We start from the raw sequence: 113,519 nt of genomic DNA, 5'->3' as shown, positions 1-113,519 counted from the left end.
GCTTGCAAAACCTGCCCGGCTAAAATAGGCTCTGCTATAGTCAAGCCGGGTCTGTGATGTGTGCATGCAGTTAGGTGTGCTGATGAAGGTGAAAGGATCTTGTGTTTCACCTTTTAGCTGCTGGGGGGGGGGAAGGGATCAATGATCATTAGTGGCGTTAGTAATGCTGAGTTTCCCATAGGATCTGCCTGGCTGAGCCAATCTGGCGGCTCTCCTGGCCTTCAAATGCGGCTCTGCTGCAGCTTCGTGCAGAGCTCAGAAGAACCACTTTGTGGGGCTGGTTAGCATCCTGAAGGCAGCCCCTAGCCTTTTAATTCACTTTTCAGGTTGAATTTTTAACTCTCCTTGCCTCTTTTGTGCAGATTTTATGTAGGTGGGTGGATAGAGAGAGAGGGGGGGGGAACGATGGCTCAGTGGTTAAAGATACTGAGCCATTTTGTCAACTGAAAGCTAATAGCCCAGATTTGATACCTGAACACCAGGCAACAGGGTAAGCTCCCATTACTTGCCCCTGCTCCTACCCACCTTGTTCAAGAGCATGCAGATGCGAGTGTTTAAATAGGTACCACTTTGGTGGGAAAGTAAGTAACAGCATTCCACACACCTCAGCGTACAATTATGCTGGCTGCATGATCATGGAAGTGTCCTCGGACAATGCTGGCTCCTTTGGGGGCTAAGAAATAGATGAACACCACTCCCTAGTCTCCGACACAACTGGACAGGAGAAACATTTACCTTTAGGCTAAGATAATATAGATAGATAAATGATAGAAAGATAGCTAGACAGACAGACAGATAGATAGATAGATAGCAGTAGCACTTAGTCTTATATACTGGTTCACAACATTTTACAGCCCTCTCTTAAGCGGTTTACAGAGTCAGCCTGTTGCCCCCAACAATCTGGGTCCTCATTTTACCGGCTTCGGAAGGATGGAAGGCTGAGTCAGTCTTGAGCTGGTCAGGATCGAATTCCTGGCAGTGGGATGATAGATAGATAGATAGATAGATAGATAGATAGATAGATAGATAGATAGATAGATAGATAGATAGATAGATAGATAGATGGCTTTTTTTCTCATAGAAAACCCAGAACGGAGTTCCAGCACTTTTTTTAGATGGAACCTTGTAGGGTAGGCAAAGTATGACGTGTGACTTCCGGCACTTTTTTTTTTTTTTTTAGAAAAAAAGCACTGGATAGATAGATAGATAGATAGACAGACAGACAGACAGATAGATAGATAGATAGATAAAGAGAAAGAAAAAAAGAATATAGATGATGTATAGATAAACTGTTGGCTAAGGCCAGCTCAAACAGCAAGTTGGGGAGACCTGTTGCTGGCCATCCAGATGAGCCTCAGTACAGTACAGTGAATTCAGCTTCATCCCATTTGGTTTTGGCTCCTGTGCAAGGACGGGTTATTGGTGACAGTGCTGGTGCCAATCGCCCACAAATGCTTGTATTGAGAATACAATGATTGCTTTGACCAAGCTTCCAGACTCCAACTGCATCTGGGAAAAGCTGACTTCAGTACACCCTGGGCAAGAATAGGATCTTTTTGTTTGGCTGTGAAACTGTTCATTAGAATCTTTAACTATGAAGCAAAACAAAAGACCAACCCCCCTCAAAAAATCATTTTAATCTAAAGTTGGAGAAAGGCTGACCCCTGCCCCTTTGGAGAATGATTTAAAATGTAATGTTCTTAGGGCCCAGAGAGTTAGGCAAAATCAGGGGATAGAAAAAGCAGGTTTGTTTGCATTTTTTTTTAAAGAACACATTCCTGGACATATTTTCCCCTAATTTAGTTGCAGTATAATGATAACAGCCACAGTTTTGGCTAAAACTGGATGGAAAAAAAAGTAACCCACACCTGAAGGTCACTTTTCAAAAGCATTTTTTTTTTTTTTAAGATGGATGGAGGACAGACAGACAGACTGTGTGGCTAAGGTCAGCTCAACTTTGAAATTGGTTGTCAGCTGAACCATGCATGCTTAACCATTGAAAGAACTAAGGGTGGAGAAAAAGGAAGGAAATCAATTGTAGAGTGGTGCAAGAAATTATAGCCACATGTAGTTTACAGAAAAAGAAAAATCAATACCTTATTGATTTTCTCAAGAAGTGCCAAAATTATAAACTATTGGCTGGACCAGAGACAAAACCTTGGAAATCAGAATGTGTCCTCAGAATTATATATTGTCACCACTGATGATAAGAGCTGCCAAACTGAGGATCTTATTCAAAGCACAGTCTGGTTTAACTCTGACTTCCTAGTGGGCTTTACAGCTATGGCTTTTATCTGCCCAAATTTTAATCAGATCTAATGCTGTTTAGCTTTCACCAAATCACCAGGGCTAGCTAGATACTGCCACCTGCTGTGATTCTATGCTGAGTAATTGCTGCCCAAACAACATATATTTTCATAATCATAATTCTCTGCATATTGTGCATTTTATAGTATGTAATGGTTGACCATGAATTTACAAGTAAGTCAACTTCAGGGAGAATCTTGGTGAAACTTAACAGTTTTAGAGCAAGTTGTGTTCTTCAGCTGATATTCTCAACAGTAGCTTCACGAGGGCTGCCGTGTGTTGGGAAGTAATGGGAAGACTCTTCTCTATTTGGATCAAATAATCCCAGAAATTAACTCAGATATAATTTGTTTCTGCTCTAAAAGAAAACATACCTTTGATGCAAAGACAATTACTGATTTCATGGCTAGTGCACTTAGTTGCCTTGTGTCATGGGTCAACCAAGAGAAACTCAAAAGATAATGTCTGAGCAAGGATTTTATGTTACAATTGCTTTTGTCCTTTGCAGAATTTTAAACGAGACTCCAAAATCTTCAATTTATAACCTACACATTCTGTTTCCATTGTCTATTTCTTACCACAAAAGAGAAAACAACGGAAGAACTGTCAATGCCTTTTTTTTAAAAAAAAAAATTAGCTTGCATTTAATTTTTCAAGATTATCATATCAGGAATATGTTGGGATATTCAAATTTTTATTTGTGTTGTGTCTCTTCTTCTTCCGGTAATTGCAATTTTTTTTTCTTTATCACTTCTTTAGGGACTGTGTAACAAAATGTAAATCTTTATTTCAAAAGGATGTGTAGACTAGCTGCATTCTCTAAATTTTACATTAAAGTGCTGCCTTTAGCATCTCTGGAGACAGCAATGAAACGGGATCTTGCAAAACAAATTGGTGGTTCTTATGGAAGACACAATGAACAGCACTGCTTTGCTTTACAGCATTTTCTTACAGCTGCATGTGAAATAGGGAGAAAATTCATCAAAAATAAGAGTTCGTTCATTTTCCTGAACTGTGCAGTTCTTTTCTGAGCAGTAAACTTGAAAACAGAAGAGTGGAACAATGGTTTTATTTGCATTGCTTGTTAATAACAGGCATGTGATGTATAATGGATAAGGCACCAGGCTAGAAATTGGGAAACCTAGCCAGCTGGATAACTTTGGGCCGGTCACTTTCTCTCAGCCTTAGGAAGGAAGCAATGACCTTTGACCCCATCTGAAAACCCTTGCCAAAAATCCTGGAGGGATTATCCAGGCAGTCTCTGAGAATTGGACAAGCATAATCTGGTACCAGAGACTCTACTAATCCTAATTACATTATTGCCACTGGAGATATGAAAAACAAGATGTTTCCCTCCCTTCTATTCATATTTTGTTCAAATGCTATTGTTGGTAAGTGGAGGAAATTAAAATTATTTACCTTCTATGAAATGAGAATGAGAAAAACGTAGATGTTTTCCTTAATGATGTTTCCAATATGAAAACATGGCTAGGGTGGAACCAGGAAACAAATGGATGATGTGGACCCAGTGAGCAAAATATAACTCAAGGCTACTTTCACTGTAGTTTGGCTCTTTATGTGAGCAGTGTGAAACTTGTAGACACACCTATTTTATCTGTTTATTAGGTTTATAGTCTGCCTTTTGTCTGGCCATCCAAGGGTCTTATGGGGGATCAGATTCCTTCCTTCTATTCCAACAATCACCATATCGAGTCCAGAGATTGTGACTGCCCAAGAATGACACGTGGAGTTACTTCCAAGTAATTTATTGTTGTCTGAAGGTTGAGTCATGGCAACTGGACTTGTAAGCCCAATTGCCATGACTCAACCTTCAGACAACTTTACCTGGATGACTGAGAATCTTCATCACTGTATTTGCCTTTGTTGTTGTTCACCTACAGAGAAAATCTTTCCAGACTAAAGCAACTATCAGCATAACTATAGATCAGTGGTTCTCAACCTTTTTAATGCCGTGACCCCCAACCGATCGTAAGTCGAGGACTACTCAACTGGTGCAGCACCGTTTGCAGACTGGGACTTTTGGCGGGCTCAGCAGGGCAGAGACAGCCTGAACAATTCCTATTGGCTTTTGAAAGCCAATAAAATTAGACTCTATTCAAGAGAGTCTATTCTATTGGCTTTCAAAAGCCAATAGAATAAAAGGGAGTAGCACAGCTAAGGAAAAGAGGGGAAAAATGGTGGCGTTGTTTGGCGACCTCCATGAAATGGTCATTCGACCCCAAATGGGGTCCGGACCCACAGGTTGAGAACTACTGCTATAGATGTACTCTGAATTGCTAGGGAGGGTCCACCTTTGCCCTCTTCCTGCCCACCAGACCTTCCCAACTCTGCTGCCAATTTCCCCTCAGGGAGACAGCCCCTCCCTCTTGGGAATCCAGACGACATTCCACCACACCCAAGTCCCTTAGGGAGCTCGCACAATTGAAAATGCACTTGACTTGAGTCTTCTACTCCTGGTCCATCACCTTGACCGATTACACAGCACCGTTCTTGGGAGCTTCACAGAGTTTGTTTTTGTGTTGATTATATTACAGGCATCTTGTTGGTCTCTCCAGGATTAACTGACATGGATTTCGTAGATTATTTGGTTTGTTCCCCTACCTCTCGTTGTGCAAGGGAAAAGGAAGTGAACATTTCAGCAGGCAGCAGTTGAGCAATTGCATTGCTAAACCTTAACCAGAGCAGAAGTCAGCTAAAGACATCTTCACTTGGCTGCTGAGTTAGATCCTGATTGCAGCATTATTTGCTGAAGACATATGTATAGTTGTCAAAAAACATATTTTGCCGTTAGTTCCCCCTCCCTTCAAGTCAACAAGTGCAACTTTTTAAAGACACTTCAGGACAGGTTCAAATGCATCATTCCTTGATCTGCTCTGGGGCATGATGGTCCTTCCTATCTGTCCGTGACGATGTTTGTCTCCTTCCCGGTGTTAGTTTGTCCTGTTGGACAGAAACGTGCAAATTGACATTTTAGGGCCACAGACAATCCCTAAAAGTTTTGAGTACAATCCCCAGAAAGAGCCAGAAGTAATAAACAAGTTCTATTTGCTAATGCAATAACAGGAGGAAATAACAGAATAACAATAACAGAGTTGGAAGGGACCTTGGAGGTCATCTAGTCCAGTGGTTCTCAACCTTTTTAATGCCACGACCCCCAACCGGTCATAAGTCGAGGACTACTCAACCAGTCGTAAGTCGAGAACTACTCAACTGGTGCAGCACCTTTTGAAGAATGGGACTTTTGGCGGGCTCAGCAGGGCAGAGGCAGCCTGGACAATTCCTATTGGAGTTTGAAAGCCAATAGAATTAGACTCTATTCAACAGAGTCTATTCTATTGGCTTTCAAAAGCCAATAGACTAAAAGGGAGTAGCACAGCTAAGGAAAAGGGGAAAAAATGGCGGACTGCGTTGTTTGGCGACCCCCGTGAAATGGTCGTTCGACCCCAAATGGGGTCCGGACCCACAGGTTGAGAATCACTGATCTAGTCCAATCCCCTGCTCAAGCAGGAGACCCTGTACAATTCTGGAGAATTGGCTGTCCAATCTCTTCTTAAAACCCTCCAGTGATGGAGCACCCACAACTTCTGAAAGCAAGCCCTTCCACTGATCAATTGTTCTCACTCTCAGGAAATTATTCTCATTCTCAGGAAGTTCTAGGTTGGTTCTCTCCTTGATTGCTAAATATATAATTTAGCAAACCAAGTTATGGTTTGTAAAACCTGTCATTGTTATAAACCATGTTTTACGACTTGAGTATGTTATAGGACTCCTACTAATTGTTGCGCAACGGTCCATTTTAATTACCATTTAGTTCAATATATGCACGACTAGGTTATATCCGGTTTCATGAATTTCATATATTTGTTTTTGGGATTTATCTTTTGCCTCAGTCTTGGCTGTTCAAAGTAAGCAATAATGTGGTTTTTTTGGTTTCATGTAATGACTCTTGAGCCTAGCCCTTGTGGATGGGATGGATAACTCCAGCCAATTGTGCTTATTCAATAAACCACATAGCCGCTAGCTCAAAATTACCCATAAAGAGTGCTTCCTGGTTGGACTTGGCCATGGCTCTTCCTAATCATTGTGAAGCAACTCAACCACAACTTCACAATCGGATCGAAGGAAGCTTGCACATAAGGCATGAAGGCAATGCCTTCCCTACCCCTTCTCGCCAGCATAGGCTTAAGAGAAAGCTCTTAAGCCCTGTGATAAAGGCAATGTTGTTGGTTCACATTGCCAACATTTTTTACATTTCAGAAGATCCATTTCTGGAGATTAGTTACAAACTGGACAAAGGTTTATTTTTGCCTTGTCTAACACAATAACAGAGTTGGAAGGGGTTTTGGAGGTGGTCTAGTCCAACCCCCTGCTCCAGCAGGAGACCCTATACCATTTCAAACAAATGGTTGTCCAATCTCTTCTTGAAAACCTTCAGTGTTGGAGCAACCCCAATTTCTGGAGGCAAGCCGTTCCAGTGATTAATTGTTCTTGCTGTCAGGAAATTTCTCCTTAAGTTCTCCTTGCCTCCAGAAGTTGTGCATACTCCAACACTGGAAGTTTTTAAGAACACACTAGACAACCATTTGTCTGAAACGGTATAGGGTTTCCTGCCTGAGCAGGAGGTTGGACTAGAAGACCTCCAAGATCCCTTTCAACTCTGTTATTATCTCTGGACCAACTTGAAGGATCAACAATGAATTAATAAAGCAGTCATCATCTCTCAGACAGCAACCGTTGTAGATAACAATCAGTAGCCATTTCATACATTCTCAGTTAGCTGTAATGGGAGATAATTCAGAATATAATTACCATATTTTCCGGCGTATAAGATGACTAAAGCATGCAAATCGGCTCTGAAGTTGGGGGTCTTATACACCAAGTCATCTTATACGCCGGAAATTATGGTAGTTTCTGGCGTATAAGATGACTTTCTAAGCATGCAAATCAGCTCTGAAGTCAGGGGTTGTCTTATACGCCGAGTCGTCTAATACGCCAGAAAATACGGTAATAACCAAAAAGAGGACGATACCAGAAATCCAGGTAGTCCAATGGGACCAGCAGGGTCGACCTGGAAAACTTTTAAGCCCGTTAAGAACAACAAAGGCAAGAAAGCAACTTTAGTGGTCATTATATATTCTGCTTAAATTTTCTCCCTAATGAGAAGACTCTCTTCGCGTGTTGCTTTCTGCCAGAGGGGCAACCCAAACTGCAGGATTGCTCTTAACAAAATGTGCAGTTCAGCTCAGATTTCTCTTGACCTCTTCCTTCCTCATTCCGTATTATGCCCAACGCTTCTACTTTCCTCATGTACAAGGCAAAATATACATCAGGAAGAAAAAAAAAACTTGCTTGACTGGTTAAAATAAATACCTTGAGCTCAAGCAGCTTTGTTCTCTCTTTTTGCGGTATGAATGTTAAAGGAAACACTAACACAAAAGAAAGCACATATTTGAAAGTTTTGCTAGCGGCCTCCGATTGCCAAATAAAGCCGAACGTTTCACTGTTTTTTTTAATTCGTGAACGTTCAGGCTGAGATATGAGAAGTCTCAAACTATCTCTGAAAATGTTAATACAGTATAGGTCAGTGATGGCGAACCTTTTAGAGACTGAGTGCCCAAACTGCAACCCAAAACCCACTTATGCCTAGTCGAGTGCCGGATGGATGTGGCCCATTGGGTAGGTGTGGCCAATTGGGTGGGCATGGCTGCAGTGGTCACGGCAGACTGGGTGGGACTAAAAAGTTCAATCAATCAATTCCAACTTTGCAAGATCTTTTTTTTTCCCTGCGAGAAGTTGAAATTGATTGAAGCTTTTTTTAGGCGGTGGAGGCCTAAAGCGAAAAGGTTTTATAAAACCCAGCTGAAGGCCTAGGACTGGGGCGACGGCACGCGTGCCCACAGAGAGGGCTCTGAGTACCCCCTCTGGCACCCGTGCCATAGGTTCGCCACCACTGGTATAGCTGGTCCTTGTCTTATGACCGCAAATGAGGCCGGCATTTCTAAGCAAGTGAGCCATGCCCCATTTCAGGATCTTTTTGCCACAGTTGTTAAGTGAATCACTGCAGTTCTTGAGTGAATTGTGTAGTTGTGACTCCTACTCCAATATTTCCTTGCTTTGTCACAGGCCCACTGTTTAAGTGATAAAAGGTGCCTTCTTTCCTTTTGCATTTCCAATGTTCATTTGAAGTACCTTTATGCATTCTTGACATCATCTTACAGAAGTTTTCTTTTAAGTTATAATTTAGGGTAATTTTTGAAACTTTTCATCCACGTGTCCGCCCACTGTTCAAGCATTACATTACATCCAAAGCTCCTTGCCCACTGAAGCACGCACTGCTTTACATATTCATTCTCTAAATTCAAATTCGATAACCCTTTATAGACTTTGGCAATGATATGCTCATCATGACCGCACAGTAGGATTTCCATCTCATTTTTCACCCAAAATCTGACCCGTAACTCTTTTTTCTCTGATTTTAAATCTTTCTTTCAATTGTAAATATGTAAACCGGACGCAACCTTCTGATTCCAACTCTTTAGACTTAAAGATGGAAACTGACCAAGGAGAGAAGCAACCTAGAACCAAGGAGAAACTTCCTGACAGTGAGAACAATGAATCAGGGGAACAACCTGCCTCCAGAAGCGGTGAATGCGCCAACACTGGAAGTTTTTAAAAAGAGACTGTTTTTAAGGGAGCCGCACCTAATTTTACCTTCTTTCTTTTTTTGCCATGGTGGTTAAGCAAAACACTGCAGCCGTTAAAATGAATCAGGCGGTGGTTTAGTGAATCTGCCTTCCTTCATTAACGTTGTTTGTTGGAAGCCAGCTGAGAAGGTTGCAGATGGCGAGCACTAGACCCTGAGATGCTACAACCATCGTAAATACATGCCAGTTGCCAAGCGCCCGAGTTCTGATCATGTGACTGTGGGATGCTGGGAGGGTTGTAAGCATGAGGGGAGGGGAGGGAAGAAGGAGAGAGAGAGGGAGGAGGAGAGGAGAGGAGGAAGGAAGGAGAGAGAGAGGGGAGAGGAGAGGAAAGGAGAGGGAGGAGAGGAGAAGAGAGGGAGAGGGCGAGGGAAAGGGAGGGAGGAGGAGAAGAGGAAAGGGAGAGGGGAGAGGAGGAGGAAAAAGGGAGAAGAGAGAATAGGAGAGGAGGAAAGAAGGAGGGAGAGGGGAGAAGAAAGGGAGGAGAGGAGAAGAGAGGGAGAAGGCGAGGGAAAGAAAGGGAGGGAGGAGAGGAGGAAAGGGAGAGGGGAGAGGAGGAAAAAGGGAGAAGAGAGAATAGGAGAGGAGGAAAGAAGGAGAGGGAGAGGGGAGAAGAAAGGGAGGAGAGGAGAAGAGAGGGAGAAGGCGAGGGAAAGAAAGGGAGGGAGGAGAGGAGGAAAGGGAGAGGGGAGAGGAGGAAAAAGGGAGAAGAGAGAATAGGAGAGGAGGAAAGAAGGAGAGGGAGAGGGGAGAAGAAAGGAGAGGAGAGGAGAAGAGAGGGAGAAGGCGAGGGAAAGAAAGGGAGGGAGGAGAGGAGGAAAGGGAGAGGGGAGAGGAGGAAAAAGGGAGAAGAGAGAATAGGAGAGGAGGAAAGAAGGAGAGGGAGAGGGGAGAAGAAAGGAAGGGAGGAGAGGAGAAGAGAGGGAGAAGGCGAGGGAAAGAAAGGGAGGGAGGAGAGGAGGAAAGGGAGAGGGGAGAGGAGGAAAAAGGGAGAAGAGAGAATAGGAGAGGAGGAAAGAAGGAGAGGGAGAGGGGAGAAGAAAGGGAGGAGAGGAGAAGAGAGGGAGAAGGCGAGGGAAAGAAAGGGAGGGAGGAGAGGAGGAAAGGGAGAGGGGAGAGGAGGAAAAAGGGAGAAGAGAGAATAGGAGAGGAGGAAAGAAGGAGAGGGAGAGGGGAGAAGAAAGGAGAGGGGGGAGAGGAGAAGAGAGGGAGAAGGCGAGGGAAAGAAAGGGAGGGAGGAGAGGAGGAAAGGGAGAGGGGAGAGGAGGAAAAAGGGAGAAGAGAGAATAGGAGAGGAGGAAAGAAGGAGAGGGAGAGGGGAGAAGAAAGGAGAGGGAGGAGAGGAGAAGAGAGGGAGAAGGCGAGGGAAAGAGGGAGGGAGGAGAGGAGAAAAGGGAGAGGGGAGAGGAGGAGGAAAAAGGGAGGAGAGAGAGGAGGAAAGAAGGAGAGGGAGGAGGAGGAGAGGAGGGAAGAGGGAGAGGGAGGAGAGGAGGAAAAATGAGAGGGAGGAGGAAAGAAGAATTGGAAGAGGGAGGAGAGGAGGAAAGAGGGAGAGGGAGGAGGAGAGGAGACAAGAGGAACAGAGAAAAGGAGAGGGAGGAGGAGAGGAGAGGAATTTAGCAAACTAGCTATTCCCCCATAAATATCGAAGAATTCATATTTCTGTTTATTTGATTACGGGAACACTAAACTGGAAGTAAATAGTTTAATGCTAAATGTTTCAGTCAGGTTCATTGCAAGAATTCTTAGCATTAGTGACACTCAACAAAGGAACAAAATCTCAAGTACTGATCCAGGAATATCTGCCGGGGGTCAAAAATAAAAAAGAAAAGAAAAATCAAGAGGGAGGTACAATGCACATTAAAAAAGGGACAAGACTTTCTACACACAATCATAGCCCTCGTTGTGATTTTTTTTTTTTTTTGACCAAATACTTCCCTGCAGAAATCCAGTAGGATTTTGCCGACTGGAATTCAGAAACTGCTTCCCTGCAGCACAGACACAGCCTTTTGGTGGTCTCCAAGCATGACGGAGTTACAAAAATAGCTCAACAGTTTCCCTTCGTTTCTCTTGAAAGGGACAACGTGGAAGCCTCTGAATGCAGCTTATGTTCAACTTAAGGCCATTTTGCCCACGTGAGGAGACAATAGCAATAGCAATAGCACTTAGACTTATATACCGCTTCACAGCCCTCTCTAAGCAGTTTACAGAGTCAGCAATTTGCCCCCAACAGTCTGGGTCCTCATTTTGCCGACCTCAGAAGGATGGAAGGCTGAGTCAATCTTGAGCCAGTCAGGATCGAACCCCAGACTGTGGGCAGAGTCAGCCTGCAATACTGCATTCTAACCACTGCGCCGCCAGGGCTCTTACAAACAAACGGATGGATCTTACTCTCCAAAGACGAGTTCCACTGGCAAAAAGAAGTAGCACTGTATTTACACTCTTGGATTTAGTCAAGAAAATGGCAAACATTTTATATATATATAAAAAAACCCTAAGCCTTTCCCGCCCACCCAAGTTACTTTCCCTAACTTCTCATATTTAGCCCTTATTTTCCTAGCATCGATCAGTACCAGCTGCTATAATAGATGTAGCTTCTGTTAAGTAGCCAGGATGTAGGGAAAAAAAAAAAACAGTCACAAGTAACTACAGTGTTTAATATTGACACTGCAAGGCTTTTGTTCCCGTTTGTGTCCAAAAAAGCCAAGTTTGGGTCTTAAAATGGGTACCATTCAGATCCTAACTGGCAGAAGCAGTGAAGGGAATGACTAAGGGGATGCCATTCCAATCCGCCGCATCCCAGTCTTTTTACAGCTGACCCACTTCTTCCGTTACTCCATCCTCACGGCACGAGGAAAGCAGCCGTCAATACTTTTGCTCTGCAACAATTCCAGGCTCTGCTCCATCGTTCAAATGACCTGATTTCGGTGTGCAAAAAAAAAACAAAAAAAAAACAAAGAAAAACACAACCTAGGGACCAATCCGTGCCTTCTCCTCTTCACACTTTGGATTGCCTCTCATCTGTCCATTCCTGTTTCGTGTTTTGCAGAGCTTGAGTTCTTTGCTCGTCTACCTGAACGTAGTCCACTCGTTGTTCTTCCGACAGGAAAGGTTTCTGCAAAATGAAGGCAATAAAACGTAAATATAAAGGTCTAGGGCAGTGGTGGCGAACCTGTGGTACAGGTGCCAGAGGCGGCACTCAGAGCCCTCTCTGTGGGCACGTGCACCACGCCTCAGTCCTAGGCCTTCAGCTGGGTTTTATAAAACCTTTTCGCTTTAGGCCTCCGCCACCATGTGCAAAAAAAAAAAAGGTTCAATTAATCAGTCAATTTCAACTTCTTGCGGGGGAAAAAAAAGATCTTGCAAAGTTGGAATTGACTGATTGAACTTTTTAGTCCCACCCAGTCTGCCGTTACCACCACAGCCACGCCTACCCAATGTGCCATACCCACCCAATGGGCCACGCCCACCCAGCACTCGACGATGCGTAAGTGGGTTTTGGGTTGCAGTTTGGGCACTCAGTCTCTAAAAGGTTCGCCATCACTGTTCTAGGGAAATGTTAGGGTTACATCCCTTATCCCCTTATTAGGCAGGAAAGCCTAGTTTCAGATATGAAGGTCCAATTAAACTGATTTATCACTACTCATGCCTGTGCATAGGAATCTTCTCAACTAACAGTTAGCACCTGCTTGGCGTTAGATACGGGTCAAAGGAATTCAAGGGAGGTTGGATTTCACTTGTGGCTACACAGGGATTCTAGGCTGATCCCTCTTTTAATTCCACCCCCAAGTTCTGCCACTCATTCTCCTACATCTCTCCTCTTTCATATCCTTAGTGGCTTTCCCCCCCTATCTTGAAGATGGGGAAGACATCAATTGGAAAGAGGAACATTTCAACTTGTCCCAATTTGTCACCTTGTCCCTCAAGGAAACAAATCAAGGGAATCCATGAACTGGAGAGCATGAAAAACATTTGGTTTTAGAAAAAAAAAATGTTATCCCCCATGTATGTGCTTTGATGGGTCAAGGTCAGAATGAATTTCAACTCCAGAGAGTTTCATCTGGGTACAAAAACCAAATACAATGATAGCCACTTCCCCCTGTGAAAATTGCTCCTGCTTTCTATAATTTTTCCATTTTTTTCATGCACAACTTTATTTGTTTATCACATCCCAATCCATTTAAAATTATTTCTGCTTAGAAGTCTGCATTTACATTTTCATATCCTGTATGCATATACACACACAACACCCTCCCCAAACTGTGCATATTTTGTATGCAATCTGTCCCAACATGGATTTGGGAAGCACTTTAACCCAATATGTATTTTCTTTATTTCACAAAATATATTTAGGAGAATTCTACTGCAACTTTCAGAGAGAACTGGGTTTCAATTCTAGACCTGCTTCACAACCATGAATGAGAATTAGATGAGGACCAAACAAAGGTTTTCCCTATTCCCTCCTGATGTCCTACCTTCTGTACAGGAGATGGAGAAGCAGAATTAAAATCCAGTGCTAAGTAGTCAAGGCTAAACTTCTTTGGCGATTGGAAATCTCCGTTATATGGAGATGTTGCTTGCTGGTGCTCCTAAAAAGGACAACAATGGTAACGGCGTCAAAAACTTAAATGCATTTAAAAGAAACAAAGATCATATAATGGATTTATACAAACAGCAGTAACGCGTAAGAGCAGATAAACAGGATGTCCTCTGTTGTCACAGTCCAATCAGTTCTTCAGGACTACATTACTTGAAGCAGGGGTCTTCAAACCTGGCCCTTTTACGACTTGTGGATTTCAACTCCCAGAATTCCTCAGCCAGCGTGCCTGGCTGAGGAATTCTGGACGTTGAAGTCCACAAGTCGTAAAAGGCCAGGTTTGAAGACCCCTGACTTGAAGGAACGTCTTCTCTGTATCTGCCTAGGTAGGCCTAAAATCCTTTAAAGCAGTGGTTCTCAACCTTTTTAATGCCGCGACCCCCAACCGGTCGTAAGTCAAGGACTACTCAACTGGTGCAGCACCGTTTGCAGAATGGGACTTTTGGCGGGCTCAGCAGGGCAGAGACAGCCTGGACAATTCCTATTGGCTTTTGAAAGCCAATAGAATTAGACTCTATTCAAGAGAGTCTATTCTATTGGCTTTCAAAAGCCAATAGAATAAAAGGGAGTAGCACAGCTAAGGAAAAGGGGGAAAAAATGGCGGACGGCGTTGTTTGGCGACCCCCGTGAAATGGTCGTTTGACCCCAAATGGGGTCCTGACCCATAGGTTGAGAACCACTGCTTTAAAGAGCCCTCCTTCTATTGAGGTGGGTCTTGGCAAGGGAAGGGGGCATCCCCTTTAAGGAATGTCCTCTCCAGACTCACCTCTGCATCATTTTGGCCCCAGGTGAAGACCTTCCCATTTTTTCAGGCACTTCAATTTCAATCTTTAATTGTATTTTAATTTGTATTGTTTTGGCTGCCAAATGACCACCTTGCTACTGACTACCTGCGATGGGGTCCTTCTTTTGCAGTTCACTTGACGCCTATTTTTAGTGAGTTTTATTCTAAACTGCCCAGAGAACTTCAGATGAGACCCTTGTTTCAGCCCCCCCCCCCGTGTTTCTCTGACAACTAAGCCCAAAATTTCTGTTGTTAAGTGAGCTTTGTCCCATTTTACAACCTTCCTTATCCACAGTTGTTAAATCACGGCAGCTGATAAATTACTCACTCAGTTAAGTGAGTCTGGCTACCCCGGTTGATTTTTATTTATTTATTTATTTATTTATTTATGAGACTTATATACCGCTTTAAGTGCAAGCACTCTCTAAGCGGTGTACACCAGTAAGCAATGTATATATATATTTACATTGCCCCCAACAATCTGGGTCCTCATTTTACCTACCCCGGAAGGATGGAAGGCTGAGTCAACCTTGAGCCGGTGAGATTTGAACCGCTGACCTGCTGAACACAGTCAGCTAAAGTGGCCTGCAGTACTGCACTCTAACTGCTGAGCTCACAAACAAGTGATCACGTGACTCTGGGACACTGCAATGGTCACACATAGGAACCAGTAAGGATCTAAATTTTGATCACAGGGTTGTGGGGATGGCTGCAAAGGTTGTGACTTTGAAAAACGGTGACAAGTCGCTTTTTCCAGTGCTGTTGTACCTTTGAACAGTCACTAAATGAACTGTTGTAAGTTGAGGGCTCTCATACTATGACAGAAACTGGGTTCTGTCAGGTGCAAGAAATTGGGAACCTGGGCTGTTCAAGTGAGTGCTGGTTTAATCCATGCTAGCTCTTTACAAGAAGATGGACAATCGAGGCAAACTGGGACCAGATAAGAGTCCTCAGAATTCAAGGCAGGCTGGACTCAGATCTCTAGTGGGCACGAAGGGATTCAAGACTGATGACGCCCTTTACCCCACCCGCGGGCTCAGTCTGGTCATCGCCTACCAGTTTGTTTAGTGACCATTCGAAGTTATAAAGGCACTGAAAAAAAGTGACTTATGACCATTTTCACACTTACAACCTTTGCAACATCCCCATGGTGATGTGATCAAAATTCAGATGCTTGGCAACTGACTCCCATTTGTGATGGTTGCAGCATCCCGGGGGAATCACACCATCACTATTTGTGACCTCCTGACAGAGTCAAATGGGGGAGTCGGTTCACTTAAGAACCATGTGACTAGCTTAACAGCTGCAGGGATTCAGTCGTACAATTATGGCAAGAAGAGTCATACAATGGGTCAAAAGTCATTGAACGACCGTTTTGCTTAGCAATTGAAATGTTGGGCTCAGTTGTGGTCGTTAAGTTGAGGACTCCCTGTACAAAAGTGTTGCCTCGATGTGTTGCCCCTTGGAGAGATAGGTGGCAGATAAAAAAATAAAAATACAACCAAATAAAATACAATCAAATAAAATACAATAGTCAAATACAATACAATCAAATGCAATATAATACAACACAACACAACACAATAAAATAAATATGCTTCACTTCATTTTGTGCCGGAAGGCCCCTTATCACAAGGGTCCCCAACCCTTCGACCACGGCCCACTAACAGACCATGGCCTGTTTGAAACCAGGCTGCCCAAGAAATGGGCAAGCATGCACGTGCGAAGCTCCACTCGTGGGAGCGATGGGCCCTTGCGCTCATGCACGAAGCTCCGTTCGTGCAAGTGGAGGGTGCGAGCGCTCGCTGCTCACATTAACGGAGCTGTTGTGCTCACGCGTGTGCCTACCATGCACACGCCCCTGGGCCAGGCCATCAAGGCACGAAGGTTGGGGATCCCTGCCTTATCAGAAGCCTATCTCCATAATATTGTCTAGGCTGATTTTCTACGCAGCAATCCTCTTAGCTTCCCCATTGAATTTGAAGGGATAGACCTGATATGAAAAAAAGTGCAGGATCTCTCTTTCCACCCCAGAGATGCCCGGGTGCATCTCTGCCTGATCTTTGTGGTTATTTGGAGCAGGGCCACCTACGCCTATGTGCACAACAGAGGTCTGTAAAACAGGAAAAAAGCTTCCCTTATCGCTGTGTCAATTAAGCCTTGTGTTTTTCCAGGGAATTTCTTCAGGAGGGCAAAGGGGCACCCTCTCCACACATCCCCACTTAGAAACAAAAAGTGGTCCTCCTCTGAGCGGGTTCCGTTCGTGCCATTTGTCAAAAGGCGAGCAGGGAAGAGCTGTATGAAAATAATTACCATTTCAATGTAACTTCCTTCCTCTTCTCCGGAAACCGAGGCAGCAAATACCCTGGCTGAATTAATGCAGTCTCTTTCTGGAGAATTAAAGCTTGTTCGATTGCTAGCAGGGGAAAAAAAGAGACACCACCGAAAAGCAAACAAAGAAAAGACAAGAGGTCAAGGATGAGTTTCTCCAGATGCTCTGAAATCTCGCCAAATCCTGACGCTGTCTGGGCAGGGAATAAACCATCCAGAGCCCAGCAATTTGCATGAGCTACAAAAAGGGAACCATCTCATTCAGCTCATCCCTATATATTATTCGTCCCTGCTGTTGAATTTGACAATACATAAAAATTACCCAGCCACAGCGGTATAGGAAACTATGACACAAGCATAGACCTGTCCACTGATGTCCTAGGGATAGTAAACATCTCGTCCACGGGCATCTGCAAATGATGCTTCACTTTGCCTTCTGCAGCTAGTAGTATTTTTTGGGTGGAGATAATTTAATCAAGAATGAAGGCGAATATCCGTGTCCCAGGATAATGTTGCAGGATCCAATCTGGGTCGGTCACAATTGTGAGGTTCCCTGAAGATGGGCCCCAACACAAGTCCAAAAGCTCGGAAGACCAAACGTTCTGGACTTGGTGACCGACCCAGATTGGATCCTGCAACATTTAATCAGGTACAAGTAGTCCTCAACTTATAACAGTTCATTTCGTGACCACTCGAACTTAACAACGGCACCGAAAAAGTGACTTATGCTTGTTTTTCAGACATACAACCGTCACAATATTTGGATGCTTGGCAAACTGGCTCCTATTTATGACGGCTGCAGCGTCCCGAGATCACGTGATCCCCTTTTGTGACTTTCTGACATGCCAAGTCAATGGGGAAGCCAGATTCACTTAGCAATTGTGTTACTAACTGAACAGCTGCGGCGATTCATTGAACTGTGGACAGGAAGGTCATAAAATGGGCACTTAACAACATAAATTTTGGACTCAGTTGTGGTCATAAGTTGAGGATTACCTGTATCAAAACCATAACTCTATTCTGAACACCATACGAATATATATATAAAAATACATTTGCCCTTGGAGACTGTCTGTTTTTCATCCTTTTTTCTTTCCTTCCTAAATCACAGCCAAATCCATTTACCGGGTGCAACCTTTTTTTACTCCCTCTCCATAAATTGAGACATTTACTCCAGGGGAAGCTAGTCTTCTTCTAATACTTGGTTGCTTCGGGTTTTGTTTGTTTTTTGCAATGTCTGAATGAGAAAGTATCCATAATTTCATGTTCTACATTGCTGCTTCAAAGCTGGAGCAGATCAGTGCCCCACCTGAGGTCCAGAGACTATAGGCAGAATGACTCAGCAGGTAATGTAACTCACAATTACTCCAAAATTGTTTTTATATCCTTTTAATTAAGAAAATCCAAGATCACTGCAGATGGGGACTGTAGCCAAGAAATTAAAAGACGCTTGCTCCTGGGGAGGAAAGCTATGGCAAACCTAGACAGCATACTGAAAAGCAGAGACGTCACCCTGCCAACAAAAGTGCGTATAGTCCAGGCCATGGTTTTCCCAGTTGCAATGTATGGCTGTGAAAGTTGGACCATAAGAAAGGCTGAGCGCCAAAGAATGGAGTCCTTTGAACTATGGTGCTGGAGAAGACTCCTGCGAGTCCCCTGGACTGCAAGGCGATCCAACCGGTCAGTCCTAGAGGAGATCAACCCTGACTGCTCTTTAGAAGGCCAGATCCTGAAGTTGAAACTCAAATACTTTGGCCACCTAATGAGAAGGAAGGACTCACTGGAGAAGAGCCTGATGCTGGGAAAGATGGAGGGCAATAGAAGAAAGGGACGACAGAGAATGAGGGGGCTGGATGGAGTCACTGAAGCAGGAGGTGTGAGCTTCAATGGACTCCAGAAGATGGTAGAGGACAGGAAGACCTGGAGGAACGTTGTCCATGGGGTCGCAATGGGTCGGACAGGACTTCACAATTAACAACAACAAAATTAAGAAAAGGAAATTGTACAGAATTAAAAATACTAAAATGTAAAGTTTTTCCTCCCCAAAAGGTAATAAAAAGATAAAATGAAAAGTGAGAAACAGTAAAAGTCAAGAAAAGAGAAAGGGAGGTACCTAAACAAGTGATTTTGAATCTTTGCAGCAGTTACAAACGTGACTATTTCCATTTCTGCCTTCCAAAATGTCAACTGGGGCTTTTCCCTTCTTCCCACAAATCACCCCTTTTAATCCATAAATCCCAAAAACATCCATTCATTTTTGTTTATTTTCAGCAAAAAGTCCGTTAGGGATTTCCAGTCTTTTGTTAAAAAAAACAACAACGGGGATTGTTTCTTCCCTAATTAGATGTGGAAATTCGGCTGTGTTCACAGCCCCAGAATCTAAAAAAAGTGATACTGCAGTTGTAAACTCAAATATCTGAGCGTTGAAGCAACAATGTAGGAATTCATTCACATTAATTCAAAATTGGATTGCTGTCCAGGTCCAGCTCACTTACTTAATCTGATCCTATCTACTTTTTGGGGAGAGGGGGGGAGAAGATCCTGATGTTGGGAAAGATGGAAGGCAAAAGCAGAAGGGAACAGCAGAGGAGGAGATGGCTAGAGAGCATTATCGAGGCAATGAACATGAATTTGGGCCAACTTTGGGAGATGATGGAGGACAGGGATGTGTGCTGTGGTCCATGGGGCTGCGAAGAGTCGGACAGATCCTAGTGAGTGAACAATAACATCATTGTGTCCCCCAATGAACCATCTATTCCAAGTGGTCCCCAATTGCTATGAATCTCTGTTTCGGTACTAATAAAGTGATTATTACAAGGCCTGTGGTTAGAATGGACCACCATGGATAGGTGGCTACGGATTGGCTGGGGAGAAGAGTGAAAAACAGGACTGACGCAAATCTCAAAATAGAATTCCCTGGACTTAAATTATTTTGTTTCAGTGAACAAGTTAAAGAAACAATGATAAGATGGTCGAAAAACATTGGCTATAATATAGAACTAGAAAAGTGGCAAAAGCTATGGGAGAGAAATTACAAATTAACAATGTCAACTTCATATAAAGAAAACTTGTATAAAATGTTTCATAGATGGCACTTGCCACCAGCGAGATTAGCAAACATGTTTAAAAATATGTCAGATAGATGCTGGAAATGTAAACACAACGCAGGCATGTACTATCACATTTGGTGGGCATGTGGCACAGCTAAGGCTTATTGGAAAAAGATACATACGTGGTTAGAAAAAATATTAGGTGAACATGTTGATTTTAAACCTGACCTTTTTTTTACTAGGTATAATGCCTGAAAAGATTAATAAGCAGAGTTTATATTTAATTTTACACATCACTACATCAGCGAGAATAATCTTTGTGCAATACTGGAAGAATGAAGGATTGCCATCAGAAGAAGAAATAATCAGAAAAATATTGGAATGTGCAGAGATGGACAGATTAACTATGAGACTGAAAGATAAAGAAGACACAGACTACTACCAAACTTGGGACTTATTTTATTGTTGGTTAGAGGAAAGAATGAAGGATTAGGAATTGAATTATTAGCATAGCTAACCCCAGACAGCTCGTTGATTGGAAAAATTAACATATGTATGCAAAAGAAAACCAATAAATTGATTTCAGTCAAAAATCAATACCAACTTCAGAAGTGAAGAGAGAAAAGATGCTGTAAAATAGATAAGAAGTATAGTATTTTTATAACACATGAAATATGAAAATATTGGGATGGTGTGCTGAAATGGAAAAATTTGGACATGTAGATGACTAGCATTGAGAAAATCATGATTGATAAGAATGGATTGAATATAAAGGGAAAATTAAGCTTAAACAAAAATCACGAAAATAGGATGCATGGTGAACTAATGAGATTATTTTTATAAGAATAAGCTGATTAAAAAAGGCTATATATACAGTAGATGCTATCATTATCGGTACAAATATGAAAAAATGTATATTTAATAATTTATACATTGAACATATTGAGAAGTATATTTGTTTAAGGTTGAAGAAGGAGAATACAATTGGGAGAAGGGAAGATCAAAGAAATATAGTATTAATGTACTAATGATGGAATTATCAAAATCAATCATGGACTGTTAATTAATTATTATTGCTTTTTTTTCCAAATATATAAACCAAGACAACGCGCTGCACACCAGGCACTGGAGATTGTTATTGTAAAAAACCAATAAAATATTTTTTTTTTAAAAAGCAAAGCAAAGAAAAGGGGTTTCTGTCTGCTTTTCTTAAATGTTCTTCAACCTGTTGACATTTTAGGTAAGGAAACTGAAATCTCACGAAAGTTCAGCCTTTAGAAAAGAATTTTAAAAATATTATTTTGGGGATTCTGGGCATCCTTCAGATGTAATTACTGCGAGGGTGACTGACCAAGGTCCCTTCCAACTTTATTTTTTTATCATCATCATCATCATCATCATCATCATCATCATCATCATCATGGATCATCGCACAGTCAGCCAGATGTACATACTGGATTTGGCATTTTGTCTACCTATCGAGTCCTTACCCAGGACCTGGGATAGGCAGATGTGGATGTTTGATGGTATTACAGATCTCGTCGCAGGATGGAAGCAGTTCCTAGTAAGGCCGCCTTTTGCAATTGACTAATAGCGAATTTGTCAATACTGATGATGGTGTTCAAGTGGTGCTCCAGTTGTTTTGGGATTGCACCCAAGGAGCCTATCACCATTGGTACTCCCCTTGCTTGCTTTTGCCACAGTCTTTCTATTTCTATTTGTAGGTCTTTGTATTTTGTTATCTTCTCCAGTTCTTTCTCGTGTATTCTGCTGTCTCCAGGCACTGCCACGTCCACTATCCGGACTTTTTTGTATTATTATTATTATTATTATTATTATTATTATTATTATTATTATTATTATTATTATTATTATTGGGAATTGCAGACCCAGACACTGACAGGGCAAGCCACTAGTATATTAAAACAAGAGCAGACCCTGCTCCCTTCTAGTGCTGACATTGTTACTTAGTTTGGTAATGAAAATTCTGCAAGAAAATCACCAAGCTCAGATATCACCAAGGACTCCACAGTTGTTGTCCTCTTCCTCCTCCTCTTCTTCCCCTTTTCCTCCACCTCCTCCTCCTCCTCCTCCTCCTCCTCCTCCATTTTGCAGACCCCACTCCCTTCTAGCACTGATGTCACTACCTAGCTGAGTAATGAAATGTCTGCAAGAAAAGCACCAAGCTCAGAGAGCACCAAGGACCCCATAGCCTTTCAGTGTGAAGTCGTCTCCAACCAGATTACCACCAGCAGGGTTTAGCATGTCCAAAATGGTCAGCTGTCATGAGTCTCCATTTTTTCAGCACATGGCTCCTTCTCCTTCCTACTATACGACAGCCTTACTGCTCTTTTATCCATGGTGATAGCAGCTGTTATCTTTTCTGCCTTTCTGGATGGTGTCTGGCCCAGTAGAAAAGCTGGAACTATAAGATAGTTGCATATCTGGTTTTCCAAGCGACTTCCCCGCCCATCCAGTCTTCCAAGATGTCAGAATGAAAAAGAGGAGTAGAACCTCTTTCCAAGATACCAGAAGTGTCACCCTAATTTTTGCATTACTTTGGGAAGGAGAGGTCCAACTTTTTAAAAGAAAAACACTTACAAAATAGCCTTTTAGTTATCATGGCGCTTCTCAGGCATACAAAATTCCAGATATATATATTTTGTTTTGAACTGCTGATGTTTCAAAGCCAATTTATTCCTGGAATGTTGGAATGCAGCAAATGCTTTCCTGTCTCTTATTTTTATGGCAGGGAGGAGTTATCTAGAAGCCTAAGGATGTTTTTTTCGGAAATGCAATTTACCGGAGTCTCCTTCTAGCGAAAGAATATAAAATACATTTCTCTTAGATATCCTAAACTTTAAACAAGCTGCTATGATAACTTAAAACCGTTGGGATGAAAAATGTGGGTGTATTGTGGAGGGCAGAGGGATCCTGTTCACGGTTAAAATTGTAGCTCAAACATTGTTAACATGGATGGAGGGGAGATCAACCTGTCTGATCTGCAACTAGGTTTGGTCACCACAATATAAAAAACATGTTGAGACTCCAGAAAGAGTACAGAGAAGAGCAACAAAGATGATTAGGGGACTGGAGGCTAAAACATATGAGGAACAGTTGCAGAAATTGGGTATATCTAGTTTAATGAAAAGAAGGACTAGGGGCGACATGATAGCAGTGTTTCAGTATCTGAGGGGATGCCACAAAGGTGAGGGGGGCAAACTATTCTCCAAAGCACCTGAAGGCAGGACAAGAAACAGTGGATGGAAACTAATCAAGGAGGGAAGCAACCTAGAACTAAGGAGAAATTTCCCAACGGTGAGAACAATCAGCAATCAGAAGGTGTGGAGACGTCCAAGAAGAGACTTGACAGCCATTTGTCTGAAATGGTACTATAGACTCTCCTGCTTGAGCAGGGGGTTGGACTAGATGACCTCTAAGATTCCCTCCAACTCTGTTATTCTATATCTCATTGGATATTGGCAAGATGCCATCTAGTGACATCGTTCTCATCTTATTTTTGTTCATTTCTGGAATGGAAGGATTTAAAAAATGTTTTCATGGCTGTGGGATCAAGGAAGCTTGCAGCCTTGATTTTCCTTCCTGCTGAAAACCCTGACATGACTCTTCTGAAAAAAACTGATTTGGGATTTTGAGGGCGAATAGGAGCCATTGGCCTCCCGGTGCCCCCCTTAAACCTAGAGAAAGGAAACTACTAAATGCAGTCATGGCACAGAGTGCCAAGAGTTATCATTGGCACTGCAAAAATTGGTAATGGAAAAAGCGACAGCTTTTATTTAGCCCATGTGGATCCATATCTTGGATCAGATGGAGCAGAGGCAGGTGATGGTCCCACGCTGTGATTGGCACTGGAGAATTCTGCCAACATCTAGGTATGTTTCCATCTTCAGGGAAAAAATATGGGAAAGTAAGAATTTCACAATTTTAAAAAAAATTCTGATTAGGTTGTGGTGCAAAGCCAATCAACATATGTGAATCCAACCATTTGTGAGTTACTCATACTGGAACCAGACAAACAGCAACTTGCCATGATGTGGGAACCCAATCTGTGACTGCAATGGATACAACCGATGGAAGCAACGGAGGGAAACTAACCAAAGAGAGAAGCAACCTAGAACTAAGGAGACATTTCCTGACTGTTAGAACAATTAATCAGTGGAACAACCTGCCTCCAGAAGTTGTGAATGCTGGAAGTTTTTAAGAAGAGACTGGACAGCCCTTTGTCTGAAATGGTATAGGGTTTGCTGCCTGAGCAAGGGGTTGGACTAGATGACCTCCAAGATCCCTTCCAACTATATCATCATTATTATTATTATTATTATTATTATTATTATTATTATTATTATTATTGATCATTGCATAGTCAGCCAGATGTTCAGACTGGATTTGACATTTTTGTCTACCTATCAAGTCCTTCCCAAGGACTTGGGAAAGGCAGATATGGATGTTCAACAGTATTACAGATATCGTCAGTTCCTAGTAAGGTCGCTTTTTGCAATTGACTAATGGCGAACTTGTCAATGCCAATGGTGTTCAAGTGGTGCTCCAGTTGTTTTGGGATTGCATTATTATTGTTGTTGTTGTTATTATTATTATTATTAGGCAGAGTGACCTTACCAGAGCCCTCTGCCTTGAGATTAACCATCTGCCCTTGTTACGAGTAAATTCTACAAAGCCCAGCAGATCCCATACCCACTTACTAAGGCACAGTCCACGTCCTGGTTAAGGCAGAATGTTCTCTGATGGTGGAAAGATTTCGTAGGTCCAGCGGAGGCGGTCGGACTAAGGGTTAAAGAGAAAACATCAGATTCATCAGAAAAAGCGAAGAACTTCAACTGTAAACCTCTCAATATGATTCACTGGTTGCAGGTATTCCTTGACTTAACCACTGTTCACCTAACGACGGTTTGAAGTTACGAAGGCCTTGAAAAACATGCCTTAGGACATACTCGTCATTGCGCACCGTGTGGTCACGTGACTGCAATCCGGGCACTGGCTTGTATCTAGGATCGGTTGCAGCATCCTGAGGTCATGTGCTCATTGGGCAAGCTGGATTTGCTTAACAAGCACATGTTTTGCTTATCGCACACGGTGATTCGCTTTACAACCGTTATAAAAATGGCTCTAAAACGGGCAGGTTGAGTTACCTCGTCGCTCAACTTAAAATTGCACTGACAAAAATTCTGGTCTTAACTGTGGTGGTAAATTAAGATTACCTATATTGACAAGAAAGAAGCAATATTTGACCCTGTGGGATTTCAACCTGGAGCTCAGCCTAGAATTCAGACCAGAGGTCTTCAAAGTTGGCCCTTTTATGACTTGTGGACTTCAACTCCCAGAATTCCTTGGCCAGGGTGCCTAGCTGAGGAATTCTGGAGTTGAAGTCCACAAGTCATAAAAGGGCCAACTTTGAAAACTCCTGGACTATAACTTCCATGGGGATTTGATATGCAAGTTATATCTAGGACATACAGCTTACTTCTGCTCTCTACACCAAGGCCAGTCAATGAGTTTGGTTTTTCCTGAGCTGCAGCACCACCTTTATAAAGAGAGAAGGTACTACAGTCCATCATTTGGGCAAGTCAAGTGACTTAAGGCACCAACATGGCCCAAAATGATCAAGTTGCTCCAGAGTTTTGTAGCTGCTATGGAGAAGATGGTCTATGTGTGATGCCCATTGGCAGGGGTAGGCAACCTTGGCTCTTTTATGTCTCGTGGACTTCAACGCCCAGAATTCCTGAGCCAGCCATGCTGAGGGGAAAGGGAGAGGTTCCAAACTGAGCCATGCTGGCTCAGGAATTCTGGGAATTGAAGTCCATGCATGCTGGCTGAGGGATTCTGGGAACTGAAGTCCACACATCTTCAAGCTGCCAAGATTGAGAAACAGTGGCCTAGGCCCTAGACCAGGGATAGGCAACCTTGGCTCTTTTATGACGTGTGGACTTCAACTCCCAGAATTCCTGAACTAGCCATGCTGAAGGGAAAGGGAGAGGTTTCTAAGCTGAGCCATGGTGGCTCAGGAATTCTGGGAATTGAAGTCCACGAGTCATAAAAGAGCCAAGGTTGCCTACCCGTCCATGTGGAATGAATTCTCAGTTAAGTGCTGCAAATTTGGAATGTCTTTATAACAAGGTGAGTAAATGCCTTTAACTGTGGCTATGAATTGTGGTGGGGGGCAGGAAGATGTATCTTCAGCTTTCAGACACGGAGACTCAGAATCACACCCTTGAGCTCTTTCATCAATATTGTTCGTTCTGTACTGACGATTCAAAGAAAAGGGATGCAGCTACTTTAATGATCCTACCTTTAAAGTTTGTAGGAGCTTTCACGTGCTTGACTAAACTTTCCCATTATGAATGAAGAGACCCCCCCCACCTCCTTGTCCATTCATCAAAAAGGCTGTTAGAAAAAGAAAGTCCCTTCCTAAAAAAAAAAAAACCAAAGAGATCATTGGTTCTCAAGGGCAAAGAATTCCGATGTTGGAATTCTTACCATCCTCATCCTTTCGTCACTTTAACAAATCTTGTTTAAAGGCAACTCTGTGTAGGGAGTGCGGTTGGGGAAGAAGAACTTCAAGCTTGAGGCCACTCCAAAGAACTTGTAAAGTTTCTTCTTGAAGAATGAAGTTTAATGACAAACTGATCTGAAAACCAGTTTGGCAGGTTTCCTGGAGGTTTTTGCCGGACTCTGGGATTTTTAGATTTGTGATGAACTGAATGGCAGAATGGCTTTTTTCAGCAGGTGGCGATAAACCGATCTGTCTTTATCACTCTCCCAAGAAAAAAAAAAAAAAAGGGTTTTGTCCTGATCGTTTCCTTGCACAAAGCTGCAGTGTGATTTTCTCGATATGGGATCTAGCCGCCAACTAATCTGTGACTATCCTTGCCTGTGTGATCTAGACCAGGAGTCCCCAACCCCGGGGCCGTGGACCAGTACCGGGCCACGGCATGCCAGCAACCGTTCCACACAAACCAGCAAAGCCCCATCCGTGAGATGCAGGCAACACACAAAACCACGCAGTCCGCGGAAAAACCTCTCTCCACGGAACCGGTCCCTGGTGCCCCAAAGGTTGGGGACCTCTGATCTAGACAAGCCCCAAATGTGCCACCATCCACGTCATCTGACTTTGGGACTGCCTGATCTCATTATCCTGAAATCTATCCTCTGGTTTCCTGAAAGTTTCCTTGCCTTGTTTCTGTTTTTCTACCTTTTCCCCAAGCATTTAGTATTTCTTTTCAGTTTCTTCTCCTGATACCTTCTCTTGGTGTTTACGGGTAATTCTCACTTAAAAACCTGCTGTTTAGCGACTGTTCAAAGTTACAAAGGAGTTTTCAAGACTTACTTATTATGGCCCATTTTTTTGAAGTCCCAATGGCTGCAGGCACAGATACTCACTGCCACAGGATTGCATTTGGGGTGCTCAGCAACCGGCTCACGTTTATGGCCGTTTGCAGCATCCTATAATTCTGGGACCACAATTTTCGGCATGCATTCTAGCACTTATGTCTGGTTTCTGGCAAAAAATAAATTTAAAAAAAAATACCCCTCTGGGGAAAACAGGTTTGTTTAATGCTCATAGTGTTCGTTTAACGCAGTGGTTCTCAACCTGTGGGTCGGGACCCCATTTGGGGTCGAACGACCATTTCACGGGGGTCGCCAAACAACGCAGTCCGCCATTTTTTCCCCTTTTCCTTAGCTGTGCTACTCCCTTTTATTCTTTTGGCTTTTGAAAGCCAATAGAATAGACTCTCTTGAATAGAGTCTAATTCTATTGGCTTTCAAAAGCCAATAGGAATGGTCCAGGCTGTCTCTGCCCTGCTGAGCCCGCCAAAAGTCCCATTCTGCAAACGGTGCTGCACCAGTTGAGTAGTCCTCGACTTACGACCGGTTGAATAGTCCTCGACTTACGATCAGTTGGGGGGTCGCGGCATTAAAAAGGTTGAGAACCACTGGTTTAACGAACATGGAATTCATTTAACGACCACTGTAAAAAAGGTTATAAAATTAGGCATAGGGGCATGGTGACCTGTTTCATGACTCTCATGACTTATGACCATAATTCCGGGCTCAATTGTGGTCATAAATCAAGGACTACCTATAGCTGAAGAATGGGGAAACCAGGAAAGCTGCTAGAAAGATGATTTCTCAGTGGAAGAGGAGACCCTCATAGGCACTTTAGGAAATTAAAATCAGGATTCATCAGTGCTAATCCCAAATCTGGTCTCTTATCCTAGACCTGACATCTCTCAGGTCTTTTGGCTTAATATTTCTGATGTCCACTTTCTCTCCAGCCCTGCTAGGGGGGTCATTAGGAAATATGGGGGGGGGGGAGGAGAAGAGCTTACATTTTGTCCGAGGTTTAAGATCCCGGTTGACCGGAGGGGGTTCCAGGTCGGTGGGGAGTTCAGGCAAGGGGCTGGTGAGCTTTTCTGCGCTAACTTCAGCGAGAGCAAAAGTAGCCGGTCCTGGGTTCATGGGAATGTAGCCATCAGGTGTGCAGTCAGTTCCGGGGACAGGGGGGGAGGCGCGTGGATGCATGGGAACGTAGCTGTCTTCGGAGTTGCTTGACGAGCAGGAATAGAGAGGGCTCACTCGGCAAGGCTTCACAAAACAAGAAAGGAAGAGGCATAGTGAGCATGATCAGCAAGCCACCTCCAGATCAGAAGTTAAAAACAGAATAACAGCACTGGAAGGGACCTTGGAGGTCTTCTAGTCCAACCCCCTGCTCAGGCAGAAAACCCTATGCTATGCCTCCAGAAGCGGTGAATGCTCCAACACTGGAGGTTTTTAAGAAGAGACTGGGCAGTCATTTGTCCGAAATGGTGTAGGGTTTCCTGCCTGAGCAGGGGGTTGGACTAGATGACCTCTAAGCTCCCTTCCGACTTTATTATTATTATTGTTGTTGTTGTTGGTGGTGGTGGTGGTGTTTTTTTTTTTACAAATTTTATTTATAATACAGTTAAAAACAAACAAACATTAGATTTAACGTGACATTCCAGTATATACATTCTTACCAGATTATTCCACTTTTTACAATCAATTCTTCATCTCTACATATACATCTAAGTTTTATATACAATACTTGTTCTAAAATAACATATATTTCTATCTTAACATTCATCTTTAATCCCGACCATCCTCTTCGAATTCCTCCAGCGGTAAAATTTATCCCAGGTTTCATAATAAACTGATCCACATTTTTCTTTCAATATCATTGTGAGCCTGTCCATTTCCGCACATGCTAATATTTTACGTATTAACTCTTCCTCTGTGGGAATTTCCTCGCTCTTCCATTTTCGCGCTAAAGCGAGCCTAGCTGCAGTCAGGATGTGTAGCAGCAGGTAGATTGTTCCCTTGTCGTATTTTTCTGTCGTTATTCCCAGTTGTTGTTGTTATTGTTGTTATTATTATTGTTGTTATTATTACTTCCAAATTCCCTTCCAGCTTTATTCTGACTGATTGATCTATTTTCACAAGGTGGTATTGCCAGAGCATGTTGCTAATTTCCTCAAGATTCACAGGAGGGAATTGAAAAAAAGTTAGGGTTGACTGAAAACCTTTCAGATAACATTACAAGATGTTTCCCTGTCATCTCAGAGATTCTGGTCATCTGGACCCCAGTTTGGAGAAAAGGCAAGAAATTTACATCAGTTTCTTCTCCCAGCTCATCTGTTAACCCACCAGCTAAGAAGGGCAAAAAGGCTCAGGGTTGGTCCATACAGATACTAAATTAAAATATGGTTTGTCTACTTGTGTCATAGAATGGCCTGCAAACCTGACAGGGTCACCTGTGAACTTGCAATTTATACAGTAAACCATAAATAAGGAAACCATCATTTGGGGTGTTGCAAGGATGTATTTAATTGTGTTTACTTGTCTATGGAAATTCTCAATCTTCCAGGTCACTGTTGTCCCAAAGGTGCTTTTTTCCAAACAGGAACTGGACTTTCTTGAAGTGAAGAAGCTTCTTGGATGAGAAGTGCAATGTTTTCAAACAAAAAACAAAACAAAACAAGAAAGTCCAATTCCTTCTTGGAAAAAAAAACAACATTTTTGGGATAACTGTGGTTATAATTTGTATCAGGAGCTGTTTCTTTCCTCTTTTACACTGACCTGCCAACTGGTGTGGATTTTTTACAACCTCCCCTGCCAAAGCCACTGTGTAAAGTGTGTGCACTTTACACACTGTGTAAAGTGTGTGAGAAAAAAGCTCTTACCAAGTTCAAGCTCAACCTCTTATCCCTGCGCCGTAAAGAATTTTCTTCCATGTCGGCTGCAGAACAAAACAAAGAGCAGAAGCCAGTTCATCATGATGGAAGAAACTAAATTGCTGAATTTGCTAAATTAAAACAACAACAACAATATTTTCTGAAGAAAGAAAGAAAGAAAGAAAGAGATCTCATTCTAAGCAGTGGTGCAACATGCAATTTGGAAGAAATTCGAATTCTATCCAATTAACCAAAATCCATTCTAATTTGAAGCCCTATTAAGTGCAATTACTCCATAATTATTATAGAACTGTAGCATGAACTTACCCCAGAATAAGAATACACTTCTTGAATATGCTTCTCAGATCAGGTACATTTTTTCCTATGGATCCAGATGCTACTGAAGGATAGAATTAGCAGTAGCAAGCAAAACTATATCAAATAAGAATAGAATAGAATAGAATAAGAATAAGAATAGAATAGATACTGGAATGGAATGGAATAGAATGGAATAGAATAGAATAGAATAGAATAGAATAGAATAGAATAGAATAGAATAGAATAGAATAGAATAGAATAGAATAGAATAGAATAAACAGAATAGAATATGGAATGGAATAGAATGGAATGGAATAGAAAAGAATATGGAATGGAATGGAATGGAATGGAATGGAATGGAATGGAATGGAATGGAATAGAATAGAATAGAATAGAATAGAATAGAATAGAATAGAACAGAACAGAATAGAATAGAATAGAACAGAACAGAATACTGTTGTAAGTCGAAGGGACCACCTGCATGGGATAAGGATGGAGAAAATATTCTGCGACTGAAGTTGAGCTGGAGTGGAGTTTACTGCGAAAGAAAATGTTGGGACCCATCCTGAAAAATTCATCAGTGTATGTGTGAACGTGTTTGTTTTTATGCTTCAACCAGCACACACCCTTTTAGTAAGCTTTTTTCCAACACAACTGGAGGGTCATGAGTAAGAAGAATAACATTTCCAAGGATGGGTGTTGCTCTCAAAAGCTTCCAAGAATTGCTCAGGACACTGATAAGCAAGCTGGTGCTTTGCTATACAAGGGTTAGAAAAATGATCCAAATGCCCATGCAAAGACCAGCATCTGTTCAAGGAAGGACAGGAGGGGAAAAGGGAAGAAAAGAAAGAAAATAGAAAATAGATGCAAAGTCCCTACAGACCTCTTGAAAGCCAGGCACTGTCTCACTTATTTCCTCAATGGCAGATTTCCTAATACAGGGGTGGATCTCCTCCGTGACTGATAATTGATGACCTTGTTGGCTGTACTGTTCTGGGATGGAATTTCACAGACGCTGAGGACAGATTGATGTTACGGCTGTCTGTACTTCAAGATTAGCATGCAGCCATCAGGACTAATGGCCATTCCTTGCCTGCTCCGGTGTTAAATTGGCAGAGTTGCTGGGACACTTCGCATCGCGAGTTAACTCCTATGTTTCAGGCAACGTTGTTTGAACCTGGGGTGGAATCTCTCTCCGGGCTGGAGGGAGGCCTTAAGAAGGGGCTGAGCTTGAAGTCCTTGCACTGCAGAAAGCAGCACCCCAGAATCCTCTCCCAGAATCCCCGAAGCCTTATCTGACCGATCCCAAGGGAAAGATTCTTGTTAACACTGGCGACTGGCACTAAAGCTTCTGTTTGAGATCATTCGTGAGTGGTTCTGTCTGCGTGAACCTGTTGGCTTGCACAGAGCTGAAGAAGCTTCTGGGATGAGAAGCGAAACGTCTTCAAAGAAAAACAAAGAAAGTCCAGTTGCCTCTTGGAAAAGCCCCTTTGGGGACCTGAAGGAACCCAACCTATGTGATTAGTTTGTTGACCATAAAGCATTCCTCTGGTCTCCCAATCAGCCTACCAAAATTGGAGTCCACAGAGGATGAACGTGAGGAGAATATTGCTGTTTGTATGTTGGGGGGACCTTAAAAAAGACGGACCTTAAAGAAGCAAGACAGGAAGAACATCAACTCATTTGAGCTGTGGTGCTGGAGAAGGCTCCTCTGCATTCCTTGGACACTAAGGTGACCAAGAAGCAAGTACTGGAATGCATAACACCAGACATGTCACTGGAAGAAAAAAATCTCAAAACTGTGACTGACTTATTTTGGCCAAATCATTGGAGAAAGCAATGATGCTTCGAAGTGTTAGCAGTAAAAGGAAACCAGGCCATCAAAGAACACGGTGGCTGGACACCATCCAAGGTGTCACCAGCCAGAGGATAGACCAGTGGTTCTCAGCCTGTGGGTCGGGACCCCATTTGGGGTCAAACGACCATTTCACGGGGGTCGCCAAACAACGCAGTCCGCCATTTTTCCCCCCTTTTCCTTAGCTGTGCTACTCCCTTTTATTCTATTGGCTTTTGAAAGCCAATAGAATAAACCCTCTTGAATAGAGTCTAATTCTATTGGCTTTCAAAAGCCAATAGGAATTGTCCAGGCAGTCTCTGCCCTGCTGAGCCCACCAAAAGTCCCAGTCTGCAAACGGTGCTGCACCAGTTGAGTAGTCCTCGACTTACGACCGGTTGAGTAGTCCTCGACTTACAACCGGTTGGGGGCTGCGGCATTAAAAAGGTTGAGAACCACTGGCATAGACCAATTCAAAAAAATAGTGTAAGATCAGTAGTTGTGGAGAGACCTGGCCCGTCCAATCGCCAAGAGTCGGACACAACTGAATGCAGAGTAACAGAAGAACAGAACAACAGAGCTGGAAGGGACCTTTGGAGGTCTTCTAGTCCAACCCCCTGCTCAGGCAGGAAGCCCTGTGCCATTTCAGACAAATCTCATCACCGTGTTGCGGGAAAGAGAAGACACGTATTTTAAAAACCCACCTCTGGGATCTACAAATTGGCCCTTACCTCTACAACCTTTCATGCTGTCCAATCCCGAGAGGGAGATCCTCCTTGGAACCAAGATCCCCGGAGAGCTGGAGATCCTGGCGCGTCCGTTCTGAAGGACCCCACCCGCCGGGTCTTCAGCTCTTCGGTCTGGCAAGTGGGGTGGCTTTGGTGGCCTGGGAGGGGGACTCTTAGCCCAAATCTCAAGTTCGGTAAAGCCACCGGGAAGAGTATTCTGGCTTTTTTCTGCTAGGATGGTTGGGGTTGCAGGAGGCCCTGACAGAGGCGAGGAAGAAGAGAAGTCACTAGAAGGAGGCCCACTGGAGTCTGCGTTCCTCGGAAGGATGCCATGAATCGTTGGCTGGACCATCTCTTGAAGCAGCCCACCAGAAAGCTGTAAGCACAGGGAGGACTGAGAAGCCACAAAGTCAAAGAAGACATCATCCGATAGCGTCCTCTCCAGAGAGCGGTCAGAATTGGACCAACTGTGGCACCTGGAAGAGAGCCAGGGGGGTTACCATCTCAGAGATCCCTGGAGCCCTTTTTCCGAAGCCCCCTCCCACCACAATGGCCCAAGGAAACGTTCAATTCCTGCATTGTCGATGTGAGAAAATTGCACAGAAAATAAAATAGATGTGCTGTTTCCATCCTACTTACCTGACAGGATGCCAAGGTTTTTCCTCAAACACGGGCAGTGCCAAATTTGTTGCTAAGTGAGACATTTGTTAACTGAGTTTTGCCCCACTTTATGACCTCCCTTGCCACAGTGGTTAAGTGAATCACTGCAGTTAAGTTAGCGACACGATGGTGGAGAGAATCTGGCTTCCCCCCTTGACTTGGCTTAGTCAGATGGTCACAAAACGGGATCACACGATCCCGGGAGAAGGCAACCATCATAAATAGGAGTCGATTGCCAAGCATCTGAATTTTGATCACACGATCATGGGAATGCTGCAAGGGTTGTGTGGAAAAAAACGGTCCTAAGACAGTTTTTTACAGTGCTGTTGTAACTTCGAACCGTCACTAAATGAACTGTTGTAAGTCGAGGACTATCTGCAATTAAATTACAGATGGGTGCTTTACATCAGGGGTCCTCAACCTTGGCAACTTTAAGACTTGTGGACTTCAACTCCCAGAATTCCTCAGCCAGCAAGCTGAGGAAGAAACTTGAAAACCCGGAGATAACAGGAGGGATTTGGGGATTGGAAAGCACGGATGCTCTGAAGGCGACGATGCTTGAGAAGTTCTGCCTTTTGTGACCCCTAATTTTACATTTCTGCCTTCATCTAGTTACTTCTTCAGCGCCACTCGTTTCTGTCCACTGGGATCCACATGGGTGTCAAATCAGGCAAAATGGTGGCTTGTCAGTATAATCTAAGCCAGGGGTGTCAAACTCAATTTCATTGAGGGCCGCATCAGCATTGTGGTTGCCCTCGGGGAGGGGGGTGGCGGTGTGTGGCCAGGGTGGGTGCAGCCTATTGGGTGGGCGTGGATGGAGTGGGTGTGCTCTACTGGGTGGGCATGGCCAGCTCTACATCGTTCGTGTCAAGGGTGCCTGTGGGGACCTGGGCAGGAGTGGGACAGATCCGAGGGTCTCTGGCAGAAGGGGGTGGGACTGGAGCAAGCGCCAAGGCATGGTGCATTTCTTCATTCCTCACAACGGGTGACACCTCCCCAGCATGCACCCAGGGGATGAGGCTGACACAGCAGGGGCTGGTTCCTCGCTGTTTCTGGACGGGTTTGTGGAGCTAAGACTGAATGCGTTTCAGCATAGATGGCCACCACAAAATTGTGCATTGGCTCCCGGCCAGCCTGAGCCAGGGCCAAGGCAGCGGGGGCCGTTCCCTCACTGTTTCCAGGATGGCTTCGTGGGCCACATGAAACCACGTCGCGGGCCACATCCGGGCCCCGGGCCTTGTGTTTGACATGTCTGATCTAAGCCAAGATTTCTCTATCTAAATAACGTTAAGATGTGTGGGCTTCATTTCCCAGAATTCCGCAGCCAGTATGTTGAAATCCACATTTCTTCAAGCATGCTGGCTGGGGAATTCTGGGAGTTGACCTTTACACTTCTTAAAAACGACCCAGTGAATCCATAGTCATTAAGCAAACCCAGTGTTTGTTACGGGGCGTTTTTGTCAAAAAACCAAAGTTACATTTTACTCAGGGACAGAGCGATTCACACGGTGCTTAAACGAACAAACCCCAGTGGCCGAGTTGATCAATTTTGCCAAGCCACCAATCATGGCTTAAGTCTCACAGAACTCATCAGTTCTACGCAAAACGCAGCCCAGAGTTCTTTCGTTAAGAGATGGGTGACAAATACATTTAACACATAAATAAGCAAAATAAATACATTGGGCGTTCAACAGCATACTGCTACCTAACGTGGCTGAGTTTTCCGGTCTCACAGTTGGACAAAAAGAGATAGTCAGGCAGAAAGACAGATTCCGACTCGCTGACCGTCTCCTCGGCTGCTGCAGCATCGGCGGTGGTGTGGTCAGCCGAAAGAGAAGAGCTTGCAGTCCTCATTGCGTGGGCAGAAATAGCCGGAGAAGGTTGTGGGGAAGATGTGGTGTGGGACAGACTGTCTCCTGAATCTGCAGCAAAGAAAACAAAAGCTGGCTTAGGAGGTATCCTCGGGAATTGTGTAGGATTTTTTCCCCTACTACAAGAAAGCCTCAAGGGTTTGCAGCGTACATTCTTTATTCGTTATTGCCTTCTGTCGATGTGTTGGAAGTAGCTGGAACAAACATGGAAAATGAGGTCAGGGTTTGGAAGACGGCCTATCCTTCCAGGCCAAACTGGGCTGAAACAATCAATGTGTTCCACAGTTGTTTTCTCTGTCACCCAAAGTTTTTTTGGGGGGAAAAAGGCATTAATCATTTTGGCTAACTTAAAAAGACAGCTTCTTAAAGACACACGTTTCAGTATTTTGACACCACCTGCTACTAACCCACAGGGGTTTGCTGGCTCTGAGAGCTTTGAAATTTGGGACTGAGGGCCAAAGTCTCCACAAGGCAGAGTTAAAACAAAATCAACAGGGAGCGAATGCAGTGTATTTATCTGTATTGTGTGTGCAACCTATGTACACCTCATCTTCACTTCACTGATTATCTCTTGCAGGCATTCCTGGCAGGGCACGGCAATGGCTTCTAGGATCACAAAGAGGTTGCCAAACCTTTCCACTACACCTGGGTTTCTCAGCCTTGGCAGTTTGAAGATGGTGGACTTCAATTCCCAGAATTCCCTGCCAAGCCAGCTGAAGTCCGCATGTCTTCAAAGCATGCTGACCAACTCAACTCTGGGAGTTGAAATTCACATTTCTTAAAGCAAGCTGGCTTGAGAATTCTGGGAGTTGAATTCCCCGTATCTTAAAGCATGCTGGCTGAGGAATTCTGCTCTAGGTGAAATTTTACCGATGGTGATATAAAAGTACGGTACCCCTGCCGATGAATTTATTCATAGTGCAACAGTAAATAAAGAGCCTTTTGGGGACAGCAGGTCTTCCAGTTTGGACTGGTGTAAAAGAATCTGATTTAAACCGGCAAAGCCAAAATACACAATTGCAGCAACCGTCTTGAAATACATACGGATCCGTTTGCCAAAGGAACAGATATTGTGTGCAGCACTTTGGAATATAGCATTTCAAGACTGTGTGTTTAAGTCTTGTTGGTAAACAGTTACAAACTGTACTTTTCTTTTGGCTTCTACAACTGGTGTCACTTAAAAACTCTTTCCACCAGTGGATATGCAGATGTACCAAAGGTGGTTAGGACATTGTCATTCTGACCCAGGCATATTAAATTTAAATCCAGGGACAGGAGGTGTACGGAAAGTCACCATGTTGACTTTTTTTGAGATCCCCACAATAAGTCAACAAAAACTACAGACCGACAGATGGTGGACCAAACCTTTAATGGTATGTACAACTCTGGGAAAGAGACACCTACACACACCTTGGCCACAGAAACATTATTCTCCAACACTCACATGTTCACACATTCGTCATAGGCAGCTTCTTCTTTACATTTTATGCAACAGTGAACTCTTCATTTCAGGCTATTCAGATCAAGAAATGTTGATGCCTTAAGACAGAGGTCCCCTAAGCCCCGGTCTGTGGACCAGCGCCAGTCAGTGTGTTGCCAGAAACTAGACCGCACAAATGAGAGAAGCCTCATCTGCGGGGTACATGCAGCACATGAAACCACACCCCCTACGGTCCAAGGAAAAACTTCTTTCCACGGAACCAGTCCCTGGTGTCCAAAAGGTTAGGGGCTGGTGCCTTAAGAAACACGCTACACCTTCCATATGCCATAGGATTGACAATGGTCCGTGTTTTTATAGAGACAAGGATCTACATTTACACACATATGATAGCTGGTGAGATTTAGCGTTTAAAACCCTGGACTAGGAGTGGGGAGAAAACAAAACATATGCCAAAACCTATGAAGAACAGTTGCAGGAATTTAGTGTGTCTAGTCTAGTGAAAAGAAGGACCAGGGGCGACATGATAGCAGCATCCCAATATCTCAGGGGTTGCCATTAAAAAGAGGGGGGGGGTCAACCTAGTCTCCAAAGCACCTAAAAGGCAGGAGAAGAAGCAAGGGAGGGAAACTAATCAAGGAGAGAAGCAATTGAGAACTAAGGAGAAATTTCCTAACAGTGAGATCAATTAATCAGCGGAACAACTTCCATCCAGAAGTTGTGGGTGCTCCAACACTGGAGGATTTTAAGAATAGACTGGACAACCACTTGCCTATAGGGCAGTGATGGCAAACCTTTTAGAGACTGAGTGCCCAAACTGCAACCCAAACCCCACTTATGTAGCGCCGGGTGGGCGTGGCCCATTGGATGGGTGTGGCCAATTTGGTGGGCATGGCCAATTCGGTGGGCATGGCTTCAGTGGTAACGGCAGACTGGGTGGGACTAAAAAGTCCAATCAATCAATTCCAACTTTGCGATAACTTTTTTTTCCACGAGAATTTGAAATTGATTGATTGAATGAACCATTTTTGGGGGGGCAAACGGCAGCGGAGGCCTAATCGAAAAGATTTTATAAAACCCAGATGAAGGCCTAGGACTGGGGTAACGGCGCGCGTGCCCACAGAGAGGGCTCTGAGTGCCGCCTCTGGCATGCGTGCCATAGGTTCGCCACCATGGGTATAGGGTCTCCTAAGTGAAAAAGGTTGGACTAGAAGACCTCCCAAGCTCCCTTCCAACTCCGTTATTCTGATTTTGATACTAAGCCTTATTCTAGACCTTGATTAGGTACAGAGGTCCTAACCATGTTTTCCTAACCATGTTTTTTTTAAAGAAAAGTGGCCGCAGAAAGAGCTTCCTCCCAACCCCCTCCACGAGGGTGAGAAGGTCCTGTTTCTCACAGCAGTGTTCAACTGACAATTGAAAGATAAATAGAGTCAAACGTTTGTTATGGAAAGCCACCAGGTGTTTACACTATGTAGAAATTCGACTTCCCTAATCTGTAAACACTATAGGAAAAGAGGCCAAGATGTTAACTAAAGCAACAGTTTCCAAGAAGCAGAGTGTTTATATTGGGGAAAGACATTACTGTTGAAAAATGGGCAGCCAAACACTTGCTCCAGGTGTTTCATGCACTCTTTCAAAAAAAAAATTTCAAAAATACAGAAGTGAATTAAGCCAAAACCCAGCAACCTTTTTTTTTTCAGAACCTGGAAGTCAATAGGTAAAGGTTTCTCTGTCCAGCCACATCCGATTGGACAAAGGAAACCATTACTTTTATCTATTGACACCCAGGGGGTGCTCGTCTCTGTTTCCGAGCTGAGGGAGCCAGTATTGTCCAAAGACATTTCCATGGTCACCTGGCCAACATGACTATATGCCAAAATGCACAGAACGCTGTCACATTCCCACTGAAGTAGTACCTATTGATCTACTCACATTTTGCATGCTTTTGAACTGCTAGATGGGCAGGAGCTCAGGCGAGGACGGGAACTCAACCTACCTCATGGCGCTCGGGGTCTCAAACCCGGGCTGCCAGCTTTCCAGCTGACAAGCTCAGTGTCTTTAACCGCTGAGCCACCGTGCCCTGGGAGTCAAAAGGTAGCACCAATTCCCTCATGTTGTCCCCAATCCCACGAGACTGCCAAAACTCATTACATGTCAGCATTCTCATTTCGGGAGGCTAGAAAGCCAGTAATTGTGTTGGTGAAGTCTATTCATGACAAGGTTTCCAACTGAAAAACTAATCCATCAGTTGTGACCAGCAGATGGCAATATTCATGTTTCCTAGCAAAAGGAACAGATGTCTTCTCCTGATAACATTTCCATGTGTTACTCTGGGAGATATTTTTCTAAACTTATCCATTTGCCTTTCCCGATCCGACGTTCCCACCTAGGGATGCTTATTCGGCTAAAACCATCCACTTCAGTGTTTCTCAACCTTGACAATTTTAAGGCATGTGGACTTCAACTCCCAACGCTGGCTGTGGAATTCTGGGAGTTGAAGTCCACATGCCTTAAAATTGTCAAGGTTGAGAAACACTGATCCAGTTGAAAAAAGGTTGCCTGGCCATTCAGGAAGCTGAATGGAGTTGATGGTCTTTCTTGCCCAAAGGACCAGATTGGACATCCATCCATTACATCTAGCAGATGTGACCTAATAGGTTTCGATTCTCCATCAAGGTGTCAATCTAATCTAAACCTTCTATGTTGCATTGTAGCCAAAGCCATCATTCCAGCTTCATGCACTTAGATTAAGCTCCAGAGTATTCTAGCTGCAGAGTCATTGGCCACTGATTACTGTTTTTCATATATGTGGAGTAAGCTGAGAGAGAGGGAAAAAAAAAAAACCCAGCCCATCAATTAAAATCTGTTTCATCTCTAGACTACTGTCTCCAGATGCTGGTTATCAAAGGACCCCGGGAGGTCATATGGATTTCACCCATCTGTCTTGGAGCGATCATTAATGGGGGAAAGCGTCTAATGGCCTTCTGCAGTACACGAAGAAAAGGCAGAGTGTCATTCAGATGAAACGGGCAGAGCTGGGATGCAACTCTCCAGAGACACACCACAGGCTTGAGCAAATGATCAGCCAGAATCTCTGGGAGAAGAAACAATAAGCAAGGCACTAAAGTAAATACTGACCTCCAAAGCTCCTTCTTTGCATAATTTATGGAGAGACACTCAGAATGCAAGCATTAATTCTGAGAACCTGTCAATAAGTAAGTGAGGAACAGCGGGCGCAGATCCGAACACGCTGGCAGAATGAGGCTTGAAACCAGCTCAGGGATCGGCGAGCGATGCTAGTTATCCACGGACTTGTTTTTTTTTTACAGAGAGTCCTCAACTTACGAGCTACAACTGCGAGCAGAATTCCTGCTGCTAAGTGGCTGTTAAATGTACCCGATTTTTCTGACCTTTTTTTTTTTGGGGCACGGTTGTTGCATGAATCCCCGCTGTTATTAACTGAATCATGTGGGCATTAAGTGAATCAGGCTTTCCCTGCTGACTGGGCTTGTTGGAAGCCAATTGGGAAGGATGCAAATGGCGATCATGTGACTCTGGGACATTGCAACCGTCGTAAATCTATGCCGGTTGCCAGGCACCTACATTTTGATCAAGGGATTCTGGAGAGCAGAATCAGAATTGAGCTGGAAGGGACCTTGGAGTCTTCTACTCCAGCCCCCTGCTCAAGTAGAAGACCCTATACCAGGGGTAGGCAACCTCGGCTCTTTTATGACTCATGGACTTCAACTCCCAGAATTCCTGAGCCAGCATAGCAGTGATTCACTTAATAACTATGGCAAGAAAGGTCATAAACTGGGGCAAATTCATTTAACACGTTTCACTTAACAAAATTTTGGGCTCAACTGTGGTCGTACGTTGAGGACTACTGTACTTAATGGCCAATAGGTCAGGGGTAGGCAATCTTGGCTTTTTTATGACTTGTGGACTTCAACTCCCAGAATTCTTGAGTCAGTATGGCTGGTTCAGGATTTCTGGGTATTGAAGTCCACAAGTCATAAAAGAGCCGAGGTTGTCTACCCCTGCCCTATACATTTCAGACAAGTGGCTGTCCAGTCTCTTTCTTCCAGTGATGAAGCACCCACAACTTCTGGTGGCAAGCTGTTCCACTGGTTGATTGTCCTCACGGTTAGGAAGTTTCTCCTTGATTCCAGGTTGCTTCTCTCCTTGATTAGTTTCCATCCATTGTTTCTGGTCCTGCCTTCTGGTCCTTTGGAAAATAAATTGACCCCCCCCTCCTCTTTGTGTCAGCCTCCCAAACCCTGGAATACAGCTATCATGTCCCCCCCCCCCAGTCCTTCTTTTCTTTAGACTGGCCAAACCCAAATCCTGCAACTGTGCTTCGTATGTTTTAGTCTCCGGGCCTTAAATCATCTTCTCTGCCCTTTTCCCAAAGATCCTTTGATAAGCTGTAGGACTGGTTGTAAGTCAACTTTTTTCTGCGCGTTGGAACTCGGAACCGTCACCTAAACGAATGGTTGTAAATTGAGGATTCCCTATTGCGAGTGCAGACTCCGCTAAATGCGGAAAGATTAGAATCTGATAAAAGGAAACCAAGGGTTAGAAAGACAAGGACGGGATCCCATGACCCTTCCTCTATCTGGCCTTGCAGACCAGAGAACAAAGAAGGGAGGTAGGAAACAGACCATGGAGCTTGAACTTGGAGATGGATTTAAAGCAAGGGAGGCAATTTCAAGGTCGCAAAGACTTCAGGAACCTGGAAAATCCTTTTTTGGGGGAGTTCCCAGGTCCCTTCTGATCACAGTGGGCCAAAATCAGCGTTGGCTCTCACTGCTTGGAGCAGGAAGCCGATAAATAAAAGAGTGAGCTAAGCTATTATGTAGGTTTAGGCATTTGTTGAAAGTCCAGGAAAAATAAAGCAACCCAGCCCTGGTCATGTAAAATCTAGTCTCATCTACTTGGTGTCATCATCCAACTGCAACTATCACCACACCCAAAATATTGTGCAGCATCTTAGGCAGAAAAAGAACAGCTTTAAAGAACAGCTACATGGTTATTATCCATCATTATTTGCTCCGGTCCAGAACAGGAGACAAAATTAGGTTTCCAGTCTCTTTCTCTCTTTCTCCTTCTGTTTCTCTCCCTTTCTTCTTTCCTTCCTCCCTCCCTCAATTTTCCCCACACAACAACAACCCTGTGAGGCAAGTTGTGCTGAGAGGGAGGGAGAGACCCAAAGTCACCTAGCTGGCTTTTGTGACTAAAGCGGGACTAAAACTCCCAGAGTTTCTAGTATGTCTGTGCGCATGCATGCACCTTTAGATCAGGGTTCAGTCTTGGCAACTGCCTGGACTAGTCCCAAAGTTTCCTTGGCAAGATTTCAGAAGTGCCTGCCCCCTTTCCTGATTTTTAGTCTAGCTTTCCCCCATATTCCAACATGAGGAACTTTCTATGTTTCCTTCTTTGATTTTTCTGGGTTAGGACAAAAAAAAAAAAAACAAGATGCAAACATGCAAGTCAACGCAGAAGACAACTGCAGTCAGAAGCCCTGCAAAATTATATAAATTGGGGCAAGAATTTAAGCTTCATCCAGAAGCAACTTTAACGCCAACTTGAACAAACCTGAGCTTAGCGCATCATCCTTCCAAGACAAGATCCTTAGCCTTCCTTAGCCTTTTATTCGCAAAGGGCTGCTTCTTTGACCTGCTCTGGAGGATTTAGAACATAGAACATAAAATAATAGAGTGGGAAGAGACCTTGGACCACATTGCTCAAGCAAGAGACCCTGTATCATTACAGACAAATGGTTGTCCAATCTCTTCTTGAAAGCCTTCAATGATGGAGCAACCACAGCTTCTGAAGGCAGGCCATTCCACCCGCTAATTGCTCTCACAATTAGGAAATTTCTCCTTAGTTCTAGTTACCTTCTCTCCTTGATTAGTTTCCAACCATTCTTATTGTGACTTCAGGTGCCTCGGAGAATAGATTTACCCCATTGTCTTTATAGCAGCCCTTCAAATATTGGAACATTCGGTTCTCTGTGTGGATGCCACTTCCAGAAGTCCATTCTGGGCCTGGGCAACAAAAAATTAGCTACCAGTTCTGCTGAAGTGGAGAGAACCGGCTGAATCCCACCACTGACTGGAACCCTGCTATCATGTCACCTCTTGTCTTTCTTTTCATTAGACTAGACATACCCAATTCCTGCAACCGTTCTCTATACATTTTAGCCTCCAGCACCCGAATAGAATAGAATAGAATAGAATAGAGTAGAGTAGAATAGAGTAGAGTAGAGTAGAGTAGAGTAGAGTAGAGTAGAGTAGAGTAGAGTAGAGTAGAGTAGAATAGAACAGAACAGGAGCTGGAAGGAACCTTGGAGGAGATCCTATACCACCTCAGTCAGATGATTGTCTAGTCTCTTCTTAAAAATTTCCAGTGATGGAGTGCCTGCAATTTCTGGGGGTAAGCCGTTCCACTGGTTGATTGTCCTCACTGTCAGGAAGTTTCTCCTTAATTCCAGGTTGCTTCTCTCCTTGATCAGCTTCCAACCATTGTTTCTCGTCCTGCCCTCTGGTGCTCTGGTGAACAACCTGGCCCCCTCTTCCTTATGGCAGCCCCTCAAATACTGGAACACTGCTATCCTGTCTCCCCTATTTCTTCTTTTCTTTAGATTAGCCAAACCCAAGCCCATCCTTGTTGCTGTTCTCTGCACTCTTTCCAGATTCTCAACATCTTTTTTTTTTTTTTTTTTGTATTGTGGTGACCAGAATATTACACTTGGATGTAAATATTCCAAGTGTGGTCTTACTAAGGCTTTGTAAAGAACTTCACATGAACTTGATTGTGTTCCTCTATTAATGCAGCTCAGGATTGCATTGGCTCCACATTCGTATTCATGCCTCATCCACAATGTTATACAATGTGACTTCAATTAGGAGGCAAGCTCAGCAGAAGGTTGCTTGGAACAACCGAGCTGAGATTTATCCCAGCATCTCTCCCATTAGCACATGCTCATCAAGAAAAACAAATCCCTCTCTTTGACTCTGCTCACATCTGAAATTGGACGCCAAAGACAGAATTCAGGGTCCTGCTGCAGACTTTTCCCTTGTGCCCGATAATATGACTGAAGCTCTTTAATGGCTGGTAGAGCAGCTGCAGGCAATGAATTATGTATGTCCATTTTCCAGGAGGCAACGTAAAAGGGCCATATTCCTTCTCTCTCTCTCCTGAGCAGAAACACAATCAGCAAAAGCAAGGAAATCGCAGGGAATAAAATGACAACAAAGAGGAAAATAAAGAGATTCGGTGGGGGAACCTCCAGATTTTCCCATTATTTCTGAAAAACAGAGCAGAACCCTAGGAGGGCTCCGTGTCTAATGGAGATTCTCCATCATCCAGGTCACGGTTGTCCCAAAAGGTGGTTTTCCAAAACGGAACCGGACTTTCTTGGGTTTTTTTTTTTCTTGGAAACGTTTCACTCCTCATCCAAGAAGCTTCTTCAGTTCTAACTGAGGAAGCAGCAAAATGTTTGCAAGAAGAAAAAAAAAAGCACATGAAAGTCCAGTTGCTTTTCAGAGAAGCACCTTCAGGACATTGAACGGCTCCTTCCAGGGATTATTCAGAGTAGTCCTTGTAAATCAGTGGTTCTCAACCTTTTTAATGCCGCGACCCCCAACCGGTCGTAAGTCGAGGACTACTCAACCGGTCGTAAGTCGAGGACTACTCAACTGGTGCAGCACCGTTTGCAGAATGGGACTTTTGGCGGGCTCAGCAGGGCAGAGACAGCCTGGACAATTCCTATTGGCTTTTGAAAGCCAATAGAATTAGACTCTATTCAAGAGAGTCTATTCTATTGGCTTTCAAAAGCCAATAGAATAAAAGGGAGTAGCACAGCTAAGGAAAAGGGGGGAAAAAATGGCGGACTGCGTTGTTTGGCGACCCCCGTGAGATGGTCGTTCGACCCCAAATGGGGTCCCGACCCACAGGTTGAGAACCACTGTTGTAATAGACTGTGCGCTCTGCTCAAGCTGGCAGCTACTTGAAGATAGAAACCAGGTGGCTCGCTAATAAATCCAGAGCGATAGCATGTGGATCTTCCAAAGTGGGCTGGTTCTGAAAGTTGGAAGTGATAGCCTCAAAGCTGTGGTGGCCTCCTTCTTTTTTGAAGTCTCTAAAGTTGGCTCTGATTGGTACCATGTCCTCCCTTTTAAGGCCAAAAACATATGAAGCCTGTTGCGTACATCCCGTTAACAGCTTAGCATTATTATAAAACACAGAAAAAAAAATCTTTGCCAAAATCTGTAAAAGCAGCAAAACTTCCAGCCCTCTGCATTTTGGATCATTACCCATTCCACCATCCCCTCCCCCAAATGTTGAATTTTTTCCTCCCAGCCACCAAAAGCTGCCTGTTCCTGCTTGGAATTTTTAGATATATATGTTGTGGTCAAAGATGAGTCCATAGGCTCGTGGAACCAAAGGTCCTGAACAGAGTATATGCCTCTCTCTTCCAACTTTCTTCAACTATACATGTATGATTTTATTATTATAACCCACCCACCCCTCCATCAGCACAACCAGGAAATGTTAAAAATAAGATAGCTGCCTCAACAAATGCAATGGGAACAGTCTATTGCATGTCCTCTGAAGAACGCTATCTTCTACAGCAGTGGTTTTCAACCTGTGGGTCGGGACCCCATTTGGGGTCGAACGACCATTTCACGGGGGTCGCCAAACAACGCAGTCCACCATTTTTTTCCCCTTTTCCTTAGCTGTGCTACTCCCTTTTATTCTATTGGCTTTTGAAAGCCAATAGAATAGACTCTATTGAATAGAGTCTAATTCTATTGGCTTTCAAAAGCCAATAGGAATTGTCCAGGCTGTCTCTGCCCTGCTGAGCCTGCCAAAAGTCCCATTCTTCAAACGGTGCTACACCAGTTGAGTAGTCCTCGACTTACGACCGGTTGAGTAGTCCTCGACTTACGACCGGTTGGGGGTTGCGGCATTAAAAAGGTTGAGAACCACTGTTCTACAGGATGATATATCTGAAGATTCAGAAGACTATAGTAAGGTTCACCTTATGGTGGAAAGAATTGGGTCTTGCCTGCAATAGATCAAAATTAAGTGCTTCAGATCTGAACTCCAAAATAAATCTCTTCTTTGCCTTTATACATTAAGAAGATAACAGAATAACAGAAATGGAAGTATTGCTGACACACTTTAAATTATTTCAGATCTCAGCACAGTTTCTAAAGCGCCGAGTTCCCCCAATGTCTGCAACTTAATATTTCCTTTTTGCTCCCAAAACCAGGGCCATGAATAGTGTTGGGCCTCCCATCCTAAAATGAATTAAGCTACATTCAAGGGAACAGGCCTGTACACACAAGCCTCTCTCAAAGAGTAATGACAATAGGGAAGCTTAGAACATTATCTGAAGATGGCATCTATACAAGGACATATTCCTGGTCTGAAATCTACATGAATCTTTCATGTAGCAGAACTCTCCATGACCAGTAGATGGCAGCAAAGACTGAGATGTCTAACAATACCTCACTGCTGCCATCTAGTGGTCAGCTCAGCCCACACACCCAGTGAAGCTGGCTCTTTTTTGCTACGCTTCCATACAAGTCTTTCATCTCCACTTAGACCAGCGGTTCTCAACCTGTGGGTCGGGACCCCATTTGGGGTCGAACGATCATTTCACGGGGGTCGCCAAACAATGCAGTCCGCCATTTTTTTCCCCCTTTTCCTTAGCTGTGCTACTCCCTTTTATTCTATTGGGTTTTGAAAGCCAATAGAATAGACTCTCTTGAATAGAGTCTAATTCGATTGGCTTTCAAAAGCCAATAGGAATTGTCCAGGCTGTCTCTGCCCTGCTGAGCCAGCCAAAAGTGCCATTCTGCAAACGGTGCTACATCAGTTGAGTAGTCCTTGACTTACAACCGGTCGAGTAGTCCTCGACTTACGACCATTTGGGGGTCACAGCATTAAAAAGGTTAAACCACTGACTTAGACACACAATCCTAGACAAATCCCTACATTCTTTCTGGGCATGCGTTAGCCTCACAATAGACATCAACCAGGTTTGATTTTTAAAGAAGAGAATGTCCCAACAGGCTCTGCTATCCTTCACTATACTGATACCATAGCCCAGGCCCGCGAAATCACCCATTTGAGCAAAGCAATTTCTGCAAAATCCAGGAATACGCTGGGTTTGCAATTGACATTCAGCCCTGTCCTCCAACTCAAAGAGCAAGTTGAAGTGGACCTTACATTTGATCCGCTTTAAATAATAGCACCAGAAGATTAGCTTTCAGATTCTTCCCCCCCCCTTTAAAGACACTGAACTATTTCTTGTAACCATCAAGCCATCTGTACGATGATTCATTCCAAGCATATTTTAACCAGAGTGCAGAAACAAAAAGTACTTAGTGCTAATTTCTTTTTTTCTTTTTTTTTAATTGGAGATCTTGTCTCCCCTAAAAGTGCTCTGCTTAGCAAGATTTAGGTTCTATGGCTCCCAGACAGACAAAATAAGACAGTGTCTCGAAAATTTTTCCAAGGGTGCTTCAACAGACGGATGCCAAGCTGTCCACCCTCTCAAACATTCCCTCTGTTTTTAAACCTCTCTGGATTATTTTACTCCAAGAAGAGGGAAAGAGGGATGCTAAGTACTAAATTGCTCAGGGCTGCTTTTAAAATGCAATTTTTCACTGCAGCAAGATAAGAATCAGATTCTTTGCTCCCACGGAAACTCCACATTTTCCTTCCTATTAATACCCTGGCTTTAGGAAATTCCCACTGGAAAAAGAAATGCTACATTTCTGGGTAAAAATAACAGAATAAAGGAGTTGGAAGGGGCCTTGGAGGTCATCTAGTCCAACCCCCCGCTCAGGCAGGAAACCCTACACCATTTCACACAAATGGCTGTCCAATCTCTTCTTAAAAACTTCCAGTGATGGAGCATTCACAATTTCTGGAGGCAAGTCGTTCCACTGATTAATTGTTCTAACTATCAGGAAATTTCTCTTTAGTTCTAGGTTGCTTCTCTCTTTGTTCAGTTTCCATCCGTTGCTTCTTGTCCTGCCTTCTGGTGCTTTGGAGAATAGGTTGACCCCCACTTCTTTGTGGCAGTCCCGCAAATATTGGAACACTGCATTCATGTAATCCCGAGTGAGTCCTTCTTTTCCTTAAACTACTGTAGACATACCCAATTCCTGCAACTGTTCTTCATATATTTTAGCCTTCAGTTCCCTAAATCCGAACTTAGTCTTTTCTTGGCTGTTCCTTGCCAAAAATTTTTTTCTTTCATATCACAAAAGCATCAACACTTCCTTCTGTGTTTCAGGTTTAAATTGCAGATAAACATCCTCCTTCATAATTAGGCCATTGATACAGAACTTTTTTTCATTGGAGCAGACATCAACCATATTTTTATGCCTCCCACCCAAAGATATACATACGTCAAAATCTCACAGGATTTCTAAAATTCCTTCCTGAGGTAATTGTGTTCTTGTGTCTTTGCTTTAAATCTCATGAACCCACTAAAATCTGGAGAGATTTCAGTAACTTTTAACATTAAAAACATTATTTAATTTGGGGGCTCTACAAACTTCATCTCAAAAGCTATAATTGTCTTGTGGCCAATTCCTCATCCGGTTCTTTACTAAAGCCAGTACTCTAAAAAAAATAAAAAATACAGAGATATTTGACTGGAATCTAAGAATGTACTGTAAAAGACGGTATTTTTTTCCTCGCCTGAAAGTGTATTCCTTAACATACTGCCATTTTGTTTGATTTTTCACTATTATGTGCAACGTGTGGGTGAGATTGAGCAATTAGAGAAGAGCTTCATCGAATATGGAGAAATGAGAATTCAGAAAGATAAGTAGAGTTCAGTTCACATACTAATTTAACAATGTGAAATCAGGAAAACTGCTTTTCCTTTCATCTCAGCTCTTCACCTTATGCCATCGCAGAGAAAAAGGTACTTAGTTATTATGATTATATGCTGCTGCCTCATGGTCAGAAGAATAGAGAACGGAATATCTTTTGTCAAAAAATACTAAACAAGAAGTGGCTATCAGAGGTGTGGAAGAGATGCTATCCCAGAATGCTTCTACTATAGGATACTTAGCAGTTGGAGGACAAGTAGTCCCACTTTGCAATTATAACAATTAGGACAGGTAACTCCGGCACTAAGCAACACAGTTGTTAAATGAAACGTTGTTGATGCTCGTGATGGACTTGTGACATCAGTTCTGGCTTGGCCATTAAGCAAGTCATTACAGTCGTTAAGAGAGACAACATGTGACCATGATTGCAATATTAATGCTGGCTTCGCCATTGACTCTGCTTTGTCAGAAGTCAGCCGTGAAACACGCATATGGTGATGATGTGAACACAAGATGCCACAATTGTCATAAATAGAAGGACTGGTAAAGTTAATTTTTCGATGTCATCATAACTTCAAACAGCCACTAAAGGAGAGAAGCAACCTGGAACTAAGGAGAAACTTCCTGACAGTTAGAACAATTAACCAGTGGAACAACCTGCCTCCAGAAGCGGTGAATGCTCCAACACTGGAAGTTTTTAAGAAGAGACTGGACAGCCGTTTGTCTGAAATGGTATAGGGTTTCCTGCCTGAGCAGGGGGTTGGACTCAACTACCTCCAAGGTCCCTTCCAACATTATTATTATTAATAATAATATTAATAATAATAATAATAAGACAGCCATGAAGTAAGATCTACCAACTGGCCAGATGCAACAAGGCGTTACTTATAACTGAATGTCAGTGTTTAACTATTACAAAATGGAAGAAAATCTCCTCACACTTTTTTGCAAGAATGTGTGCTCTCAGTTGGTGTGTTTTTGCACTGAGATTATCCATGGACCTTCCTTCTGAGAGCATCCCCCACTGTTAGTGACCTGGGAACAACTAGCTGCCTTGTCTGTTGATATTGCACGCAGAATCCAGAAAGTGCACAATTATATTGCACAGTTATTTTCCTTCCTATTGTCGCCAACTGGAGGGAAAGGAAAAAAAGGAGCCACGGAAAAAGGGTTAAAAAAACAACAACACCTCACCACCTGCCAGGGAACAAGCAGGTTGGACTTACAAATTGTGGTCGTCTATTATGGAAGCTACCCCAACGACATCCTATTTGTCTATTTCACCATACAACGATACAGATTTTTACTGCAACATTTCCTCCCTGTGATAAACATGTCAAAATATCAATTACAAAAAAAAAGACCAGATTAACTAATTCTGCCAATCGGCCAGCTTGATGGATGAGGTTGCTTAGAAGAAAGTGAGATTTCAAACAATTGTCCTGTGACGATTTATTAGCACGTAAAACATGGGGACTGTATGAAGATCTCCAAGCATTCATTCCTTCATGCATGCATGCAGTTTGTCCACCACCTCAATCCTAGTGCGATCTCAAGAGGCTTACGTCATTCATGGACCACTTTTACGAGACCTGAGCTATCTCATCGTACCTACCTGTCCCATCTTCCAAGTGTCCAAAATTACAGATCTGGGTTATGTGGTGGATCCACACGTGCATTTCCTCTTCCGATTTGGCCACCAGGTAGAAAGTGCGGTAGGTTGTTTTCACAACAAAAACAAAGTTGTTCTGGAACTCCTTCTTGATCAAGTTGGACCCCGAGTGTTTCACCACTTCACACTCGTTCAGATCTATCACCCGGATAGGCTTCTTGGAATGACTGTTCCGATAATATTCCAGCACATCCGGGTTGCCGCTCATTCGGCCTTGACGTAACACGAACCAGCGTTTCCGCCAAGCCTGAGGAAATATGGAGAAAAAAAAATAAAGATATAGCCATAGCCCTGACCATATCATTTCTCTATCTCTGAGCTATTCCAGAATCTAGCCAGGCAGACAGTCATCAACGTTAAGTTTGTTTAGTGACCGTTCCAAGCTACAGCATCACTGAAAAAAAGTGACTTGTGACTGTTTTTCACACGGCCATTGCAGCATTCCCCATGGTCACGTGATCAAAATTCAGATGCTTAGCAACTGACTCATATTTAGGACAGTTCAAGTGTTCTGGGGTCGTGTGATCACCTTTTGCGACTTTCAGACAAGCAGAGGAAAAGAGGAAGCCAGATTCATTTAACAACCCAGTTACCAATTTAACTACAATTTGGGGAAGCTGTGGCTGCTTCAGTGCAGTTACATGACCTTCACTTTCAAAGCTCCATGACAGTTTCCCAGCCACTCTTGCAATCCCTACTTTCCTCCTTCATCCAGCAGCAGCCACTGACCTGGAGGAAGGGAAGGGGACAGGAGGGAAGGGATATTCCCGATGCTTCTTGCCCGATTCCCACAAGGAAACTCAATGGGAAAACCAGCTGGAAGTCAGAAGTCACTGCTGCTTCCACTGCTTTTTTTGCCTATCCTTGGTCATTCTGTTTCTCTGTTTAGGTAAGGAAGTATCTCTGAAACAATGAACCAATAGGGGACAGGCTGTCTAATCTCTAATAAAGTTCAACTGCTTATGCGACAGAGAGTGGACAGTTAAGGACATTAAGAATAACACTGGGAGCTCCACTTAACTAATTTAAATTTAAAATAACTGAATTACAATTGAGACAAGAGTTGTATGGTTGCCCAGGCCTCATCCCCTTTTTGGAGAGTAGCTCAGATCATTAAATGCCAAGCATATCCTCAACGGCGGAAAAGGGCTGTGTGTAGTATGTGTTACCCAAGGTGCTTAACTAGAAAGTCCTGAACCACAGGACTTTCAACAAACAACCCATCTGTGTCTTTATTTACATATTTATTCCCATATTTATTGTCTGCACTTAGCAATCTCTCTCAACCTCTTCCCTCTGAAATAACAAGACGCCCACTGAAAACACTGCATCATCAGTCAGAGAAATAATTTGCCAACTGTAATAAAAGAAGAGTGGAAAGAGAGAAAAGGAAAATGGGGGATTCAGCATCCAACAATTTCTGAGTAAAATGCACAATGAACACTTCAAAGAATCCAGAAGTTTGAGTAGGCCACTAAGTCTTAAGGCAGAGGAAAGATAAATTGATTAGGATGCTGAGAATCTGGGAAGAGCATCCTATAATGGGGTTCCACAACTAAGAAGATCCTCAACATGTCCTTAACTACCACCTTGGGGAGAAAGAGAGAATTCTAAGACTTGGATCCCAGAACACCTTGGGGAAGGCAGATCTAATGCAGGAAGTTTCTGCTGAGCCTTTGGAATTATTTAAAAAAAAAAAAAAAACCACAAGCACAAAGCCAAAAGTCATGGAATTCAGGTTTCGAGGTTGTTTATCCTCCCACCTCTGTCATTCAAGGCTTATGCCAAATATTTGGCATAAAAATTAGGAGCAAGAAACGTAAGGTAAGGTAAGGCCACACTTGGAATCATGCATCCAGTTTTGGTCACCACAATATAAAAAAGATGTTGAGACTCTAGAAAGAGTAGAGAGAAGAGCAACAAGGATGATTAGGGGACTGGAAGCTAAAACATATAAGGAACGGGTGCTGGAATTGGTATGTCTATTTAATGAAGAGAAGGATGAGGGGGGACATGATAGCAGTGTTCTAATATCTCAGGGGTTGCCCCAAAGAACAGGGAGTCAAACTATTCTCCAAGGCGCCTGAAGGAAGGAGGACAAGCAATGGATGGAAACTAATCAAGGAGAGAAGCAACCTAGAACTAAGAAAAAAATTAGTTAGAATAATTAACCAGTGGAACAACCTGCCTCCAGAAGCTGTGAATGCTCCAACACTGGAAGTTTTTAAGAAGAGACTGGACAGCCATTTGTCCGAAATGGTATAGGGTTTCGTGCCTGAGCAGGGGGTTGGACTAGAAGACCTCCAAGGTCCCTTCCAACTCTGTTATTCTATTCTGTTCTAAACAGTTATTACATTTCTTCAATGCTTTCCCAGAGGGCACAATGACCGAGTGGTTAAAAATGCTCAGCTTGTCAGCTGGAGAGCTGGCAGCTCAGGTTTGAGAACCGAGTGTCATCCAACGGTTGAGCTCCCGTTCCTTGCCCCAGCTCCTGCCCACCTAACGGTCTGAAAGCATGCAAATGAGAGTAGATTAATTGGTTCCATTTTGGTGGGAAAGTAACAGAGTTCTGTGCATCTTTGGCATATAGACATGCTGGCCACATGACCACGGAAGATGTCTTTGGACAATGCTGACTCCTTGGCCAAAAAACAGAGATGAGCCCTGTGCCCTAGAGTCGGACATGACCTGACAGAGAAACCTTTACTCAATGCTTTCCCAGGAATCCAGCTCAGAAGAAATAGAATTTACGTGACCCACACAGCAGATCCAGTTTTCTTGTTCCCGTCAACGAGTCTCTTAAGCTGGGGGGGGGGGTTTAAGTGTCACCAAGGTTGCCAAAATAGAGGCTTCCAGATCCCCCAGAAGTTCTCTCCATCACGTCAGCCGTGTCTTTCAACTCCAAGACCCTTCTCAAAAGATCAATAAAGCCTCTTAACGTTTCCTCAAGGTCTTCTGAGACCTCAGGAGCTACTGTCCAACCTTCTAAGACTTTACATAAGACTACCAATGCCTTTCACAATTTCAGTGAAATCTTGTGAAATGTTGGCATTCTTGCACAAGATTTCGAAGGATCACTAAAATCTTCAACATCCCAGCAAGGTTTTAAGGGGTAAGGGAAACCACCATGTAACTGGGTACTTGATGGTGCCTGTTCTTCTACGCACAGAGATGGTTTTGTTATTAAGACTTTTGCCTGCTAACCCTCATCCAAAATACAAAGCCAAAGTGGAACAGGTGAACATGTTTTAAGTTCCTCCCTCCTGTGGTTCTTCTTCCCTAAACATCTGCAGGACTTCAGCTGTATCTGACTGGACTTGGCAAGCCAAAATCCATTGGACAGGGTGATAAGAATTTTAGTCCTTAGTTGTTCTTGTCACTGTCAAAGCGAACTAAACCGAGCGGGAAGACAAAAAGCAATGGATGGAAACTGAACAAAGAGAGAAACAACCTAGAACTAACTTCCAATCCGCACCATCTAGTCCAGTGGTTCTCAACCTGTGGGTTGGGACCCCATTTGGGGTAGAACGACCATTTCACGGGGGTCGCCAAACAAGGCTGTCCGCCATTTTTTCCCCCTTTTCTTTGGCCACGCCCCTGGCACCCGGTAATGTATAAGTGGTTGGGGGCCACCACAAATGGGGAACTGTATTATGGGGTCGCGGCATTAGAAAGGTTGAGAACCACTGATCTAGTCAGAGCTGAAGAAGCTTCTTGGATGAGAAGAAAAACGTCTCCAAAAGAAACCCAAGAAAGTCCACTTGCCTCCTGAAAAAAGCATCTTTGGGACAACCATGACCTGGATGATGGACAACCTCCACAGACATAAACCTAGAACTAAGGAGAAAGTTCCTGGCAATAAGAACCATCAACCAGTGGAACAGCTTGCCTTCAGAAGTTGTGGGTGCTCCAACACTGGAGACTTTTAGGAAGGGACTGGACAACCGTTTGTCTGAAATGGCATAGGGCAGTGATGGCGAACCTTTGAGAGGCCGAGTGCCCAAACTGCAACCCAAAACCCACTTATTTATCGCCGGGTGCCAGGTGGGCATGGCCCACTGGGTGGGCGTGGCTGTGGTGGTCATGGCAGATAGGGTGGGTGTGGCCAAGGTGGGCGTGGTCACCTCGATGTTGCTCATGGGGAGGGGCGCCTCTGGGGGCCGGGCAGGGTTGGGGGAGATCTAGGGGGTCTCTGGCAGGTGGGGTGGTGGGCAGGAGGCTCGTCCTGTGGGGCGAGGCGAGGCAAGGCGGGGGTGCCATTGTCACAGGGCAAGGTGAGACGGGCCGGGGCAGCTGCTGCCTGACACCATGAGCCCCCACACACAGAGGCCAGCGAGCGCATGGGTGCTGGGATGCATCTGGCCATGTGGGACCTCAGCGAGTTAGCAGGCGGCTGGTTGAAGAGGGACAGTTGCCATCACCGGGGCATGGCATGTGTGCCCACAGAGAGGGCTCTGAGTGCTGCCTCTGGCACGCGTGCCATAGGTTCGCCACCACTGGCATAGGGTGTCCTACTTGAACAGAGGGAGTTGGACTAGAAGACCTCCAAGGTCCCTTCCAGCTCTCTTATTTGGCATTCTGTAAACAGAAAGCAGTTTGTGCTTTCTCGAGCTGGCTGGGAGAAGGCTCAGAGCAACTATTTCTGGAAAGGTGTGCCTAATGCTTTGGTGGCTTTGATGCTTATCTCTGTTGTGCGTTTTCTGACCCTTGTTTTTTGTTAACCTAACAGCAGCCTTCCAAGAATGATTTCAGCCAAGCCATACACAGAGCCAGCGTGACTCCATATTAATTTGCACTGACCCTTGGCAAATAGTTATAAAAACCCCACACTTGTTAAAGGAAGGATTTTAGAGTGAAACTTGCTATCTCACTGTTTGTTTGCCATCTCTATGTTTTTGCCTGCTTATCTGCGCCGCCTGTCAGCCTCCAATAACCTGAACAATTGCATTTACAAATTCTAATGCTAAACCTGGATCGGTTTTAGGATAGGCTGCCGAGCAGGTTAGAGTCTCTCTTGAAAGCAAAACAACAATGCCTTGTTTTGCAAAACTTACTTGATGGATTCTTGTCCTTTTTCCTCCCCCCCCCAAAAAAAACCCCTAGCAAGCATGTAAGGACAAAATAGAACAAAAACCAGTCACCAGTTTGGGTTTGTGGCTTAATGTAACTATAAGCTATGATTAAAAGAAGCCAATGAAAAACCACTTAGCATCAATCCACGATTAAAGTAATTGAAGGCAGGTGAAGACATTAAGGTTATTCACAATTAGGCAGAACAAACCCCGATCTTACTTTTACATGCAGCTAGTCCTCAACTTCGCAGCCATTTATTGAGTAACTATTCTAATTTATAACATCTCTGAAAAAGGTGACCCTGATCGTTTTTCACACTCGCAACCGTTGCAGCATCCCAATGGTCACATGCTCAAAATCTGGATGCTTGGCAACGGGCTCATATTTATGACAATTACAGTGTCCTTGGGGGGGGGGGTGTCATGTCATCTTTTGTGACCTTCTGACCAGCCAATTCAACGGGGAAGCCAAATTCACTTAAGAACCCTGTTAATAACTTAACCGCAGTGATTCACTTCCTAATGGTGGATAGGAAGGTCGTAAAACGGAGCAAAACTCACTTAACAAATGTCTCACTTAGCAACATACATTTTGGGCTCAATTGTGGTCTTAAGTCCAGGGCCCTGTAGTCCAGCTCCTGAGCTTGATTAAAGAAAGCTTCTAATCCTATCGGATGCCCTTTGCGCCCACGACTAGACCATAATCAGCTATGTGGAAATAATAATAACAATAATAATGATAATAAAGTGGGAAGGGACCTTGGAGGTCATCTAGTCCAATCCCCTGCTCAGGCAGGAAATCCTATACCAGTGATGGCGAACCTTGTAGAGACCGAGTGCCCAAAAACTGGCCCCGTCCCTGCTCTGCCCCCCCATCCCCCGCCCTGCCTGCCCACAGGACCACTCACCACCTCCAGGGCCCGCTGCAGATCATCCAGGCAGCCCAGCAGCGCTATGGTGGACACACCCTCTGCCCGCGCCCTGCAGCATCAACTGTGCACGATGGGGCGTAGGGCAGAGTCTTGTGTACGCTGCCTGGCTGCCATGTCCTTGGCTGCACTGCTCCGTGTGGGCCACGCTCAGGGGCGACTCTCCTTCAGGGGGGCTGCTGGAGAGGAGGGGGTCACGGGGGGACGCAAGGCTGGATCAATGGCACGTGTGCCCACAGAGAGGGCTCCGAGTGCCGCCTCTGGCACCCGTGCCATAGATTCATCACCACTGTCCTATACCATTTCAGACAACATCCCTGTTTAGGGATTCTGCATTCTGAACCATCCTGGAAAACACTGTAATAAAACTGACTTGAAAAGCAAAATGAATCAGGCGCTGTGTTCACCCAAACAAGCAATTTGAGAACGAACAAAAGCCACTATGTAGTCAAATCTTTATTGGACCGTTGCTTTGTCCCCAGATTCTGGTGATGAATCGGCAACAGGGTGCACGCTTTGCAATGTGTCTCGGTTAAATCCTGGCATGTCTGAGCTATAATCAACTAACCATCCTCAGTAAGAAGATCTGGGAAAGGCGGTTAGCGATGAACTTGGGAAAGAGGCAGTTTCTCCAGAACAAAGCTGCAAGACCAGTTCCTGGGGGATGACCACATAACGCAAGAAGAAGGTCATACGAGACAAGGATGGTGGCACAATTGAAACCAAACGTAACCTTCTTAAAGAAGAAAACTCAATTCAACAGAAATGAACAGACCAGTCATTCACAGAGCAGCAAGCCAAACCCTGATGGAACAAAATTCTCCATAGAGACAATAGATACACTGAAGAGAACAGCCTGAACGTCACAAGCTGGTTTGGCACCGACTGCATTTTTCTGCATAAGCTGAAGTCTTTCTGCTCAAACCATAACTAAGAGGGCTTGGCTTACTAATTCCGAGAGGCAGCTCCATCCATCTCAAGTAAGCCCTGAGTAATTTGTGGTTCACCAAATGTGGTGCTTGTGTTGTCACCTAAAGAAGCACTTCTGATAAACACATACCCTACTTGGGGGAGGTGGGGTGTGCTACTTGCAAGAAATGTTTCCCCAAAATCTGCAGGGTAAAAGCAGCAGCTCAGCCATGATGCTTTAGTCTGCCGTCTTCTCCCTGGCTGCAGATACGCAGGTAATTCAGATTTTAACATTAGGAAATCCTAGCCAAGGGCCATCTTCGTGGCCTCGTTGTCATTTATAAAAGCAAGATGAGGACCCAGTATAAGACAAAGGGTTTTCAAAGAATGAGTGCACAAGCTGAAGTCTCCTAGATGTTGTGATACAGGTAGTCCTCGATTTACAACAGTTCGTTTAGGGACCGTTCAAAGTTACAACGGCACTGGAAAAAAAGTGACTTTTGACTATTTTTCACACTTAGGACCGTTGCAGCATTGCTGTGGTCACATGATCAAAATCAAAACTTGTCTTGAGATGGTACAGGTTCTCCTGCTTGAGCAAGGGGCTGGACTAGAAAACCTCTAAGGTCCCCCCCATCACTATTCTAACATTCAGATACTTGGCAAGTGACTCATATTTATTGATGGTTGCCTGGGGTCATGTGATCACTATTTGTGACCTTCTGACCAGCAAAGTTAAGGGGGAAGCCTGATTCACTTAACAACCATGTGACTGACTTAACAACTGCAGTGATTCACTTAACAACTGTCTCATTTAGCAATAGAAATTGTGGGTTCAGTTGTGATTGTACATCAAGGACTACTTCGATGTTCTAAATTTTCAAGGAATTAGTGTGTGGGATTCCCCCCCCCCTCCATCTTTTGTATCTTCCCCTTTAGGATGGCTGAAAACTACGCCGTCAACTTTCAGTTTGTGGACCTCTTTTAACCTTGGAATTGTTCTCCATCCTACCATAGAATAACAATCTGTGTTGTCATTCCCCTTGGTGTGTTCAGGAGGGAGGAAAATGTCCCTGGCCTATTCCAAGAACATATAAATTATTTTTATGAGCCAGAATAATAAAAAAAACACAGATCATATAAAAATATCAGTGATGAAATAACCTCCCCCATTTGACCTGATATACACCCATTGTTAAGAAAACAAGAAGAGGCAAAGATATTCCCGTATTTGTTATGCAGTGAACGTTTAAAACAGTGAACGTTTAAAACATTCTCAACCTGTGGGTCGGGACTCCATTTGGGGTCCAACGACCATTTCACGGGGGTCGCCAAACAACGCAGTCCGCCATTCCCCCCCCCCTTTTCCTTAGCTGTGCTCCTCCCTTTTATTCTATTGGCTTTTGAAAGCCAATAGAATAGACTCTCTTGAATAGAGTCTAATTCTATTGGCTTTCAAAAGCCAATAGGAATTGTCCAGGCTGTCTCTGCCCTGCTGAGCCCGCCAACAGTCCCATTCTGCAAACGGTGCTGCATCAGTTGAGTAGTCCTCGACTTACGACCGGTTGAATAGTCCTTGACTTACAACCGATTGGGGGTCGCGGCATTAAAAAGGTTGAGAACCACTGGTTTAAAAGAAAGATGAGCAGAAGGTGAGCTGGTATTATGAAGATGAGCAAGGATGATTTTCCGTTCTTGACTGGTGAACGAACGAGACAAGATGGGGTATGCCAAGAAAAAAAAAGAGTGGAAGCTTTTATACGCTCAGAATAAAATCAGAGCACCTTCAACTTTGAATTAAATCAGAATAAAAAATGGAAGCAACAGGAAAAGACCACATACTTGTCACAAACTCCAGGCCTCGGTCTCTATCCCTTTGTATATTTTAAACACCAGGAAAGAAACAGCTGCGAGTGAGTTTAATAAACTTGCAAATTCCTTCTCTGGAAAACGGGCATACAATGGAGTGGAAAAATGATAGAGACTTCGTTGCATAATGATTTGTTTGGAAAAAGCTATACAGGGTGCTGTGGGGAGGGAAGGCAACGTATGTATTGAGCGCATGCGCTGGTTTTATATAAATACACTGATAAAAGGTTTCATAGGATAAATATGTTGGATGAATTATTCCTGCTAATTTTGGAACTACTCTATTTCTTCTTGAAATCAGGGCAGAAGAGCTGGGTTAGTGTATGGTTCTAAAAACAAACAAACAAACAAAAAAAAAACCAGAAGGAATCTGGTAGTTCCTTTTTCAAGAGGCAACTGGACTTTCTTGTTTTTCTTTGCAGACATTTCACTTCTCGTCCAAGAAGCTTCTTCTGCTTCTTGGATGAGAAGCAAAATGATAGAGACTTTGTTGCATAATGATTTGTTTGGAAAAAGCTATACAGGATGCTGTGGTTGCCATCAGCTGGCCTATAGTCATAACAGTCATCTGGCTACCCTCCAAATGGTTTACATTTTTCCATAGGAGCTCCTGGGGAAGAAGGCTATGGCAAACCTAGACAGCATACTAAAAAGCAGAGACATCGCCCTGCCAACAAAAGTACGTATAGTCAAGGCCATGGTTCTCCCAGTTGCAATGTACGGCTGTGAAAGTTGGACCATAAGAAAGGCTGAGCGCCAAAGAATTGAGGCCTTTGAACTACGGTGCTGGAGAAGACTCCTGCGAGTCCCTTGGACTGCAAGGCGTTCAAACCGGTCAGTCCTAAAGGGGATCAACCCTGACTGCTCTGTAGAAGGCCAGATCCTGAAGTTGAAACTCAACTACTTTGGCCACCTTAATGAGAAGGAAGGACTCACTGGAGAAGAGCCTAATGCTGGGAAAGATCGAGGGCAAGAGAAGAAGGGGACGACAGAGAATGAGGTGGCTGGATGGAGTCCCTGAAGGTGTGAGCTTAAATGGACTCCAGAAGATGGTAGAGGACAGGAAGGCCTGGAGGAACGTTGTCCCTGGAGTTGCAATGGGTCGGACACGACTTTGCAATTAACAACAACATAGGAGCCCTGGTGCAGGTGTTAAAGTGCAAGTTTGCAAGCAAACTCTGCCCACAGCCTGGAGTTCAATCCTGATGGGGCTCAAGATTGACTCCGCCTTCCATCCTTCCGAGGTTGGTAAAATGAGGAGCCAGGTTGCTGGGGGCAAGATGCCGACTCTGTAGACCTCTTAGAGAGGATGGTAAAGCACTGTGAAGCGGTCTATAAGTTCAAGAAACTTCCTACATTTCTTCCTCTGACCGTTAAGCCACTGGGGGCTCTGATGGTTTCCTGGGCAATATCTCTTTCCCTCCAACCCCAAGGTCATCCACACATTCTATTTACATCGGCTAATATGTCTGAAAGGTGCTTTTTTTTTTTTTTTAAAGGCAACTGGACTATGTTTTGCTTGAGGAAGATGTTTTGCTTCTCATCCTGTTGCCTTTTTTTTTTTTTCTTGAAAAAGCATCTTTGAGACAACCATGACTTGGACGACTGGGAATCGCCACAGACATCAGAACACCACATTATCATAAAAGGCCCGGTCTTTTTTTTCTCCCCTGTGTAATTTTAGAAGGAAATATGCCTATACCTCATCAAATCACGGATCCCTTTATCTTGGTATGGTTTTCCACACTGCAAGGGTTCAGAGAAGTTTCTTCCCAGCTGAACAGAAATGAAAAGTGGGACCTTCTACTTGAGATGGAGGAGATGTCATAATCTCAAGTATGGCTGCTTTCAAAGCATCCCGCCAGGGCTAATAAAACCAGAGTTATTCACCTGTGACCTTCAGAAGATCTGCAGGTGGACCACACCTTCTACAGGAACAGCACAGAGTCCAAAGTATGAAAAGTTTTTTTTTAAAGGTGGCTTTCTCTTTTCATATCCAACGGAGTCCTTGTTTCGTCTCTTCCCTGTCTTCCAGCAGAACTTAAAGAGCCTATGTGAACACTCAAAGGACTTGCTCCACAAAGGCAATATAATGTTTATAACTGCTGTTAAAAATTATCAAACACCCCTGCTTTATACTCTCTTTATTTGTTAATCAGATTTGTGTGGCTGCCCATCTTTCAGAAAGTGATTCTCAGCAGGATACTATTTAGCAGGTGAACTGCCATGGAGGTAATCTTTGTTTTCCTGCAGTGTCATTGATACGGATAGTCCTCAACTTGCCCCCACAATTAGGAGCAGAATTTCAATTACTAAACCAGGCAGTTGTAAGTGAGTTGCAGCTGATTTTACAACTTTTCTTGCCACTGTTGTTAAGTAAATCATGCAATCATTAAGTAAATCTGGTTTTTCCCATTGACTCGCTCAGAAGCTGGATGGGAAGGTCATAAATAGCCCTTAAACTTATATACCACTTCACAGCGCTTCACAGGCCTCCCTAAGCGGTTTACAGAGTCAGCCTCTTGCCCCCCAACAATCTGGGTCCTCATTTTACTGACCTCGGAAGGATGGAAGGTTGAGTCAACCTTGAGCCGGTCTGGATCAAACTCCAGGCGGTGGGCAGAGTTAGCAATAACAATTGCAATATGCTTAGACTTATATACCACTTCACAGAGCTTCACAGGCCTCCCTAAGCGGTTTACAGAGTCAGCCTGTTGTCCCCCAACAATCTGGGTCCTCATTTCACCAACCTCAGAACGATGGAAGGCTGAGTCAACCTTTGAGCTGCTCAGAATCAAAGTCCAGGCGTGAGCAGTGAGTTAGCCTGCAGTGCTGCATTCTCCAATCGCTGCACCACCACGGCTGGCGATCAGAGGACCCCAGTGATAAATACACGCCACTTGTCAGGCTCCCAAATTTTGACCACCTAACCCTAAGGATGTGACGATGGCCCTAAGTCGCTTTTTTTATGCTTCACGCTTTGGATGGTTGCTAAACCAACGGTTGTAAGTAAAGGACCACCTGTGCAGAAAGCTGGTGAGGAAGAGCAGGCGGGGGACCCAGAAAGTTTAGCACATCACCTCCCTGCCTGGACCTCTGTCGCTGCCCACGTTGCTAGCTGTTGCTGCCAAAAGCTGCAGCCTGGTGTTTTTTGACCTTTTGCTATTCTCGAGATAGAAACGGGAATTGTCTGGGAATTGGAATAACTTCCGGCTATTGTGTAGGGCGGGCTGGCCTGGCGTGATAGATAGCTGGCTCTGTCAGGCTGGCTTCAGAGAGGAGAAAGGAATTACGGGGTGACTAATTGCAAAGAAACTTAGGGAACAAGCAGGAGGCACCATCAGCATTCTCAATTGTGCCCCGAAGGGATACAGAATACAGAACAGAATGCAAAAAAACAAGAGTTGGAAGGGACCTTAGAGGTCTTCTAGTCTAGAGTTCCTCAATGTTTCCGGCTTTGCAGACTGGTGGGGAGGGGAGGGGATGGTCCGCGCAAATGGCTGGCAAGAGAGCGCACACAATTCCATTTGTGCGAGCGGCGTGCCTGCTGCTCACGCAAATGGAGCACGCGCATACACAGATGTGCCTACTGCTTGCGCAAGTGAGAATGCTTGTGTGCAAGCTTGCTGGCCATTTCCATGGCCCAGTTGTAAACCCCTCACAGCCTACAGGTTGGGGAGCCCTGTTCTAGTCCAACCCACTGCATAAGCAGGACTCCTTATACCAGTGGTGGCGAACCTATGGCACGTGTGCCAGAGGCGGCACTCAGAGCCCTCTCTGTGGGCACTTGTACCGTCGCCCCAGCCCTGTGTCTCTCCACGTCCCCCTCACCAGCAGCTCCCCCGGAGGAGAGTTGTCCCTTGGCGTGGCCTGCGCAGAGCAGCGCAGCCAAGGACATGGCAGCCGGGTAGTGGAGACAAGACTCCACCCTCACATTCTGTCATGCAGGTGGCGCAGCAGTTAGGGTGCAGTACTGCAGGCCACTTTAGTTGACTGTGTTCAGCAGGTCAGCGGTTCAAATCTCACGGGCTCAAGGTTGACTCAGCCTTCCATCCTTCCGGGGTAGGTAAAATGAGGACCCAGATTGTTGGGGGCAATGTAAATATATATATATATATACATTGCTTACTGGTGTACACCGCTTAGAGAGTGCTTGCACGTAAAGCGGTATATAAGTCTCATAAATAAATAAATAAATGCTGCAGGGCACGGGTGGAAGGTGTGGCCACCATGGCACTGCTGGGCTGCCTGAGCGATCTTCTGCACTGGGCTGTGGAGGCAGGTGGCCCTGTGGGCAGGTAGGGCACGGGGTGGCGGGCAGGACGGGGTGGTTTTTGGACACTCAGTCTCTTTGCCATCACTGCCTTATACCATTCCAGAGAAATGGCTCTCCAATCTTTTCTTAAAAGACTCCAGTGATGGAGCATTCACAACTTCTGGAGGCAAGTCGTTCCCCTGATGAATTGTTCTCACGGTCAGAGTAATGTGGACAGTGTGCTGGGGAAGTCAACAAGAGATTCATGCTAGGAAAGAATGCAACACCTAACTTAGACACAATAAGGATATTTCTGTGCAAACAAACAACGGACAACTGGCCTGTTTATCATTGGGGGTCGCGTGATTGCCATTTGCGACCTTCCCAGCTGGCGTGACAAACAAAGGTAATGGGGGAAGCCAGGTTTGCTAATGACTACATGATTCACTGAACAGCTTCAGTGATTCACTTACAGCTGTGGCAAGAAAGTCTGTAAAACTGGGTACAACTCTCTCAACAACTGCCTTGTGTAGAAATGGAAATTATGTTCCTAACTGTGGTCATAAATGGAGGACTCTCTGTATCAATGATGCTGCCACTGCAGAAGGAGAAAGATAACCTCCAGGGCAGCTCATGTGCAAATGAATATACCGTGGAGTGCCACGTTCTGCAAGATGGGCAGCCACACAAATCTGATTAATAACGGCTCGCTGCCAGGGTAGCACAAGCAAAAATCTTTCCAGTAAGACTTGTACAGCTGTGGAATCTGGACGTTAGAAAGAGGACAGATCTGGTGGTGGTTACTCTTATGGACTGCAAGAGCCAATCAATGGATCTTGGACCAAATAAGGACTAAGTGCTCCCTGGGGAGGACAATCAACAAGCAGAATACGCAGACCTGGAGCATGTGATGCAAGATGATGATGAACTATGAAAGACAGTTAGATTTGGCACAACCAAAAGAAGCAGAGAGAGAAAGAGATTGAAGAGACAGCGTGACTAATCTTGGCAAAACTACAGGATATTACTAGACAGGTCAAAAGGAAATGTATTTGCTTAACTGACAGCAATGAGTTAAGGTCTAGTCTTCATTCATGAATCCATCTGGATTCTAGCAAAGGTCAGCTGATCCTTGACTTATGGCTATAATGGATCCTGCCTTTCAGTCATAACTCCTGACACTCTAAATCAGGTCTCCTACATGACTGATCCAATTTTATCTTTTTTTGTGGCAGTCATTATGCGAACAATCATTTGCTACGGGCCTTGTTTTGCCCCCAAACTGGAAGTAAATGCAAAACTGTCATAAAATGCAGCCACGCGACTATGGGACGCCATGTTGTCAGCATCATCGGTCATTCCGTCATGTCCAACTATCGGCCGCTTTATGGATCAGCAGTCTCCATGCCCCTCTGTCTCGCACTGCTCCGTCCAATCCGCCATGGTCATCCCGGTGTCATCCTTTATAGCAGGGGTGTCAAGCTCGCAACGTCACGTGATGTGTCGGGACGTATTGTGAGTTTTTTTCCATTGCCGGCAATGGGGTGGGCGCGGTTTCGGCATGATGCATCCGGCCCGTGGGCCAACAGTTTGATACCCCTGCTTTATGGTGTCCAGCTAGCAGATGCTAGGGCAGCCCCTCCTCCTTTTACTGCTGATGACTCCCAGCATGATTGACCTTTTGAGCGAGTCAGCTCTCATGACATGGACAAAGTAGGACAGCCTCTGTTTCACCATCTTGGCTTCAAGTAATATTTTTGGCGAGATTCAGTCTAAGATTTCTTTGTTGGTGCTGCAAAGGATGGCAAATGTGGCTGAGTGGCCAAAGTGCCCGAAATGCAGTCATGTGACTCCAGGTGCCAGATCAGTCATAAGTACCCCAGGAGGACTATCGTAACTTCTAAGAGTCAACTAAGTGACCAGTTGCAACTTAAAGAGTACTTGAATAGCTACTGAATGCCCGAGTTAGGCCATTTAAGTGAAGCCATATTGTTCTTGGAATTATAATGTCGTATATCTCAGTAACCTTCACCGCTCAGTGGAAACATACAGATTTACTCATACCGAATACCAAACTAAATAAAGGGCAGCAATTGTTTTTAAACAATGAGAATGAGCCACAAACAGTAGGATGCAGCATAAGGGTAATGCAACGGTCACCCATCTGAAAAGTTATAAAAGCTACACTATGAGTCACAAACCTGGAGGCTGTCTTGCCAGCCAGAACTTTGAACTCTGAGACCTGCTAGTCCTCTTCTTCCCCAAAGCTGAAGCCTTCAAGGTAGGTATGGACAACAAGTCCCAGAGTTCTGAGCCAGCAGGTCCTCTCCTGCATCTGGAAGGCACCCTTGGGGTGCAGGCTGATGTAGGGGCATGGACAAGGCGTCATGTTGCAGGAGCAGCCTCGTGCTGATGAACTGAGTGCATTGAACTCATGTTCTCCACAAATAAAGGAACTAGCAGCTCTCCAATCACACAGGAACAGCTGCCTCCATGGAGGAACAAAAAAGACGGCTACATAAACAGCAGCAGAAAATCCAGAGCTATAACTAAATCAACAGCAAAAAGAAAGTAAACAGTGAAATATTTTGAGTAAAGAATACAACGCAAGAGAGGCTTTGGATCATTAACCTTTACAACAGTTAAGCAGCACTTACGAAAGTCTAGCAGTGCAGGTTTCAGAGCTTGGAATATAATAGCTACACCCACACACAGAGAGAGGAAGTTGTATTGTTGTTAAATGCCTGCCTGTCCTTAGTGCTGGAGGGGAAGATTCCATAATAGCTAATAAATTCTCCTTTGGAGGCCAGCAATTTAACACATGAGTAAGTAGACTTTCGTTAACCAGCATCCAGTTGAACTTTTGGGAGCAAAGACAGAATAGAATAATATTAAGAGTTGGGAAGAACCTTGGAGGTCTTCTAGTCCAACCCCTGCTCAAGCAGAAGACCCCCACATCATCCCGGAAAAGTGGTTGTCCAATATTTTCTTGAAAACCTCCAGTGATGGAGCACCACAACTTCCATTCCACTGATTGTTCTCACTGTTAATTCTCACTAATTAATGACAAACAGATATGTTGAGATGGCCAAGATACTGTTTTATTTCCTTTCATCTTTTTGGAAAGAGGATTTATAGAATTGTAGCTTGAGCTAGCTTTTTTGCGTGTTACACTATCTTAAATGAAAGGAAGCCCTTTTATCTGTTCGATAACCGTATTTGTCAGAAAATAAAGGAAAGAATTCAGAAGTCCTGTTGGTACTCTTGTTTTAACAGGAGTATCTCGCCAAGCTTTGGGATAATCTAGGAACAATGGAAGAATGCAACCTGTGATTCAGCTGGAATTGCATGCCAACATCCTACTATTTCTGTTTGGGGGTTTAGAGCAGGAACTTGGAAATCAAGATATTTTCAGGATCACCTTCTTCAACCAGAATTGACCCATAAACCCCACAGGAAAAATGGCTAGTAGTTCCCTACCCCCATGACAATGAGGGGTGGTGTCAAAGCTAGTAGGAGAAACTTTTCAGTTGTCTTTATTTGTAGAAAAGTGTTGCTTTCATTTTGTTCAGCCATGCCGACTCTCCAGAAATTGGCACAACCAATCTTTTTGAGAAGTCTTCTCTTTTCATTAGCTAGGACAGCACCACGGGAATTCTTAGGGATTATTCATACAAAGAGTTCTCGATTTATGACCACAAAGGAGTCTAAAATTTACGTTGCTAAGAGATACATTTGTTAAGCGAGTTTTGCCCCGTTTTGTCACTTTCTTGCCACATTTGAGTCACTGCAGTTGTTAAATTGGTAACACAGTTGTTAAGTGAATCTGGCTTCCCCATTGACTTCGCTTGTAAGAAGGTCGCAAAAGGGGATCACATGACCCCAGGATGCTGCAACCGTCATAAATGTGAACCAGTTGCCAAGCATCAAAATGTAAATCACGTGACCCCAGGGATGTTGCACTGGTCCTAAGTATGAAAAATGGTCAAAAGTCAATTTTTTTTCAGTGCCGTTGTAACTTCAAACAATCACTCAATGAACGTAAGTTGAGGAATAATAATGATGATGATGATGATAACAATAATAATGTTCAGTTGATTGAGGTTCATGTCTAATGAAAATGATAATGATAATAATAGTAGTAGTAGTAGTAATAGTAGTAGTAGTAATAATAACAACAATAACAATAATAATAAAGTTGGAAGGGACCTTGGAGGTCATCTAGTCCAATCCCCTGCTCAGGCAGGAAACCCTATACCATTTCGGACAAGTAGTTGTCCAGTCTCTTCTTAAGAATTTCCAGTGTTGGAACATTCACAGCTTCTGGAGGCAGGTTGTTCCACTGGTTAATTGTTCTGTCAGGAAGTTTCTCCTCAGTTCTAGGTTGCTTCTCTCCTTGATTAGTTTCCATCCGTTGCTTCTTGTCCTGCCTTCAGGCGCTTTGGAGGATAGCTTGACTTCCTCTTCTTTGGGGCAGCCCCTGAGATATTGGAATGCTGCTATCCTGTTCCCCCTTGTCCTTCTCTTCATTAAATTAGACACACCCAATTCCAGCAACCGTTCCTTATGTGTTTTAGCCTCCAGTCCCCTAATCATCTTTGTTGCTCTTCTCTGCACTCTTTCTAGAGTCTCAGCATCTTTTTTACATTGTGATGACCAAAACTGGATGCAGTATTCCAAGTGTGGCCTTACCAAGGCCTTGTAAAGTGGTATTAGTACTTCACATGAAGTATTAAGTGTAAAAAACAGCCATGAATCACTTTCCCTCCCCCCAGTACCGTTGTAACTTTGAATGATCACAAAAGGAACGATTGTAAACCGAGGACTCCTTGCATTCTGCTTCATCCAAGCGTCTCAGGAATGATCCTTTAAGAACTCATCAGGATTAGATTGTTCATTCTGGAGGGAACTTGGAAAGTGCTAAAAATGGGATCCTCCCAGTTTCCACATCTCTCCCCGTAACCCCTTAACCTCTCCTTGTCCAGCTCTCTCTCTTCCTCCACGGTTCTTCCTCCTTCAAGCCATCTACTAAGACCCCAACCACACAATCACTGAAGTCTCCCAATGAAAAATGAGCCTCAGAAGTCTTCTCCCTGACAGGCCTTCCGCTGTTCCCCAGCCGCCATACTTATGATTCATGTCTGCAGCCACCAGCTATTAACGCTGCCCTATCTAGCTATTTCTGGAAACAAGGGCCCCAAATACAGAAAGGCAGCATATTAACTGCCAATGTAACTATAGAAATGACACCAACAAACAAAAAGCATGCTGATCTTGAGGTCAAGGAAAGAGCGGGCTTGAAATAACTCATTTTTAAATCAACAACAACACAAACAGCCTATATATCCTGTGCGGGAGAATACCAACCATCAGGACAGACTCTTCTAGAGTTTTACATCAGAGCCCGTCAAATCCAGCATCGGCCCATAATCCCCAGCCAACCTCTCTTTCATGCAAATGTCCGGGTTCACCAACAGAGTTGCTCTCCTTTGTGAGCTGTTGGTCAAGGTCTAACAAAAGGAATTTCATGTGCTAAGCCAGACAGTTGTTAAGTGAGTTTTGCCCCATTTTACCACCTCTCTTGCCACCGCCGTTAAATGAATCAAGTTCATTTAAGTTAATAGCATAGCTGTTAAGTCACTATGTTAAGTTAGTAGCATAGCTGTTAAGTCACTATGGCTTCCCCATTGTTTTTGCTTGGCAGAAAGTTGCAAAAGGGGATCATGTGATCCCGTAACACAGCGACCATCATAAATAGGAGCCAGCTGCCAAGTGGCCGAATATTGAACACGTGACCATTGGGATGCTGCAATGGTCGTGGGTATGAAAAACGGTCATAAGTCACTTTTTTCAATGCTGTTGTAACTCCGAATAGTCACCAAATGAATGGTTGTAAGGTGTCCTGGGGAGGAAAGCTATGGCAAATCTAGACAGCATACTAAAAAGCAGAGACATTGCCCTGCCAACAAAAGTGTGTATAGTCCAGGCCATGGTTTTCCCAGTTGCAATGTATGGCTGTGAAAGTTGGACCATAAGAAAGGCTGAGCGCCAAAGAATTGAGGCCTTTGAACTATGGTGCTGGAGAAGACTCCTGCGAGTCCCCTGGACTGCAAGGCGATCAAACTGGTCAGTCCTAGAGGAGATCAACCTCAAGTGCTCTTTAGAAGGCCAGATCCTGAAGCTGAAACTCAACTACTTTGGCCACCTAATGAGAAGGAAGGACTCACTGGAGAAGAGCCTAATGCTGAGAAAGATCGAGGGCAATAGAAGAAGGGGATGACAGAATGAGGGGGCTGGATGGAGTCACTGAAGCAGCAGGCGTGAGTTTAAATGGACTCCAGAAGATGGTAGAGGACAGGAAGGCATGGAAGAACATTGTCCATGGGGTCACGATGGGTCGGACACGACTTCGCAATTAACAACAAGGTGTCTCTTTTCTCCAAGCAATCAGCCCAAAGGTCCTACCCAGCCTTGCATATACTGACTGTTTATAATTCTGAGAGCTTTCAGCATTAAGCGTGCAACAAAAAACAAAAAAACAAAACAAAACCGGAGAAAGGTAGATTAACTTTTTCTGCGTCACTCAAGTGTTACCCCCCCCCGGGAGAACATGCATTTGTTCGGCAGCAGACGGCCCCCGCCCCAACCGCGTCATAAAACCCCAGGAAGTTATTTTCCAGAAGACATTTGCATTCCCAGCATGCAAAATACACAACTAAATAGATGCAAAGAGTCAAAACAAATCCTTATATTTAGCTGGAATCTAAGTCATCCGGGTTTGGTTTTGTTTTTTTTAAAAAAAGAAAGCGCCATCAAGGTCCACAGAGAAAGATGGATGCCAAATCAATTTCCCGCTGAAATACGGCTTCTTCTGAAAGTTCACTACACTGTTTTGCAGTGTATATTTAGGTATGTTTGTAAACAAATAATTCTACATGGGTTATGTTGTGGCTGCGATAAATAAATAAAATGGGATAAACCTGGTAAGAAACTAGTCTTCCACATATCTGCCACTGATTTTTTACCCAGCAAGGTTCTTTAGTATAGGGGTGTCAAACTTGCCACGTCACGTGACGTGTCGTGACGTACCGCCGGAGCTGGGGTGGGTGCGGCTTCTGTGTGACACATCTGGCCCACGGGCTGGCAGTTTGACACCCTGCTTTAGTAGGTTCAACAATGGCTTCATAACTTAAAATGAGCTTCCACTGGAGACAGTCCAACTAATCAAGGAGAGAAGCAGCCTAGAACTAAGGAGAAACTTCCTGAAAGTTAGAACAATTAACCAGTGGAACAACCTGCCTCCAGAAGCGGTAAATGCTCTAACACTGGAAGTTTTTAAGAAGAGATTGGACAGCCATTTGTCCGAATGGTATAGGGTTTCCTGCCTGAGCAGGGGGTTGGACTAGATGACTTCCAAGGTCCCTTCCAACTTTATTATTATTGTTATTGTTGTAGTTGTAGTAGTAGTAGTAGTAGTAGTAGTAGTAGTAGTTGTTATTATTATTATTACTATGATTATTTTTGTAGCCCACCATAATCCCCACTGCTAAAACCTAAGAAGAGAATGACCGGCAGCAAAGTGGAGAGACTCCGTTACAGTGGTGAGAGCTGCCACTGGAAGAGCTTAAGGACCTGGCTGGAGGTAGATGATTATAGAGAAAAATCTGCCTACGTGGTCACTAAGAGTCAACACCACTTTGATGATATACAGTCAACCAATTCAAAGTGTAGGGCACATCGCTCATTATCCTAAAACAGCAAAACGTCTTCAAAGAAAAAAAAAGGAAGTCCAGTTGCCTCCTGAAAAAGCATATTTGGGACAACCTTACCTGGATAACTGTGAATCTCCATAGGCATCTAGAACAGGGGAGGTTCCTAACCCTGACAACTTTAAGACAGTGGACTTCAACTCCCAGGATTCCCCAGCTGGCTGGGTATTTCCCACATTGATTATGTGCCATTTTTAACCTCTAGTGCAGTGGTTCTCAACCTGTGGGTCGGGACCCCATTTGGGGTCGAACGACCATTTCACGGGGGTCGCCAAACAACGCAGTCCGCCATTTTTTCCCCTTTTCCTTAGCTGTGCTACTCCCTTTTATTCTATTGGCTTTTGAAAGCCAATAGAATAGACTCTCTTGAATAGAGTCTAATTCTATTGGCTTTCAAAAGCCAATAGGAATTGTCCAGGCTGTCTCTGCCCTGCTGAGCCCGCCAAAAGTCCCATTCTGCAAACGGTGCTGCACCAGTTGAGTAGTCTTCGACTTACGACCGGTTGAGTAGTCCTCGACTTACGACCGGTTGGGGGTCGCGGCATTAAAAAGGTTGAGAACCACTGCTCTAGTGACTGCATAGGTCAGGGGTCTTCAAACTTGGCCCTTCCGTTGTTGGCTCAGGAATGATGAGAGTTGAAGTGCACAACTCATCAAGGGGCCATAGTTCCCCACCTCTGGTCTATGTGGCCACTAGGGGCTGAAAATGGCACCTATTCAGTCTATCAACCACAACATCATCAATAAATAAACCCCCCTTTGATTTTCCCTCTCCAATTGCCAGGCTAGGGAAACAGATCCTGAGCTCCTCCGTCTGAGAACGGGGCCCAACCCCTTGGCCTCAATGCTCTGGAGCTCCATGGGTGTGGAGCCTGGCCATCAAGGTTATCAGCCCTAGCCAAGTCTCAAGCCCGAGAGAAAGAAATGGGAACCGTCATCTACTTCTCATCAACGCTGGGATGTAGGCAGACCAGCTTCAACTTCCCAGCAGGACTTGGGCGGGCAGACACAAACACGTCAACAAGTTGTTTCTTAGAATGCTTAGCCCTGAATTTCCATGGAAGGCTTCTTCTTGCAAAACTGATAAACTGAAGTTTAAAAAATAAGAGGGAGGGGAGAGGCGGGAGGAGTGGTTATTTTATTTTATTTTTTATCAAATTGCTCTTTCAAAAGGTTGCAACTTAAAAAAAAAAACAACAACAGCCAGCCAGCTCAGTTCAGTTTGCCCTGATTGTCACTTAGTCATTGTCTAATATCTTCTCTGTCTCTCTCTCTCTCTCTCTCTCCCCCTCCCTTCCTCTCTTTCTCTGTATCAGCATATAACCGGATTATGTCTCAGCAGAAATTCCCAGATGTTCTCTTCCAGGCAAACGCTTCTGGGTTCCGAGTTCCCGCTGCATAGTTCCCGCTACAGTTAAACTAACTGAAAACCAAATTCCGTACAAAGTAAAAACTGGAATGTCAGAACAATTGCAAAACCATCTTCAATTGGGTGAGCTCTTTCGTGAACAGGATGGGCAAATGAACATTTCTTTCACGGTCAGTCCTCAATTTACAATCATAACTGGGACCAGAATTTCTGCTGCTAAAGCCAGGCAGTTGTTGAGTGAGCCACACCTGACTTGAAGCCTGTTTTGTCATGGCTGCCAAGTGAATTTCTGCAATTGTTAAGTGAATCATGAGGTTGTTAAGTGAAGCCGGCTCCCCACCACCACCACCCATTGACTTTGCTCGCCAGAAGCTGGCTGGCAAATGGGGATCACGTCAGCCCAGGATTCTGTAACCCAGGATGGCTGCCAAGGGCCCGAATTTTGACGGTGTGACCTTGGGGAGGCTGTGACAAGTCATTAAGTGTGAGATGTTCCTTTTTTCAGTCCCACTCTTAACAATGAAATGGTCGCTAAACGAATTGTGGTACTACGAATTGTGAGGACTACCAAGGTTGAAGTTTTGTCCAGGAATCTTTGTTTTGGGAAATGATAAATGTGGAAAGAAATCACCACTTAAAGTCACCATTGGCATTCTCTTGTTTTTAACTACAGCTCCTCTCGCTTTGCAGGACCTGAGAGATGAATGCTTATCTCTTCTTTTGCTGGGTTTCTACCCAAATTCTGTGTCTCGATCTGCGGGCTCTACTTCTAGCTGTCTGGGTGTTTCCCTTTTTCTTTTAGTCAGCAAAACAAACAGCCACCGCACCATGTTCATTAGCACAGCAACTATTTTTTTTAAAAAATAAAATAAAATAAAAAGCAAACACCCACAACAAAGTGAAATATTTGCACCCGACCACAATGAACAAAGGGAAACAGCAAAAAGCTCACACCTGTGGCTGAAACACAAGACAAAACAAAACAGTTGCTCCCTGGGGAAGGGGGGAGACAACAATTTGTAAGCATAAGCAAGTGTGAGGAGACTGGCCTAAAATGGGGAGGGGGGACAGGGACAGGTTACTTGAGGAACCATCTCACCCCGCCGGGATGGGCAGAGGAGCCCTGCTGTGGGTACCGTCAGCCTGATTATTCTGGCTGGTGGGGTCCAGGAGGAGGGCCTTCTCTGCTGTGGCTCCTGCCCTCTGGAACATCCTGCCCCCCCACTCCCAAAGTGAGCTTGGCCCCAACCCTCCTATTCTTCAAGTAAGGGCCTAAAGATCTGGCTTTGCCAGTCTGCTTGGTGCCCCAGTGGGGCATCAACACAATGAAGGTGGTTGAGTAATAACAGATCCCACCTCCCCACTCGGTCCCCGTGTCCTTGGTTTAAATGTCTGATTTTAACTTTTTATGTTTTAACTGTATATTTGACCTGTGGTAAGATGGGTGGCCAATAAATTTTAGAAAGAGAAAGAAAGAAAGAAAGAAAGAAAGAAAGAAAGAAAGAAAGAAAGAAAGAAAGAAAGAAAGAAAGAAAGAAAGGAAGGAAGGAAGGAAGGAAGGAGGGAGGGACGGAAGAAAGGATGGAGGAATAAAAAGAAAAAAGAAAGAAGGAAGGGAGGAAGGAAGGAAGGAAGGAAAGAAAGGATGAGGAAGAAAAAGAAAGAAAGAAAGACAAAAAGGAGGGAGGAAGAAAAAGAAAGAAAGAAAGAAAGAAAGAAAGAAAGAGTCCATCAAAGGGTATACAGGCTTGATTGCATAGTTGTGACCATCATCTGGACTTCCCTGGGACTCTCACCTTAGATGTCCTGGGGGGTAGGTGACACGGGGATCAATGTCTCAAGTAAAGCAACTGGGATGTAAACATTACTGAAAATAGCTTTCGCGGTTTTGAAGAAAGCGCGACAGAGAACAGAAAGCTTACGAAGCTGCAGCCCGTGCACCTCCTTTCTTTTCAGTCAAAGTAAAACTGTTGCTTGCTACTAATTTCAGCTTCTGCAAAGAACTGATTCGGAGCAAAGACCGAAACCAACAGATCACTGGCATCCATAACAAGCTGAAATTTCCTCCTGGCGATAGGATGTGTGATGACATCACAACCCAACCTTCATCTCTTGCAAATGTTGGAAGAATGCATGAGCTTGGCCCAGCAGGGTCAACCTAGGCCAGATGGCTGATGTGACCTTGCAAAGGAAGCTCCAGCATGGTTTTTTTTCTCTCTCTCTATGACTGCACATCCCCATAAGTTTAAATATGGCTTAAAAGTGCCACAACTGGCTGAGTTTCTATAGCAAGCTGAGCTGTGAACCATGGTTTACAAACTGCATTCAAATTTATCATGTTCTATGAATCATGACTCAGCAGCTAAGCAAAACACCCCTAATCCTGTCACTTGCTGAGAAAGAACATTTAATAGCTCGCAAAGAGCTCTTGACATGCAGGCAAAGAGCTAGCATCTGCAAGTAAGTTATCCAATTTCACATCAACGGTATCACCTATGTCAACGATACTGCCTCTCATCTAACAGGCATTAGTCTACAAACCATAAATGCGTAAAACAAACGATCAGAACTTAATACATATGCATCAAGAAGAGCTTGCATTAAAATACATCAAGATAGAAACCTGACATGTATCAAAAGCTACAACCTAAGGAGGGGCCAAATTATTTATCAAAGCACCTGAAGGCAGGACAGGAAACAATGGATGGAAACTAACCAAGGAGAGAAGCAACCTAGAACTAAGGAGAAAATTCCTAACAGTGAGAACCGCCAACCAGCGGAACAAACTGCCTTTGGAAGTTGTGGGTGCCCCATTACTGGAGGCTTTTAAGAAGAGACTGGCTAGCCATTTGTCAAAATAATATAGGTCTCCTGAGCAAGCAGACCACTAGATGACCTCCAAATTCTCTTCCAATTCTGTTATGGTTACTGGTGCCTAATCAAAACACAAAGTCAACACAAAACAGGGTTTTTTTTTTCATTTTTCTTACTTATGACCGTTGCAGTATCCCCATGGTCACGTGATTTACATTCGGATGCTTGCCAACTGGTTCATATTTATGATGGTTGCAGCGTCACGTGGCCATATTTTGCATCCTTCAGATGAGCAAAGTCAAAGGGGAAGCCAGATTAACAATTGCGTTACTAACGTTAACAACTGCAGTGATTTGTTTAACAGAAGTTGTAAAATGGGTCAAAACTCACTTAACAAATTTCTCACTGAGCAACATAAATTCTGGGCTCACTTGTGCTTGTACACTGAGGACTACTTGTACTACAAATCTTGCTGTGAGCTGTCAGGATAAGCCAAGTATTTAAGAACTTTTCATGGAAGTCCTGTCTTGTAGGAGGTTCAGCCAATGGCAAGTGAATTTGATTGTAAGGAATCCTTTCAACTCAATTTCTGCTGTCCTTTATGAGTGGAGTTGTTTGTTGGTGGTTGAGGGCTAATCTCATTAGTTAGTACTTGTTACATATTTACAGTAACATGTCATCTTGTTTGTGTTCTTGGAGGTTCCTCTGCGACAAATTGCTGCTGAATGTTTGGACCTGTTTCTTAGAGGTTCAACATTTCATAGTATAATAGTGCAGTCTTTACAGAATTGGCTGGAAGAGGCCAACGTGGGCCTCAATTTCCCCCATGTCTGTTGGGACACCCCAGTTACAAAGAGGACAAAGCTTCTTTTCGGGAGTTCTTTGCAAGACAAGAGTCAGGGTGCAGGACTGAAAGTCCATCCTGCACCAGATAATCTTGCTGTCTTGTCAACTTGGAAGAAAGGGGAGCTATGAATGCAACAAGCCAGTCAATTAAAAACACAAACGAGCTACCTACAAAATACTTAGATAGGCCTTCAAAATAGATTGATCATCATGAAGTTGGCATTAGTCATCACAAAGTTGGGATTAACAACTTCTTGGGGTTCCTGGAAAGGCACACAACGGTGGAACCAATTTCTCTTTTCACTAGTAGGATGTTTCTCAACCAATCAGAGGCAATCTGGTTGCGCTTTCCGTTAGGCGGTGCGTTGAGGTTGAACAGCCTCTTCCACAGAACTGCCGAGTTCCAGAAACACCAGTTGTAAATAACAATTACAACTACATTTCCACTCTTCCCCAAGATGGTGACCTCCAGATCTAGGGGGACTATACGTGCCAAGATTTCTATTTAGCCTGGATTTCAAGCTAGCCAGGCATCCTGGGAATAGCCATCTCAGCTTGGGAGAAGCATCGCTCTCGTATTTATTAAAACCTCTGATGAATATTGAGCTCAGTAATGTTAAAATTTGTGTGAGAGTGAATGGCATTCTCTGAAACAAAACAGAAATGTAAAAAAGGGGTATGGGGCACCTTCCGTGTTTGGTTTCCTTGCATTTAACAGAATAAGTCTTATTTCAGTTTATCAAAATGGAAAACTTCCTTTCCCTCTTTCTTTTTTCTTTCCTTCCTTCTCACCATCATTCCCTTTCCTCTGTCTTTCCTTTCCTTCCTTCTCACCACCCTTCCCTTCCTTCTTTTTTTCTTTCCTTCCTTCTCACCACCCTTCCCTTTCCTCTGTCTTCTCTTTTTTTCCCCTTCCTTTCCACCATCCTTCCCTTATTAAAAAAATTATCTTTTCCTTTGACCAAAAGGTTCAAAAGCAAATTCTCTTTCATGAAATTAAAGAGCAACTGCTAGGTAAATGCAGTTATTTTAACATAGTACGGTACTAATTTTGGAATGGTGGTGCATAGCTTTGTGTGCAGATCTCAGATTCCCCCCCCCCAAAAAAAAATCTGCAGGCAAACCACAATTTTATTATAACAAAAGGGGAAAAGAAGCCTGGACATGTTTGAAGGGATTTACATTTAATTCAGATGGGATGAAATAAAACCAAATTTAATGTTTAATTGTCTTGGTCTCACTCACTAACTGGAAGACATGTTGTTCTAGAGTGTGGATGATGTGCTTTTGATTGATTACATGCCATCAAATTGATCTTGATTCTTAGTTACCCATAGGACTCTCCATGTGATGATCTGTTCCCAATCTGTCCCTTCCTGTCTTCCAATGGTCATTATTAGTGTAACTGAGTCCTCCACTGCTGATGATCCTCTTCTTTTTCCTTCTAGCTTTCCCAAATTTAGAACCTTCTCCAAAGAACTGGGTCTTCATATAGTGGGTCCAAAGCAAGGTCATTTGAGCCTGGTCATTCTCTGGGTTGATTTGTTTGTTGATCCGTTATCTTTTTCGTTGTTGTTGTTGTTGCTCATTGTATTCTTAGAAGTCTTCTCCAATCCAAAGTTCAAAAGCATCAATGCCCTTTCAACTTTGACTTCTACAGAATGTCCCCTGGGAAAAGCATGGCCTCTACTTGACCCAGGCGAAAGGTTAGATTAAAAGAGTGCATGATGGGAAGAGAAACAGTGCCCAAGTGGGGAAAGAGATGTTCCTTTCTCGTTTCTTGCATGGGTTTTGCTTCCCAGATGATCTGTCAGAGGCAACTCCAAAGAGCAGATACTTCTCTCAACACAACAGAAATAGCCAACTTTCCCACTGGTTACTCCTCTTTCTGTCACCAATAGACAAACTATCTTCATTTGCAATGAAAAAGCACATCTAATTTTCCAAGTTGCTTCATTCTTTCCTCTGGTTCTTCACCTTTTCCTCCAGCTGTTAACCAGCGTTCATTGGCCACTCTGTCTTCAATGGATTCTTTGTGAGGTGTTTTCCCTCACAAAGAAGCTTTTTTTTTTTTGGAGGGGGGAATTTCCACAAGTTTTGGAATTCCCCCCAATTCTGCTCACATCTTCCCTCATCCACAGAAGGAAGCATAATGTCGGTTCTTCACATTCAGAGATTTTTTTCTATGGAAATCTAAAACAGGGATGTCCAACCTTGGCCCCTTCAAGACTTGTGGACTTCAACTCCCAGAATCCCCTGGGGAATTTTGGGAGTTGAAGTCCACAAGTCTCAAAAGGGCCAAGGCTGGATGCCCCTGGTCTAAAATCTACAAAGTAAAGTATGAAAAAACAGGGCCCTGATTTTAAAAAAAGTAGGGGTACATTTAACTTGTTTTACCTTACGTTAGGCTGAGCATTAATTTGAACGCTTTTTTCCCTTTCTCAAAATGTCAAGAAGGAACAGCCCCTTATTTATCAGCCAATTCCACACGTGTGGTTGAGGGCTGAACGTGTCTACCCAGCCTTCCAGTTAATCCTGGGGTTTATTTTGAGTGCAATGTCAAATTGCTTAACAGACAGATAACGGTCGTGTCATGCGTAAGAATCCTCCGTAACCGAACAAAGTTCTCATTCTTCTCTCTCCTCCAGGAATTGAAACTTGAAGAGGAAAGCATGATAAACGAATCTTGAAAAAGAAAGAAAAGTTAACAAAACAACTGTAGATAAAGTGTTAATGGGGGCCCTAAAAACCACCACGTTGGTTTTCCTGAAGAGGGTTTTGATCACACAGTTAGGAAAGGAGATAAATGTATGAGGGAAAATCTTGTTTTCTTCTTCCATTGCCCACCAAGAGCACATCTGAAGTCCTGCGTCTCTTTTAGAAGCCCTCCTAGCAGAGGCAAAAGACCAGGTTCAAACGTGGAAGTCCAATTAAACTGATTTGTTGCTAAAAAGCCTATGAACACAAATCTACTCAGCTAATATTATTCTGGCACTAGATAAGGGTCAACGGAATTCGAGAGGGATTGGATTCAGTTCATTTGTGGCTATGTACTGGTTCTAGGCCAGTGGTGGCGAACCTATGGCACAGATGCCAACGGCGGCACTCAGAGCCCTCTCTGTGGGCACGCACACCGTCGCCCCAGTCCTAGGCCTTCAGCTGGGTTTGATAAAACCTTTTCGCTTTAGGCCTCCGCCGCCGTGTGCAAAAAAAAAAAGGTTCAATCAGTCAATTTCAACTTCTCACGGGAAAAAAAAAAGATCTTGCAAAGTTGAAATTGATTGATGGAACTTTTTAGTCCCACCCAATCTGCCGTTACCACTGCAGCATACACCCAACTGGCCACACCCACCCAATGGGCCACACCCACCCGGCACTCGACGATGCATAAGTGGGTTTTGGGTTGCAGTTTGGGCACTCAGTCTCTAAAAGGTTCGCCATCACTGTTCTAGGCTGATTCCTTTTTTGACTCCGCCCCCAGGTTCTGCTACTCCCTCCCTTACACCTCTAGGATCCTAGTTAGTGGCCTTGATAGCAGACTTTGGTTGCTTGATTCCTGAATAATGAAACTGGGACTTTTTCCATTTGGAGGTGGGAAACTGAATATTGACTAGTTTAATCCCCAGAATAAACTAAGCAAATTTCGTTTTCAAAAAAAGCAATCACCACACCACACACACACACACACACACACACACACACACAGAGCCAACTGGCTGTGTTCAGCATGTTATAGGAAAGCAGCCAGGGTTTTAACAGACGGTGTGAATTTAGTGACCATCAAAAAACAGTCACTAAATGAACTGTTGTAAGGACTATCACTAGAAGTATGAATCACAGAGGTGCCCAATCTAAACAAATCTACTAGCTCCACTGTGGTCCAATGCATAATAATAATAATAATAATAATAATAATAATAATAATAATAATAATACGATGATCCATAATAATAATAAAGTTGGAAGGGACCCTGGAGGTCATCAAGTTCAACCCCCTGCTCAGGTAGGAAACCCTATACCATTTCGGACAAATGGCTGTCCAGTTTCTTCTTAAAAATTTCCAGTGTTGGAGCATTCACCACTTCTGGAGGCAGGTTGTTCTATTGGTTAATTGTTCTAACTGTCAGGAAGTTTCTCCTTAGTTCTAGGTTGCTTCTCTCCTTGATTAGTTTCCATCCATTGCTTCTTGTCTGCCTTCAGGCGCTTTGGAAAATAGCTTGACTCTCTCTTCTTTGCGGCAGCCCCTGAGATATTGGAACACTGCTATCATGTCGTCTCTCGTCCTTCTCTTCATTAAACTAGAGGCACAGCAACTTACAGAATCTGGTTTATCTTCCTGACAGACGTATGGCTGAATACAAAATCCTGCTCTGGTGGGAAAGAGGCGTTGTGACCTCAAGGAATGTGGATTCCTTGCTGGTAGCCTTTGCCATTAATGTCATCCAGGCCAGGCAATAGATCTTCACCACTGTAAACCAACTGCAAAGGACAGAATTAGCAACTGCACTGGCGCACACAAACAGCTGTTTCACAGGGTTGGGTGGATTCTACCGTATACACTAATGGTGATTCTAGACAGGGTTTGTTTATAACCCTGGCTAATCCCAAGGAGTTTGTATAAGACAAGAGCTATGAAATATGGGTCATTCGCACAATTTATATTGTTTGCCGCACGAGAAGTTTAGATAGGAAAGGCAATTGCTTTACGACATCAGTTCTCAACGTTATTATTATTATTATTATTTGTAAGCAAAGGGCTGTATGGGATGATTCCTCCCTGCCACCCTCCCTAAATAATCTTGTGTGGTCAGTTCTTTCCATCTGTACTGTAACTCAGCAGATGGGCAACTGGCGTGAATAGCCGAGTGGGGATTTGAACTCGTGGCTCTTCAGGAGCAGCCGAGAAAGAAACAGAAAACCTTTCTAAAAAGGCTGAAGCGCTGACATAGATGCCCTGCAAAAACAGGAAGTGAGAATTGCCCGGCTTTTTTATAATCCTATGCAGGGAGCTAAGCCGGCTGGTTATTAAGTAAGTCATGCCCAATTTTACAACCTTTTTTTTTTGCCACAGTTGTGAGGCAACTCACTGCAGCTGCTAAATGAATCATGCAGTTGTTAAATGAATCCAGCTTCCCCCACTGACTTTGCTTATCAGAGGTTATATGGGAAGGTTGCAAATAGCATTCATAGGATCTAGAAGAGATCAACCCCGACTGCTCTTTAGAAGGCCAGATCCTGAAGTTGAAACTCAAATACTTTGGCCACCTAATGAGAAGGAAGGATTCACTGGAGAAGAGCCTAATGCTGGGAAAGATGGAGGGCAAGAGAAGAAGGGGACGACAGAGAATGAGGTGGCTGGATGGAGTCACTGAAGCAGTAGGTGTGAACTTAAATGGACTCCAGAAGATGGTAGAGGACAGGAAGACCTGGAGGAACGTTGTCCGCGATGGGTCGGACACAACTTCGCAATTAACAACAACAACAACAAGGACCCAAAACACTTCAACCATTGTGAACACATGCTAGTTGCCAAGCACTCAAATTTTAATCATGTGACTGTGGGGATGTCAGGCTATCAGTGTGAGGACCGGTCATAAGATACTTTTTTCAGTGCCCTTGCAACTTTGCATGATTGCTAAATGAATGGTTGTAAGAGCTCTCGTGGTGCAGTGGTTAAAGTGCAGTATTGCTGGCTAACTGCCCCGTCTGGAGTTTGATCCTGACTGGCTCAGCCTTTCATTCTTCCGAGGTCTGTAAAATGAGGACCCAGATTGTTGGGCAAAAGGCTAACTCTGTAAACTGCTCAGAGAGGGCTGCAAAGCACTATGAAGCGGTATATAAGTCTAAGCGTTATTGCAATATAAGAGTCATAGTGGCACAGTGGTTAGAATGCAGTATCCGCAGGCTAACTCTGCCCACAGCCAGCAGTTTGATCCTGATCTGGATCCTAATCAAGGTTGATTTAGCTTTCCATCCTGCCGAGGTCGGTAAAATGAGGACCCAGATTGTTGGGGGCAAATATGCTGACTCTGTAAACCGCTTAGAGAGGGCTGCGAAGCACTGTGAAGTGGTATATAAGTCTAAGTGCTGTTGTTATAAGTCAGGGACTTCCTGCACTCTGAAACTTGTAATCCAAAGGTGTGCACCAGGAACGACTTCAAGGAACTTTATCCTGTTTCACCAGTCTTAGCTAGCTCCACCCATGGACCCCCCCCCCTTTGTCTTTCATCTCGATCATGTTCTCACATCCAAAAGCCATACTGAAAAGCAGAGACATCACCCTGCCAACCAAAGTGCATATAGTCCAGGCCATGGTTTTCCCAGTTGCAATGTATGGCTGTGAAAGTTGGACCGTAAGAAAGGCTGAGCGCCAAAGAATTGAGGCCTTTGAACTATGGTGCTGGAGAAGACTCCTGCGAGTCCCCTGGACTGCAAGGCGATCCAACCGGTCAGTCCTAGAGGAGATCAACCCTGACTGCTCTTTAGAAGGCCAGATCCTGAAGTTGAAACTCAAGTACTTTGGCCACCTAATGAGAAGGAAGGACTCACTGGAGAAGGGCCTAATGCTGGGAAAGATTGAGGGCAATAGAAGAAGGGGACGACAGAGAATGAGATGGCTGGATGGAGTCAGTGAAGCAGTAGGTGTGAACTTAAATGGACTCCAGAAGTTGGTGGAGGACAGGAAGACCTGGAGGAACGTTTTCCATGGGGTCGCGATGGGTTGGACACGACTTCGCAATTAACAACAACAACAAAAGTTTGTGTCAGGAGTGAAAGGCCAGGTCTAATTGTGAAGGTCCATTTAAACGGAGCTATTGCTAAAAGCCTATGGGCAGGAATCTTCTCAAGTAACCCTTAGCATTTGCTTAGAGTTAGATAAGGGCCAATGGCATTCAAGGGCGGGGTTGGACTTAGATTGCTTGTCACTACGTAGGGATTCTAGGCTTATCCCCTTTTTCACACCACCTCCAGGTTCTGCCAGCTCTTTTCCTATCACTTTGGTAATGACTTGGGGGGGGGGGTCAAAGGGCGTATTTGCGAGATCCAGCAGAAGGGGAGATCATGTAAAACAGGCGGGCAATGTGACATTACAGGAGATTTCTTTTCCATTTTTCCTACATGGGGAACGTTTTCTCCCATTTCTTTGAGAGCTTTTCTTTTTCTTCTTTTTTTGAAAACTATTTTCAGGGTTGCGTTACAGTTTGTGTGTGTTTCCTGCTTCAAAACGGCAGGAAGCTGCACTGCCGATTTCTGGCAATCGTAGTATGAGAAAGCAGAAAAAAAGGGGATTTGCAGGATCGTAGGCAAATCTGCCGTTCGGGTGCCTCCCCCAAGGGTGTCGCATCATGTGGTTCCTTCCCTTCAGCTTCTTCAAATCTATACGTTACTGAAACTCCCGATTCCTGTAACCTTTAACTGAGCAAAGCTGTGCACAACAAGACAAAAAGTGTTCAACCAAGGTATCTCAAATGGGCTAACTTACAGACTGCACCCAAAATCCAGGACCTATATGACTCTCATGGAATTGAAATTTGACCAATCTTATAAAACATTTTATGACATAAATATTATTATAAAGCAACCGATCAATGTCTATGGAGAGTCTCAATCATCCTGATCAGGAGTCTTCAAACTTGGTCCTTTGATGACTTGTGGACTTCAACTCCTAGAATTCTTCAGCCGGGCACGCTGGCTGAGGAATTCTGGGAGTTGAAGTCCACAAGTCATCAAAGGACCAAGTTTGAAGACCCCTGATTCCAGATCATGGTTGTCCCAATGGTGCTTTTCTTTTTTTTTTTCAAGAGGCCACTGGCCTTTTCTTGCTTTCCTGAAGAACTGAAGAAGCTTCTTGGTTGAGAAGCGAAATGTTTTCAAAGAAAAAAAAAACTAAGAAAGTCCAGTGGGCTCTTGGGAAAAAAAGCACCTTTGGGATGACTACAACAAGTTGGCTGAGGAATTGTGGGGAATGAAGTCCAGACATCTTTAAAGTTGCCAGGGTCGAAAAACACTGCTCCAGACTGTGAGCTAGACCAGAAAGTCAAAGAAATATCCTGAAAGGAAAACAGTGGCAAACTACCTCTGTATTGTTGCCAAGAAATCTACAGCAGTGGTTCTCAATCTTTTTAATGCTGCGACCCCCAACTGGTTGTAAGTTGAGGACTACTCAACCGGTTGTAAGTCGAGGACTACTCAGCTGGTGCAGCACCGTTTGCAGAATGGGACTTTTGGCGGGCTCAGCAGGGCAGAGACAGCCTGGATAATTCCTATTGGCTTTTGAAAGCCAATAGAATTAGACTCTATTCAAGAGAGTCTATTCTATTGGCTTTCAAAAGCCAATAGAATAAAAGGGAGTAGAACAGCTAAGGAAGAGGGGGGAAAAATGGTGGGCTGCGTTGTTTGGCGACCCCGTGAAATGATCGTACGACCCCAAATGGGATCCTGACCCACAGGTTGAAAACCACTGATCTACAGGGACATGCCTAGGTGGTCAATAAGAATCAGGCCAAACTCAGGGAGAGTTTACAATTCAAGCCAAACACATCATTGAGAGGCTACAGGCTAATCTAGTCCCCTCCACACGGCTTAACATAAAAACCCCATTGCTGGAGTTTGAAAAGGGGTCAATAACACATCATTCTTGGATACTGAAAACATGTCATTGAAGATTGTTATACTTTTAGGTTCCTACGTCCAGCAGCCAAATTAATTATCCAAGAGAAATGCCTCTATTGATCAGTCTTGGGTCCAGAACACCAACGCTCTTTGCGCAAACATTTCTCCCCCCCATTAATGGGAGCAAAAGCTCATCTAAGAAGAACCAACCCCCAAAGCATTTATCGCTATCTAAAACGATAAAGGTAGCATCTTCAGCTGCCCAGCCCGATCCTGCTTTTTCCAGCTGGCTTGGCCCAGCTTCCTTCTGCCAAAAGGCTTTCGTAATTCATTGAATGTTAGAGCTAAATGGCAGATGATGTCAGCAAGGACAGGATCCCGAGCCCATATGAGCGAATGAAGAAATGTACAAGGGGCTGAAATCTTTAACTCCTCCCAGGCTGGCTGATTGACAGGTTTTCTTGGAAGGAAAAGGAGAAAGATAAATGGTTGACCGGCTATGCATTCGTTAGCAGGTAAAAAGGATGATGCTCAGATCAGTGCTTCTCAATCTTGGCAACTTGAAGATGTATGGACTTTAACGCCCAGCATTCTCCATCCATCCATCCATCCATCCATCCATCCATCCATCCATCCATCCATCTATCTATCTATCTATCTATCTATCTATCTATCTATCTATCTATCTATTCGATCCTGACAGGGCTCAGCGTTCTGTCCTTCTGTGATCACTAAGGGAGGACCCAGATTGTTGGGGGCCATACAATGACTCTGTAAACCACTTAGAGAGGGCTATAAAGCACTGTGAAGTGATATATAAGTTTAAGTGCTGTTGCTATTGCTAAGTGCTATTGCTACTTTTTGATCATTAGAACATGAAAACGTCAACAGTGACTTGCTGAATGGGGCCCCTGCCCCATCAACGCCACCGGTCTGTTCTCGCAGCGGCCAATCAACTGCACAATGAAGCCCACTGGTCTCCCAGCCTTCAGAGGCAGTTTTGCTGCCATCAAGATGAATCTCCATTGATCCCCATGACTTTCCTAATAATTATTGTTCATTGATCCGACATTCTCTTGATCCGTTATCATTGGTACGAACATGGCAGCTGTGACTAGTGGAGCACTGTCACCCCCTCCTCCAAAAAAGCATGTCTTTGCATTAACAAGCCAATGAGCCAAGCCATATAAACCACAAAGAACAATTGCATACTTTCAATATGTTTATTTTAATGATTGTTAGGCTTGCACTGCCTTTACTTCAGTTATCGCTAGGATACTCTATAATGCTCTTCCCTATAAGATTTTCCAACAATCCTGTAAGGCATGTTGGCCAAAAGATACCCTGGAAGCTTCCACAATGGTGAACACAGAAGTGGACTTGAACCAGGACCTTTCAGATCCTAGACCAACATCTTAATCACTCTTTGGCAATTGCCAAAGAGGTATCTTTCTTACCACCAAGACCCAAGGCCAAGATGGACCAGCTTTTAAGACAGTGATGGCGAACCTTTTAGAGACCGAATGCCCAAACTGCAACCCAAAGCCCACTTATGCATCGTTGGGTGCCGGGTGGGTGTGGCCCATTGGCTGGGTGTGGCCAATTGAGTGGACGTGGCCCATTGGCTGGGTGTGGCTGTGGTGGTAACGGCAGACTGGGTGGAACTAAAAAGTTCAATCAATCAACACCAACTTTGCAAGATCTTTTTTTTTCCCCCGCGAGAAGTTGAAATTGACTGATTGATTGAACCTTTTTTTTTTTTTTGCACACGGTGGCGGAGGCCTAAAGCGAAAAGGTTTTTATAAAACCCAGCTGAAGGCCTAGGACTGGGGTGACAGCGCACATGCCCACAGAGAGGGCTCTGAGTGCTGCCTCTGGCACCCGTGCCATAGGTTCGCCACCACTGTTTCAAGATAAACAGATCTTGCTTCCTCCCACACTTGCTGAAAAGAGTGGATCTTGTCTCTCCCAGGAACTGGAAAAAACCCAAGTTGTGACCTCAGCAAATTAAGATGAGCAAAAGTTCAGCAGGGTGAATTGCTCCTGGATTTCCAGGTCATCTGCTTCCGTTCCAACCAAACAACCTGACCTGGTGACCTTTTGAGGGCTGTTTGCATACGGAGGTTCTCATTTTGCTTTGAAGAAGGGGGCATTCATTTCTAGGAGGCACTAAGAACTGGTTAACATATTACCAGAAGCCCCCCCCCCAAAAAAAAAAAAAGCAGAAGAAGGTCAAATGACTGAAACTTCTGCTTTTAGAATTGTTGCTGTAGAAAGAAAGAACTTGGAGAATCCAAGTAAGTAGGCGGGGAAGATGGTCTAGTCTTGGTTCAATGCCACATACACACACACGCACACACACACACCAAAATCACACAGCGCATAGCCTGTCAGATGTTTCTCTTCCATCAGAAACCTCTTCCACCAGCAAAAAAATAAATAAAAAATGGACCAGTTCATTTGTTTATGGCCAGGGGGATTTTAGCAAGGGAAGGCTTTTAAATAAATCTCACCCATGTGGATTTGAAGAAGGCCTAAACACTATGGAGATCTGAACGACGGAGCTCACAAATGCCCCTATAAGGACATATTGATTTTAATCACAACTGCCTCTTTGCTAATCTTAGATAACCAGCTCTGAGGCAATAACCATTGAATGGGGAACACAATACTTTCTCCTCTTTATTTAGAACATAGTAGGGGCTGAAGGGACTTGCAGAATACATAATAGGGAGGAAGGACTGGAAGAATGTAATTATCCCTTTAAAAAGAAGATTCTGAAGACATTATATATTCCTTAACTTTAGCTTCTTCTTCCCCCCCCCCATTTTTTGTATTTATTTTTTTTTTGGTTTCTCCTCTTTCTTTTTTTTCCAATTTGTCTTTTGTTCTACTACAGAAACAAATTCTTAATAAATGTAACTACATAAATAAAAGAAGCATAGCAGTATTTACTTTATAGTGAACTTTAAAAAAAGGATACAGGTAGTCCCTCAACTTATCACAGTTCTTTACTGACCGTTCGGAGTTACGGCACTGCAAAAGGTGGATTTATGACCGTTTTTTCACAGTGATGACCTTCGCAGCCTCCCCATGATCATCGTGATCAAAATTCAGACACTTGGCAATTGGTTCTTATTTACTTAACAACCGCGTTACTCACTTAACAACTTCAGCAATCCACTTAACCACTGTGGCAAGAAAGGTCGTACAATGGGGCACAATTCACTTAACAAGTGTCTCACTTAGCAACAGAAATCTGGGAGTCAGTTGTGGTCGTAACTAAAGAACTACTTCTATAAAGTCCCTGTTTGATCTCAAACCCCTATCGAAGTCCCTACGGTCTATAATATTAACAATTACCAATCTGTAACGTAGTAAATAATATAACCATTTTTTTTTTAAAAAAAGGGAAAACATGTTTGCAGATAAATGTGTCTTTGTTCCATAGATCATCCTAGGAATGTAAATAGGTTGGGATGTTCCTAACGAGATGCACCTAACCACAAGGGTGGCCAGAGATTAAAATACACATTGCAAGTTTTTGCATCATGAGGTCACACCAAAAACGTACAAAGGAGAGAATTTGGGGTTCTGGCATGATTTTATCCTTTTTTTCCTCCCACTAGTTCTCCCCACGAAGACCTGCGAATTAAAAGAAGAGAGGTCACTTCCATCGCATGTCAGTTACCAGAACAAGCCTCCAAAATTAGAATTGGTCCTTTGTGCATCTGGAGTGAAACCGACACGTGGGTGGCAGAGCGGAATTCAGTTTCATTTACGCCTCCTCTCTTTTAAAACTTTTAAAGTATTACACTGCAAAGACGCTCTGCGGAAGCGAAAGTTGGGACTCTGGAGAAACACGATCGAAAGACCGCCGATGCTTTTGAACACTGGTGTTGGAGAAGATTTCTGAGGATAACCAGGGATATGGTATACCTTGGAAAAACAAAACAAACACACACACACAAACAAAAAGAGACCGTAGAACTGCTCAATCCAGGGTTCGTTCTCATTCAAGGCAGAATTAAGCAAGGCTCAAATTAATTGTACTTGGATGCACAATATGAAGACCTATCTCTCTTGAGAAGTCCATAAGAGTGGGAAAGATGGGAAGAAAGAGAAGACAAAGACAAAGAGTTGGCCAGCAGCAAGGCTGGATGGATTGTATTCAGAACAGCCCTGGTGGCCCAATGGTTAGAATCCGGTACTGCAGGCTAATTCTGCTGACTGCCAACTGCCAGCAGTTCGACAGTTCAATTCTCGCCGGCTCAGAGATGACTCAGTCTTCCATCCTTCCAAGATTACTAAAATGAGGATCCAGATTGTTGGAGGGCAAGAGGCTGACTCTGTAAACCGCTTAGAGAGGGCCGTAAAGCACTGTGAAGCGGTATATAAGTGTATCGCTACACTGGTGATGGGTGCATCATTGGAAGACCTGAAGGATGGAGACACATCGTATTGGAGATCTATCTATCCAGGTAGTCCTCGACTCACAACTGTTCATTTAGTGACCATTCAAAGTTACAACGGCACTGAAAAAAGTGACCTATGACCATTTTTCACACTTACGACCGTTGCAGCATCCCCGCGGTCATGTGATCAAAATTCGGACGCTTGGCGACTGACTCATATTTATGACGGTTGCACTGTCCCGGGGTCATGTGATCCCCTTTTGTGACCTTCTGATGAGCAAGGTCAATGGGGAAGCCGGATTCACTTAACAACCGTGTTACTAACTTAACAACTGTAGCAAGAAAGGTCTTAAAATAGGGAAAACTCACTTAACAAATGTTTCACTTAATAACATAAATTCTGGGCTCAGTTGTGGTTGTTAAGTTGAGGACTACCGGTATCAGAGGTTTTTGAATCGTTTGGCCCAATAATCTCTTTCCCTGGTCATAAATAATGCTATTACAATCAGAAAAAAACAACCCGATTCTCTTGTTTCACATCAGTCCCTAACTGGATCCACGACTTACAAACTGTTTCATAACAAACTGCTCTATTACTCCCAGGATAGGCCCAAATTACAGTACCTCCATGGATAACTACTCCCAGTTAAAAGAACCACTGATCTATGTGGTTGCTAAGAGTTATCACCAACTCAATGGCTTATAATCATAGCTGCCTGTTTCAAGGAACATTTGACTATTTTATGATATAGAAGAAGCCAAAGTTACTACCAAGCTCAGCTGCACATCCATACATTTGCTTGACAAGTGAAAATTTCCCTATGCCACCTTGAGTCAGTTGAGAACTAGATGTCTTACAGATCTTATAAATGTCAGAAACATCCAATGGAATGGGGAATAGAATAGAATGGAATGGAATGGAATGGAGTGGAGTGGAGTGGAGTGGAATGGAGTGGAGTGGAACGGGGCAGGGGCAGGCAACCTTGGCTCTTTTATGACTCGTGGACTTCAACTCCCAGAATTCCTGAGCCAGCCATGCTGAGGGGAAAGGGAGAGGTTTCCAAGCTGAGCCATGCTGGCTTGGGAATTCTGGGAGTTGAAGTCCACGAGTCATAAAAGAGCCAAGGTTGTCTACCCCTGGACTAGTGGAATAGAATAGAATGGAATTGAATGGAATGGAATGGGGGAATAGACTAGAATAGGGAATAGACTAGAATAGGGAATGGAATGGAATGGAATGGAATGGAATGGAATAGAATAGAATAGAATAGAATAGAATAGAATAGAATAGAATAGAATAGAATAGAATAGAATAGAATAGAATAGAATAGAATCTGGAACGGACCTTAACAGGGCATGAATGATGCAGTTCCACAATATTTGGAGGACAGCCTGCTGGCTGGGGAATTCTGGGAGTCGAAGTCCCCATCTCTTAAAGTTGCCACAGTTGAGAAACAGCCCTACTGCACAAGGACTTGTTTCCTTTATGTTCCCTTCTAGTGTAGCAAAAAGGACAGGAAAGTGTCTGCTTCAAAGTATATAGGGAGCCCTCAAGTTACAACTGGGAGAAGAATTTGTCGCTAGGCAGGGCGATTGCTAAGTACGCCCAATTTTACAACCTTGTCCCCCCCAGGGTTGTTAGGCAAATCGCTGCAATTGTTCAATGAATCAGCTGGTCGTTAAGCGAATCCAGCTTCCTCGATCGTCTTGCTTGTCAGAAGTCGGCTGGGAAGGTCGTTGGAGCCTGTGATGCTGCACCTGTCATCATTACATGCCGGTTGCTAAGCAGCCACATCTTTATCATGTGACCATGGGGATGGTGCAACGGTTGTAGATGCAAGGACCAGCTGTAAATCCCGTTTTTCAGTGCTGTTGTAACTTTGAATGGTCACTAAATGAATGTCGTCACATTGAATGCCCTAATTCAGAGGTCCCCAACCTTTTGGGCACCAGGGATCGGTTCCGTGGAGAGAGGTTTTTCCACGGACCGGAGGGGGCGTGGTTTTGTGTGCTGACTGCATCTCATGGATGGGGCTTTGGTTGTTTGTGCGGACCGGTTGCTGGCATGCCACAACCCGGTACTGGTTCACAGCCTGGGGGTTGGGGACCCTTGCCCTCATTGTCCTCCACCGTCTCCTCTCCCTTAAATTTACATTTATCAATATCACAACACCAATAAGCCACTGATCGTAGACACATCCTACGTCCCGGTTTCTGGGAAGGAAATAGGGATAGAATCAAGATCACGTGAAGTATTGATACCACTCTTCAATGCCTTGGTAAGGCCACACTTGGAATACGGCATCCAGTTTTGGTCACCATGATATAAAAAAGATGTTGAGACTCTAGAAAGAGTGCAGAGAAGAGCAACAAAGATGATTAGGGGACTGGAGGCTAAAACATACAAGGAACGGTTGCTAGAATTGGGTATGTCTAGTTTAACGAAGAGAAGGACAAGGGGGGACATGATAGCAGTATTCCAATATCTCAGGGGCTGCCTTAAAGAAGAGGGAATTAAGCTATTTTCCAAAGCACCTGAAGGCAGGACAAGAAGCAACGGGTGGAAACTAATCAAGGAGAGAAGCAACCTAGAACTAAGGAGAAACTTCCTGACAGTGAGAACAATTAACCAGTGGAACAGCCTGCCTCCAGAAGCAGTAAATGCTCCAACACTGGAAGGTTTTAAGAAGAGACTGGACAGCCATTTGTCCAAAATGGTATAGGGTTTCCTGCCTGAGCAGGGGGTTGGACTAGATGACCTCCAAGGTCCCTTCCAACTTTACTACTATTATTATTATTAAATTGTACTTAAAAGTTATTTTAGTTGTCCTTCTGCAAAGTTCAACATTTTGACAATTTCTTCTTCATTCTTGGTGGGTTCCAGTTCTCCCACTCAGAGGTACTGCATTTGCTGTTAAAAGGACTTTCCTCCGGACAGTTATAAGCCCTCTGAGTTCAAATGTCTGTCAGCCTTGCAAGACCATCCTTAGTTATCCAAACAGAGAGACGGTGAATCTGAATTTGTAGGGAAGCAACACGCAAGCCAATAAAGTCACATCAAAGAGGGCGGTGCGAACGTTCTCATCCACTGGGTGTATTTTGAAACCAGCCTGTTTTTTCTTACCCAGCAATCTTACGGAGTCATTCTTCATTTTTTTTAAGTTGTCTTTGTACAAAAGTGATAAGATTCTTAGAAAGCCAACCGCTAGGGCTATGAGTTCATTGGATAAGCAGATCAAAATAAACCCCCCACCATTGTAGCTCAGCTCCTGGAGACTTCTAAATGCAGATCTCTCTGTTACAACCCAATTTTGCCTCCATTTCCATCCTACCGGGCATCCTCTGGGAGACACAATTAGCGCAAACTGCAAGCTGGCAGTAAGCAATTGTTTGGCAATCGTTCTCCTGATCTCCCGTGCCTTCTTGCTTTGACAGAAGCCACCAAGAGAGGTGATCCAGCGACCAACGCTGTTAAAATTTACCACCCCGCACGAAGAGATCAGAAAATATAACAACCTTCTGTTTTCATTCTGCAGGTCAACTGGATGATTGAGAAGCTGCCTAGACATATCTCCAAGCAAAAGATGAGAAAATTATTTGTATGCCAGAAATCCTGATGAGCAGACTCCAATTTCACGCCACTCAATGTGAATGACAAATGGATCAAACGTCAGCCCATCAGAAATAAAATATCACCGAGAACGAAAGCGCAGCCAGGCGAAACGGAAGCTTTTAAATCAAGAAGAAGGTAGTCCTTGACGTGACAGGTAGTCCTTGACATGACCACAAAGGGGCCCAAAATTCCTGTTGCTAAGCCGGACAGTTGTTAAGTGTGTTTAGCCCCATTTTACGACCTTTCTTAATATAGCCATTAACTGAATCGCTGCGGTGGTTAAGTTAGGAACACAGTTGTTAAGTGAACTCGGCTTCCCCATTGACTTTGCTTTGTCAGAAGGTCGCAAAAGGGGATCACGTGACCCTGGGACACGACGACCGTCATAAATATGAGTCAGTAGCCAATTATCTGAATTTTGATCATGTGACCAGAGGGATGCTGCAATGGTGGTAAGTGTGAAGTGTAAGTCGCTTTTTTCACTGCTGTTACAACTTTGAACGGTCACTAAACGGACCCTTATAAAGTGGAGGACTCTCTGCATGCAGCCAGTCTACCTCTCAGCGTCAAACAGGAGGATGAAGAACCCTATTTCAAGATTAAAAGATTAAAAAGCCTAGGAAATGTTTTCTATGACTTATTTACCTGTTATGGGTATCTCATGCCTGCCACTCAGGAGTTCATGGCAGCAAAAATAGTGCTTTTTCCTTCTGTTTTCCCCACACATCAACCCTGTGAGGTCAACTGAATTGAGACAGTGTACCTGGTGCCCATGACTGAGGGGGAAAGAGAACCTTCTGGTCCACTCCTAGTCCAAGTCTATAACCATTACACCGCATTGCCTCTTAGTCTTCACACTTATGATCACTGCAGTGTGCCTGCATTCATGTGATCAAAATTCAGACCCTAGGCCAGGGGTAGGCAACCTTGGCCCTTTTATGACTCGTGGACTTCAACTCCCAGAATTCCTGAGCCAGCCATGCTGAGGGGAAAGGGAGAGGTTTCCAAGCTGAGCCAGGCTGGCTCAGGAATTCTGGCAGTTGAAGTCCATGAGTCATAAAATAGCCAAGGTTGCCTACCCCTGGCCTAGGCAACCCAGATGTGTTTAGGACAGGTGTGGCATCCCAGGGTCGCATAATCCCTATTTGTGATCTTCCCAGTCAACTTCCGACAAGCAAAGTCAATGGGGAAAGATAGATTCGCTCAAGGAGTGTATGATTCACTTAATAACCAGGGACTCACTTAACAACTGCAGCAAAAGGACCGTAAAATCAGGCATGACTCATTTAATGACCGCTTTGCTTAGCGATGGAAGTTCTGGTCCCAAGTGTAGCCATAAGGTGAGGACTGTATCATCATACAACAGTGATGGCGAACCTTTTAGAGACCGAGTGCCCAAACTGCAACCCAAAACCCACTTATACATCGTTGAGTGCCGGGTGGGTGTGACCCATTGGGTGGGCGTGGCTTCGGTGGTAACGGCAGACTGGATGGGACTAAAAAGTTCAATCAATCAATTCCAACTTTGCGAGAACTTTTTTTTCCCACGAGAAGTTGAAATTGATTGATTGATTGAACCTTTTTTTTTTTTTGCACACAGCAGCGGAGGCCTAAAGCGAAAAGGTTTTATAAAACCCAGCTGAAGGCCTAGGACTGGGGCGATGGTGCGCGTGCCCACAGAGAGGGCTCTGCGTGCCACCTGTGGCACGCGTGCCATAGGTTCGCCACCAAGACATACAACATCATGAGTCTCCAAAGTAGGCATCTGCAGACATCAAAAGAGCGAGCCACTCTTCATCAGGATTTCTGGCATACAAATAATTTTCTCATCTTTTGCTTAGAGATATGTCTAGGCAGCTTCTCAATCATGGTTGGTCCTGGTTGTTGCAAAAGTGCTTTTTCCAAATGACAAATGGACTTTCTTGTTTTTTTTTTTCTTTTGAAGACATTTAGCTTCTCGTTTAAGAAACTTCTTCAATTCAGTTCAGAACTGAAGAAGCTTCTTGGCTGAGAAGCTAAGAGCTTTTTTTAAAACAACAACAACAACAATCCTAGGCTGAATTAACAGAAGGATAGAATCGAGATCACGAGAAGTGATCCTACCGCTTTATAGTGCCTTGGTAAGGCCACACATGGAATAGTGCATCCAATTTTGGGCACCACAATAAAAAAAAAAAGATGTTGAGACTCTAGAAAGAGTACAGAGAAGAGCAACGAAGATGATCAGGGGACTGGAGGCTAAAACATACAAGGAACCGTTGCTGGAATTGGGTATGTCTAGTTTAATGAAGAAAAGGATGAGGGGGGACAGGATAGCAGTGTTCCAATTTCTCAGGGGCTGCCCCAAAGAAGAGGGAGTCAAGCTGTTCTCCAAAGCACCTGAAGGCAGGACAAGAAGCAACCAATGGAAACTAATCAAGGAGAGCAGCAACCTAGAACTAAGGAGAAACTTCCTAACGGTGAGGGCAATTAACCAATGGAATAGCTTGCCTTCAGACATTGTGGGTGCCCCAACACTGGAGGCATTTAAGAAGGGACTGGACAACCATTTGTCTAAAATGGTATAGGGTCTCCTGCTTGTGCAGAGGGGTTGGACTAGATCAGTGGTGGCGAACCTATGGCACGGGTGCCAGAGGCGGCACTTGGAGCCCTCTCTGTGGGCACATGTGCCATTGCCTCAGCCTTGCCTCCCCCCCCACCGTGACCCCCTCCTCTCCAGCAGCCCCCCTGAAGGAGAGTTGGCCCACACAGAGCCAGGCAGCTTAGACAAGACTCTGCTCTCACACCCCATCATGCAGTTGATGCTGCAGGGCGCGGGCAGAGAGTGTGGCCGCCATAGCGCTGCTGGGCTGCCGGGGCGATCTGCGGCAGGCCATGGAGGCAGTGAGTGGTCCTGTGAGCAGGCGGGACAGGGGGGGTGGAGTGGGGGCGGGGCCAGTTTTGGGGCACTCAGTCTCTAAAAGGTTCGCCTCACTGGACTAGATGACCTTCAAGGTCCCTTTTAACTTGGTTATTCTATCAAAAAAAAAAAAAGTCCAGTTGCCTTTTTGGCCAAAAAAACAAAGACATCTTTGGCGCCTTGCTTGGAGCATTTGAATCCGGGTGTTTTGCATGCACGGCATGCCCTCTGCAGCTGAGCCACGGTTCCCCACCCAGGCTCAGCCCATTCCAGCATCGGCAACAGCCCTTGGATTGTCCTCTCTGAGCCCCAACCCCAAGGGCAGCCTAGCCAGAAAGGAAGGCGGTTGGTTAGATTAAAAGAAGAAGGATTTCTACCCAAAGCTTTCTTCCAATACAGCAACCCAACCCATCCTGTCAATGGACCCGCTCTTTAGGCACAAATCTGTGTCCAAACGCAGCATTTCGAGCATTTTGTCCAAGAGAACAGGCTGGGGGGGGGAGTCTCAGCCTTCAGCAGCTAGAACAAAATCCAAAGATACCAGAGATAGCTATTTATACGAGGCTCCCCAGAGACTGGCTGCAATAGTTATTTAAAGTGTTCGCCAAGGCGGGGCTGTGTGTGTGTGTGTGTGTGTGTTTGTGTGTGTGTGTGTGTGTGTGTGAGGGGGGGGTGTTAAACAAGTCGCTGATACACTACAAGCATCCAAAGCCATGGGGAGCGGGGGGGGGAGAAGGGGCCCCGAAACCCTGACGCCTGGATGGGGGGGGGGACACAGCTCCTTCTCTGGGATCGCGGCCTCCCTATTGCTTTCATTTCCCAGGTTTCCAAAAAGGAAGGGCGGAAAACGTAAGCCGGGAGGAGGGAAGCTCCGGGTGGAGGCGAATCTGCAGGATTTGTAGCGCAAAGGGACCAAAAACGGCATCCAGGAATGCTGTGCATCCTGCCACCTGCAACTCGTTCCCGGGCCTCCTCCAGGGAATCTCCCACGGGGCTCCAGACGATGAACCCTCATCTTCCCGGACCTGTCTCCGTGTGCTTTCCACTCTTCTCCACACACACACACACACACACACACCCGTGCAAGCCTGCTAAAGGGGAACAGGACCCACGTTGGTGCTGGCAGCTGCCCAGTGGGGAGCTCCGGAGGGGCTCGAGCGAGGAGGGGGGAAACTGGGCCGAAGAGGGCCCACGCGGCCCGCCTCACGGAGAGCAGGCTCCGGAAAGGCGTTGGTTCCGGCCCCGCTCGACGGCCTGTTGACGGACGGGCTTGGTCCAGAGGCGGGCGGGCGGGCGGGCGGGCCGGGCCAGCTGCTGCAGCCCCGCCTGAGCAAAACAGCGCTCCCCTCCCCTTCCCTTCCCTTCCCCTTCTGGCGGGCGGGGGGCTTTCCAGCTGCCAAGGGCGACTCAGCAGCGTCGCTGGCTGCCAACTCATCCGAATGGGGACTATACCAATCACACGCGACGGTGCGTTTTGGGCAGGTGTGTGTGTGTGTGTGTGTGTGTGTGTGTGTGTGTGTGTGTGTGTGTGTGTGTGTGCGTGCGTGCGTGTGTGTGTGAGAGAGAGAGAGAGAGAGAGAGAGTGTTTTGGGCAGGGGTGTGTGTGTGTGTGTGAGAGAGAGAGAGAGAGAGAGAGTGTTTTGGGCAGGGATGTGTGTATGTGTATGTGAGAGAGAGAGCGAGTGTTTCTGTGTGTCCGCGCGCGCGCGTGTGTACTGGAAAGCAGGTGGTTTCATGAAGAAGCATTAAAGCAAGCCAGGCTTAACGCGCGGCTGCTTCTCAACTCTTCTGCCTCCTCACAATCTCCTTTTCAACTTTCTGCCTAAGGGTAACGTCAGAATCCGAAATCTATTCCCCCATCACCACCCTCCTCCGGTCCTCCACGGACCCCAAGCAAACACCCCTCCCCGATGTCGCCACAACACGCATCTCTCTCCCTCCTTCCCTCCCCCCCCCCAAACTCTACCAATCACCCCATCCACACGTTTTCAGGGGTTAGGCGAGTGGGATCACGGCTTGCACTCTCGGGTTTTCGTTGCACGTCCGAAGGGCTGCTTCCGCGACATCTGCCCCACCGCCCTCCACCAACCACGTTTTGCGGACCGCGAGGGTTCCAAGTTCTCCTTTGGGGTCTTCATCGGTCCGGCTCGCCCCCCACCCTCCAGCGCCCCCCCCTCCACTCATCCTAACCCTCTGGCGGTCCTGCAACTTTCGCAAGCCGGGCCCGTCGGGGAGGACGGGAAGGAGGGAGGGAGGGAGAGGACGGGCACATCCCACCCACCCACCCGTCCGTCCCCCTCCCCAAGCGGAGCGCGAGGCAACAGCCTCGGCTTGCAACACCAGCCGGGCTGGGAGGCGTCTCGTTCCAAAACAAAGCCTCCTGCTCCGGATTGCGTAACGGGCAAAAGGCGCTCGCGGACCCCGGGCTGGGCGGCGGGGAGGGGGCCGGGGAAAAGAGGAGAGGGCTGGGGGGGGGGGAAGGAAGCCAGCGGGGTAAGAGAAGCCTGGAAGCCCGCCCGCGCGCAAAAAGCCTCCTCCGCTTCCCAAGCGGCCGTTTCCCCCACCAGAAGGCTGGAGTGCGGGGTGGGGGGCGCAACGCTCGCCTTCCCACGAACGCACCCACCCACTCACCCACCCACCCACCCACCCAGCTCGCACAAGCCCCGCTTGGAAGCCCCAGCAGGACCCGCACCCCCGCCAGCCCTTCCTCGGGGAGGGGGAGAGCCTTTGCAAGGCCAGGGGAGACGGGGGTGGGGGTGGGGGATGGGTGAGGGGAGCCCCCCCCCGCGGCCCCCCGACTCACGTAGCGCTTGAGCTTCTTCTCGGGGGGCGACTTGATCAGCCAGCCGGTGCAGACGACGTGCCCCGCGCTCATCTTCGCCCGTCGCCGCTCCCCGGGGACGCACGCGCACGCCCGACCCGCAGCCACACAGGCGGCGGCGTCCGCCCGCCCGGACCCCGCCGCGGAACCGGAGCGCCGATCGCCGCCGCCGCCGCCGCCCTCCTGCTTGCAGCCGCCGCCGCTGTTGCAGCGCAGGCAGGAAGTCGCGGCATTGAGCGGAGACCCGCGCAGCTGCGAGCCCGAGGCCGGCCGTCGGGGCACGTGACGCCGGGCCGGGCCCAGCCCTGTCAACAAAGACGAGCACGTGTGAAAGCGCCGGGGCTCGCCTCGCCTCGCCCTCCGCGGGCCGGCCCTGCTGCGCGCCTAAGTGCCGCTGGCTCGGGCGCCCGCCTGCTGGGACACGGGCACGGCGGCTTCTTCCGACGACGCTTCTCCGGGGAAGGGGCAGAAGAGGCGGGGGCCGTGCAGGAAAAGCCCCTTCCCCCTGGGCGCTCCTTCCCCTTCGCGGCTTACTCCTCGGGCGCTGGAAAGTACCTTTTGTACGTCGCAATGGTGTCGCAGGGTTTCCTGCTTGGAGGGTTGGACTAGATGACCTACAAGGTCCCTTCCGACTCTTGCTATTCTCTTCTGTTTGCGCCATCCAGGGTTGGACTGCCGGTTGCCACCTGAGCCGTCAAGCAAGGGTGGCCAGAGGCAGGGGCTCAGTTCCCACGTTGTCTAAACCAGTGGTTCTTAACCTTTTTGAACGAATGGCCCCCTTGAGCCAATGAGGAAGTTGTCATCGCCCCCCTCCCCCAACACAACCTCTCAGTCACAACATGGGAAACAATTCTTTCATTTATGCAAACCCTTTTTCTGTTTTCTTTAAAATTGTCATCAGGACCTATCGATGCAAATCATTTATTTCCAGTCTTTTCCCCATATCTCCCATATTCTGGCCAATGGCGCGCCACTGTATGGGTAGAGGCTGCTGCGCAACGCGCATGAAGATAAGCGATGCATATTCACATATGTACGGCGTTCTGTACTGAAGCTAGCTGGAGGAACCTTTAAAAACACAATTCAGTCCACTAATAGCAAGCGATCTGATGTTTTTGTACGACAGATATACAGCAATTCACTGTATGAAAAAGTCACAAAAGTGTCCCTAAAACTTCTTGCTCCATCGCCCCCATATCGCCCCTTTTTCGTTCCTTCGCCCCCCTGAAAAATGAAATCGCCCCCTGGGGGGCAATATCGCCCAGGTTAAGAACCACTGCTCTGGACCAGGAGGCAGTTTGCACCCTGAGCCCACCAGGATTTAATCCCTCCTTGCTCCCCTGACTGAACCACAGCGGAGTGGATTCCCACCGGCTGTAAGGCCAGCCAAGACCTGCCTGCCTTGGCTGGGCTTAATAGTTAATATAGGGCCGTCCTCGACTTACATCAGTTCATTTAGCGACCGTTCAAAGTTACAACATCACAGGGGGGAAAAGTGGCCTATGGCTGTTTTTCACACCACCCTCACAGCTTCCCCATGTTCACATGATGAAAACTGGCAATTGACTCCTATTTATGACTGTTGCGGTGTCCCGGGGTCATGTGATCCCCTTTTGCAAACTTTGATGAGGAAACCTGTTTCACTTAACAACCGTGTTACTAATTTACCAACTGCAGGGATTCACTTAACAACTGCAGCAAGAAAAAAATGAGGCAAAACTCCACAAATGTTTCACTTAGCAACAGGTTTGGGCTCAATTGTGGTCGTAAGTTGAGGATGACCTGTTTAGACCTGGAGCTGGTTGCCCTAATTAATATTGGAAGGGGCCTTGGGCTGTGTTATACATAAACCCCTTCCTCCCTCTCTCTCTCTCCTCTCCCCCATCTCTCTCCCTTCTCTCCCTCTCCCACTTTCCCCCCCTCTCTCCCCCCTCTCCCCATCACCCTCTCTCTTCCCCCTCTCACTCCCCCCTCTTCTCTCTCCCCCTCTCACTCTCCTCTCCCTCTTCCCCCTGTCTCCCCATCTCTTACTCCTGTCTTCCAGTGTCATTTTACCTGCACTTTAATGAATGCCCAGCTAGCTAAATGACTGGAAAGTTTTATGACAAATTAGACATAGGATGAACGAATGGGGTGATCTCAGCTAAGGGCAGAAGGTGCCTGATCTTGTCTGGACTTGATCTCGGGCCATGAAGAAGACCATCAAGGCTGTGTTGTTGTTAATTGCAAAGTCATGTCCGACCCATCACGACCCCATGGGCCACGTTCCTCCAGGCCAGCGGTTCTCAACCTATGGGTCGCGACCCCATTTGGGGTCGATCGACCTCTTTCCGGGGGTCGCCAAAGGTGGCGATCCGCCATTTTGTCCCCTCTGGGGGCGGCGGCGCGCATGCGCGCTGCGCGTGGGGGCGGCGGTGCGCCTCTGGGGGGCGCCGCCGTGCATGCGTGCCGCACGTGGGGGCGGTGCCGCGCCTCCAGGGGGTGGCGCCGCGCATGCACGCAGCGCGTGGGGGCGGCGCAGCGCAAGCGCGCCGCACGCGGGGCCCCCGCCCCCATGCGTGCCGCGCCGCGCATGCGCATAATGTTTGTGTGACGGGGGTTGCCGTCACACAAACGTTGAGAACCGCTGCTCCAGGCCTTCCTGTCCTCTCCCATCTTCTGGAGTCCATTGAAGCTCACGCCTACTGCTTCAGTGACTCCATCCAGCCATCTCATTCTCTGTCGTCCCCTTCTTCTCTTGCCCTCCATCTTTCCCAGCATCAGGCTCTTCTCCATTGAGTCCTTCCTTCTCACTAGGTGGCCAAAGTATTTGAGTTTCCACTTCAGGATCTGGCTTTCTAAAGAGCAGTCGGGGTTGATCTCCTCTAGGACTGATCGGTTTGATCGCCTTGCAGTCCAAGGCTGTAGGCTAGACTAAGTCAAACCAATATCTCAAAAAAAAAAAAAAAAAAAGAAGAAGAAAGCCACTTGTCTATGGTTGCCAAGAAATTTGCATGGAGATGTTTCTGAAGTCACCCAAAGTTCAAGGAGACTATTCTTAAGAAGGGAGGGACTGAAAACTGGATTGTTGAGAAAAAATGCAGAAAGTATGCTATTGGTCACGTGTAGGTTAGCTGGTTATCCATTGGCAAATAAGAAGAAATAGAACACAATCAAACACAATCCAAGCCCTAAAGAGGATACAGAAAACTGGTTTGCTTAATATTTGCATATCCCATCATCTAGGCAAAGATGCAAATATTTATCACATGACTCCAGTCGAGATAGAAATCTGATATGTGTTTTATTCCTGGAAGAGAAGACAACTGCCAAGAATATTGGGTGCCACCTCAGCTTGCCCTATGATGGCTTACTTCCATATCTCAGTCTTTGTATCGGTCTTCAGATTAGATCCCTCTTCTGATAGAAGATGCCTTCAAGCAGAGACTGTTCTCCCACGGCTTTTCCAGTCAAAGGCAAGACCAACAGATTTCTTAAAACATGTCACAACAAAGGTCAGTTCCTACATAAGCATGGCTTGTGAACTGAACAGCACAAAGCTTAAGGAGATGACAACTTGGTTCCAGCACTCACTTCCTAAAACAGTGTTTCCAAATGGCAGGACACTGACCCTTCTCAAGGACTGGAAGATAAATCAAGTCTGGAAAACTCAAACGTGGGGATGGACAGAGCTTTAGAAGGCGTCTTGGTTCATTTAGGGATGAACACTCTGGTGCAGGGGTCTTCAAACGTGGCCCTTTTATGACTTGTGGACTTCAACTCCCAGAATTCTGGTTGGAATAGAATAGAATAGAATAGAATAGAATAGAATAGAATAGAATAGAGATAGAATAGAATAGAATAGAATAGAATAGAATAGAATAGAATAGAATAGAATAGAATAGAATAGAATAGAATAGAATAGAGAAAGAATGGAATGGAATGGAATAGAATAGAAAAGAATAGAATAGAATAGAATAGAAAACAGAACAGAACAGAACAGAATAGAATAGAATAGAATAGATACTGGAATGGAATGGAATAGAGAAAGAATGGAATGGAATGGATTAGAATAGAATAGAATAGAATAGAATAGAATAGAATAGAATAGAATAGAATAGAATAGAATAGAATAGATACTGGAATAGAATGGAATGGAATGGAATAGAGAAAGAATGGAATGGAATGGATTAGAATAGAATAGAAAATAGAATAGAATAGAATAGGGCTTTTTTTGTCATACAACGCTCAGAACAGAGTTCCGGCACTTTTTTTGGATGGAACCTTGTAGGGTAGGCAAGGCAGGGTTGCATAAGGTGTGTGAGTTCCAGCACCTTTTTTTTTTTTTACAAAAAAAGCACTGCAATAGAATAGAATAGAGTAGAGTAGAGTAGAGTAAAATAGAATAGAATAGAATAGAAGCTGGAAGGGACCTTGGAGGTCTTCTAGTCCAGCCTCCCGCTCAAGCAGGAGAACCTATACCATCTCAGACAGGTGAATGTCTAGTCTCCTCTTAAAAACCTCCAGTGATGGAGCGCCCATGATTTCTGGTGGCAAGCTGTTCCACTGGTTGATTGTTCTCAGTGTCAGGAAGTTTCTCCCTAATTCCGGGTTGCTTCTCTCTTTGATCAGTTTCCATCCATTGTTTCTCCTATCTTTCTGGGCTAAGGCAATGTTTCTTTGATGGCTGCCTCCTATGTTCTTCATCCTTCCGAACTCCTCGTCTCTCCTGGTGGTCCCCCATTCAACAATTAACAATGCATTAGATCCAACCTTGAGATCAGCCAAGCTCAGAGAAGTGCAAGACCGAGAATGAGACTTTGAATTTACCGATGCCTCCCTTGCACCCAGCTTTTTCTTTTTTCCCAGCAGTGCCGATCGACGTCCTGGGGAGCCGTACACTTTAGCCAGAGCGATTTAGCTGGAGTTGGTTCTGAACGGGGAAAATCCAGGCCAGACTAGAAGGAGGGAAATCCAGGCAGGACAAGAAGGGAGCAGAGCCAACAACAGAACGGAAAGGCCACAAAAGAGGGTGGAGACCCAAGAAGGAAAGACCAGCTGGTTTGGAAAAGCAGGAAAAAACTATGCAGATCTGGACAGATTCTCCTCGTTTTCTCCTCTGAGGTTCTCGGACGGAACAAGAGCCAAGTGCAGGGAAAATGGAAAGAAGAATTCGCCCTTCCAGGAAGGATTTGGAGAACGCTCCCAAACCTGCAGCTGACTACAAGTATAGAATAGAATAGAATAGAATAGAATAGAATAGAATAGAATAGAATAATAATAGAATAGAATAGAATAGAATAGAAAATAATAATAGAATAGAATAAAATAGAATAGAAAATAATAATAGAATAGAATAGAAAATAATAATAGAATAGAAGAGAAGAATAGAAGAGAATAGAAAAGAAAATATGGAATGGAATGGAATGGAATGGAATAGAATAGAAAATATGGAATGGAATGAAATAGAATAGAATAGAATAGAATAGAATAGAATAGAATAGAATAGAATAGAATAGAATAGATACTGGAATGGAATGGACCACAGAAAAAAGGGACTTATAACTGCTTTTCACACCACCGTAGCAACCTCCCCACGGTCACATGATCAAAATTCAGACGCTGGGCAACTGACTCATATTTACGACGGTTGCAGTATCCACGGGGGGGGGTGTGTGTCACGTGGTCCCCTTTTGTGACAGTCAATGGGGAAGCCAGATTTGCTTAGCACAGCGGTGGCGAACCTATGGCCCTGGTGCCAGAGGCGGCACTCGGAGCCCTCTGTGTGGGCACATGCACCGTCTCCCCAGCCCCGCCTCCTCCCACGGCCCCCTGCTCACCAGCAGCCCCCCCCCAGAGGAGAGTTGCCCCTGGGTGAGGCCCACACGAAGCAGTGGAGCCAAGGACATGGTAGTTGGGCAATGGGGACAAGACCCCCACCCTTTGCGTCCTGTTGTGCACAGATGATGCTGCAGGGCATGGGCGAAGGCCGTGGCTGCCATGGCGCTGCTGGGCTGCCTGGGTGATCTGTGGCGGGCTGTGGAGGTGGTGGGTGGCCCAGTGGGCAGGGCGGAGCGGGGATGGGTGGGGGGCAGTTTTTGGGCACTCGGTCTCTAAAAGGTTCGCCATCATGGCTTAACAACCGGGCTACTAAGTTAACAACTGCAGTGATTCATTGAACAGCGGTGGCCAGACCTCGCTTAGAAACAGACAATTCTGGGCTCCATTGTGGGCGTGAGTCGAGGACTGCCTGCATTTCCATCTCCCAGCCCACCACACCCAAAACTCCCCAGTAAACAACGTTCCCAAAGCGGGACACTTTTCAAATAGACCAATAAGTCAGCAATCAAACGCCCCCTCCTCTCTTTAAAAGCGACCAAGCCAGTGGTGGGATTCAAACAGGGGAACAACCGGTTCTCTGTGTGGGATGCCGCTTCCGGAAGTCCATTCTGGGCCTGGGCAACAAAAAATTAGCTCCCGGTTCTGCTGAACTGGTGCGAACCGGCTGAATCCCACCACTGGACCAACCCAAAGTCTCAAAAACTCCCACCTTTGTTGCTTGGAAGGAAGCCAGAAATGTGACTACAAAGCAGGGGAATTTGGTCCATTCGAGAGACGGGAAGGCCTGGGGGGGGGGGAACCCTGAAAAATTGGGGAAAAAACAGGGTTTTTTTCCTGGTCCCCCCCCCTTTTTTTTCCCAAAGCCGTTTGGAAAACCCTGGGTTTTTCCCCATTTTTTTTCAGTGCTGCTGCTGCAGATTTCTCCCACTGTGGTGGGGGGGAGACCCATTTGGCAGTGGGGAAAAGGGGGGAGAACCATGCATGGTCTCTGTCCCTGCTGACTGTGGCAGCCGCCCTGTTCCATTTCCTCCAGAGACTCCATAACAACCCCACCTCCCCGAGCAGAACCGAAAGGAAGGAGAGTCTTGGCACAGCCCTTCATCTCTTCTGCGCCCACATGCTTGTCAAGGACCCAGCGGAGAGAGCCCGGGTTCCTTTCCCAGAGATGCAGGCTGTCTTCCAGATCGCCTCTGCAGCGTTCCCAGGAGGCGCAGGGAACCTGCCCTTGGCAAGGGCAGGAGGCTGGCCATGGAAGGCCAGAGCGTGCGCTTTCCGTGGCTCCGTCAGACAGGAGGCCAAGCGGCCGCACAGCTGGAGGAGAATCGCAGGGAAGAAGCCCTGAGTCGGCAAGGTTGATCCGTGCTGGGTCACCCCTGGGACCTGCCCATTTCTCCCTGCTCTGAATTGTGCACAGTTCAAAGCGCACTGAAGATGTCCCCCCCCGCCACCACGAATGGAGATGAAACGTTTGTAGCCAAATCCCCAAGCTCTGGAGATCAAGCCAACAGCCCAGTTCTCCCTACGATTGGTGGAGGTATCCCCATCTGTCAGGACTGCGATACGGATTGCTAGCCATCCTCCTTTTGCTTCTTCAGATAATGAAGACTTGACCTTGTTAGATTTGAGGGGGGGTCTTTTATTTGCACAGAGGTGTTGGTTTTTTTAAAAAAATAAAATCAGGTGCTTAAATTCATCTTGGAGGTTTCTTACAGACGCTATTCTTACCACGGGCTCTGGAGCTCTTATGTCAGAATGTCAAAATAACAAGGTTGGAAGGGGCCTTTGAGGTCATCTAGTCCAGAGGTCCCCAACCTCTTGGGTACCAGGGACCGGTTCTGTGGAGAGAGGTTTTTCCGTGGACCAGAGGGTGCGTGGTTTTGTGTGCTTCCTGCATCCCACAGATGGGGGCTTTGCTTGTTTGTGCGGACTGGTTGCTGGCATGCTGTGGCTCAGTACTGGTCCATGGCCCAGAGGTTGGGGACCCCTGTTCTAGTCCAATCCCCTCTCAAGCAGGAGACTATCTACCATTCAGACAAATGGCTGTCCAGTCTCTTCTTAAAAACCTCCAGTAATGGAGTACCCACAACTTCTGGAGGTCAGTCGTTCCACTGGTTAATTGTTCTAACTGTCAGGAAGTTTCTCCTTAGTTCCAGGTTGCTTCTCTCCATGATTAGTTTCCATCCGTTGCTTCTTCTCCTGCCTTCAGGTGCTTTAGAGAGTAGCTTGACTCCCTCTTCTTTGTGGCAGCCCCTGAGATATTGGAACGCTGCAATCATGTCCCCCTTCGTCCTTCTCCATTAGACATACCCAATTCCAGCAGCCTTTCCTTATATGCTTTAGCCTCCAGTCCCCTAAACATCTTTGTTGCTCTTCTCTGCACTCTTTCTAGAGTCTCAGCATCTTTTTTACATCGTGGTGACCAGAACTGGATGCAGGATTCCAAGTGTGGCCTTACCATTGTAAAGTGGTATTAATACTTCACGTGATCTTGATTCTATCCCTCTTTTTAATGCAGCCCAGCACTGTGTTGGCTTTTTTGTCAGCTGCAGCACACGGCTGGCTCATATCTTACCTAGCTGGGTAATGAAATGTTTGCAAGAAAACAAACAAGGTTGAAGGTTACCTCCCTCCCTCCCTCCCTCCCTCCTGTTTAATAATAGCTAGGAGGACACTCCTCCATCAAATTCAATTCACTTTGCTAAAAACTGGTGCTTCCCAAGTCAAATTGCAGCATCATTTTCCCCCCCCCCTAAAATATCTATATCTATTTCTCATTACCCCATTTAAGAAAAGGAAAGGAAAGCATTTCTGGCTGACTGCCTCCTTACATTGTAGTTTGGTATTGCCCAAATGAATAATTAAATGATTTGGATATCGATATACAACCTAATGCGTTTTATTATAAGCTATCCAGAGAGATTCAGCTATTTTTGCAGCTCTCCATTCTACAGTTAGAAGAGAATCTCTGCATGGCTCAGAGGTTGAACTGTGAAGTCCGTGGTGCTCTCTACACTGGTTGTTTTCTTGCATGCATTTCATTACCCAACTAGGTATCATCATCAGTGCTGGGGGTGGGGGGGGAAAGGAGGTTTCTAACTTTTTATATGCTAATAGCTTGCAGCACTAGTAACTACATTCCCTATTAGCACTGATGATGCTATCTAGTTAGGCAAGGAAACAACCAAGTTCAGAGAACACCCAGCAATTCTCCATTCTGGCTGGACTTTGTGACCAGGCCAGAAAAATCCCAGATGCACCACCCCTGTAGAGTAAAAAATAAATAAATACAGATTTAGAACATTCAATTCTTAACAATATACTCCTGGATCAACTGTGCAATACACTCTGCCAGTAAGTAGGGCTGACTTTGCACCCTCTCATGCTAAGAATTCACTTCTGCCTTCCCTGGAACTTTGCAGCTATCTGAACTACTTATGGTGACCAAAATATTAGCATTTCCAGAAGCGGCTCTACTATTAGTCCAGTGTTTCTCAACCTCAGCAACAATGGGTGGGACTTCAGCCAGCCCGCAGAGATTAGAAACTAGGGGCATGATCCAAAGATAGGAAATTATTTTGACTTCAGAGATGGCAAGCAAATGAACGAGGGGTGTAGTCAGTGGATGAATTTATATATTACCAATAACAAGCGGTATATATGTTTCTCTTATCAAATTCACGGCCTGGGAAAATGACAATCTCTTTTCTCCTGTCCAGCTGTTACCCTGTGGAAAGATGGGCGGCCAATGAATTTAATAAAAAATAATAAATACATTAGGGAAGAGTAAATGCACGTATGCCTTCGTGCAGAGGAAAAGTATCATTCTCAGCAATGGAAGTCCTCTCCTGGGATGCAAAGGGTAGGCACGGGGCTAACGCACAAGTAAAGCACAAGTACTCGTTCTAACCCCTTCCTTTCCCTTCTCCCCATATGATCAGGATCAGCCACACTGGAAGAAGCATGGCCCCCTTTTAAGGGCATTGCTTAATCACCCTGCATAGCTTAGCTGATACATCCAAGTAAAGAAAGGTGTGGGATGCTGAAATGGTAATGCTTCCTTAAAATAAATTACAAAGAAAAAAAAAGAGAGAGAATGTAAGAGATTAAGAGAGAGCAAACATTTGTAGCAATACTACCCTCTAGTGGTTTTTTGGTGGAATATATGCAGGGCTGGCTTCTTTGTTGGATTTTGGTAAGGCACCAGGCTAGAGACCAGAATAGCCTGAGTTATAATCCCATTTTAGGCACAAAGCCAGCTGGGTGACCTTGGACCAGTCCCTCTCTCTCAACCCTCGGAAGCAGGCCAGGGAAAACCACTTCTGAAATCTTGCCAAGAAAACTGCAGGGACTTGTCCAGCCAGTCTTTGAGAACTGGACATAATTGAACAGAAGAAAGAAAGAAAGAAAAATATCTCATTTCAGAGTATTCCAAAAGAGATTCTCACATTTCATGAGAACCAGGCGTCTGCAACTCTGGTCACATTTTTTTCCCCCGCTCTCTTCCACTGGAAGACGTTAAAAACGTCCACTTGGTCTCACACACATTGTATCCAGGTCTCTCAATTCAAAATAATACTGTAAGCTATCCTTCAAGATTTAGGCTTAATATAGGATTAAAAATAGAGAAAGGAAAGGAAAGGAAAGAGGAAGGAAGGAAGGAAGGAAGGAAGGAAGGAAGGAAGGAAGGAAGGAAGGAAGGAGGGAGGGAGGGAGGGAGGGAGGGAGGAAAGGAAAGGAAAAAGGAGAGGAGAGGGAAGGGAAGGAGGGAGGGAGTAAAGAAAGAAGAAAGGGAGAAGGGAGGGAGGAAAGGAGAAAGGAAAGGAAAAGGGAGGGAGGGAGGGAGGGAGGGAGGAAGGAAGGAAGGAAGGAAGGAAGGAAGGAAGGAAGGAAGGAAGGAAGGAAGGAAGGAAGGAAGGAAGGAGAGTTTCTACAAAGAAGAGACTAGACATTCACCTGTCTGAAACAATATAGGTTCTCCTGCTTGAGCAGGAGGCTGGACTAGAAGACCTCCAAGGTCCCTTCCAGCTTCTATTCTATTCTATTCTATTCTATTCTATTCTATTCTATTCTATTCTATTCTATTCTATTCTATTCTATTCTATTACATTACATTACATTACATTACATTACATTACATTCTTATTCTTTCCTATTCTATTCTTTCCTATTTTATTCTATTCTATTCTAAAGGAAAGGGAGGGGAGGGAGGGAGGAGAGGGGAGAGAAAGGGAGGGAGGGAGGGAGGAAGGTCTTTGTTCTGCCTAAATGTTGAATGTGGTCAGGCTTGTATGCTTGGCATAGACCCACACGGCCTCATGGCATTGTATCAACAAGCAGAACCACTGTGGGTATATGGAAAAGACCTTGAGAGACGGGATGAAGAGATGCTGCTTTGGGAACAGTCAGATAAAAGTTTGCGTAGCCAAATGGGCAGAGCAAGAGACTTGGGAGGCACCGTCTCTAAGTTCTCAGATTGTAAAGGAGACAGTGGGAGAACTGGACCTCCAGACTTGCCATGTTCTGTTAACATTCTACTTCATTTTAGAATAAAGTAGAATTCGCTCATCTGGTTGCGATTCCCGTCTGGTTGACCTTGCAAGGCCAGCAGCCAGCCGGCTTGCCACGTCCTCATTACCAAGGCTCCATTCCATCATCTTTATCCTTATTTGTTCATCGTTTCTCCCAACAGACACTCAATTTCTCAAGGGTCCTGGGGATGCACCTATAAGGAGGGGATATCCTGACCTTAAAATGTTCTGCAAATGACATTTACATCAACCGTGTTACTTTTTTTTTTTTTAAATGCCTTTCAACAAAGCAGAATAAAGACAGAAGAAAATGGAGAAAGAGAAAGCAACGCAACAAAAAATTATAAATACATAATGTTATAAACATTGTATAATGAACACTTTTGTTATATTTGTTCCTTTGAGTCAGTCTGGACTTTTGGCAACTTATGGGACAAATCCCTGCAGTTTTCTTGGGAAGATTTTTGGAATTGGCTTGCCATCGCCTCCCTCCTAGGGCTAAGAGATGAATTAGCCTGAACTCACCCAACTGGTTTTGTGCCTAAGGCAAGGCTAAAACTCACAATCTCCTGATTTTTAGCCTGGTATTTTAACCACTAGACCAGACCGTCTCTTACCTTGCCTTTGCGTTATTCTTGATTCCTAGGGATGACATGGACAAGTCTCTGCAGTTTTTGGGAAAGGCTTTTCAGACGTGATTTGCCATTTCTTCCTTCCTGGGGCTGAGAGAGAATGACTGGTTCAATGTCACCCAACTGGCTTCATGCCTAAGGCAGAACTAGAACTCCTACATTATACTGGTTTATAGCCTGCTGCCTTTGTCCATGGCATAAAACACACGCACAAACACAAACACAAAAGAAGAATTTCAATAAGCAATAGCCATACAGTTATTTCGTATTACACATGGACAATTGCAATGGTTCAGTCATGTCATGATATCCAGCATCAATGACATAATTCAGGACATTTACAGTACACAATAACACCATGGCACCCATAACGTCATCATGGCTTGTACTGGGAGTCTATATGAACCTGAGAGGTCACATTAGGACAGCGGTTCTCAACCTGTGGGTCGCCACCCCATTTGGGGTCGATCGACGATTTCATGGGGGTTGCCAAGCAAGGCTGTCCGCCATTTTTTTCCCCTTTTCCGGCGGGTGCCTTACCTCCCTTGAGCTGGGCCAGCTGATGGCCCAGCCGGTGGTCGGCCTGCTCCGTCTCTGCCGCTTGCCAGCTACGCCTCGGCCAGCACAGGGGGCGGCACCACGTATGCGCGGCGCTCCCGGGCAGGGAAAGTCCTCGACTTACGACCGGTTTAGTCCTCGACTTACGACCGGTTGGGGGGTCGCGGCATTAAAAAGGTTGAGAACCACTGCATTAGGACCTTGAGAGAAGGACTTGCTGACTCAACTGTTAATGGGTTGATTCAGAAAGCTGCGAATTTTCTCAACAGTGTCTTATCTTTTAATTTATAAGCACCCATATTTCTCTGTACATAGGAAGCAGACCCCCCAAATTCTGAGGAAGGGTTTATTTCTGGGTGTTCACTTGCATGTTTGCATAATAGCAGTGTTCCAGTATTTGAGGGGCTCCTACAAAGACGAGGGATCAAACTATTTTCCAAAGGGCCCAGAGGCAAGAGAAGAAACAACGGATGGAAACTAACCAAGGAGAGAAGCAAGCTAGAACTAAGGAGGAACGGAGCAATCCATCAGTGCAACAGCTTGCCTTCAGAAGTTATGGGTGCTCCATTTCAAGAAGAGACTGGACAAACATTTATCTGAAATGGAATGGGACCTCCTGTTCAAGTAGGGAGATAGTAGGGAGATAGACCTCCAAGGTCCCTTCCAACTCATATTATTCTATGTTCTAAAATTGGTTGGAGTTTTGTACACACACACACACACACACAGCCAAACCCGATGTCTGCATCCAGTGAGCTGCCTTGTCTTTATATGGGGGTTTGTGCTGAAGAAAAAAGGGCTGTGTTTCTGGTGTGTAGGAGGAAGGCTGTGAACGTTCCTTCGAGTACACCCAGGGCTGACTCAGAGTCTGCTAACAGGGTGTTTCTGTTATCCTGGCCCTTCCCTGTTTCCTTTCTATCTTTAGATAAGAGCCTCCTTGCTGCGAATGTATGTGAGGCTCATTGTTGTGCTGCTGAACGCCCATTAAAAGGAAAAAAAAAAAAAACATAGATAGAATGGGAGTCAGCAACATTTCTGACTCAGTTGCTTTTGACCCGAAAAGCGAAAGAATTCCCTGTTGTTTTGGAGTCTTCGGGATTTAAATTTCATCTACTGCTTAATGTGCATCTCCTTGATACTCTTTGTGTTCCATCTTGACACTCATTAATCCACTGCTTTGGCTTCATCCTGGTTTATTTTGCATTTCCATCTTTATTCGGAAAGCCTTCCTATTTAGGCCTTGTTTATGGTGAGGAACTCAACGGGAGCTGTAATAATTGTGGGGCAGCAAGTCCCATCAAATACTACGAGGCCCTGAAAAGCCATCAAAGCAGTGGTGGGATTCCAATATGCGAACAATCGGTTCTCTGTGTGGATGCCGCTTCCGGAAGTCCATTCTGGGCCCGGGCAACAAAAAATTAGCTACCGGCTCTGCTGAACTGGTGCAGACTGGCTGAATCCCACCACTGCATCAAAGCTATGTTGGTCCAAGGGAAAAAAAACAAACCTTTCAACAACCATGAAATGGAAATATTTTGCTAGGACCTTCTAAAGGTCAAGACCTTCTCAAGGACTCTTGATCAACAAACTGTTTCCAAAGGATGGGTGAAAAGCATGAGGTTTCCTAAAATGCCCTACGCTAATGGGTTTAAATGCAAGCGCAAGTTTGGTGTAGTGATTTAGATGCTGGCTAGAAGCTGGGAGACCGTGAGTTCTAGTCTTACTTTAGATACAAACCCATCTGGGTATCTGAGGGACAAGCTCACCTCCTGAGGGCTGTTCTTGTGGGGAGAATCAGAAGGAAGCATCATGTATGCTGTATAAAAATAAATGGAAAGGTATTGTGAGAAGAATCCAGAGAAAAAAGTATTTTGGGAAATATTAAAAAGGCAGAATATATTTCCCCAAAGGAATAATGGAGAAGATCTTTAGAAATGCAGATGTAATAATCCATTCAGGAAGGTTGGAGCCAGGAAGCTATTAGGAAGACAGAGACCTAAAATCTACATATCCCCACCCAAATTCTAAGGACAGGAGACATAATAGGATTAACTCACCAAAACCAAAAGGGCACGCTCAGACTCAGGTCAAAGGACATGACACAGGAAATACAAGGCCTCGAACCAGAACAGGAAATAACCTCAAGAGCCCCAGAAGGTATAAAACTCACCACTCCCTGCTACATGTGGTCAGTTTTCCCAGAGCCATCTTTCTGTCTGGCTCTCCTCTTCAATAAATACAACCTTCTTTCTAAAGCAGTCTCCATTTCAATTATTCCCGGCTTGGACTGGACCCTGATGAAGATTTTTCTTTCAACAGTATAAACTGACTTACAGTATAAACTGATGTTACCTAGCTGGGTAATGAAACATCT

The 113,519-nt window shown here is 44.9% G+C and overlaps 1 protein-coding gene across 1 annotated transcript; it reads right to left on the bottom strand.

Moving 5' to 3' along the window:
- Window positions 1–10,677: 10,677 nt before the first annotated feature.
- Window positions 10,678–99,039, bottom strand: GAB3 (GRB2 associated binding protein 3). Its single transcript, XM_039348736.1, has 10 exons — window positions 98,590–99,039; window positions 50,358–50,661; window positions 35,269–35,485; window positions 32,907–33,379; window positions 30,033–30,088; window positions 28,161–28,416; window positions 24,516–24,597; window positions 16,727–16,829; window positions 13,508–13,621; window positions 10,678–12,147 (listed from the first exon to the last, which is right to left on the bottom strand). The coding sequence occupies exons 1-10, from the start codon at window positions 98,659–98,661 to the stop codon at window positions 12,031–12,033; spliced, it is 1,794 nt and encodes a 597-aa protein (XP_039204670.1). The 5' UTR covers window positions 98,662–99,039; the 3' UTR covers window positions 10,678–12,030.
- Between the last annotated feature and the right edge of the window lie 14,480 nt (window positions 99,040–113,519).

This window comes from Crotalus tigris, unplaced genomic scaffold (genome assembly GCF_016545835.1).
Source record: "Crotalus tigris isolate CLP2741 ecotype Arizona unplaced genomic scaffold, ASM1654583v1 scf7180000018172.2679963, whole genome shotgun sequence".
NCBI classification, from domain to species: domain Eukaryota; kingdom Metazoa; phylum Chordata; class Lepidosauria; order Squamata; family Viperidae; genus Crotalus; species Crotalus tigris.
Note: the sequence above shows the minus strand (reverse complement) of the source record. Positions and strands in the feature narration are given on the sequence as shown.

Coding starts and splice junctions, on each gene's coding strand:
- GAB3 (XM_039348736.1), bottom strand. CDS start 98,661: ATGAGCGCGGGGCACGTCGTCTGCACCGGCTGGCTGATCAAGTCGCCC. Junction 50,662..98,589: donor AGAAGAAGCTCAAGCGCTAC/GTGAGTCGGGGG, acceptor ATATTTCCTCAG/GCTTGGCGGAAACGCTGGTT. Junction 35,486..50,357: donor ACACTTGGAAGATGGGACAG/GTAGGTACGATG, acceptor TCTTTGCTGCAG/ATTCAGGAGACAGTCTGTCC.